This window comes from Ambystoma mexicanum, chromosome 8 (assembly GCF_040938575.1).
Source record: "Ambystoma mexicanum isolate Mex_15411 chromosome 8, UKY_AmexF1_1, whole genome shotgun sequence".
Lineage (NCBI taxonomy): Eukaryota > Metazoa > Chordata > Amphibia > Caudata > Ambystomatidae > Ambystoma > Ambystoma mexicanum.
In genome coordinates, this window is record NC_090929.1 from 86,660,130 (window position 1) to 86,804,308 (window position 144,179).

The following is a 144,179-nucleotide window of genomic DNA, read 5'->3' on the forward strand; positions in this document are numbered from 1 at the left end:
TATCGCAACTGGCCGGTGCAATGAATCAAGGGTATTTCTCCCTTCTCCCCAAGCGGGAGCCACCCCCGTTGAGGCTATGGAGGCAAGCCTGCTCCGCAAGACCCTCCCTAGGAGTCTGGGCAAGTGGGACCTCACTGGGAGAGACTCCCACTTAGGAGACAAGGACTCCCGTTCTTGTGAGAAACTCTCTAAACCATCCACCATAGCAGCATATATGGGACTATCTGTTGTGAAGAACACTGTAATCCCTGGATGTTTGGTTGAAAACAAAACTAAAACACACTACTATGCACAAGGAAAAGAACTAGTCTCTTTAAGGAGAGACACATCTTTAACTGAGACGAGTAGACTGGAGAAGGAGGATCGTAAGCAGGGGAAGCCCCTGACATCATCACACCTTTGAGAGACGGAGCGAAGGAGAGCCGCAGACCCCCCGACTTTCAGAGAAGTCCTGAACACCAGGGAAAAATGCTGGAAGCCTAGCGTTCATGAGGACGGAGAAACAGTGAGGAAGGGAATCATAACCCTGGTGGTGTTGTAACCACAACGACTTCGCGGTGGGCCATGCGCCTGTCGAACTACGCCGAAACCATCCAGGTGGGGAGTGGACGAGACTCCTTGGTGCCTGCAACCCTAACCGGTCCTACAAAGAAAAAAGACCAATGGCAGGAGGCCAGCAATATCGAAAAGCACAAGATCCAGAGTGGAGGAAGAGAACCTGAGCTGCCGCCAAGCCCACCAGCATTCCTCTGCAGACACAGAGAGACCGGAAGAACCGGGAGGCCCCCAGGGCATTTTTATTAAGGGGGGAACACTCATCCCAGTGAAATTGATGAGATATTGAATATATAACTGGAACTGTGATAAATCGATAAAGAGAATAACAAATAATGTCTGAAAGAGGAATTTTTAAGGACTGGGCACCAATGCCCTGGGAAGAGGGGAAGGTACCCCATGGCTTAAGAAGCGAAGAGTGGAACAAACCAGAGAGAGAATGGTAAGTAAAATGAAGTGGACCAGAAGAAGAGAGTAATCAAAGTGAAAAGCCCCAGGAGAGGGGGGGCAGTCATCAATAGTAAGACTCGGACACAGTGACATGTTAAGCGTTGATTATAAAATGTTATTTGTCACAAAATAATAAGGGGGTTGGGAGAAATTCTATCTATTCCTAATACTAAAAGGGTGTACCTGCCTCAACGTAACTGACAAACGTCTGTGGCAGGATGTTAAACAAAACGTCCTGTGTCCAAAACCCTAAACTGACCCTTACACACTAAAGTCAATATATGGTTAAAAAAGGGAGATTTATGTAAGCTAGGTACTTGTAGCTTTCTTTCAGAGTTCAAAACAAAGGTTCTATGGTGTCGTAAACAAAGGAATAATGTTCCACAAGGAAAGTGGTCTTCCCTTCCCCTAGATTGCTTCTGGTAGTTTGAATGTCACTTGATCACAACTCAAGGAGGAAGGCACTTCCCTTGAGTCTCCTTTAAGTAAACAGTTCTTTTAAATATTCAGTTTATCCCACTATGTATCTCAATTAACCTTAAAGGGGTATGGTTGTTCCCAGTTGCTTTGACTGTTCCTCTTTTTTACCGCTAGTGTACTCTCCTGCCAGTGTATTGCCACTTTATCACAGATCCTCAAAATGGTTATAGGTCTTCCCTTTTTTATTGATTCTCACTGTTCCACGGTTTTAGGTTTACTTCTCTTTTTACTCCTGGTTTCTGCCAGGCTATCACAGTTCTGCTTCTTGGGTGCGGGTCCGAGACTCACACAGTGCCTGGTTTACTCTCCTGCCAGGGCTTTACATCTTTTCGTGGGTATGAGTCCCAGACTCACTGTTTGCCTGTTTCACTATCCTGCCAGGGCTTTTCCTTTCTCTATTCACTCTTTTTCTCATCCAAGAAATAATGCTTTTCCATTATTGGGTCACCAACTCTTTCTCAGTCAAGTTCTTATTGGTATTAACTCCCGTTTTCAAATATTGGGTCACCAACCCTTCCTTAACACTGGTCGTATTCATATCAATGTCCTTTTCCAAGCATTGGGTCACCAACCCTTTCTTCACACTGTCCATATTCGTATTAGTTCTTCCAATTACTTTAATGGGCTTTCTCGCGCTGTTAATGATATGCAACACTCGCTCTCAAGTGATTTGGTAACCCACTCGCTCTCTCAAAGCTTAGCGGGAAGCTCTGGCTTTCCTCACATCTTTCTATCTTCTTCTCCTTTGGTTCGTCAACTGGGGCTGCATCCTGTTAGCTGTTTGGCTCCCACTTTATCTTCCTTTGCTTCTGGTGGTTCAAGCTGCCTATAGCAATAAAGCAGTGAACTTCTCTTGGTCCGGTCACTCTGCACGCCGTTCTCGTCAGCCTCTGTGCTGCCTTCCACAGTGTGCTCGCCTCCGTTGTTCCAACCAGCATCAGCACAAGCTGCGTTTGGCTGCAGTCTCTGCCTGTCATCCATATTATGTTTAGCTGTGGGTTTTTTAAACTTCCTGGCATTAGGTAACACTTTCCAAACACTGGAATGCATTATTTGCTCACCGCTCCTGGTCATCCTCATTGTTCCATCCCTCTTCCTCGTCTCAATACTTAAAGGGGGAGGAAGGTAAATAAGGTTGTTGGTTAGGAAAACTTGGGAATTATTTATCTGCGTCACAATAAGCCATGCAGGCATGTTGCAAGGGTACATGGGTGTTATTAAGAACAACATCTGAATGTTTATTTTGATTCAGTGTTTTCCTACCTCTCTGGAGTGTATCTTCTCCTATGTGGTTCTCCGCAGATAGCCACCCCCAGGGTCAGAGTCAGGTAGCTTCAACCTTTCACTGGCCACGTAAGAGAAGCTTCCTTCCAGAGAATCAGTGAGGATGTTGCTGGATTCGTCACAACACCCAAACTAAGAAGGTCTGTGATACAAGAGTCAGAAAGGCACATACGTCTGGAACAGGCTATAAGAAAGGGCATCAAGGAGGACTGCTGAAAGTCAGGCCCTAAAGAAGAAAAACAGCCAAATTGTATTGTGAAATAGTTGCAAAAACCTATCCAGAAGGTGACAAGAGACTATTTTATTTATTTATTTATTGCATTTATGTAGCTCCCAGATGCGGCAGTATCACTGCACTTGTACTAAGTAAGTGGCTAATGTCAAAGTAAATGGTTTCAGGAGTATCAGGAGATGCGAGCTAGTTGTATTTGTCAAATAGCCAAGTATTCAGGTACTTTCTGAAGGCGGTGTGTGATCGTTCGTTTTTGAGGTGGTTGTGGGGGAGTTCGACAGGTTTGGAGCAGTGACGCAAAAATTGGATCCTCCTGCTCGTTTGCGTTTGAATCTCATTGTTTGAAGGACAAGGGTAGCAGATGATCAGAGGTGTTATGCTGACGTTTTGGTCGTGATCTGGTTGTTCAGCTAACAGGGAGCTTTGTTGTGGATGCATCTGTGAGAAGCCCGCCAAAAGGACGAACAAAGGATCCCCAACCTGGGTTAGGATAATGGAGTAAGACTCGAGAAAGAAGTTTTATCAAAGTTCTGGCAAATAAAACCTACCATAGTGTCGGGGGGAAATTCTGCCGGGGTCGGCCGGGCCGTCCGCAGACCTCCGGGCAGGGAGGCCCCAACTCCTCCCGTATATTCCAGATGAGATAGAGTATGAGACACACGCAAGAAGCAAGATGACTCTGCTGTTTATTAGACAAAAACGGCAGGGATGGGTCAAGGAGCGTACGCGTCCGTCCTGACACACACACAATCGTGGGGCTCGCAGGCCCTTTTTACTGTATTATGACGCGCTACCTGCGTCACTTTAGAAAGTTGACAAAAAACCTATCACCACTCTTAATTGGTTGCTCGAGTGGTAGGGTTAGTATAGCACACGTATAGAGAACAATGTTAGTGGTCGAGGGGTAGTCAGGTGATATATCTGGGTTGTCCCTACAATTAGATACATGAGAATTGTTACATGAAGACTCCTAGGGATTGGTTAATATTACTGGCGTCAGTGATAAGAGCCCCATGTTCTGATTGGTGTGCCCGTGAGCTTCCCAGCCTGGGACCACCGCTGTTCCCAGCTCTCGGTGTACCTGCAATTTGCAACAATGTTTCACTATGGGTACGTGCAGACAATGTGAGGATTTATTCATAGCTGGAAGGCTGACCGCTCCCACTGTCGCAGATGTCCATTGAGCCTTTCAAGTGTATCTGCCTATGTCTAGTAGCGAGAGATCCAGACGCCTCTTGTCTCCTGAGCTTGGCATCTCGTCAGGCTTCGGCTTGGTCACGTGAGGTGGGACCGTGTTTGAGGCAGAATTCTGCACAATTAATATTGCTTTTCCACTGTGTGTCTGGGTTAATTTGCAGTTGTGACCTTAATGTTGGTGCGCGGAGTGCGAGGTTGCAACATCGTGCCCTTGATGATTTGCTCTTGGAATGTGGGTTTGCAACATTGGGACCTTGGCTGGTTGCTTCGCCGGGCTCATTCTGCAGGATCAGCAACCTGACTCTTGTTTTGTTAATGTCCACGGGAGCTCTTGTTTGAGGCCTGCTTAGGCCTGGTGTATAAGTGGGTCCGTCTGGTGCACAGGTGCTTTGGGTTACAGTACCATATAGTTTCATGACCAGTATCGTGTCTTCATTATATTTCTCATGGTGGTAACTGGTTTTAAGAGAAGCGTTAGCAAGCCTTGTAGATGAGTTCATGACGCGTCTTGCGTTTCTGCATTCTGAAAGCCTATGTAAAAATAATAAAGATGCACGTCCGTGAGTATGCCTGTCGCCTACGTCATAGCACTGAGTATATTCTTCGTGTAGATTGGTGCGGGAATGTCCAGTGTGTATATTTGCACAGGTGTGCTTACCGTTGTCTAGGTCGTCATGGCATCTCTAACGACGTGTAGATTTTAGTCTAGTTGGCCCGTGCCGCAGGTGTCGGCATGGCCAGTGCGGGCTGCTGGGCAGGCAGATGGACACATCCGTATGTTCCTGTACCAGGGTATCTGGTCGTCTGGTAAATGGACAAACTCTTCTCGTGGCGGGTGTCTGGGTCGTGACCCTTTAGGCCAAGCACGAGAGGTGAAGGACGGGAGCCTGGTCTTCCATTCTCCCACTTCAATAGTAAAGTTAATAATAAAATAAAACGGCGGTATGTTAGAGGCTGTCAGAAAAAGTGGTAGCCTCGAACAATCGGAAAATCCCATAGAGAAATATTTGCGGTCCAATATAAAAGGTAGTAACCACTGCCACCAGCCAGAAACTTTGTAGAGGGGGACTTTAAGGTACCCTCTCGAAAATGAACATAGGAGAAAACTATTAACCCCTTCCAGTACTTCCATATTAAGATGGGGTGTACTGGTTAAGTTCATAAAAATCGACTAGTAAAGTCAATGGGGACTTTACATGCCCTGGGAGTCCCAGGGTATGGAGTCTATGTTTGGGGGTCGCTACGACACCCCTGTGTCACTGCATGGAGGGTGCTGTGTAACACATGTGCATAAAGATGGTTCCTATGGGTGAGAGAAAAGATCCCATAGGCATTAAACACAAAAATAGCCTAGAACACACATAGCAAAAATGCCTAAGAGTGGGAAAAAGAGTCTCATTCTTAGCAGGTAAAAAGAAACAAACCCTTCAAATACAGCAAAGCTGCTGGGGGACTCTATAGGTAAGGGAAATTAGCCATGAAATGAGAATTCTCCCTAACAGTCTTACTGCATCTTGGAAATGCGTATATGATACCGCGGATTCAGTGTGTGGGATGCCATCGTTCAGTGACTGGCCTTTAGGATAGGACAAGGGATGAAGTAGCCTCATTTTTCCAGGTTCTTTTTTGGGGACCAGTCCTAGGGGGGATATTATGTAATCCTTGAGAGGCATGTAGTCCCAGGGTCCTGCAATCCTGCCTAGTAGTAATTATTTCTTGCTTTTGCTCTCCACCATTTGTGGGTTGTCCTTGGCTGACTTCAGTTTCTTTGGGATATTCTGTGACCCTGTACCCTTGAAGGGGATGGTAAAAACCCTTGGTGAAACCTTGCCGGATTGCCTCGCTGGTTTCTCTGTCTGCGTAATTCATAAGTGCTTCTCTAAAATTGTTTGGATTGATGGGGGTTCTGCCCGGTGCCCGGTGCTAACTGTGGGGTTGGCGGGGTGGGGTTGGTGCTAATCTTTTGCATTTTTGGCTGGGAGTCTAGTGCAGTTGCTTGCTGCGTGGTCACCGTTGCAGTTTGTGCAAGTGTGTTTGTACCAGCATTCCTTCCCCCAGGTGCACTGGTTTTTTCCCAAAATTCCTGCACGGGATGTTGGCTTTTGGAGAGTGGTTTTTGTTCTGCCTGTGGGCATTAGACTTAGCCACCCATGGGGAATTCTTCTGAAAGGGCTGTTCCCCCTTTTTGTATTTTTCATTGTCAGAAAATCTGGGGCCCTGTGGATTTTTGCTATTTTTGGGGTTTACTTGTGCAACCTCTTCCTCTGATGGAGGATCGGCGTTAAGCATGTATAAGTCATTCTGGACCTCGTCCCATTCTATGGCGGCCTCTCTGACATGCTTCTCCTAAATCTAATATAATATGCTAGCCAGGTCTTCCCTTTTGATCGATTTTTACCTTTCTGATTTTATCCATGAATGCCCATAGTTTTCTGCCATCATTGGGGAATTGTTCTTCATATATAGTTGCCAAAATGGCAATGGTCTGTAGCTAGTTGTCCATATTCTGTTCCACCTCGGCGTTTCTGGCTATGGCTTTCTCTTCTATCTTTTTGGGATCCCTAAAAGCATCTATCCCTTTACGTTGGGCTTCTATAAGTGAAAAGAATTTGATGAACTATTTCGCCCATATGGCTTCTTTTATTGTAATGTCAATGTTCCAGGCTAAGCACCTTTTTTATCTGTTTAGTATTTCTGTCTGAAAAGATTTGAGTTTTAGGTCTAATTGGGTACTGCTAATCATTACCATGTCTGGTGAGTTGTTGTTGCTCGCCCCTGTCTGCCCCGGTGTGTTTGTATTGGGGATCGTCCATGCTTTTAATGCACTTGTTGTGTCAGGAGCTGCCGCTGCTGGCGTAGGTAAAACTGTGGTGGCTGCTGCTGGTGTTGTTGGCACCTGTGTTATTGGTGTTGCTGGGGCTGGAGCTGCTGTAGTTGTTGCTGGTGGGGGGGTGGTCACCGTGATGTCAGGTTTTAAAGGTATGGTGGGGTTTGCGGGCCTATTCTCGGCTGTGGGAAGTATTTGTTTGCCCCTGATTTCAAGCAATAATTGCTGCATCTCACTCATGTTCTTGCATAATTTAGACCGTTTTTTGTTACTTTTCCCATGCTTTCTGTTGACTTCCTTCTCTTTGGTGGTGTTGTGTCGTCCTCCAAACCAGGTGGTATGGCACCCCTTCTTTTGGTAGGCCATAAATATTTTCGTGTGACCAGCAATTTTTGTTTAGCCCCTGTGCGTTTTATTTTTTGCCCCGTGTGGTGGTTGCGGGACTTGGACCCATATTATCCTAAGCTGGCTTACTCCCCGGCCTCCTTGTTGCCCATGCGTTGCCCCCCTTAGCTCAAATTTTATATTTATTGTGCTATGCTAACTTAGGTGTCTGACCGCTGCTTATTATTACCCAGGATCCTTACCCAAGTCACCTAACTCGTGTCCCAGCTCAATGGACTGTTATTGTTGTAGGCCGGCATACGGGCTTGCAATATATGTAGGCATGAATCATAACGGGCCGGCGCATATCATGAAGCAGAGACAGAAGCGGTGCGTCTGTAACCTTCTTTATTTTCCCCGAACTGCCGCGCCAAGCGCGGTAACCCCGCCTCCCACACCACGTGGGGCGCAGCCCACTTTGTCCGTCATTGACAGAGGACTGTTCCTCTGAGCATGCAGTGGAAATGAAGGTAGGACGTTACATCTTCCCCCTCCTTACACAAACACTTCGACGGTGTTCAGTTGGACTCTTCGATCCATCTAATGGGTCTGCGAACGACCCTCTTGGATGGGCTACGCACCGGTGGAGCTGACTTTACCAGTGTGCTGTCGCTTTCACTGCCACTGTCATCCGCGTCCCCTTCCTCTTCCTGATAGGTAGAGTCTGTGTCCGAGGAATCACTGCTTGATGTTGTTGATGTGTTGACCGTGGTGTCAGTGCCAGTGAAGGTCTTGAAGAAGGATGAATTTCTTGTGATTGTGCCAGAGGGGCTGGCAGCTGTTATCATTGACCCTTGGATGTGGGTCACTCTCATGGGGTGTGGCTTAAAAGCAGGCATGTCTTTCGTGACTTGCTTTTGTCGTACTAGTACTTGGTCGCCGATGCAGATGGTGTTAGGTCGGGCATGTCTTCGGGCGTCCGTGTACGCCTTCATCTTGTCCTTGCTTTCGTGGTCTTTGCTTCTGGCCCTGTTTGTGTGTGTGGACTCGTCCCTCTTGTGTACGTGGTGGGGAAGTCATGTTTTGATGACGCGTCCGAACATTAGCATTGATGGACATTCACCAGTTGAGCTGTGCGGAGTGTTCCGATACTCTCGTAGTAAGGTGCAGATGGCTTGCATGAACGATCCATTTGTGATGGAGCAGATTTGTAGCGTGCGTTTGAGGTTTCCCATGAAACGTTCTACCATGCCATTTGCTTGGGGCCATAATGGAGTTACTTTGTGGTGCTGAAAACCTAGATGTTCTGCGAACATGGCAAAGTCATGGCTCGTGAAAGGAGGTCCATTGTCCGATTTGACTCTGGATGGTATGCCATAATCGGCGAATGTTTTGTCCAGCGCGGGTATGATGGACTGTGCGCTGGTTGAATGAACCAGATGCACTTCTGGGAACCGTGACATTTCATCAATGATCACTAGCACGTATTTGCCATTCGCTAGTGGCCCAAACATATCCACAGCTACTTCATCCCACACTTGCAGTGGCATCTCCGAGGTTTTGAGTGGCTCTGGAAATGTGCGCGGTGCCACCGCCTGACATGCTAAACATTTCCGTAGTAGCTGTTCTACTCGCTCATCTATTGACGGGAACCATACCTTGGTCCTCAGTTGCCTCTTGGTCGACACTATTCCTCTGTGTCCGTCATGGGCAATGTCTAGTACCTGATCTTGCAGGGTTTTTGGGATAACTATTTTGTTTTCCTTTAGTAGTAGTCCTTCCGGTGATGTGGATAGTGTATGACGTACTAGTTTAAATGTACGGAAATGCTGTTCTTCGTCCGTGGACAGGGAGGATGCTCCTTTTGTTTTGACCTGCCATTGGTTTGATTTGAGGCAAGTTTGTACCATCTGGAGTAATCCATCCTTTTGTGTCTCTTCAAGCAGTTGTGTTGTGGTGATGTGTTTAGGTAGTGCACTGCTGATCAAGTATCTTAGGTATTGATTGGCTTTGTGTGATTGCCGTTCATCATGAGCTGGGAGCGGGTAGCGTGACAAGAAGTCGGCTGGGTTGTTGTCTTTGCCTGGTCGATGTATAATCTTGAATGAGTATTCTTGAAGCCTTAGGCCCCATCTGGCGATTCGTGGTGGCATTCTCGCAGTCGGTTTTCCATAGATGGTGGTGAGGGCCTGGTGATCTGTGATTATGGTGAATGGGCGGCCATAGAGGAAAAGGTGATAGTGTTCACATGCCCATACCACCGCTAAGCTCTCCTTTTCGGGTTGGGAGTACGCACATTCTGTCTTGGAGAGGCTACGGCTGGCATAGGCTACAATTCTTTTTGGGGAGTCAGGTGGTGCACCACGTCTGGATTGTGCTAGGATGGCTCCTAACCCAACTGGGCTCGCATCTACGGTGAGTTCCGTGTCATAGTCAGGGTCGTAATAGGCCATGCAGGAGGCCGTTGCGATTCTTTTCTTGATTTCTTGGAATGCTTCCTCGCACGCATTCGACCACTGGAATTCCTGATTTTTCCCGGTTAGGAGTCGAAGGGGCGTGCTTACTGAGGCGAAATCTTGTATATATCGGGTGCAGTAGCTCGCCATTCCCAGAAAGGAGCGTACTGCTGAAGCTGACGTGGGTGTGGGTGTCTCAACCAGGGCTTGTACCTTTTCCGGGTCTGGTTTTAGGCCATCTTTTGAGAAGATGTGTCCAAAGAATTTGAGCGTGGATTTGCTGATTTCGCATTTGTCCGGGTTAAGTGTGAGATGAGCGTTCTCCAGCGCCATGCAGACTCTCCTCAGGGTGTCATCATGGCTTTCTTGTGTGACGCCGAAAATCAGGATGTCGTCCGAGTAGTTTAGACAGTTGGGAATGTGTTTTATCACTTGGTGTATTTCATTTTGAAATATTTCGGCTGCAGAAGATACTCCAAAGCTGAGTCTTTTATATCTGAACAGGCCTACATGGGTTGAGAAGGTGGTAATATATCTCGAGGTAGGGTGTAGTTCTAACTGATGGTATCCCTTATTTAGGTCTAACTTAGAGAATACCTTGGATCCGTGCAGTAAATGCATCATATCAGTCATTCTTGGAGCCAGATGTCTTTCCCGCTCTATGGCTACATTCGGGGCCCTCATGTCCACGCATATGCGAATGCTGTCCTTGTTGTCTTTCTTCGGTACGGGTACGATGGGGGATACCCAGGGGGTTGGTCCCGATGCTGGCTCTATGATATCCTGCTGCAATAGTGACTGAATCTCGTCCTCCACGTGTCTTTGTATGTTTAGGGGTATGCCTCTGTAATGTTGTGCTGTCGGGGTTATTTGAGGATTGATGTGTAGTTTTACTTGTTTGTCCCTTAGTTTGCCTAACCCTCTGAACAGGGCGGGAAACATTTGTTTTATCATGTCTTTGGGGTTAGTAGTGTAAGCTGACATTAGTTGATACATGATTTGGATGAGTCCCATTTGAATTGCAGATTTGAAACTCAAAATGCTGCCGCCTGGTACATCTCCTTTTATGACGTATATTTTGATTTTCTGACTCTTGTCTTTGTACTGACAGTGTGCCATGAACATTCCTTGACAGTTAAGAGGCGTGTTTGAGCCATAAGAGTATATCAGTGTGTCTGATTCCTTCAGTGCCTTCTTGAGGTTGAGTCTTTTGTAGGTCTCATCATTTATGACATTAACCGTTGCCCCTGTGTCAATCAGAAATTCTCTGTTTTGTCCGTTCAATTGTAGTAGCAACGTGGGACTGTATTCTGTGGCTATGCTGTTCCCAATTGCATGCACATATCCCCTTTTCCTGTCCCCACTGGATGAGGATGACTGGGGGTCTCGTCTTCTGCGAGGCGAACTTTCTAGCTGTCTGATCTTCTGTCTGGAGTGTCTCCTGCTCCTGTATTCTCTTCTTTCTTCCTGCCTTCTCCCTTCCCGTGGTGTGTCACGGGATGAGCTTTGAGATTGGCGTCTGGATGTTGTAGGTGACTGTCTTCTGCGAGCTCTCGGGCTTTCTCTTGCTGGACGTCGGTCTGACCTCCTTGTGTCCCGGTGCACTTCAGTGGATGTGAAGAAATTTATGTTTCTGCATACAGATTGAAAATGGTTTTCACCTCCGCATTTGTCACAGTTGTGTCCTATGGCTGGACATGGGCCAACATGAGGATATTTGAAGCCGCACCTGTAGCATTTCTTTTGTTCCGTGGGACATGGTGCTTCTTTGGAGGTTCTGATGGGGCATATTGATGCCGTGGAGTTGGACTGGGTGATCTTGATGTTGTCCAGTGATTCTGTCTGTTGCATGAGAGCGGCGTCCGCTCGAGCGAGTTGTAGTATCTCTTCTAAGGTCCTGCTCTTTTGCAACAATTTCTTCCTAAACTCTTGAGATGCACATCCGGCAATGGTTTGGGATTTTATCGCTTCTTCCGTTGAGTATCTATCAAAATCACAATATTTTGCTCTTTTTCTGAGGCGCATTACAAAATTGTCCATGTTTTCGCTGCTATCTTGCGTGGAGGTGTGGAAAATATGGCGTTCGTAGTCGACATTTCGCAGAGGCGCGAAATAAGCATTCAAAGCATCAATAATACCTTGGAAGGTGTCTGTGGTGGATTCAGGCATTTCAAAGACAATGTCTCGTACTACTGGTCCTAGAGAGTGGAGTAAAATTCCTCTGAGTCGACGCTCCTCTCTTACCCCTGACGCATCAATGTAGACGTGTAATTCTTTGAGCCATCTGGCCCATCTGGGGGCAAGGCTGCTCGTGTCTGACATGTCAAAAGGCGGCACAGCCAGTAGTTGTAAGGATTCTGAGCCACGATCCTCTCTGTGGGTGGCTTGCCGGGGCGTGGAACTGGAGGAAGGGCTCAGGCTGCCACTGTCCGGGTTTTCTGCAGACATGTTTGCTTTTTATGGCAGTAGTGCCTTGTCTTTGATGTGCGCGTGCAGGTGAAAGATGTGAGACCTTGCTGTGTGATTCTCAGCACCCACGTGCTATGGGAAGTTTGCACACACGGTTGGCTCTTTCTGCTGATGAAATTGGCGTGACGACTTCGCACGTGCAGGGCCTGAACATGGGCCTAAGGCAGACTGGCAGAGAAGCGCGATGCGATTACGCGCGAGCTGGTCTTGACGATAGCGTTGGAATCGCTACTCAGCATGTGAGTGCCCTTTCCGTCGAGCACCGCGTGTAATACGCGGCGCGCGTGGCGTGACTTCACGCTGGTAGGGACGGCCGTAGACAAGTTGATTCTTACTTGGTGTCGAGGTAGGGCCGCGTGGTTCGTGAGCGGTTTCGGAGCAGTGAGCGAGGATCCCGGGGTCTCGAGCAGACGGCTGGCGGGATTATCCTACGTGCTCCGGTACTCGATTATAAAATCCTCGTCGCCATTGTTATTGTTGTAGGCCGGCATACGGGCTTGCAATATATGTAGGCATGAATCATAACGGGCCGGCGCATATCATGAAGCAGAGACAGAAGCGGTGCGTCTGTAACCTTCTTTATTTTCCCCGAACTGCCGCGCCAAGCGCGGTAACCCCGCCTCCCACACCACGTGGGGCGCAGCCCACTTTGTCCGTCATTGACAGAGGACTGTTCCTCTGAGCATGCAGTGGAAATGAAGGTAGGACGTTACATGGACCAGGGCGATGTAAAATTGTGATCCGTTATTTGGACTTTAACATTTCTGCCTTTATATAGTGCTACGAGGACTTAGGCATCTGAGCGCTGCTTATTCTTACCCAGGGCCCTTTTTCCTGTATAGTTACGGTCTCATGTGAGAGGTTTACAATGCTAAATTTCAAGCGGCAGGGATCAAGACTTGCTATTTTCACTTTGTAATTGACAAACAAAGCGTGCATTCCGCGGCTGCCGGGGGATAAAAACTTGCTACTTTTACTTTTGATATTGACAACAAAACATGCGTTCTGCGGCTGCTGGGGGATCTGCTTTTCGCTGGCTGCCCGCGGGATGTTTATATTAGCGTCCGCGTTGTAACAATAACATTCCCTTCCCTCGCAACCCGGCGTAGCGGCTCACCTGAAAACTGTTGAAATTGACACGGCCGCCTACGCAAAATTAATTGCTCAAACATATTCGATAATTACAGACATGCTTTGCCATGCTTGATGTATATCAGGGGATGCTGCTGGAATGTTTCTCGATTAATAAAGTTTGATATGTAGCTAAAAAAAACGAAATGGCAGTTAGACCAAAGACAAGGTGGGCACGGATTCAAAAGAGTTTAACAGGAGTAACTCTGAGTTACTGCTTCAGAGAAACGATTCGAGTGACAAATACATGACCGGTTAAACCTCTGTAAGTGTAAGTCAGAACGTTACTCCCAACGCATTCTTCCTCCTATCCAGCGGTGTAGTCCACATGTATGGAAACTGGATTGTTCGTTGACCAATTACGCAATGAATCCCTACGATACAAGAATGGTCATCGCCAGTGCCACACGCCACATTAGAAGACTTATGCATTTCCATGTCCAGAAGGTGGACAGGAGGTGTTTGCCCCCTCCCGCATCATCTTCAGGGCGACTGGTTGGTGCAATGTTTAGTGACTAGTGTGGCAGTGAAATCACAGGGCATAACACAATGAAAAGACCATATGAGTGGATGGGGTGTCCATGGAAAAAGTTGTGCTGATCCAAATGGTGGCATACTGTAATGGAATTGCACTTGAAAATAAAGAAAGGGACAGCAGGAGTCTTGGCGTCTTTAAGGATGTACAAAGCCAGCATGTGTGTGTGTGAGAGAGCTGGAGTACAGGACAGGACTGGAATGCGGGTAGCGGGGGGCAGTCGCAGAGGGTGGTAGCGGCAGAGACCCTCTGGTCAGACAGGAGTTGCTGGGGTGGAGACAGTAGGGAGCCCTCAGCCCAGTGAGAGAGGCAACCGTAGTGCTTTAAGTGGGCCGGGGCTAGCCAGGGCCAAGTCCTGGCAGTCTCCAAAAAGGTCTCCCGAACCGAGGCCCACCCCCGACTAGCCCCAGCCATGCCGACACCTCTGTCTGGCAACCTGTGTAGCCGAAGCGCTGCAATTACACAGGCTGCCTGCAGCTGTCAGCACTTCAGAAGTACTGACACCTTCAAGCAGCCTGTGTAACCGTGCAGCGCTTCGGCTACAAGGGCTGCTTGATGTCTCTGTACTCAGAGACTGGAGGATGGATGGACTTCCCGGCTCTCCTTTTATTTCCGAGTTCATAGCCATGCTGCTTGATGACTTAACTCGATGACTTAACTCGAAAACAAAAGGAGAGATGGGCAGTACAGCCCTCCTCCTGTTTCTGAGTACAGAGACATCAGCAGCAGGGCGAGCTTTCATTCAAGGAGCCAGTGGTTAAAGAGTTGCCAAGCCTTAGATTACTCACCCACTGATAAGGAACATGAGTTGGACTTAGACCGCTGTGAGACAAATGAGTTTTATCGTTCTATGAGGCTGTGGTAAGGACTTTTAGGAGTATGACCCTGCTGCCCCATATGCAAAGGGCAGGTAGAGGAGATACTGCCAGTGCAATCATAGCGTTATACCACCAATTAAATCGATGTGCTCCACAAGCACAACATATAGCCAAGGTACAGCTTTATTTAGATGCGGATAGACTGTGCATGCTCTTCATAAACATTCCGACCTTTGCTAACATGCCTGCCACATTTAATTGCAGCCTTACTCCCCACACAACACATCAGGAAGAGTAGGGTGTGGCCGTGCAGTGACGGAACATGCTATGAGGCCCTCAAAGCAGAGCATCATTCAAATGGCACCATCCGCCTGGCCATGGAGTAAGCCAACGGCATGCACGGCCCCTGCATGCCAAAGTCTGCTCAGAACAGTGCCATGGCACATTAGAGAAAAGCACCTCAACAAAGAGAGCGTGGAACACAAGCGCTGTGAGATTACTCCTTATATGTGTGATGGGCACTGACATTGCCAGGATACGAGGAGCTCATATTGTTTGTAGGAATGACACATGAATATTTACTGTTTTACAGCTTTTCCCAACTACGCCAAGATTCATATGTTTGCAATTAGCACAGAGCTTCCAACTTGTTAGTGAATCATAAGCATATGTGGATTGAAATGTTATTATAGAACTAACATATGGGATACAGATTTTGCCACGAAGATAACGTTTTACATTCTGCCATTCAATAATATCGCAACTGGCCGGTGCAATGAATCAAGGGTATTTCTCCCTTCTCCCCAAGCGGGAGCCACCCCCGTTGAGGCTATGGAGGCAAGCCTGCTCCGCAAGACCCTCCCTAGGAGTCTGGGCAAGTGGGACCTCACTGGGAGAGACTCCCACTTAGCAGACAAGGACTCCCGTTCTTGTGAGAAACTCTCTAAACCATCCACCATAGCAGCATATATGGGACTATCTGTTGTGAAGAACACTGTAATCCCTGGATGTTTGGTTGAAAACAAAACTAAAACACACTACTATGCACAAGGAAAAGAACTAGTCTCTTTAAGGAGAGACACATCTTTAACTGAGACGAGTAGACTGGAGAAGGAGGATCGTAAGCAGGGGAAGCCCCTGACATCATCACACCTTTGAGAGACGGAGCGAAGGAGAGCCGCAGACCCCCCGACTTTCAGAGAAGTCCTGAACACCAGGGAAAAATGCTGGAAGCCTAGCGTTCATGAGGACGGAGAAACAGTGAGGAAGGGAATCATAACCCTGGTGGTGTTGTAACCACAATGACTTCGCGGTGGGCCATGCGCCTGTCGAACTACGCCGAAACCATCCAGGTGGGGAGTGGACGAGACTCCTTGGTGCCTGCAACCCTAACCGGTCCTACAAAGAAAAAAGACCAATGGCAGGAGGCCAGCAATATCGAAAAGCACAAGATCCAGAGTGGAGGAAGAGAACCTGAGCTGCCGCCAAGCCCACCAGCATTCCTCTGCAGACACAGAGAGAACGGAAGAAACGGGAGGCCCCCAGGGCATTTTTATTAAGGGGGGAAAACTCATCCCAGTGAAATTGATGAGATATTGAATATATAACTGGAACTGTGATAAATCGATAAAGAGAATAACAAATAATGTCTGAAAGAGGAATTTTTAAGGACTGAGCACCAATGCCCTGGGAAGATGGGAAGGTACCCCATGGCTTAAGAAGCGAAGAGTGGAACAAACCAGAGAGAGAATGGTAAGTAAAATGAAGTGGACCAGAAGAAGAGAGTAATGAAAGTGAAAAGCCCCAGGAGAGGGGGGGCAGTCATCAATAGTAAGACTCGGACACAGTGACATGTTAAGCGTTGATTATAAAATGTTATTTGTCACAAAATAATAAGGGGGTTGGGAGAAATTCTATCTATTCCTAATACTAAAAGGGTGTACCTGCCTCAACGTAACTGACAAACGTCTGTGGCAGGATGTTAAACAAAACGTCCTGTGTCCAAAACCCTAAACTGACCCTTACACATTAAAGTCAATATATGGTTAAAAAAGGGAGATTTATGTAAGCTAGGTACTTGTAGCTTTCTTTCAGAGTTCAAAACAAAGGTTCTAAGGTGTCGTAAACAAAGGAATAATGTTCCACAAGGAAAGTGGTCTTCCCTTCCCCTAGATTGCTTCTGGTAGTTTGAATGTCACTTGATCACAACTCAAGGAGGAAGGCACTTCCCTTGAGTCTCCTTTAAGTACACAGTTCTTTTAAATATTCAGTTTATCCCACTATGTATCTCAATTAACCTTAAAGGGGTATGGTTGTTCCCTGTTGCTTTGACTGTTCCTCTTTTTTACCGCTGGTGTACTCTCCTGCCAGTGTATTGCCACTTTATCACAGATCCTCAAAATGGTTATAGGTCTTCCCTTTTTTATTGATTCTCACTGTTCCACGGTTTTAGGTTTACTTCTCTTTTTACTCCTGGTTTCTGCCAGGCTATCACAGTTCTGCTTCTTGGGTGCGGGTCCGAGACTCACACAGTGCCTGGTTTACTCTCCTGCCAGGGCTTTACATCTTTTCGTGGGTATGAGTCCCAGACTCACTGTTTGCCTGTTTCACTATCCTGCCAGGGCTTTTCCTTTCTCTATTCACTCTTTTTCTCATCCAAGAAATAATGCTTTTCCATTATTGGGTCACCAACTCTTTCTCAGTCAAGTTCTTATTGGTATTAACTCCCGTTTTCAAATATTGGGTCACCAACCCTTCCTTAACACTGGTCGTATTCATATCAATGTCCTTTTCCAAGCATTGGGTCACCAACCCTTTCTTCACACTGTCCATATTCGTATTAGTTCTTCCAATTACTTTAATGGGCTTTCTCGCGCTGTTAATGATATGCAACACTCGCTCTCAAGTGATTTGGTAACCCACTCGCTCTCTCAAAGCTTAGCGGGAAGCTCTGGCTTTCCTCACATCTTTCTATCTTCTTCTCCTTTGGTTCGTCAACTGGGGCTGCATCCTGTTAGCTGTTTGGCTCCCACTTTATCTTCCTTTGCTTCTGGTGGTTCAAGCTGCCTATAGCAATAAAGCAGTGAACTTCTCTTGGTCCGGTCACTCTGCACGCCGTTCTCGTCAGCCTCCGTGCTGCCTTCCACAGTGTGCTCGCCTCCGTTGTTCCAACCAGCATCAGCACAAGCTGCGTTTGGCTGCAGTCTCTGCCTGTCATCCATATTCTGTTTAGCTGTGGGTTTTTTAAACTTCCTGGCATTAGGTAACACTTTCCAAACACTGGAATGCATTATTTGCTCACCGCTCCTGGTCATCCTCATTGTTCCATCCCTCTTCCTCGTCTCAATACTTAAAGGGGGAGGAAGGTAAATAAGGTTGTTGGTTAGGAAAACTTGGGAATTATTTATCTGCCTCACAATAAGCCATGCAGGCATGTTGCAAGGGTACATGGGTGTTATTAAGAACAACATCTGAATGTTTATTTTGATTCAGTGTTTTCCTGCCTCTCTGGAGTGTATCTTCTCCTATGTGGTTCTCCGCAGATAGCCACCCCCAGGGTCAGAGTCAGGTAGCTTCAACCTTTCACTGGCCACGTAAGAGAAGCTTCCTTCCAGAGAATCAGTGAGGATGTTGCTGGATTCGTCACAACACCCAAACTAAGAAGGTCTGTGATACAAGAGTCAGAAAGGCACATACGTCTGGAACAGGCTATAAGAAAGGGCATCAAGGAGGACTGCTGAAAGTCAGGCCCTAAAGAAGAAAAACAGCCAAATTGTATTGTGAAATAGTTGCAAAAACCTATCCAGAAGGTGACAAGAGACTATTTTATTTATTTATTTATTGCATTTATGTAGCTCCCAGATGCGGCAGTATCACTGCACTTGTACTAAGTAAGTGGCTAATGTCAAAGTAAATGGTTTCAGGAGTATCAGGAGATGCGAGCTAGTTGTATTGGTCAAATAGCCAAGTATTCAGGTACTTTCTGAAGGCGGTGTGTGATCGTTCGTTTTTGAGGTGGTTGTGGGGGAGTTCGACAGGTTTGGAGCAGTGACGCAAAAATTGGATCCTCCTGCTCGTTTGCGTTTGAATCTCATTGTTTGAAGGACAAGGGTAGCAGATGATCAGAGGTGTTATGCTGACGTTTTGGTCGTGATCTGGTTGTTCAGCTAACAGGGAGCTTTGTTGTGGATGCATCTGTGAGAAGCCCGCCAAAAGGACGAACAAAGGATCCCCGACCTGGGTTAGGATAATGGAGTAAGACTCGAGAAAGAAGTTTTATCAAAGTTCTGGCAAATAAAACCTACCATAGTGTCGGGGGGAAATTCTGCCGGGGTCGGCCGGGCCGTCCGCAGACCTCCGGGCAGGGAGGCCCCAACTCCTCCCGTATATTCCAGATGAGATAGAGTATGAGACACACGCAAGAAGCAAGGTGACTCTGCTGTTTATTAGACAAAAACGGCAGGGATGGGTCAAGGAGCGTACGCGTCCGTCCTGACACACACACAATCGTGGGGCTCGCAGGCCCTTTTTACTGTATTATGACGCGCTACCTGCGTCACTTTAGAAAGTTGACAAAAAACCTATCGCCACTCTTAATTGGTTGCTCGAGTGGTAGGGTTAGTATAGCTCACGTATAGAGAACAATGTTAGTGGTCGAGGGGTAGTCAGGTGATATATCTGGGTTGTCCCTACAATTAGATACATGAGAATTGTTACATGAAGACTCCTAGGGATTGGTTAATATTACTGGCGTCAGTGATAAGAGCCCCATGTTCTGATTGGTGCGCCCGTGAGCTTCCCAGCCTGGGACCACCGCTGTTCCCAGCTCTCGGTGTACCTGCAATTTGCAACAATGTTTCACTATGGGTACGTGCAGACAATGTGAGGATTTATTCATAGCTGGAAGGCTGACCGCTCCCACTGTCGCAGATGTCCATTGAGCCTTTCAAGTGTATCTGCCTATGTCTAGTAGCGAGAGATCCAGACGCCTCTTGTCTCCTGAGCTTGGCATCTCGTCAGGCTTCGGCTTGGTCACGTGAGGTGGGACCGTGTTTGAGGCAGAATTCTGCACAATTAATATTGCTTTTCCACTGTGTGTCTGGTTTAATTTGCAGGTGTGACCTTAATGTTGGTGCGCGGAGTGCGAGGTTGCAACATCGTGCCCTTGATGATTTGCTCTTGGAATGTGGGTTTGCAACATTGCGACCTTGGCTGGTTGCTTCGCCGGGCTCATTCTGCAGGATCAGCAACCTGATTCTTGTTTTGTTAATGTCCACGGGAGCTCTTGTTTGAGGCCTACTTAGGCCTGGTGTATAAGTGGGTCCGACTGGTGCACAGGTGCTTTGGGTTACAGTACCATATAGTTTCATGACCAGTATCGTGTCTTCATTATATTTCTCATGGTGGTAACTGGTTTTAAGAGAAGCGTGAGCAAGCCTTGTAGATGAGTTCATGACGCGTCTTGCGTTTCTGCATTCTGAAAGCCTATGTAAAAATAATAAAGATGCACGTCCGTGAGTATGCCTGTCGCCTACGTCATAGCACTGAGTATATTCTTCGTGTAGATTGGTGCGGGAATGTCCAGTGTGTATATTTGCACAGGTGTGCTTACCGTTGTCTAGGTCATCATGGCATCTCTAACGACGTGTAGATTTTAGTCTAGTTGGCCCGTGCCGCAGGTGTCGGCATGGCCAGTGCGGGCTGCTGGGCAGGCAGATGGACACATCCGTATGTTCCTGTACCAGGGTATCTGGTCGTCTGGTAAATGGACAAACTCTTCTCGTGGCGGGTGTCTGGGTCGTGACCCTTTAGGCCAAGCGCGAGAGGTGAAGGACGGGAGCCTGGTCTTCCATTCTCCCACTTCAATAGTAAAGTTAATAATAAAATAAAACGGCGGTATGTTAGAGGCTGTCAGAAAAAGTGGTAGCCTCGAACAATCGGAAAATCTCATAGAGAAATATTTGCGGTCCAATATAAAAGGTAGTAACCACTGCCACCAGCCAGAAACTTTGTAGAGGGGCACTTTAAGGTACCCTCTCGAAAATGAACATAGGAGAAAACTATTAACCCCTTCCAGTACTTCCATATTAAGATGGGGTGTACTGGTTAAGTTCATAAAAATCGACTAGTAAAGTCAATGGGGACTTTACATGCCCTGGGAGTCCCAGGGTATGGAGTCTATGTTTGGGGGTCGCTACGACACCCCTGTGTCACTGCACGGAGGGTGCTGTGTAACACATGTGCATAAAGATGGTTCCTATGGGTGAGAGAAAAGATCCCATAGGCATTAAACACAAAAATAGCCTAGAACACACATAGCAAAAATGCCTAAGAGTGGGAAAAAGAGTCTCATTCTTAGCAGGTAAAAAGAAACAAACCCTTCAAATACAGCAAAGCTGCTGGGGGACTCTATAGGTAAGGGAAATTAGCCATGAAATGAGAATTCTCCATAACAGTCTTACTGCATCTTGGAAATGCGTATATGATACCGCGGATTCAGTGTGTGGGATGCCATCGTTCAGTGACTGGCCTTTAGGATAGGACAAGGGATGACGTAGCCTCATTTTTCCAGGTTCTTTTTTGGGGACCAGTCCTAGGGGGGATATTATGTAATCCTTGAGAGGCATGTAGTCCCAGGGTCCTGCAATCCTGCCTAGTAGTAATTATTTCTTGCTTTTGCTCTCCACCATTTGTGGGTTGTCCTTGGCTGACTTCAGTTTCTTTGGGATATTCTGTGACCCTGTACCCTTGAAGGGGATGGTAAAAACCCTTGGTGAAACCTTGCCGGATTGCCTCGCTGGTTTCTCTGTCTGCGTAATTCATAAGTGCTTCTCTAAAATTGTTTGGATTGATGGGGGTTCTGCCCGGTGCCCGGTGCTAACTGTGGGGTTGGCGGGGTGGGGTTGGTGCTAATCTTTTGCATTTTTGGCTGGGAGTCTAGTGCAGTTGCTTGCTGCGTGGTCACCGTTGCAGTTTGTGCAAGTGTGTTTGTACCAGCATTCCTTCCCCCAGGTGCACTGGTTTTTTCCCAAAATTCCTGCATGGGATGTTGGCTTTTGGAGAGTGGTTTTTGTTCTGCCTGTGGGCATTAGACTTAGCCACCCATGGGGAATTCTTCTGAAAGGGCTGTTCCCCCTTTTTGTATTTTTCATTGTCAGAAAATCTGGGGCCCTGTGGATTTTTGCTATTTTTGGGGTTTACTTGTGCAACCTCTTCCTCTGATGGAGCCTCGGCGTTAAGCATGTATAAGTCATTCTGGACCTCGTCCCATTCTATGGCGGCCTCTCTGACATGCTTCTCCTAAATCTAATATAATATGCTAGCCAGGTCTTCCCTTTTGATCGATTTTTACCTTTCTGATTTTATCCATGTATGCCCATAGTTTTCTGCCATCATTGGGGAATTGTTCTTCATATATAGTTGCCAAAATGGCAATGGTCTGTAGCTAGTTGTCCCAATTCTGTTCCACCTCAGCGTTTTTGGCTATGGCTTTCTCTTCTATCTTTTTGGGATCCCTAAAAGCATCTCTCCCTTTACGTTGGGCTTCTATAAGTGAAAAGATTTCGATGAACTATTTCGCCCATATGGCTTCTTTTATTGTAATGTCAATGTTCCAGGCTAAGCATCTTTTTTATCTGTTTAGTATTTCTGTCTGAAAAGATTTGAGTTTTAGGTCTAATTGGGTACTGCTAATCATTACCATGTCTGGTGAGTTGTTGTTGCTCGCCCCTGTCTGCCCCGGTGTGTTTGTATTGGGGATCGTCCATGCTTTTAATGCACTTGTTGTGTCAGGAGCTGCCGCTGCTGGCGTAAGTAAAACTGTGGTGGCTGCTGCTGGTGTTGTTGGCACCTGTGTTATTGGTGTTGCTGGGGCTGGAGCTGCTGTAGTTGTTGCTGGTGGGGGGGGGTCACCGTGATGTCAGGTTTTAAAGGTATGGTGGGGTTTGCGGGCCTATTCTCGGCTGTGGGAAGTATTTGTTTGCCCCTGATTTCAAGCAATAATTGCTGCATCTCACTCATGTTCTTGCATAATTTAGACCGTTTTTTGTTACCTTTTCCCATGCTTTCTGTTCACTTCCTTCACTTTGGTGGTGTTGTGTCGTCCTCCAAACCAGGTGGTATGGGCACCCCTTCTTTTGGTAGGCCATACATATTTTCGTGTGACCAGCAATTTTTGTTTAGCCCCTGTGCGTTTTATTTTTTGCCCCGTGTGGTGGTTGCGGGACTTGGACCCATGTTATCCTAAGCTGGCTTACTCCCCGGCCTCCTTGTTGCCCCTGCGTTGCCCCCCTAAGCTCAAATTTTATATTTATTGTGCTATGCTAACTTAGGTGTCTGAGCGCTGCTTATTATTACCCAGGATCCTTACCCAAGTCACCTAACTCGTGTCCCAGCTCAATGGACCAGGGCGATGTAAAATTGTGATCCGTTATTTGGACTTTAACATTTCTGCCTTTATATAGTGCTACGAGGACTTAGGCATCTGAGTGCTGCTTATTCTTACCCAGGGCCCTTTTTCCTGTATAGTTACGGTGTCATGTGAGAGGTTTACAATGCTAAATTTCAAGTGGCAGGGATCAAGACTTGCTACTTTCACTTTGTAATTGACAAACAAAGCGTGCATTCCGCGGCTGCCGGGGGATAAAAACTTGCTACTTTTACTTTTGCAATTGACAACAAAACATGCGTTCTGCGGCTGCTGGGGGATCTGCTTTTCGCTGGCTGCCCGCGGGATGTTTATATTAGCGTCTGCGTTGTAACAATAACATTCCCTTCCCTCGCAACCCGGCGTAGCGGCTCACCTGAAAACTGTTGAAATTGACACGGCGCCTATGCCGGGGTGCTTTGTTTTTTTATTCTTCACTTGCTCGGGCTGGTTTGGAGTCCTGCTTCCGCTCGTGTAAGTCCCTGGAGACTCTTTCTGTTTTGTCCAAGATTTTCGCTGCTCGCTTTGCAGGATGGAAAGTTCTGAACAGTGACAATGTTCAAATTGGTGGGGAAAAAAGACGCTGCGGATGCAGTGAACTTTTTAGAGATTGCTAAAGAAGCAAAGAGTGGAAGACGCTGAGTGAACAGCGAACCTCCTGTTTGTTTGGGTCCCCGTTCAAGGTCCACAACAGATTGTGTTTTCTTATAGCATGCTGCTCTTATTTATAAGACCCAGGGGAGCCCTGGGTCTTTGATGTGTGTAGTGGTGGGGGCTGTGCTCCAACCCCCAGGCCGGGTAGCTGACTGTCTGGCCCCCTGGGGGGGGGGAGCAGGTCTTTGAACCTGTGTCCTGCCTGACTGTTGGTTTTTCTTAGGTGCTTGGCACCTTGTTGCTTAGAGGAAGGGTGAGGTGATTGTTCACACCTCACCCTTCCCTGGCTTTGTATGGCAGAGACTGTGTGTCTCTGCAGCTGAGAGGGAGAGGAGCAGGCATGGGGTGGGGGCTGCCCCTCTCCTGGCCTGCTGGATGGTAACATCAGTTACCCTGCCTCGCCTTGGGCGGCCCTGCGGCATTGCCCAGGGGTATTAGTATGTTGGGTAGTATCTGCCATCTTTTTCTCGCCCTCGTGTGAGTAATTGGCACAAGAATTCAGTTTTAGAGCTAGTCCTATAAACTGGAAAAGCCAGGTTACTTTGCACGGGCTACAGTCCTGCATTGAGCTTCAACTGTGGCGAGATTGAGTCTGTGACCAATGGCAGCCTGCCCTCTGCACTCGAGGATTATAATGTGGGCCAGGGGGCAACTCCTTTGCAAAGAGAAGTTGCTAGAGCCCAAGCCCTGGGCTGTCTGATCTTGGACGGCCCCCATCTTCCTCTCCACCTTGTGCTAAATGAACAATGCAGTTTCCCCTTCCCAGGAGGCAATCGCACACTCGGGCCTTTAATGCCGTTAGCTGCCTGCTTGCTACCACAGCTTGTTCCTTGACGCTGTGTAAATGTCTCCAGTTTATGCACTTATTGTTTGCAAATGCATAATAACTATTATTATTTTCTACGTCTTTACATTTGTTAAGTCGAAGTGCTTTTAGGTAAATACATCCTCCTAAACAAGTGCTGGTTCTTTAGCATCCTGAATGCCTTTTCACCCAACCTTTTATTTTGGTGCACTTTTATTATTTTACCAGCTGTGGCCAATCCACCAGCATTTAAATACTTAAAAGCGTGTGGGGTGTAATTGGTGAAAGAGCACTCAGAACATGTACTCGTGGCAGGCGGGGCACGATATGTGAGCTAACGAAACTTGCAGCTGGAGGCGAGGGACAGGTTTTTATTTTAATGCTGTATTTAAAACGAGTTAATGGAAGTTCTACCGTGCGGTGCTGTTAAATACATAGTAAAAGAAGCAGGCAAGGGGTGTGATTACCCCAGCCCGGCCCCACAGCCCGAAATGAAGAGCTGCCTCGGACCTTCCAGGAAGCACGGAAGCAGGTCATTAGCAGGACAGCACGGCATTGCCCTGGTGGTTTCACCCAAGACCCACCTGAGCACACAAAAAGCATAAGAGTCTACTCACAACCGACCCCCACTTTTTAGATGTATCCAGTCCACACAAAAACGTGGACTTCTTATCTTTTGGTAAGGTCAGCCACCAATAGCCAAAATTAATTGCTCAAACATATTCGACAATTACAGACATGCTTTGCCATGCTTGATGTATATCAGGGGATGCTGCTGGAATGTTTCTCGATTAATAAAGTTTGATATGTAGCTAAAAAAAACGAAATGGCAGTTAGACCAAAGACAAGGTGGGCACGGATTCAAAAGAGTTTAACAGGAGTAACTCTGAGTTACTGCTTCAGAGAAACGATTCGAGTGACAAATACATGACCGGTTAAACCTCTGTAAGAGTAAGTGAGAACGTTACTCCCAACGCATTCGGCCTCCTATCCAGCGGTGTAGTCCACATGTATGGAAACTGGATTGTTCGTTGACCAATTACGCAATGAATCCTTACGATACAAGAATGGTCATCGCCAGTGGCACACGCCACATTAGAAGACTTATGCATTTCCATGTCCAGAAGGTGGGCAGGAGGTGTTTGCCCCCTCCCGCATCATCTTCAGGGCGACTGGTTGGTGCAATGTTTAGTGACTAGTGTGGCAGTGAAATCACAGGGCATAACACAATGAAAAGACCATATGAGTGGATGGGGTGTCCATGGGAAAAGGTTGTGCTGATCCAAATGGTGGCATACTGTAATGGAATTGCACTTGAAAATAAAGAAAGGGACAGCAGGAGTCTTGGCGTCTTTAAGGATGTACAAAGCCAGCATGTGTGTGTGTGTGAGAGAGCTGGAGTACAGGACAGGACTGGAATGCGGGTAGCGGGGGGCAGTCGCAGAGGGTGCTAGCGGCAGAGACCCTCTGGTCAGACAGGAGTTGCTGGGGTGGAGACAGTAGGGAGCCCTCAGCCCAGTGAGAGAGGCAACCGTAGTGCTTTAAGTGTGCCGGGGCTAGCCAGGGCCAAGTCCTGGCAGTCTCCAAAAAGGTCTCCCGAGCCGAGGCCCACCCCCGACTAGCCCCAGCCACGCCGACACCTCTGTCTGGCAGCCTGTGTAGCCGAAGCGCTGCAATTACACAGGCTGCCTGCCGCTGTCGGCACTTCAGAAGTACTGACACCTTCAAGCAGCCTGTGTAACCGTGCAGCGCTTCGGCTACAAGGGCTGCTTGATGTCTCTGTACTCAGAGACTGGAGGATGGATGGACTTCCCGGCTCTCCTTTTATTTCCGAGTACATAGCCATGCTGCTTGATGACTTAACTCGATGACTTAACTCGAAAACAAAAGGAGAGATGGGCAGTACAGCCCTCCTCCTGTTTCTGAGTACAGAGACATCAGCAGCAGGGCGACCTTTCATTCAAGGAGCCAGTGGTTAAAGGATAGTTCCGGGACTTTTTTTTTATTGTCCCTACGGTTCGGCCATGTGTTTTTAAGCATAACTCGGTAGATCGTAGAAAACTTTCCTATGGACCTTACCCGACTTTTCGTCCATTAACGCACTCGAAATCAGCCGCCATTTTCTGATAATCCTATCATTTCCCCCCATCGCCCTGGCTGCACTGCTTTTGCTGCACTAAATCAAATCCCCCGCCCCTGAAACAGACTTTATGAAAACATTCATATTCCCCGCCTCTATCCGTGACGTGACTGAGCTGCGTAGGCAAACGCGCCCAGGCGTCTTCTACGCGACTCCACACAGAACCCGGAAATCAACACAGATGAGCTCACACAACACAGCGCGCCACAATTGGGAATATGAAACTGTACTTTTAAATTAAACCGCAAGATTGTAAATTTGGTAAAGTACATTTATTTGACATCAAATGTTTTGAGAATATTCAGCGGTTTGCATTTTTATTTGCTCACGTTCCAAAAAGTTCGTTTTGAGGCACGCGATGTTCCTTTGCTGTACACAGGGTCTTAGATCATCTCACAATACAGCGCCACAATTCGGAATATGAAACTGTGGTTTAAAAGCAAACGGCAAGATTGTACATTTGGCAAAGTACTTTTATTGGACATCAAATGTTTAGAGAATATTCAGCGATTTGCATTTTTCTTTGCTCTCGATCCAAAATAGTTCGTCTTGAGGCAAGCGATGTTCGTGTGCAGTACACAGGGTGTTGGTTTACGATAAAATAAGCTCTTCGGTCGCACTGATAATCGCATGGCTGTTCCAACAACGAGGCACTACGCCACCACAAAGGTCTGTATGTTGCATCTAGCCGTTAGTACCGCGTAAGGGCATACTTGTACTTGGCGATCGTCCCATAAAATGGTCAGGGTGGTAACGTTGTTCACGCGGAGAAGCAACTGGTGGTTGAAAAACCCATCCGCCGGTGTCTGGTACTCGTGACACATGCAATAATGAAGGATGTACCTGTTTGAAAAACATAAAAAATGAAATTAGTCTCACCATCAGATCTTTATTAAAATTATTCATTTTATATATTCGGTCGGGAAATTATTTCATAGCTAGGACAGTGCAACTGGGTATTATACGTCAAGGGGGGGCTGTAGGATACTGAGACAGTCCCCCAGTGCAGGGGTTGACAGGGAGGCAGTGCAGGTGGAGAGTGGAAGGGCCCAGGACCGAGGTCGCAGACAGTGGACCAGTTGTAGCAGGGGAGAGGGAGAGAGAAAGCAGAAGCAAAGAGGAAGGTTTTGAGGTGCTTCCGTAAAAGGAGATGGTTCTCCTCAAGATAGTGCGCGGTACAAAACAATATGCCACATAGAACGAACAAGTTTAAATTGCGGTATAAACTCATCTAAAGAGTTACTTACATTATATTTGCATTTTCCATTGTTTCTGTGCGTAGGGCAGCCCCGAAATACCACTCCTTCTATGCCGACGTTATTTCTTCTAATGAACGAACATTAAATGGCTATCGTTTCTGAAATTTTATTCATTATCGTTTCTTACGTTATTGCACCACACCCCCAAAAAGAAGTCTTTCGGGATGGTCCCGGCCTGTCAAGGTCAAATAACAATAGAACCTTATACTGAGTCGTGGGCCATTCCGGCACCCGAGCAAAAAATCAAAGCAGCTGACCTTCACTTTGAACGAGCACACATTCCTAGTTAGCTACATTCAGTCTAAGGCCATCTCACAGGACTTGAAATTTACACTCCATCTTTGCATTTTGTCTGCGTGCTTTGCAGCCCCAGAGGACCATAAATACGGAGACATTCTATATTTTTTGAAAAATGATTTATATTACTGTTTGGTTTAATTTAATGCGCAAATGAACAAGGTTGGATAGACACATTGCATGTACACTGAGCAATCACTTTTATTTACACAATACATAGCTACACATATTCAATGGGCCTGCGACATGAGGAGACTCGAGAGCAAAGTCACAGGTGAAACCCGGGTGGTTCGCACTACTGCACGGTGAAGGGAAGGGCAAGGGTAGAGAGACACATTGCATGTACACTGAGCAATCACTTTTATTTACACAATACATAGCTACACATATTCAATGGGCCTGCGACATGAGGAGACTCGAGAGCAAAGTCACAGGTGAAACCCGGGTGGTTCGCACTACAGCACGGTGAAGGGAGGGGCAAGGGTAGAGAGACACATTGCATGTACACTGAGCAATCACTTTTATTTACACAATACATAGCTACACATATTCAATGGGCCTGCGACATGAGGAGACTCGAGAGCAAAGTCACAGGTGAAACCCGGGTGGTTCGCACTACTGCACGGTGAAGGGAGGGGCAAGGGTAGAGAGACACATTGCATGTACACTGAGCAATCACTTTTATTTACACAATACATAGCTACACATATTCAATGGGCCTGCGACATGAGGAGACTCGAGAGCAGAGTCACAGGTGAAACCCGGGTGGTTCGCACTACTGCACGGTGAAGGGAGGGGCAAGGGTAGAGAGACACATTGCATGTACACTGAGCAATCACTTTTATTTACACATTACATAGATACACATATTCAATGGGCCTGCGACATGAGGAGACTCGAGAGAACAGACAATCAAATTACAATCATTTAAACCGTGATGTGTATTTCTCAATGAGCTCTTCTTTAGGTGGACATGGAACAGAGGCAATGTTGGGTGGCAATGCAGTTGTCCCCTGCACAGGTTCATTCACAACTCCATGTATGTGCCTATCTAGGACATCAACAATTAGTCTCTCAATAAACTCATATTGCATATCCTCAAACACTGGTTTGATCACCCATTGTTTACTTCTTTTAGTGAAGGCCTTATTGTAGCGAAGCGTCCCTAAAGTTCCGGTCGTCCTACTTTGTTGACGGCCAACATTATGGTTATGTGCCAAGATCGCTAGAAGAGTCCGATTTATCATGCCCTCCATACCAAAATGCAATCGTTTTGGCCGGTACTTTAGGCACATATTGTGGAACACCTCCAAATCTCCTGTGTGGCAGAATTCCGTGAGTCCCCTCAAATCTCTTGTTATAGTTTTATCAAATACAATCTTTTCAATGGCTTTGTGAGTGGGTGATGAAGGAATCAACCACTTCTTCTTCCGTGCCTCCTCTGTGGACAAATGGCCATGTTCACAATTGTGGAAATGTTGGTTTGTGTTCCAACGGTGAACGTTGGTACAGTGTAGCATTACTGACCGCCATTTTTCCAGTAGAATTTCCAACGACCCTCCACATGTTTTTGAGCTCCACCAAAGATGGTTGCTGATTGACTTGGACCACTGTGAAATACCTTGCATATCTTTTTTTTTTACCTGCAGCCGACATTTTTTTATTGATTGTTTTTGCAAGATGCCAAACGTCAAATTGGTGATTTATATTTTTGTACTCTTCTCTCATTGTCTTGGCAATTGAAACGTGTCTGTCCGTGGCTATCAGGTCGATCACCATTCCCCGCGATTGTAGTTCTTGCAATGATGCTACAGAGCCAACTTTCTCCATGGCCACTGAGGATGTACTTTGTGACACCTGCACGACCACCGAACTCACAATTTTCTTACTTTCCATGTCCTGAAAGTGGTAGGTGCAGTACTTGGCTGAAAATCCTGGGCTGTCGCACTGTCCATCACCGGCTAGCCTGAACCGTTTGCCCGCAAATGTACTATCAATAGACATTTTTTCCATTCTCCAAGCTTCGCTAATGGCTGGAAATAGATAATCGGTTTGGTATTTGTAGAACTGAGTTTTCGCAATGAAATGGATTCCCACAAACTGAAAGAAAGACTCTAACTTTTTAAAACTTGAACCACTAAAAAGTGCAGCCGCTGCACAAAGTAGATTGCCTGCTGACAGTTGCCCCAGCATGGGTTGTGCAGACCATGAGAAAGGATGATATTTTGTACAGGTGGCATGTATTTTAAGGTTAGTGCCTCGAATTGCACGAGTCACATTAATCAATGGCTCCCCACATACTTCCCCACCAACCGAATGCCCACATTTCATCCGAATAATAATATAAATCAAACAACTATCGAATACAATGAATTTGGCCTCTTTCCTTATACTGTCACTCTGCATCCCAGCTGGTTCGGCCTGTAACGTTGAGGACATGTCACTCACATGAAAGGTAGAATCTCTGATATCGTCTTCCGCTATGTTCAGTGATATTGATGGTGTTTCATTGTCGTCCACTTCATTCTCTTCCATTGCAACATCTGTTCCTTCTCCGGCGATGGGTGAATAAAACAATTTCTTCAACTTTCTCGCGGTCTTAGTTTTTGCGGGTGTGGATTCTGTGAATTGATCTCCGACTGCATCCGAACTACCAGGAGGACATTCACTATCGATGGCTGGATGTGGTATAGCTCCGTTGTCAATCACTTCATATTCTTCCCATTGGCACGATGCATCCCCAGTCTCAAGTCCCTGCCAAAAGGTTTGACAAGCAACATCTCTCGTTCGCTTCACTGTCTGTGTAGATCTAGTTCGTACACCCACTCGCAACTAGAGGACAGATTGGAAAAGGGATGTTCAGTTTAAACACAACTTACAGTATTGAACTATTGACAGTGAAAGACAACATAATATAGTGAACAGGACACTAACCTTCTTTTGCTTTCTTTTCTTTGAAACTTTCTTGCCTCGAACTTCAACATCGGGACGCTGTTGCTCCGACTCGTGTGTGCATGTCTCCACTTCCTCTTGCGCTGCAACAACTATATTTTCATGATAAGCACATCCATCACGCACTGACGCTCCATCGACTCCCTGAAACATAGAACTTTCATTAGTATGTATAATAATATCGAAAACACAAAATGTACTTGGGGACCAATACCCACGTACATCTCAATAGCAAAACACGAATGAACGCTTTGTGTAGAACATTCAAACGACAATTATTCACGCATTGTTGATCTAGTTAGATGGAACTGTCAAGATCCATACCTCGGGCTCCTCATAGACTTCCATTGATGATATTATTGAAGATGATGCTTCAGTACCTCCCTGAAACACAGTAATTGCATTAGTATGGTTTTCTATTTTGTTAAAAAGAACATAAACTTTGTGCAGGTGTCAACGGCTCATCTAAATAGACCTGCACAAATGATCAGTTGTCTAAAATAAATAATGGATATGTAAATATGATTCGATTTGCTCGATCGTTGGAAGTGTCACCACCCAGAGATCTGCATCAACTACTAGGGGTGATGTTCTTGTAGAAGAAGCTCCGTCATCTCCCTGAAACATAGTACTTGCGTTAATAAAGAAGGAAGTATAGCGGATGTAATCACGTCATATGATTTCCTTGATCGAACTGTCAGTATCCATACCTCGAAATGCATAAGAACATCAAGGGACGATGTAACTGCCGTGCACACTTCTGCAAGCTGTTGCGCCGACCCGTAACTGCATGCTCCCGCTTCTTCTTGGACTAATGCTCCATCGACTCCCTGAAACATTGGACTTTCGTTAGTAATGAACACAATATTGAAAAAAGAAGAGACATAGGAGGGCGACGACAGAAGGACATATCAATGCCTAAAAACGAAAGAAACATTGTGTGTAACAATCACGCTACAAGAATGCAAGATCTGATGATCTCCATCGATGGAACTGTCCGGAAACGTACCTCGAGCATCTGAGTGACATCAACGGTAGTCGTCAATACGTTGGACTCCTCAGCATCTCCCTGAAAGACAGTACTTGCATTATTTTGGATAACAATAATTATAACTGAAAACAAAGACTAGAGGACGAGTACAGTCAGTGGCAGAATAGCCAAGTAAGATTACCCGATAGGCGCTTGAAGTGGCTGATGACTGCAATAACGACACGGATGGAGAATCTTCCGCCTTAATATTGAGTGGATACATAAATGGGGAAATTATTGTTAGCTAATGCTACACACTACCGCAAGGCCGAGAGATAAATACGTAAACTTGACTCACCAGTGGAGGGATGTGGACAAATAGAGTGGGAATAGCGGTTGAGAGCAATTTTCACCTCGCTCGCGGTGTGTTCTTCTTTATTAGCAATGATGTGGAGTACATGTAAGAGGTAAAGTGCCTGCTGCAGATGCGGTATCGATCACCCCTCTTGTCCGCAAAGACTTCTAGGACTCTACTTTGAAGCTCAGACGGTGGATATCCGCAATATCGGACCCATTCTCGTATCTGATCTATTGTCTTAGGGAAAACATGCATTATAGTACCTTCAGATTTATTATGGGTCTTCGAAGGGCAACCGCCAATGGAACAGGCAGGCATTGTGGAAAGTTCTGAAAAGTAAAGATCAACAATTCTCTATGAATACCAATGTGTTAAAAAATTAAATGACACATAAAAGGTTCAATGCAAGGTTCGTTTTGGTTCTTGTAACTAAACTCAGAACATGTGACTAGTTCCTTGCATGTACTGTCTTGAACGAAAAGAAATTGGACGCAAAATGATTATGGTACATGGCCTTACCTTGACGAACAAACAGTTAGATGCAAGGATCAGAGCAGTTTCTTGTCGTAGAACAGGGAGCAGTTCACAGGTTGCAAACTGACGAGTTTCCTCGAAGTGGTCACGGAAGTTCGCAGAGACGAAGAGCAGATAACCAGCACCTTCACGGGTTGACTAGCAAAGCGCAAAGAAGTTCTCATTAGAAATATGAAGTGGGTTATAAAGAATTCGAAACAGGGGTGTGTTTGTGAATGAATGACGTGTATATGTCGTGGCATTATGCGGTTTGCAGGGGGCCGTCCAGCGTGAGGGGGGATGCTTGGCAGGAGACACGGGGTCTGGAGGTAGACATGGGAACAACAACCCATGCTCTATAGACCACTTTGAAGTGAACATGGTCTTTGGCACCTCTTGGCCTTTATCGCTCCCTGACAGCTCCACTTGGCAGCGCAAGTACCCCGGTGCGAACTGCCTTTGATAGGGCGGGGGGTGGATTGGGGCGGTGGTCGTGCAGACAAGACACAGGAAGACTCGTGAATGGAGACACACTTATGTGGATTGCAGGGGGCCGTCCAGCGTGAGGGGGGATGCTTGGCAGGAGACACGGGGTCTGGAGGTAGACATGGGAACAACAACCCATGCTCTATAGACCACTTTGAAGTGTACATGGTCTTTGGCACCTCTTGGCCTTTATGGCTCCCTGACAGCTCCACTTGGCAGTGCAAGTACCCCGGTGCGAACTGCCTTTGATAGGGCGGGGGGTGGATTGGGGCGGTGGTCGTGCAGACAAGACACAGGAAGACTCGTGAATGGAGACACACTTATGTGGATTGCAGGGGGCCGTCCAGCGTGAGGGGGGATGCTTGGCAGGAGACACGGGGTCTGGAGGTAGACATGGGAACAACAACCCATGCTCTATAGACCACTTTGAAGTGAACATGGTCTTTGGCACCTCTTGGCCTTTATCGCTCCCTGACAGCTCCACTTGCCAGCGCAAGTACCCCGGTGCGAACTGCCTTTGATAGGGCGGGGGGGTGGATTGGGGCGGTGGTCGTGCAGACAAGACTCGTTTGCCGCAGGGCCACACCAAGGAGAGGCCATCTAACTGCATGTAAGAGGCAGGCTGCAGGATCTAGTACATGGAAGGCAGGGGGTGAGTTTATAAATACCTCACCCTCCCAGGAGAATATGTGGTGTGACAAGACAAGGCACAGGAAGACTATTCAATGGAGACACACTAGATTCATTTAAAAAATCAAAACAACCATTGTTAAAATATATGTTGGGTTTTATTTTAGATCTTTATTTCAATTGAACATAAATAATAAACATTACACATTGTAACTTTACACATTGTAAAGTTCCGGTTGCAGCACATCCAGGGAAAAACCGCGGTATTGTCCACTGTCGCTGGGGAAATGTTGTCTAATGGCAAGTACCGCACAGGCAGGTATTACTCTCCGAACGCGGTGTCCGAGCCTCCCGTGAAGCCACCAAGTGAAGCAACGATAGGCCACCAGCCTGTACCACCTGTGAAAATGAAAGATGCAAACTGTATTAAAATGACAAAACTTTCTTATCACTGTCGATTCAGGTAAAAAATGTCATTCTGCTTTGAAAAAAATTCTAGCTAGAAAATGCACAATATGGAACCAATTTACATGCGTTTGAATGATATGTAGATGTAATTTTATATGTGGGAGACGACCATGACATAGTAGTGGCATCACTGTCATCACAACCAGAGTATACTTACTCGTTACTCGGATTACGCGGACGAACAGTGCCGCGAAGTTCGTGCATAAGCACCATCATCATCCTCAACACGGTCCGTGAGAGGCAGGCTTCCCTGAACTCTGGCAGCTCGGTGATGCATTGCGGACTTGGCTCGCCTTCCGAAATGTAGGCCAAGCACCCGGAATTTTCACGGCAGCAGCAGTTCTCCTCCTCAGTTGGCATTAGCTCGCACCGATTGCACGTGCACCAGGTGGAGACGCCGTCCATGCGACATGGTCCAGGCTCTTCATCCGTTGACTGGTCCTCCCAACTGCCGTCAGAATCCCCATCGTTTTCGCGTGCTTGCCTTTCCAGTAGTTCCTCCTCGGTGTACTCGGGCTCGTACATATACGCCATTATTGTAGCCATTGTGTGGTAAAGAAAGTAAAATAATTTACAGAGATGGTACAGGTGTTCACAAGGCCTAGAAGCGGCGTAGGTAGCTGACCAGAGCACAGAAACGAGTCACAGAATACTCAAAGTAACACAGAGAGAGTAATGGAATCGAAAATCTGCTGCTGTGTGTTGTGAAACGGTGTGTTTATACTTATTGAGGAAAGAGGCGTCCTGCCATTTCCATGGCGACACTTCATTAGCTGAGGCGCAGCGATTGTTGACACGAAACGTGCGTTGGCGTTGGGAAATGGGCGGTACGCGTCTGCTGATGTCAGGCTCAGGGGCGGGGGATTTGATTTAGTGCCGCAAAAACAGTGCAGCCAGGGCGATGGGGGGAAATGATAGGATTATCAGAAAATGGCGGCTGATTTCGAGTGCGTTAATGGACGAAAAGTCGGGTAAGGTCCATAGGAAAGTTTTCTACGATCTACCGAGTTATGCTTAAAAACACATGGCCGAACCGTAGGGACAATAAAAAAAAAGTCCCGGAACTATCCTTTAAAGAGTTGCCTACCACCGGCTCCTTGGTTCAAAGGACTGCTTTCTGTGTGTGAACTGGGGCACACTGGTGTCACACCTTTTGGTGCGCCCAGCCCCTTTTATTTAAAAGGAGGGGCTGGGCGCATCAAATGTAATAATGTCAGTGCGTGCCAGCTCTGATTCTATTGCCAGCCTCCTCTAACCTTAGCCGAGGGTGGCTCTCCTGAGGGGGCGTGGCCTATATTAGGAGAGCCTCCCACCCCCTCGATTTCTAATACCACTTAATGCACTGGGCAACATGAATTGTGGCAGGAGATGCCAGGGTAGAGATCACAGGGAAAAGACCTCTGTGGCAGGCACTGCCGGTCCGGAAACAACAGTGCCAGTAAGCTTACCGGCACCGTTGTTTCCGGACCGGCACACTACGGGTTTGCCTGCTGGAGCCGCTGTGCCCGACAGGTCTGACCCTGCCGGGCACAGCAGTCACGGAAGCACCCATAATCCCCATTCCCATAGAGCCTACTCTATGGGAATGGGGACTTACAATTTACCGGTGCCTGCCGGGGTTGTAATCCCCCTGTTACCGGGAAGTCAGGTGCTGGTAAATATTTACAGGTCCCGCGGCAACCTCCCGGTAGCACTGGCACGGTTACCGCCAGACCTGTAATGAGGCATGTCACGAGTGAGACCTGTGTGTGTGTGTGTTGGGGGAGAGATGGGGGCCTACAGATCTTCCAGGCCAGATGCGAGATGCCCAACGGGTTCTGCCCCATGCTTCCCACCCAAGGCACTGTACTTCTGCACCTCATTGTGTGCATGCCACAAGAAGCGGGGAGATGCAGTGAATATGAAAAGTGTTAGCGGTGAGCGGTGGCCATGCCAGGATCTGCTGTTCCACACTTTCTAAGGGCAGTGGAAATAAGTGCAGACCTCAGAACGCTGCATGCTGTGGTGCAAACCCTGCCACGAGCAGCCACCGGGTGTCACGCATACATCTGCCAAGTGTTTCCACCTCCAGGCTCCGAGACTCAGTTTGGTTTCGGTCCAGTTGAGAAAGGACCGGACCGGACATCAGGGTCCTGTGAACATGTGGACCGCCTCCCCGACCAGGGAAAGGGGAACGGGTTGCTTCACCCCTTAAATGACAGCATGTGCACACTGCATGCATTATTAAGTGCTCTCCGCACTGCAGTGCTCCGACCTCGGCTCCTCTCAGTACACTACTAACGTGGGCACCGCAGACTGGTCACAGGCTAGATCTGGATCAGGGTGGCATGGTGCCTGCCGCGGGTTAGGTGGGTATTTGCCTCCGGTCTGTTGCTATTTTGTAACTTACCAGGCACTAACCCAAACCGGCCCAGCCCCAAAGAGTTCAGTCAAATGCAAAGTTAACACATCCCAAACAATAAACACAGGCACGTGGTGGCAGGCAGCCCAGTCAGGCAGCTGAGCCCGAGGAAAAAGTTGTGCATATAAAGAGTACACATGGATATGAAGGGTACACACGGATGACATATGGGGTGCATTGTTTCGGCCCCCAGTGCTCCTTGTCAAAAACAGCCCACATGACTGGCATCTCATCCCACCCTGGCTGAGTGTCTAAAGATATCATACTAACAACTTTTGAGTAAAGAAGAGAGATTTAAGAGACGAGCAGGAGAAGGGAGACATCTCCTGGGCTACTTAAAGATAGCTGAAATGGTGGTAGGGTCAGTTAAAACTCGTTTGGACCGATGACTGACAAGCACGTTAGTTTATTTCGGTAGTTAGGGATACCCATCTAGCAATAGGAAAAGATAGGCCTTACCCGTATTATTTTAATAAACATTAACATTAGCCAGCCAGCCCCATGTCTAGATAATTATTGGGAAGGTTAACGAGTGCCACACTGAAGACGGAACTATGTAGATCAGCAAGTACTACACTTAGACAGAACTGTGAATGTTGGCATGTTAAATGTCACATAACCCACTAACCAATATAAGCTCCAACTCTCTGCATGCTTATCTCACTCAAAAAACTCTCAACCATCTCTCGCACAACAAGCTGCACGCACTTCACCACACTGCAACAACACATAAACCACACCTACAGCACACGTGGACTGACACCGATCCAATACTTGCGCCAAAGCTCAGCACCAGGTGTCTACCGAGTTGAAGCTGCCAACAGTACATCACTCCTCTCACTATCCTACTCCCTCTCCACCCTACTAACCCATCCTACCTTCTCATTTACAGATCCGCCAGAGCGCCTGGGGACCAATTCCGTTGGTGACAGTGCGCTAGCTAAGTACCTTTAACATAACATAACATCAGTAGAAATGTCCCTCAAGTGTCCGACTCCTTCTTCTAACACGCCAAACTGGGTTTTGCCTCATTATTTTCTATTTTGCGACACATGTCAACTATTTATTTGAAAGCTGTGGGGGTCAAGCCACATTTTCTAATTTTACACTTTTCCTGACTTTATAAATACTTGCAGGCAAATGGCAGGTTCTAACCACATATTTACAATGTTACAAAGTCTGTCGGTTTGTTTTGGGGTCACCAACATGTAACACGTGGGTGTTCATAAGGAGAACTGATCCACACAAATATTAAATTCTTTAAAATAGGCTATAGGGGATCTTTGACTCTGCCTAAATCTCGTTAACATTTATTTTTTAACTGTTCAATTTCACAGTCCTACAAGGCAGCTTGTGCTCATGGCCATACAAGAAAAGGCTCCCAATTGCATAGGCACCCATTCCCTCATTCTTACAAGATACCGCACACCTCCCTCGTTACACACATAGCCACAATCACACCCTACTACCTATTGAGGTCCAATCAAAACACTAACTGGCACTTGTAATTTCTCTTTCGCCACCATTTTCCAATTTCGATTCTAGATGTTCCTACTCTCACACCCGGATTGCTTCATCGTCCACCAATCACAGGAATGATCATATCATGAAAAGGCCCCCTTCCCTTAAAAGTCACGTCGCGACAGCCTGTTGGGCGGTGCACAGCCTTGGCTGCTCTTTTTTCATTCTGATTATTTCTATATTTGTTCCTCGTTTCTCCTTCCCGGTTCACTCTAACCCATCGTTGCAACCCTCTCATAGGCAGTTTGCAGGTAGGTGAAGCGACACATGACTGCAGCCTTTCCCTACAGTACAAGGTCCCCCACAGCAAGCCAGCGAAGCCCAGTGGCTACGTTTGACTCTGTGGAAAAGAAGAGCGAAGAATTGGGTACGGAGAAAGTAGACGATTGTACAGGGGCACCTCGACCACCTAGTCCAGCGCCAGCAACCAAGATTTCAAAGCAATACGTTCCATGCTCTCATCGCACGACAGGTGAACATTCTGACATGCTATCTAATGGTGAGGTAAATCAGCGCAATAGAGGATGTGAAGAAAACATAGCAGGCTTCCGATTGTCTGGTTGCCAAATGCCCCACACTGACCCCCCAACTAGACCTGTGAAATAATTGACTATGTACCGTTCAGCAAAGCAACATCAACCCACCACTACTCATGTGAGAATTTCCCCTTCATTGAAGCCTTGTGATATTGATCCTGATTGTACCCAAGCGAGATTTGCGCCTTGGTTGCACCCATATGAATGTGCTCCCTGGACGTTGCTTATGAAATGTGCTCCTGATTGCACCCTTGTCATAATTATTCTTTTTTCCTTCTGATTATTTCTATATTTGATACTTCATTTTTCCTTGTTTCTCCTTCCCGGTTCACTCTAACCCATCGTCCCAACTCTCTCATAGGCAGTTTGCAGGTGAAGCGACACATAACTGCAGCCTTTCCCTACAACGCAAGGCCCCCCACAGCAGGCCTTCTGTTTGCCTCCATGAGCATCCAGTCAGCCTCCCCTCGTCGAAGTAGGAAAGAGCAGGAGCCGTGCCCCCAAGTCCACAGCTGCAGGAGCAGTTCGCCGGAGACACTCGCCGTCTACCACCCTCCTGACATCTACGCCGTGTGTAATCAGATATCCGTGCCCATCCGGATCCCTAAAGGTACCCCTTGTCCTTGGGCCGCACCGTAGCCTGCTCTTCCTGCACTTTCTGCATTTGATTTTTGAAATATCACTTTGAATCGCCATCGTCGGCTGACCATAAAATGGCTGGCGAGATGCGACATGCAGCGTGAGAACGAGGCTTATCCTCGTTGCTAAGTAATTGGGAAGCTACATTATCCAATCAGCCTCACTGATAGGCGGAAGCCGGCCCGCGGACGAAGGCCGTGGATAAAGGCTTCTGTATGCCTGTTCGCCGCGGAGAGTAGCAGCCTTCTCTCTTTGCCCTGCTTATGGATCCAGACATCTGCATCCGATCTACCATTTGTATGCGCACTGCAGATACACCAGGCAAGTAACCCAATGAATGCGTTCGCCTTAATCATCACCAGCGCGCTCCTGACCTTAAGGTAACTCTATGCACTACGGGCCTTCGCTGAGCCTAGTCTTCAACTACCTCTCCTAACACACTGTGGCCGAGGCCTGAAACAATCCCTAGTCCAGCATTCATGAGCGCTCACTTATACCGAACTTTACCTGAACTTGCCTATGCCACTACTTACGGAACTCATCCGAACTAGCATTTGCTATGCCTATGAACCAGCCTATGCTTACTGTACTCATATGATCTAACCTACGTAATTGCTCGCCGTTTTTCTTTTAATCTAGCCTATGCCACAGCCTCCGGTACTTATACGAACGAGCCTATGCCAGTTCTTACTGTATTCATTTGGATGAGCCGTTACCACTGTATACTGCATTCCTCTGAACTAGCTCATGTATACTGTACCTATTTGAATCAGCCTATGTAACCGTTCACCGCTTCTCCCTTTGAACGTGCCTACACCACAGCATACTGTAGTCATTTGAACTATCCTATGCTATGCCAAGAAACTAGTTTAAGTTTATTGCTCCTATTGAACTGTCTACCCCATTGGATATTGTTGTCATCTGAACTAGCCTATGCCCCTGCATATCGTTGTCATCTGAACTAGCCTATGCCCCTGCATATTGTTTTCATCTGAACTAGCCTACGCCACTGCATATTGTTTTCATCTGAACTAGCCTATGCCACTGCATATTGTTTTCATCTGAACTAGCCTACGCCACTGCATATTGTTTTCATCTGAACTAGCCTATGCCACTGCATATCGTTGTCACCTGAACTAGCCTACGCCACTGCTTACTGCTATCACTAGAACCAGCCTATGCCACTGCATATCGTTGTCATCTGAACTAGCCTACGCCACTGCATATTGTTTTCATCTGAACTAGCCTATGCCCCTGCATATTGTTTTCATCTGAACTAGCCTATGCCCCTGCATATTGTTTTCATCTGAACTAGCCTACGCCACTGCATATTGTTTTCATCTGAACTAGCCTACGCCACTGCATATTGTTTTCATCTGAACTAGCCTATGCCACTGCATATCGTTGTCATCTGAACTAGCCTATGCCCCTGCATATTGTTTTCATCTGAACTAGCCTACGCCACTGCATATTGTTTTCATCTGAACTAGCCTACGCCACTGCATATTGTTTTCATCTGAACTAGCCTACGCCACTGCATATTGTTTTCATCTGAACTAGCCTATGCCACTGCATATCGTTGTCATCTGAACTAGCCTATGCCCCTGCATATTGTTTTCATCTGAACTAGCCTATGCCCCTGCATATTGTTTTCATCTGAACTAGCCTACGCCACTGCATATTGTTTTCATCTGAACTAGCCTACGCCACTGCATATTGTTTTCATCTGAACTAGCCTATGCCACTGCATATCGTTGTCATCTGAACTAGCCTACGCCACTGCATATTGTTTTCATCTCAACTAGCCTACGCCACTGCATATTGTTTTCATCTGAACTAGCCTATGCCACTGCATATCGTTGTCACCTGAACTAGCCTACGCCACTGCTTACTGCTATCACTAGAACCAGCCTATGCCACTGCATATCGTTGTCATCTGAACTAGCCTACGCCACTGCATATTGTTTTCATCTGAACTAGCCTATGCCACTGCATATCATTGTCATCTGAACTAGCCTATGCCCCTGCATATTGTTTTCATCTGAACTAGCCTACGCCACTGCATATTGTTTTCATCTGAACTAGCCTACGCCACTGCATATTGTTTTCATCTGAACTAGCCTATGCCACTGCATATCGTTGTCACCTGAAGTAGCCTACGCCACTGCTTACTGCTATCACTAGAACCAGCCTATGCCATTGCATACTGAATTGATCTGAACTAACCTGGGCCATTGTACACCAAACTCACCTGAACTAGCCTATGCCACTGCGTACCTGATCTCATTGAGCTAGCCACTGCCATTCAGGTGCACCTGAATCTACTTGTACTAGCCTACGTTATCTAATGAACAGGAGCTTTTAGAAATTAACTTACTCCTGTAAACTAGCCGGACTGCTAATCATTTTATGCACTGCCCTGTCTGACTACAGTACCTTTCTTACACATCTGAGACATGACCAAGATGCCCACCTACTTTGTGCACACCCTCATCCTATCCGCCCTCCTCGCTTTAACCACTATGGCAGCCTTCTGTAACAGATCTCCGCTAGTAAGTGAAGTGAATACCACTGCAACACACGTTAAAGTCATCCTACCACATATAAGAAAACCTAATTAAACTCACATACTTCCTACCGCCTCTCGCCCCAGTCAAAAGCGAACTAGTACCAAGAGTAACGTTATGCAAGTTACGCAGGTTTCGCCTGTATCCCAACAGACTCTGCACTAACAAGCTCTACCCTAGCCAGAGATGCTCAACCAAATGGAGAAATTACAGATTAGGATCCCGATTGTCCAAGCCACCATCAACCCACACAAACAGCCATTTCCAACTGAGGCCCATACGGCCCTCACACAACCCATCCAAATCTGAACCCACTCCTAGACTGAATTCCTGCACCAGTTTCCCTGGAACATCTACTATTATCAGCAAAAACCCTACCAGGATCACAACAAATGAAACACATATCATTAAGGGAGGCCTCATCAACACTAGATTGCTTGTAGCCCATGCCTCAGAAATTGCTGATATCATCACTTACAACCAACTAGACTTCCTAGCTGTCACTGAGACATGGCTCCACAAAGCAGCAGGACCTGCTCTGATGCTAGCAGTCACAGCCAACTTCACTAGCATTAGAAGAGATAGAGAAAATTCCGAAGGGGGTGGCCTAGCACTCATCTGCAAATCTGACCTTAATATCAAAGAGATAGAACCTATGCTATTGCCATCAGCAGAGTTACTCTCAGTTAAAATGGGAATATCCCTCTCACGCACTATTACTGTGCATTTGATCTATAGAACTACTGGCCCTCTAGGAGCATTTGAAGAAGACATAGCATCAGTTCTGAACATGAACGCCAAACCTGGGACACAAATTATCCTACGTGGCGACTTTAAACTGGGCCTTAACGACCCTAAAGAGGCTAATGCCTCTATCCTAGCAAACACTATCAAGGAAGCTGGCCTTACTATCAGGAACAACGGACCCTCTCATTCCAAAGGCCACACCTTGGAATAAGTTGCAGATATTAACTGCACCTCCTGCATTACTGCCACTGAACCATGCATCTGGACTGATCACTACCTGATCTCGTTCACCATCCAGGACATCCCGCAAACCAATGCAACCAAACCAATGGCATCACCAGCCCTTACCAGCTGTAAAAAGAATATAACAGTCACGAACCTCCTACCACTGATCCACCCCATTACTAATCCCTCCTACCTGTCTACCGACCCTACAGAAATGGTTGATCTATACAATAATACTATCAACACAGCTATAGATACCGCCGCGCCTTTGAAATTGAGCAAAGCAAAACGCCTGGCTCATCTCAACACATGGTTTACCCCTAGCCTAAAAGCTCTACGCAAAGAAAAAAGGCCGGCAGAAACTAGTTGGAAAAAAAAAACATTGACTCTGACCAAAAATCTCCTCACCTCCCTCACTGACAGATACAAAAAGGAACTTATACAAACCAAAAAAGAAACCTTTAATGACAGAATTAAAAAAGAAAATTCAAGCACCAGGGAAATCTTCTCTATTCTCAGAGAATTAGAATCTCCTATTGCGCCTATAGACTTGTGTACCAATAACAAAAACTATTGAACTAACATCCAAAATGCCCTATGCAATAAAATCACATTGCTACAAGACAAAATATCTGCCAAAAAAACCTTCCTCGACAAGATTGCGCTTGCCACTCAAGAAGCCATCTTGCAATCTCTACTACTGAAGCTGAAAGTATCATTACCTCACTCAAACCCTCAGATGCCTTGGGGATACTTGCCCAGCATCCATCATTAAAGAAGCTGCAAAAGACCTAGCTCCTTTCGTTACCACCTTCATTAATTCTTCGTTCAAATCATGTTCTGTACCAACCAACCTCAAAGACGCCTGGGTACTACCCCTCCTAAAACAGCCTTACTTGGACTCTAGCGTCCCGACCAATTACAGGCCTATAACGACAGTTCAGTTTCTCCTTAAAATCTTAGATAGAGCTGCTTATGAAATTTGCTCCTGGATTGCTGCCTTGTGATCATTATTCCTGCTTTCACCCTCATGGGATTTTGCTCCTTGATTGCATCCCTATGAATGTGCATCCTGGACGCTTACGCATTTCCTCCCTTTCCACTCATTCGACGGACCCTCCAGTGGATTCGAAGATACCCATGCTGGGTGATTCTGGTGGCCCCGTACTGGCCCAGGCAGCCGTGGCTCTCGGATCTGCTTCATCTATCCGTAGCGGAGCCGGTGCGGTTGCAAGTGACGCCGGACCTTCTGTCTCAGGACAAGGGCGCTGTCTGGCACCACGATCCAGGTTCTCTCAGCCTGACGACTTGGCTCCTGATTTCTCTGAGTTTGGCCTGCTGAACATTTCTGGTGAGTGTCGACGCATTTTGGAGGCGGCTAGAACTCCGTCCACGAATGTCTCCTATGTGTGTAAATGGAAAAGGTTTTGTCTGTGGTGTAAGGGCCAGCCTGGGGTTGGCCCTCAGCGGAGCAAGTACTACCCTACTTATTGCATTTGACACTTGGCAGCAATTTCTAGATTCACTCGGAAGCGACACGCTACACCCCTATTTAGTGATCATCTCATCAAGCATTTTCTGAAGGGGTTGTTTCGAACATTTCCTCCAGTCAAGAAGTTCCCTCCGGGTGGAGCCTCAATGTGGTTCTGTCAGTTCTGATGAGGCCTCCGTTTGAACCTCTGTCTTCGACGCCCTTGCAGTTTTTGTCCTAGAAAGTGGCGTTTTTGGTGGCCATTACTTCGGTTAGAGACTATCTGAGTTGCAAGCTCTGGTTGTGGACCCTCCATATTTACGGTTCTTCAAGGACAAGGTGGTGTTGGCCACTAACCCGCACTTTATTCCAAAAGTCCCAACCACTTTTCTTAAACCTTCTTCGATTGTGTTACCATCGTTCTTTGCTTCCGCTTCCACGTCGGCAGAGAGAGAGTTGCATACGCTGGATGTGAAAAGAGCATTGAAATTTTATCTGAGTCGTACTCAGGAGTTCAGACTTTCTAAACAACTGTTTGTGGCTTATGGACCCTCTGTCAAGGTACGGGCAATCTCCAAACAGGGACTGTCTCTCTGGGTGTCATCGGCTATCTCATACTGCCAAACTAAGGCGGGAAAGCCTTTGGAGAGAAGTCCTAAGTTACACTCAACGAGGTCTACGGCTTTGTCAGCGGCATTATGGTCAGGGACTCCGCTGGTGGACATTTGCCAGGCGGCCCCCTGGTCGGTGCTGCATACCTTTACTCGACATTACTGTCTGGAACAGCAGTATGGTGCAGATGTACAAGTGGGATGTGCAATCCTACAACGCCTCTTTCAATAAGGTAAGCCTTGCAACTTCGGGGTGTCTATTTGAACGTTATCACTGCTGGTTTTTCTGGTCTCATGTATGTGATAATGTTTCTGTATTGGTTTGCCTTTACACTCCGCCATGCATGATTGGTACTGCTATGTAATCTAGTCACAGCATGTGAATCCCTGAAAGATCCAATGCTGGAGAAGGGCGTAGTTTCTTACCTGTAACTCCATTTCTCCAGCATTGGTATCTTTCATGGATTCACATGCGCCCGCCGGCCGCCGCTGCAGGCAAACCTGATGGGGGTTGCCTCCACTTTGGAGGTTCAAATCTGAGGGGAAGCCGCGGGGGCAGGGCTATTTATACCCTATGTCCTATTGGTGGTGGCTAAAGCACCCAAAAAAGACGTTGATAGGACACTAAAGTGTTGGAGTTTTCCAGGGGAAAACGCTATTTTAACAATGATCGTGGTTCCCAGCCTAACAACGGGGAATATTCACAGCATGTGAATCCAAGAAAGATACCAACGCTGGAGAAATGGAGTTACAGGTAAGAAACTACTCCCTTCCCGCTTTCACCCTGATGAGATTTGCTTCCTTGATTGCATCCCAATGAATGTGCACCCTGGACGTTGCTTATTAAATTTGCTCCTGATTGCTGCCTTGTGATAATTATTCCTGCGTTCACCCTCGTGAGATTTGCTCCTTGATTGCATCCCTATGAATTTGCACCCTGAACATTGCATATTAAATTTGCTCCTGATTTCTGCTTGTGATCATTACTCCTGCGTTCACCCTCATGAGATTTGCTCCTTGATTGCATCCCTATGAATGTGCATCCTGGACGTTGCTTATGAAATTTTCTCCTGATTGCTGCCTTGTGATAATTATTCCTGCTTTCACCCTCGTGAGATTTACTCCTTGATTGCATCCCTATGAATGTGCACCCTGGACGTTGCTTATGACATTTTCTCCTGATTGCTGCCTTGTGATAATTATTCCTGCTTTCACCCTCGTGAGATTTGCTCCTTGATTGCATCCCTATGAATGTGCACCCTGGACGTTGCTTATGAAATTTGCTCCTGATTGCTGCCTTCTGATAATTATTCCTGCTTTCACCCTCGTGAGATTTACTCCTTGATTGCATCCCTATGAATGTGCACCCTGGACGTTGCTTATGACATTTTCTCCTGATTGCTGCCTTGTGATAATTATTCCTGCTTTCACCCTCGTGAGATTTGCTCCTTGATTGCATCCCTATGTATGTGCACCCTGGACGTTGCTTATGAAATTTGCTCCTGATTGTTGCCTTGTGATAATTAGTTCTTCTTTCACCCTCTTGTTACATCCCTATGAATCTGCATCCTGGACGTTGCTTATGAAATTTGCTCCTGATTGCTGCCTTGTGATCATTATTCCTGCTTTCACCCTCGTGGGATTCACTCCTTTATTGCATTCCTACGAATGTGCATCCTGGACGTTGCTTATGAAATGTGCTCCTGATTGCTGCCTTGTGATCATTATTCCTAATTGCAGCCTCGTGAGATGTGCTCCTCGATTGCATCCCTATGAATGTGCAACCTGGACCTTGCTTATGAAATTTGCACTTGATTGCTGCGTTATGATAATTATTCCTGCTTTCGCCCTCATGCGATTTGCTGCTTGATTGCATCCCTATGTATGTGCACTCTGGACATTGCTTATAAAATGTGCTCCTGATTGCTGCTTTGTGATAATTATTCCTGCTTTCACACTTGTGAGATTTGCTCCTTGATTGCATCCTTATGAAAGTGCACCCTGGACGTTGCTTATGGCATTTGCTCCTTGATTGCATCCATATGAATGTGCACCCTGGACGTTGCTTATGACATTTTCTCCTGATTGCTGCCTTGTGATAATTATTCCTGCTTTCACCCTCGTGAGATTTGCTCCTTGATTGCATCCCTATGAATCGTGCGCCCTGAATGTTGCGTCTGAGTTTTCTCTTACCTCAACCAAATTCTTACCCTATTATGTAGGGATCGCACGCAATGTTTATTTTACTATTTATAAAACTTTATCACCAGCACAAGAAACCGACTATATAAAAGTGAATTGTGCATACCTCGCTATATACATGCTAAAGCTAATGTCAGCTGAACCATGCAAAGAGTACATACTACAGTTCCTTTCCCTAATACATATTGGGATATGAGTAATTCTTCAATTTTTGTTTAATTGTAACGCGCTGCCAGGAGTCCAGGTTGATTGCTACAATAAAGTACCTAGAGTGCACACCAACAGCTCTGCATGAATCCTGCATAACCATTGGCAGGTTAGTGCATATGTGTAAACTCGATTCACGCCATGAGTGTACCAAGCGAAAGGTAGCCCGTCCAGCAACATGGAATTCGGGACATAAGAATATACAAAGAAAGTGTTCCTGTTGGTGAATAAATCCTTAAACATTGAAAATAATAAAACCGAAAACCCCCAGAAATTCGCCAGTTATGGTAAGCTAAGCAACCAGCACTGCTAAGACTAACACCCAGGACATGAAAGATGAAATCACAAATGTCATTGATGACATCACATATCTGAGCCACTTGTTTTTGTTTACTGACATGATTAGGCTAGTTTTTTGTTTTTAATTTAAAAGGTTCTCTATATCTACACATTAACCTTGTTATATGTTCTGGAAGTACTTTCCCTAGAGTTTAATCTGAGCTCATAGTGCACATATATGGGGCAATAAGCACACCTCAAACACACAATTAATTTGGGTACATGATGATTAACCTGAGCGTATTTGGGGCAGAGTGGAAGCAGTCTGCAGTGAGAGACAGCGCTTCAGTCTGTTTTTTCTGTTTATCGAGTGAGGAGGAGCTTGAACATAAATGATCCCCCAGACGTGGAGCGAAGTTAGGGCAGAGTTGAAGCAGTCTGCAGTGAGAGACAGGACTACAGTCTGTTTTTTCTGTTCATGGAGTGAGGAGGAGCTTGGACATAAATTATCCAGTGGAGCAGAGTTAAAGCAGTCTGCACGGTAGCGGTTCGGCTTCAGCCGTGTTTCGCAGCCCATGTGGGTAAGACTTTGATTGGACTTGCCCGCGTTGACTTTGGCTATTTCACTGCCCTGTCCTACCCTTGTGAAGTTCTCACACTGTGTGGCGAGATCTCACTGGATCCGTTTTGGCTTTCGGGAAGCCTGGTAATTGTCCGCGGGAGAATAGCGTTTCTATTTTTAGAGCTCAGTAGTGCCTACTAATGCCATAGCCTGCGGTTCCGGCTTTATAAATTTAATATTGCCCGATGTTCCTTGTCATTACTGGACTAGTGCTCTTTTTTGCAGGGGTGTGACGCTGCAAAGTAACCCCATAGCCTGCCAACCTAGCTGGTCTGCTTGACCCTCTCCTGGTTTGTGCTGTAATTGGAACTAAACCTGTGGAGGTGGGAGTGTGACGTTGTGAAATTTTTTTAAAGCAACGCCATAGCCTGCTTACCTTGTGGATTTGTCCCTGCGGGAGTGTTGCGTGCTGAATCCATGTGTTAAGCAACGCTATAGCTCGCCCTCTTCCGAACATTCGTCATATTAGTCATTTTTATTCCACCAGTTCTCTTTGTGGACTTGATAATTATAAATAGGGTGGTTTGTGTACATTTAGTACATAGTTCCAAATAATTTTAAGTTCGTTGGTTTTTATTAATTGTGATTGTACATTCAGTATTTAGTATCAAATAATATGAAGTTTATGGGTTTTTATTAATTGTGATTTATATGTGATTGTGCTTATAAACTGTCTTTTATCTCTTACATTTCTGCGCCTATTTTAGCTGGTTTTATTCTGTGAAGTTGTCCATAAACCCTAGTATAACTTTGCACCTTCTTTGCACGGTTTTGCACATTTTGCAAAATCCCCACCACCCGCCTCAAAGCTTGAACATTTAGAACCATTTTGCACAATTTTGCATTTTTTACACTCCTGTTCAATTATTCCGTTTTGTAAACTTAGCATCATTTTGCACACCCTTGCATATTTTGCACATCACTCTTCTGGAGATTCCATAAGGATTTGCATAATAAAAACGTGGTTATTACCTAGATATGGTCATACTTAATAATTCCGAAAGGTTTGAGGAGCCAAATGGTGTCTCAAGATTCTTCTCCTCCATCAGATTGTCCGGAGTTGCTGTGCATTCCTGTTCCCACTAAAATAAGGAGATTTGAGAAAATTATAAATGCTGAGGCTCCTGGTAATGTGTTATTTGTACAGTGGTTACTGGTACTCTCCTAGATATTCCCCTAATGAAGGGGAACGGAACTGGGATTGTTATATCTAAAGGCCAATCGGGGGGCAACTCTGTGGCTCATGTATGTAGTAGCAACTGCAGTGATTTAATTGGCCTGAAAACACCAACACCACGTGCGGAAATTAGCCATGACTAATCAAACATTCATTCTGTCCCCGATTGCAGGGCAACACATTATTGATTCTTACTTGGGTAAAAACCGTAGGAACTAGTACCGAGATCAAAGTGATTGCTCTGACTAAAGCAATGTCATTTATTGACCACTCTATTATGAATAATGCTAATGCTAATGCTGATTTTAGGGAAATTCGGGACTTAAGCATTATTGAATATGCTGAACATGAGATGGCAGGGTTGAGGGGGTGCCGGATAACCCTATCAGTGTGATTGAACAGATCTGTGATGCATCTATGCCCAATTCACCCACTGCTTTGTCTAATAGTATTGAGAATAATAACCTTATGGGTATTCAATCACCCAGGGCAGATTGGTTAGATTCTGTGGGAGATGCAGGGTTGCAGCACACACTGAGAGAAGTAGATGAACGTATCTGCTTAACCCACCCTACTGTGTCAGCACTGAATATGGTGCTGAGTTCATTCTTTAATTTTGTGGGTGGCCATTTTAACTTAGCCCTATTTACAGAGTTTAGTGGAGATCAGTATGGGAAGCAACAGCAGGCAGTAGTTAAGAGGAGAGTCTCTTTTATCATTCTGGAACACTCAAAGAAGGATAAGATGGTGAACCCACGGCGGTGGTTATTAGCTAACATGTACAAAGATGTCCCTGATCATAATCAACCCCAATACCTTGTTCAGTGAATTTAAGCCCTCAACTAAAATAGGACGTAGATTACAATTCCAGGAAACTGAGCCTAAGTTTGTCCAACAGGGGGAAAATATTGATATGTCATCTCAAGGTTTGGTAAGTGGGGTGGATGAAGGATGGAGGTTGACTCAGGGGTCTCCTAATTCTAACCGGGAGATCTGGAGCCAACAAAAACAACAATGTGTACAAAATTTACCCCCAAACCTATATTCGAGGTTGAACTTGCGGTTCGGCAATTGTTAGATAAACTCTATAGATGTAATGCAAAGACCCAAGTGGAAGAATGTGCTGATGTTGGGGGGCCGTTGAAACTAAAACCTTGTAGTGTGTTAAGACATGCAAAGGATGGCGATGAACAGTGGAGAATGACAGGATCTAACAAGACACAGAATAGAATGGGTAGGGTCTTACCTCAAGCTCCAGAAAGTATGCAAATTAATGGTGAATTTAAATTAAGTTTGAGCTGTACTTGGTCCCAGAAGCCCAGGTCTGCATAAATAGGGGGAATGTACTCACCATTCTTGGCAAAATACCCACATTAAGTTTAGTCTCCTCAACCAATATCACCCGGGTAGCTTTTCCCAATCGTGCTGACACCAAACATTGTCACCTCTACTTTTGGTCAAATTTGGTGAAAGAACTTGTATTATCAGAGGCTAACAAATTGAAAGAGTTGGGATTTGACATTCATCCCAAAATAGATTTTGAACGGGAGGGAACAACGATGTTGGGTGGTGGGGGGCTTCAAGTCTCCTTTAGCCCTGCTATTTATGGCTTAAGATCTGCCAAATTGGTAGGAGCACAAGTTGTAGTGGACAACCACAATTGGGCTTTAGTTACATCTGCTTTGTGGAAAAGAGCAGTCCCATAGCGCATCGCAAGTGAGCTCCTGTGGCTCCAAGATGCTGGGTTTAAGATCGTATCTTGGAACTCTAGAGGAAGCCAAAATCTCTTCAGTAACATTGAGGCTATGCAAATTCTGAGATTTGGTAACATAATATTAATCCAGGAGACATGGTTGTTGCATCCAGCAGCCCAGGATGGTTATCAGGTGTTTTTGCAAATTTCCAGGGATAGTAATGGGGGGCGGGCCTAAGGGGGTCTGTGTATAGCTGTGGGCTCTACATTGGGAATGAGGGCCTCAATGATTTCAAATCTTCCCTTTGGGGGGATGGCATTGACTCTAAGTTCTCTTGAAGGTACAACAACTTGGTTGATTAAGAATATTTTCTGACACAAGGCAGTGACAGATTTGAAAGATTTCCTTTGTGTCATTTCTGATTGTATTAGCACATGGGCTAATACCTACCCAGATGACAAAATCTCTGTGGGAGGTGATTTTAACTCAAACTGTATCATCCCAGAGAAATTGGAGGAAAATTGGGACGGAATTGGGGAGACCTTTCCAAATAAGCCCAAAATTCAAAATGGTTGGATGTGGTGGTCAACCATAGAGGTGTTGGGTTTGAGTTTAATTAACTCCATGTCTACTGGGGAGGGAGAAAATATTTTAATTAGCCGCTATGTGAGCTTCTCAATTCACCACCATAACTGGAGTGATCATGCAGTTCTTATTGCTTAATTTAATTGCCAGAATAAATTATGGTCTCGTTCCACCATGGAGAATGTAGAATCTACTTATGCAGGGAATGCAATCAGGTGGTCAGATCGAAATATTGTGATCATGAATGAGGAGTTGGGTGTTGTCCTTAGGGGTACCCCCCTGCAATCTAAGCTGAGGGTATTTAACCCTCTATGTTTTGATGATTTCATGAGGGATTTGAATAGACGAGTTAAATTAAATCCCAAATTCTTGAGTAAGACTTGGGGGGAAAACTCATCATGTGTATAACTCGGATGTGGTAGAAGCTAAGAGGAAATTTCATTGTGATATTAGGGCTTTGAAACGCAGGAGTATGAGAAATGCACATTTTTATGCCAAGATATGAAGAAGTTAAAACAAAAATACAGAAACTTATGTAAATCAAAAAAAGCAACTTTCTTACAATTGGATGCAGAATGCATGCTGCGTATTCTAACTAAAAATGACTCTTGTGCATTTTGGGTATTAGTCAACAAGCTGGACCCTTCGTTTCAGGCTGTTGAATTGAATGTGGTTACTCAATCCCATTGGGTGGATTTCTTTAGGTACAGACCGTGGCCCTGTTTTACTTGTTTTGACCTTGCGTGTTATACCTTACATTGGTGTTAGTTAGTATTAGACAATTTTAATCAGCTTTTGAAACAATATCGCTTTTAATTAGTGCATTTGAGATATTTGTTGTAAATTTGATTGCTACAAATTACATTTTAGATCTGTTGAGAGATTTAGGTGTGCGTTTTGCAGATAATCTTGAGTTCTATGGTCTCATTGTTGCTTCCGAGCCGTATAATTCCGAACGTATTACATTCCCCTTAACTTTTGTAGTGCTTGCCGGTATTTAATTACACGTCAGGCGCGTAAGAGCCTGTTTGTTACGGTTCGTGACCGGTGAGTGCTCTGCTCTGCCCACACTGTTTCTTCTCCTACTGTTTACTTAATTTTATTATTCTGTGAGAGTTTTCCCATTAGGTATCTCTTATTGATATAATGTATATTAATAATGATCAGTGCAGTCTCCTCTCCTATTCAGAGGAACCCGAAGAGCTTGCCTCAGAATAGAGGCAGAGGAGCTAAGTGTTGACCAAACTGCCAGTGAAATTTCGCTGGTAAGATATGAGGAGGTAAATGATCTCGCCTTTTACATCCACTATGAGTACTACTCAAGTACAGACTACGGAGTCATTAGTGACCCAGCCCACCCTAAATTCTTTGGGAGATGTTCTGAAACCTGAAAATATAATAACTTCACTCTCTGATGATAATCGCACCTCCATTAAATGTGGACCTCTTAATACGTGTTCTCTAGTGCTAAATGCTACAGAAATTTCTGACTGTATCACTGAGATCAGTTTTGATATCCTCATTCTTACTGTACATGGCTTCAAGACGCAGCCTTACATACTGTATTACTTGCAACACCAGATGGATACATCTGTTTGCATACTGATCGAAAACAGGTCGAGGGGGCGGTGTGGCCATGATCTTTAGGCAAACCTTAGATTTTTATACTTCCACACCTCCACACCTTGATTTCTGTGATGCAATACAACTTAAACTCAATATAGATGCATCGCATTCACTTAGTATAATAATCTTATATAGGCCACCACGAAGCACTCCCCTTTTTGAAGAACAACTCCTTGCCTTTATAGGAGGCTCATTTAAAACCAACTCGTCGGTTACCATTTTAGGTGACTTCAACTTATGGGCCAATAATTCACAGGACTTGGAAGTACAGTCGCTGCTGCAAACTTTGGTATATCTTGGTTTCAAACAGACTGTTAATAAACTGACTCATAAAGCAGGGAACACACTTGACTGGATACTCTCCAAAAATCAAGCTCTGACTCTACAACACATAATTTGTCCCTGGTCTGATCACTTTTTACTTCATTTCACTCTTATCACTAGAGCTCGGTAATATGCCTAGAGAAACAACGTTGCCTAGTGCCATACGCAACTCAAAAAACATCACTTCCAAAGCTTTTGATTCCACCATAAATCCATTACTACCACCATTAGCCAGTGGATTACCACAAGAGGAGTTTACCGCTGCTATTAGGGATGCTACTAATAAAGCGTTCGATATTCTTGCCCCTCTCGGTCCAATTTAGTACAAGAAACAGAAGGGACACAAATTAAGTTTTTCTACAGAAATTCTTTTGGCTAGAAAGAAAAAGAGGAAATTCGAATGCAGATGGAGAAGTAATCTGTCTCTTCTTACACTGACAGAATACAAATTATCAGTCAAGGAATACAAGAACCTGATCTTTGAAACAAAATGCGTAACCCTCAACACTAGAATAGAAAGAGCTCCCTTTAAATCTAGGGAGCTCTTTACAGTCCTCAAAGAACTTAAAGGTCCTTTGATAGAACCTTGAGTAATCATAGATGATGGCTGGTGTCGGAAAGTACTGGATAGTTACTGTCAGAAAACCCAGCAACATCAAACACGCATCAAGGAAACAATTGATTTACAGACTTCTTGTAGAAGAGGTAGACACTGTAGAGATGGACCACATTATCCAGAGCACAAACCTCTTTTCGTTTTCCAAAATCTCTGAACTGGAAGTTATAGAAAATCTTAAACCAACATCCTGTAAAGGCGATACCTTACTGTCAACTCTTTTTAAGGACTTTGCAAACACAGTCCCTCCCCTTGGATCACACAGCTTGTTAATTTCTCTTTTACTGAGGCGCACATGTCGACTGCTATTAAAGAAGTATGGATTACACCACTGTTAAAAAAGGACAACTTGGATCCACTGATAGCAGAAAACTATCGCCCGATGACAAATGTGCCATTCATACTAAAAATCCTCAACAAAATAGCGTATTCACAACTCCAATCGTTTGTTGAGAAGAATAACATCCTGGCAAAAGAACAATCCAGTTTCCGAGCCAATCACAGGACCGAAACGGCCCTGTTCAATCTGAAAACAAATATTACTGAGATCATTAAAGAAGGGAGTTCTGCATTACTGCTTTTGCTGGACTTGTCTTTAGCGTTCGACTTGGTAGATCGTAACCTACTGGCAGATGGATTACAAAAAGTAGGTTTATGCTCTCTAGAAGCAGTCTCTTGGTTACAATCCTGCCTTGGCCCAAGAACAGCTTGTGTCGCCAAGGGGACTTAAAAATCACAGAAAGTACCCAGAAGATGTGGAGGCCCCAGGGATCATGTTTATCTTCCCTGTTATTTAATATTTATATTAAATGCTTGTGTAATCGCCTCAAATTTCTTGGTGTGAAATTTGCCAACTATGCTGACGATACACAGATAGTTTTTAAACAATCTGGGATCAATGAGGAGGATATATAAATAAGATATTTGGGGCAATCCAAAAATGGATGGCCCTATATTCTTTAGCCCTTAATGATAAAAAGACTGAGTTGCTTATTGCTAGTACCCCTCACAGATTGAAGAATTTGATGCAAGATACAGGGCTTTTGTCATAAATGGAAACTCCATTCCAGTATCTGAATCTGTAAAAACACTAGGAGCATTCTTTGATGCTCATCTTTCGTTTCAGAAACATGTATCATATCTTAAATCATCATGTTCATATTTTACACATCTTTTGTGGCAAATTCGCTCGAATCTGTCAGAACCTAACAGAGGTGTGATTGTGGCAACAATAGTCAATACTAAATTAGGCTACTGCAACAGTCTCCTCATAGGTACATCCAAAGATTATATTAGGAGACTTCGTGTTATACAGAACGGCGCAGTTCAAACTGTATACAGACTTAGACGACAAACACACATTACTGAATACTGGAGGAAATTACATTGGCTCTCTTTAGAGCAATGAATTAACTTCAAAGGCTCAGTCCTTGTATTCAAATGCTTCACAGGGGATGCTCCTGAATATATCGGTTCCATCTGTTAATATCCCCGCAAAAATATTGCCATACAAAAATATTGCCATATTTTTGCGGCAATATTAAGGCATGGAACCTGCGCGAGGCACCCCTGCAACCCCTGCATTATTTTCAAAGGAGCGGGGGACACCCCCAGAACCCCTGCTCCTAAAACCCCCAAAAATGATCCCCCCAAAAAATATCGCCTTTGGCCGTTCAAGACGACCATCTATACGGCGATATGTTTGGTGGGGATAATGTGTAGTGATACAGAATATCTCATGTCGAGAATTAAAATAAGAGGTCAAAGCGGACCCTTTGCTCAAATGACCAGATGCTACTAACTCAACCGCGCACAACCCTGAAGAAACTAGGAGGGTTCAGCTTTAATGCATGGGATCCACATGTCTGGAACTTAATCCCTTTGCAAATAAATCAAAGTGCTACACTCCAACAGTTTAGGAAATGGCTCAAAACATTTCCTTTTGATGCCTAACTAAACAATGAATACAACCTCTGACACTCCGGAATGACTTTGTGACTTAGTACACATAGTTTTTGTGTACTTGTTGTTGCTCTTTTTTGTTTTTGTCTGTCTTTGTCTTGTGAGCACCCTGAGACCTTCGGGTTAGTGTTGCTCTATATAACAATCTATTTAGTTAGTTAGTTAGTTTGTTAGTTAGGTTATTATGAAATATATTACTGAGTCGCCATAGGCCATTAAGATTGAGTCTAAGGACATCTGGAATCTAATTGTGAAGTATAAGAAATCCTGTGCTCCTGGGCCAAATGGTCTTACACACCAACCTTTAAATTGGTTCCAGTTAATTGGTTTAAAGTTCTGTTGATATTATTTGCGAGTGTAATGGACTTGGATTCTCCCGGTCTCGTGGATTATTGCTAATATTGTCTCAAGGTCTGACCCAAAACATTACCGACCTATTGCATTAATTGATGCAGATTGCAAAAAAATGTCTTCGCTTCTTTTAGGCCACGTAGAAGAAAGGGCACAGTCAAGTGGCAGAGTTAGCCCATTTCAGACGAGTTTTCGGAAAGAACACACCACTAATCTAAACGGTTTGGTAGGAAGGGCCCTTCAAGCTTCTGCATGGAATAGGGGGAGGGGTATATTTACTTGCCATCCATTGACCTTTGACAAGATTTCTAGAAACAGGCTATGGAGCAAACTGGCTAGTTGGGGTCTGCCGGGGGGGAATTGTTGAGGCTCTTGATGTGCCTCTGTGAGAATTCCGGCATCTGTGTCAGATTGAATAAGGACAGTGCCCTGTCTGAACGTATTAAAACCTTTACAAGCTTAAGGCAGGGATGTAATTTGGCATAGTGCCTGTTTAATCTTTAGGTTTCCGACGTAGTAAAGTACCTTGAGGGCGCTAGATTGATTGCACGTAGGTTGGGTTTGATGAAAGTTGAATGATTGGTATATGCTGATGACTTTTTATTATTTGACAATTCCTTGATTGGCTTGCAACGGCTTTTGACCAAATTCTCCCTTTTTGCTAAAGATAATGGCCTCGTGGTTAATCCAAGTAAGACCAGGAGTTTAGCCATTTCTCAGGGCAAAAAATGAAAGGGGAGGGTTTGGTTTAGTTTAGTTTAGTTTATTATTTATAACATGCACCTAACCCTGAGGTAACTGGGCGCTGGAGCTTGTGACAGAGTTATAGAGGCATACAAATAGAGTACATTGGACAGAAGTGATTGTCGACCATATGTTACAGAATGGTCGATTTGGAAATAAATACATGTAAGAGCATAAAGATATCACCGGCGGCTACAGTTTGGTCGACAGTGCAGGACATACAGTGATACAAATTGAAATGTGTGAGGATGCATACGTTTCGGCAGAAGATGCTCGTGGGTAGTCCTGGGGCCTATTAGTGTTTCTTATTGGAGAGCCAGTTCAAGGTTCAGCTCTGATAGTAGGAGGGAGAGGGTTCCAACTTTTGGCAGCCAGCACTGGGAAGCTGACCCCTCTAGCTGTTTTTAGTTTGTACCTTGGGATATTAAGGCAATGGGAGTAGAAAGATCTAGTAGGTCTGTCTGGTTGGTTTCTAGAGAATTTGTCCGACAAATATTTAGGGAGCGGATTTTGACAAACATTTGTGAGTGGTAACTAGAGTGCAGAGCGAGATTCTGTGGCGCACAGGGAGCCAGTGGGCATCCCGTCTAAAGCTTGAGATATGGTTAGACCTAGGGATGTTTAACGCTGATCTCAGGGAGTTATTCTGTAGGACCTGTAGTCTATTAAGGTTCCGTTCAGAGGAACCTAGGAAAAGAGTATTACAGTAGTCCAACTTCGATAAGACTAGTGCCCTAGCTAACGTGATGCAGCTGTTAGGGGACAGGTATGCTTTGCAAGCATTTATCAGTTTATTGGTAGAGGCAGTTTTTGAGGCATTGGCACTCACTTGTTTCTTAAGTGAGAGAGTAGAGTCTAGATAGACTGCTAAAGTTTTGACCTCCTTTGCAACTTTGATGGTATTCCCTTCAATGTTAAAGGCCAAGTAGCGTGTTTAAAGTTTGTTTAGACATTCTTGGGATCCAATGATCAAGAGCTCTGTCTTCTCATCATTGAGACACAAGCTGTGGGCCGCCATCCATGCCTGAATTTCAAGGTAGATTTTGTTTATCAGTTTGGAATCATTTTCATAGCAGCCAGTCAGCATAATGAGAACCTAGGTGTCATCTGTGTAATTTGTGTAGGTAACACCCATGTTATCAAGACAATCAAAGAGGAGATTTATGAAGATGTTATATATCCTCTGAGAGACGCACGAGCCCTGTGGTACACCACAGTAGATGGGGACTGGAGCAGCTGAAGCTGACGGTGCAAAGACCCTGGTTGTCCGGTTGGAGAGAAATGATAGGATCCAATTAGACATGTTAGATTAAAAGGCAGCGGCTGAAGTCAGATGTTCTGTAAGGATGTGGTGATCGACAAGATCAGACGCTGCAGAGAGGTCTAACAGCCGAAGGATGGCCAAATTGCCTTTATCTTTGGTTTCATCCATTTGGATTTTTAAATCCAAGAGGGCCGTTTGTGTACTGTGTCTCGGTCTGAAGCCAGATTTTCGGAGACCAAGTAGATTAGTAACCTCCAAATGTTTTGGGATTTGGAGATGGGCCACTCTATCCTGTATTTCTAAGAGGAAGGGGACAGTAGTAATGGGGAAAAAAATGAAAAGGATAGGCGGGCACCGCTGATTTACTTAAATTTCATATAATGACTCGCAGCTTTCCTTGTGCGGTTAGTGGCGAATCCCAAGTAACCCAGTATACACTCTACTGGAAATACTATAGACAAAAAGTGTGTCTGATGAAAAAACTTTCATCAGACCTTGGGTCGCCTGTAATGTAGTAAAAACTACTGAAGCAAATTACACTATTGCATATAATGTTGAAGAGAAAATATAATAGTTAGATTTCCATCTAAAAAGATAAACAATAGTCTTTTATAGTTTTGTTTGTAGTTATTTTTAATTCCCAAAGTTCATCTCTAGTTGAGGGAGCAGAATTCCAACATATTGCCAGTGCATTTCGGACCCAATAACGGGTCCTTCATCAAGGCAAATTCTGTAATTGGATGAACCTTTGCCACGTATGTGATGTGGCTGTGTGTTTCTTCAAATATTCACAACTTGAAGAATGCCTTCATTTTTATCCAGAAATCCAAATTTCAGTATTTGTATTCACAATAGCGTCCAAATGTAAGTATGACTGACGCTCCTTTTCTGAGGGACAGCAGGGTTTTGCAGAGCGTGCGCAGATGTTGGCTGGCGGCTGTTTGCCCTACAGGCATGGGCAGTTCCAGGCAAGGACAATCTTGTATAGCTCTGCTCCAGCAGCTTCCCTTCAGTTTTCAACCGTCTTTCTAGATGGTGGGATTCCTCTAGTTCTTGTAAAATATATTTCCACACAAAATATATATTTTTTCAATGTATACTACAATCGGAGTAATCGACGACTCATCTGCGGTCCCGTTTACGAACATGGAAGACCGTTGGACCGACAAAATCCTTATCAGGGACCTGTGAAAGTTGCGGCCTGAAGAACGTGTACGCAGGTGACAGGCATGCAGATTGTTTATACTGCCTCCACCCTAACCATTTAACAGAGGAATGTGAAATCTGTCAGGGTTTTTTGCAGAAAACCCTTAAAGACAGAAACCGTTGCCTAATTTGTTGGCTTAATGAAGACGCATACCCGGCATCAGAAGCGGGTTCGTCAAGGAGTGGGAGAAACAAAAAACAGGTCAGCCAAAATCGTTGATGAACCACGATAACACCACACACTCCCAGTCCCCTGTTAAAAAAAAAACAGGCAGTGAGGGGTCCCATTCTGTGTCTAAGCAATTGTCCAAAGTCCCGTTGATGAAAACACCATCGGCAAAACCGACAGATAAAGATTCACGCCTGTCGTCTAAAACCACGTCCCACTCATCGAGAGCGCCCTCTCTGACGATGGACAAACACAAATCCAAGTCGTCCACAGATCCGTATTCATCCTCAAAAAAGAAACACCATTTGTTCTCAGAGTCTCACACTTCTAAAGGAGGCCACAGATCCTCTTCTGGACAAGAGTCGTCCACAAAGCATCATCCGACAACCAAATCATCATTGATACTCACTCCGTCAATGAAATCGATGACGAAATCAGGACATCCTCTTGTTGATGACCAAAAAACACAAATCTTCCCAGTATGAGGCTGGACCGCCATCAACCCTGTCAACCATTACCACGACTGAAGCCACGGAATTACCTGCCCAACAACTACAACAGGACAGTATACCATCCGGCAGTAAAGGAATACTAAAAACCCTGACAAGGGATCCCGTAGAGCACGGACCTCTTCCTCTAGGATTATCTCCTATAACCTACTCCGACATCATGCCAGATGAAATCTTACAGCATGAAATAACATCAGATTTTGAACCTCGAACAGAGGAGTGCCCAGGTGTCACAGACTCCGATTCTGAGGAAGGCAGGATCCAACCTCATATTCAAGACAACCCTTCTGGTCGCCTCACTTCAAGAGGAGAAGAAATACCTCTAAGAATGCATAATATACCATCTGCTCTACCATCAACATCTTCGGGAACAGGAGGTATGACTCCACAATATCCCCTTTTAAATCCACAATCCTTACTCTCCATGCAGGTGCTTTCCACTCTACAAACACTGCTGGGACAACTTAATGCTTCCACCTCCTGAGCCACAGGGGGTTCATGTATGCAGGAAAGACCAGGGTATACCTGGTCAGCAGGAACAAAGGGACAAAGGGAATTCATCCAGGGACCACAACAAGCATTCAAGAGCCCAATCTCCTCCTAGACCTCCACCTCCATGAAGGGATAGTCCGCGAATATGTAAACTAGAAGAGGGGGAATTAGTAGATACAGACCAAGACACAGTTCCAAGGGACACAAGCTCTACCGCCTCTTCAGCTTCGCCTCGCAGAGACAATACGCAGGAAACAGACCCAGCTCAGGATACGCAAGGTAGTCCAGCTCAACCCTCTAGTCCAGATGACATTGAGGCTTTCTACTCCATGGTATCTAAGGCGTGCCATGAATTTGGTTTACCTCCTGCAGGAGAAAAGAAAGACTGCTTTCTTTTTGACCACGTGGGTAAGCGCAGAAAGGCTGTGTTTTCTACACCCGTCCTAGATCATGTTTGGTAAGAAGGTCTGCATTTTCTAAAACGTTCATTCGCTGAACCGGCACTTAAAGGGAGATTAGACAAAAAATTGAAGGCACCAGATATAACACCAAAATGTCTCACCTCACAACCCTCTCCAAAGTCGGTTGTGTCAGCGGCAGCAGGCCACAAGGCTCGTACGCAGCACAAATGTGCCACTCCCCAGACAATGAAGGCAGAAAAATTGATGCCTTTGGTGAAAAAGTGCTCACTATCGGAGCAACAACAGTCAAAGTGGCCAATGCCCTTGAAATAGTTGCTCGCTATGATCGAGAAATGTGGCATTGTTTGGCTCCTATATTAGATCACTTGACAGAACAACAGCGGAAAGAAGCCATGACACTGGTGCGTGAAGTTGAGGAGGCCTCAAACCACAGTATTAACATTGCAGTGTATCTCGCAGAAACGTGATTCGAACAAATTGGTAATGAGGTAGTCCTCAGAAGGCAAGGATGGCTATGTTGCACCGTCTTTCAACAAGAGGTACAACATAAGGTGGTTGACATGCCGTTTGAGGGAGGAAACCTTTTTGGTGATAAGATCGATGACGCCCTCAAAACAATGAAAGCAGACTCTGTTACTGCTAGATCACTAACAACCTTACAGGGCTTAAGGTTTTTTTGTTCCTTTCGAGGTGCCTATGGTCATTTTAGGTTCTCGTCCTCAAGGGACAACAAAAACAATGGCAGATCCGGATACTACTCTCAGGGATACAAGAGAAACTACCAGTCCTCACAGCGCAGCAGGGAGTTTCACCAGGGACATGCAAACGTCGATCAACCACCTCTCAAAGAGGTAGACAGAATAAGGCCCAACAATGACTGCCTCAGGGGCACATAGGTGGGAGGAAATGTGGTGTTTCATCTCCATAAGAGGCAAGCAATTACAAAAGACAAATGGGTCACGGCCACTTGTAATTTAAGCGTGCACAGAAACCGTTAATTCCCATAAAGGTATCACACCCGCACCTACCAATTCTACAACACGAGTTGCTTCAATTGTTAAAGAAACAAGTAATCGAAAGAGTTCCTCATTCTGCAAAGGGAAAAGGAGTCAATTCCAGATACTTTGACGTCAAGAAACCGGACGGGAAGTGGCGTCCAATCCTGGACTTGCGAAAGTTAAACAAAAATATCAAAAAGCAAAAGTTCAAGATGGTCACACTACAAGACGTAATAAAGGTCGTACAAACCCACCAATATCTCGCAGTGTTAGACCTCAAAGATGCATACTTCCACATCCCGATACATCCAAGACACCGAAAGTATCTCAGATTCAAGATCAGCGAAAGTCATTACTATTTCGAGTACTTCCATTCGGCCTCAAATCCACCCCCAGGACGTTCACAAAATGCCTAGCACCAGTGGCAGCTTTTCCCAGAAAACAGGGCCACTACATCTACCCATACCTAGATGACTGGTTGGTTTGCGGCCCAACATATCAACAAACCACGGGTTCTCTGAGACAAACAGAAGCTCTCCAATAATTGGGATTTGTAATCAATTATACCAAATCTTGCACAGTTCCATCAAAAAGTTTGGTGTTCCTGGGTGCTCAATTTCTCACAAACCAAAGCCTTGTCAAACCCTCATCCGACAGAGTGAAAACATTAATAACTGTGATAAATTCCTTGACTCCAAACAAATAAATCATGGTGCGCAAATACATGGCTCTACTCGGGACCATGTCATCCTGCATTCCACTAATACCCAATTGCAGGCTAAACATGCGACCAGAACAAAGATTTCTAGCTACCAAACACACAGGACAGACAAAATCACCATCACTCGGACTATCTCAAATTCGTTTGAGGGAGGAAACCTTTTTGGTGATAAGATCGATGATGCCCTCAAAACAATGAAAGCAGACTCTGTTACTGCTAGATCACTAACACCCTTACAGGGCTTAAGGTTTTTTTGTTCCTTTCAAGGTGCCTCGGGTCATTTTAGGTTCTCGTCCTCAAGGGACAACAAAAACGATGGCAGATCCGGATACTACTCTCAGGGATACAAGAGAAACTACCAGTCCTCACAGCGCAGCAGAGAGTTTCACCAGGGACATGCAAACGTCGATCAACCACCTCTCAAAGAGGTAGACAGAACAAGGCCCAACAATGACTGCCTCAGGGGCACATAGGTGGGAGGAAATGTGGTGTTTCATCTCCACAAGAGGCAAGCAATTACAAAAGACAAATGGGTCATGGCCACTTGTTGTAATTTAAGCGTGCACAGAAACCGTTAATTCCCATAAAGGTATCACACCTGCACCTACCAATTCTACAACAGGAGTTGCTTCAATTGTTAAAGAAACAAATAATCGAAAGAGTTCCTCATTCTGCAAAGGGAAAAGGAGTCAATTCCAGATACTTTGACGTCAAGAAACCGGACGGGAAGTGGCGTCCAATCCTGGACTTGCGAAAGTTAAACAAAAATATCAAAAAGCAAAAGTTCAAGATGGTCACACTACAAGACGTAATAAAGGTTGTACAAACCCACCAATATCTCGCAGTGTTAGACCTCAAAGATGCATACTTCCACATCCCGATACATCCAAGACACCGAAAGTATCTCAGATTCAAGGTCAGCGAAAGTCATTACTATTTCGAGTACTTCCATTCGGCCTCAAATCCACCCCCAGGATGTTCACAAAATGCCTAGCACCAGTGGCAGCTTTTCTCAGGAAACAGGGCCACTACGTCTACCCATACCTAGATGACTGGTTGGTTTGCGGCCCAACATATCAACAAACCACGGGTTCTCTGAGAAAAACAGAAGCTCTCCAATAATTGGGATTTGTAATCAATTATAACAAATCTTGCACAGTTCCATCAAAAAGTTTGGTGTTCCTGGGCGCTCAATTTCTCACAAACCAAAGCCTTGTCAAACCCTCATCCGACAGAGTGAAAACATTAATAACTGTGATAAATTCCTTGACTCCAAACAAATAAATCATGGTGCGCAAATACATGGCTCTACTCGGGACCATGTCATCCTGCATTCCACTAATACCCAATTGCAGGCTAAACATGCGACAAGTACAAAGATTTCTAGCTACCAAACACACAGGTCAGACAAAATCACCATCACTCGGACTATCTCAAATTCACTACAATGGTGGACAGTCCTCGACAACATCTCAAAAGGGTTGCCCCTTGTAGAACCCAATTACATTTTCACAATCTTAACTGACACTTCCCTGGTGCAATGGGGAGCTCACATAGACAAGCACCAAGTCAAAGGCCTGTGGACTCCCGAAGGATCCATCCTCCACATAAATGTTCTGGAGCTACGGGCAGTGCATTGGGCCTAAAGTCTTTCCTCCCTCTAATCAGGAATTCATTAGTGCAAATCTTCACTGACAATACCACCACACTGTTTTATTCATGCAAACAGGGCCGAACACGATCAAACACCCTGTCTCAAGAAGCGCAGACCATTTGGCACTGGGCAATTCACAACAACATTCTGTTGCAAGTCTTCCACCTACCGGGGATACACAACAAGCAATCAGACACCTTCAGCAGGGACTCGCCACAGTACCACAAATGGCAACTGCACACCAAGTATCCAGAATCTTCTTGGCATGGGGTCATCCTCCTCTAGACCTCTTCACCACAAAGGGCAACAAGCAGTGCAAGAAATGTGCGAGCAGGATTCCGCATCCCAGCTCTCAAGGGGACGCATTCTCGTTCCCATGCACTGGCATGTTCGCATATGCGTTTCTTCCATTCCCTCTCAACAGGAAAACAATCCAGATGATACGCAAATATCATTGCAAAATAATTCTGGTGGCACTGTACTGGTCCAGACAAACCTAGTTCTCAGACCTCCTTCAACTGGCGGCGGACAATCCAATCCATCTGGGATCTCACGCCGATCTTCTATCGCAGAACGACAGGGTGATGCTACATCACAACCCAGGCTCCCTCAAACAAACTGCGTGGCTCCTGCTCAAGCCGAATTCGGCCACCCTTAACACCCTGCAAGACTGCGAGCGCACACTAGCGGCAGCTAGGGCTCCGTCCACAAACATTTCCTACAACCACAAATGGAAAAGGTTCTGTACATGGTGCGTGCAGCAGACCAACCTTCAACCACTAGCCATAAAACCTCAAAGGGACTTTTTCATACTTTTCCTCCAAAGAAAAGAATTCCCCCGGTATGGGGCCTAAATCTGGTCCTGGCTGGCCTCATGAAAACCCCTTTCGAACCTCTATTTACGGCACACATCAAGTTTGTGACCTGGAAAGTGGCATTCTTAATTGCTGTTACATCCTCCAGACGAGTCTCAGAACTGCAAGCTTTAGTGGTGGATCCTCTGTAACTCCGATTCGCGAAGGACAAGGTAATCCTTTTCACCAATCCTCACTTCATCCGAAAAGTACCATCAGAATTTCACAAGAATGCGAACATCACCCTGCCTACATTCTTTCAAAACGCCACATCCCCAGCGCAGAGAGATCTACACTCTCTGGACGTAAAAAGGGCGTTGAAATATTATCTGGATCGCAAAAAGTCATTTAGAGCAACAAAACAGCTCTTTGTCGCCTTTGGCCCCTCAAACAAGGGGAAGGCCATCACAAAACAAGACATTGCAAGGTGGATATCCTCAGCGATTTTCTTCTGCCACGCAAAGGCCAACAGGCCACTGCAGACTGAAGCTAGGACACATTCTAGAAGGGCCACAGCCGCCCCAGCGGCTCTCTGGTTGGGAGTGCCTATCAAAGACATTTGCAAGGATGCAACATGGGCAGTGCCTCATACATTTACCCGGCACTAGTGCCTACAACAGCAGCATGTGGAAGACGTGTAGATGGGACGGGAAGTCCTTCAATGGCTGTTCCAGTAAGGTAAGCCCCGGAGCTTCTGGTGTGTTTTTCTTATACTTACATATGCATACTTCTCGCATGAGCACAGAAAAATGCGAACGTTTCTAATCTTTGTTTGCCTGGCTTATCTTTGTTTGCCTGGCTTCTCTCCTCCTAGCAGTTATACTGCTATTAAATCTATTCACAGCATGTGAATCCATGAAGGATCCAATGCTGGAGGAGGGAGTAGGTTCTTACCTGTAACTCCATTTCTCCGGCATTGGTATCTTTCATGGATTCACATGCGCCCTCCAGCCTTCCCCTACAGGCAAACATCCTCTACCGGGTGGTTATCCTCCAGCTAGAGTGGTTAAAATCTGAGGGGAAGCTGCTGGGACTGAGCTATACACTCGACGTCCTATTTGTGTGGACCAAAAGCACCCACAATGGTGTTGATGGGACACTCAAGGTGTCAAAGATTTTCCGTAGGAAAATTACTAAATCAAAGTAACCAGGGATTCCAAGCCTGACGACAGGGAATATTCACAGCATGTGAATCGATTAAAGATACCAGCGCTGGAGAAATGGATTTACATGTAAGAAACTACTCCCTTCTATGGTGCATGCTGCAACCATTGCCTATATGTATGTATGATTAGGTACTAACACCAACACTAGAATATATTGATTTGTTTGCAGAAGTACATTCTTTAATACATTGAGTAGTTCATGATTGATCTCCCAATCACCTCTAACATCTTGTTTCCAACATTTAAACTCAACCCCTTGTAGGGACTGTTTATTAAAATTAATTTAATATGTGATGTCATCAGTGATGTCATCAATGCCATTTGTTATGTCATCTCTCATATCCTGGGCGTTAGCCTTAGCATTGTATGGTGGAAGTGCAAGTTATGGTTGATTAGCGTACCATAACTTGCAAATTTCTGGGGGTTTCCGGTTTTACTTGTAACTATAATGTCCCTTTAACAACGTTTTTTCTGTGAATTTCATAGGTTTTTACTAGTGCACCTTGACCACAACGTCCCTTTAACAATGTTTTTTCAGTGAAGTTCATGGCTTTTTACCAGTGGACGCTAATTTCCTACAATTTACTAATATCATACTTACCCCAATATAGCAACGTTTTTGTCAATTTATAATGTTTCACCTTAAAACTTTACCATTCCCCACCTTCTAGCAACATTTTTAACACTTCTGGACAGTTTTTGCAACTTTTTCCACTGTTTTTGTGTTCATCGACATCTGCGAACATCTAACGTTATCGCAGACTTTGCAGACAGTGTCACGTGACTACGCGCGGGCACGTCATGATGAAGTGTTTGCGAGCAGGTCCGTGCTCACGAACAGTTCGGAACTGCATTTTCAGCTGATCTAGGAACTTTGAAGCTCAAGATTTACCCTTGCACAGCTCCTACACCTATTCTTTCTCATTATACATTAACAATCTAGCACACATCACATACTTGGAAGAATATTAGCTATACTGCTATTTATCTTTAAAATGGCATCATCTATTGCCATCCCTCCTCCCAACAGCCACCACCAGCTGAAGGACCTACACAACAAAAGACGCGCAGTACTTTAAAAAACAATGAAGAGGATCACCAAGATGAGGTCGAGGAAGTGCCCACCTCTAGCACCCAGAGAGAATCATGGGTGTGGCAGTTCTTTACCACTGTTGGGAAAGTACCAAAGGCTAAAGCCACCAAAGTGAAAATCACTGAGTGCAACCTTGTACTCAGTCGCGGACTAGATGGACAGTAATCCCACGGGACCACCTCCATGCGCTGCCACACCAAATGCAACCACTGTAATGCTCTCAGAAAGGCTGTTCCTTTCTTAGGAAGAAGTAGGTCTTTCTCTAGCTCATCTTCCTCAACCAATACTGTAACCACACAGCCTACTTCTGTGGGACACAAAATCCCACCAGCTACCCTACCTTGCAAGCGATAGAAGAGGCTGTGTTGACCCATATCTTTCGAAGACAACAGTACTTTGTATATACTGCAAAACACCACTCTGCAGGGGGGAGCAATTTCAAAGTGCTTTTGAAGATGGAATCAAGGAGCATGAGAAACACTGCCCCCTACCTTAGATGTAACACACACGCAACATCTTCCCCTGTCCACCTGCCCCTCCATATTTGTAGTTGGTGCATCTTCCTTCATTTCCCCCCCCACCTTACTTTCTGACCTCGGCTGCAAAATAAAAACAATTAAAACAATTAAAAAAACACCCACCAAAAGGTTCCGTTAGGAAGCACCTTTCACAGTTAAACAATAGAACAAAAAAAATGTATCTTATAGATACCATCTACTTTACATTTCTCCAACATTTCCATTAGCATTTTGTGGTATGCTAATGTGAATAATGGACAATTGTACACTAGAGAAAAATATAAAAGGACAGAAACGATTTTCTGTCCCAAATACATTTCTCTAGCATACAATAAGGACCATAATCGATGGGCTTTTACAACTATCCGCGTTCTCCACAGTTCACTTTCCAGGCCATGGATCATTAAAAGACAAGGATGGCATGTGCACACCCTTTTTAAATTGTATATTTGTAACACTCGCTCAATGCCTGCTTTCAAACAGTCACACATCCTGTAAACAAGATTGTCCTAATAATTGTGGGGTTAGAAGATTAAGGAACATTGCAAGAAACTACCACTCCTTGTCCTGACGAAGGCCTTGCTAAACCATCAGGAAAACCTTCCAGAGATGGGGTTTACCTTGGAATGATAGGCCAAAACGCAGTGCGTCAACACAATGTTTTTTTAAACATCGGTCTAAAATAAACACTGTTAGGGTAACGGACATTAAGTTCCCTTTAGAGACAAGTAAAGACAGTGAGCAGATAGGACCACAGGATAAGATAAGGGCTGGTTCCCTTAAAAAATGTGTGAACAAAAGTAATGTATTATATAACACGTTATCCATGTGCAAAAGACATTCGAAGAAAATAATAATGTGAATGATGCCCTCTCTGAGTCTTTTTTGATGCTCTGTTGCAAGATGTTCAGAAATCAAGTGGATCTCTATAACATTTGTACTTTGGAGAATTAGTGAATCCATTGCATCAAATAGATGCCTTGTTTTTTATACTAACCCGTGAAGAACGAAAGTAATTGTTCTCTGTGATCATGTAAATCAGGATGTGTTAAATGTGTTTTAACAATGATACACCTCAGAACAAGGAAGCATTTGTAAAATGAATACAATTATTGTTTCTTTTGTGATATAAAAACATTAAGGTATGAATCTGTTGCTTGTCTGTTGATATGAGTGTCAACAGTGTACAGTTAGGTTTGGTCTAAACATTGTGAAATACAGGAGAAGGAGGTAGTGTGTGATTATATTGCTGTATCTACCCTATTACACCACACACCCCTCGATAACAAAAGATTCAGGGTTCGCCATGTTGTGTATATTCTGTTTAATTGTGCCACAGGTTAATGCACCTTAGTGTGTGATGGCCTCTTGAAGAATGTCCAAGACTACCTAGGGGGAAGAAACATCTTTGGCCGGTTACCCTCTGTGTTATATCCAAAATCAAACAAGAATTACTTGACCAATGATATACATATATTGGTACCCAGGCCTGAAATGTGACGTATTCTTCTACTTTGTCCAGGCACCAGCATACCTTCCTCTGGGATCAAAGCATATGAGTTTTTCAACTTGGTTGCACCCCTATGCATATATAATCTTGGCCTGCCTCCGCCAATTGTCTGTCTGTCACCCCTCTTAGTTACTCCCTCTTCCTCTCTCGTCTTTCGTTTTTCAAGTTTCTCCTCCTCTTAACTATATTAATGTTCCCCCTTCTCCCTTTCCACTCTTTATTAAGATGTTGAATTACCTCTGTATTCACTCCTTTCTCTCTAAGTAGTTGTTTCTCTTCCATCTCTATGTAATTATGTTTTTCTTAAGTTCCTTTCCTTCCTCTCTCCTTAGATGTCTCTCCTTCACCTCTTTCCCTTTCTCCTCTGATGTTTCCTCTGTGTAGCTTCACCCACCTCTTGTCCATCCTTTCTCATTAGATGATTCTCCTCCACTTTCTCTTATCCCTCTCCAGATGTTTCACCTCCGCCTCTTCATTCTCTCTCACTATAAGTTGCTCCTCTTCCTTTTCTCTCTCTCGTTCTGCCCCTACCACTGCCTCCTCTGTCCACTGCCTCCTCTGTCCTCTGCCTCCTCTGTCCACTGCCTCCTCTGTCCTCCGCCTCCTCTGTCTACTACCTCCTCTGTCCTCTGCCTCCTCTGTCTGCTACATCCTCTGTCCTCTGCCTCCTCTGACTACTGCCTCCTGTGACCACTGCCTTCTCTGTCTTCTGCATCCTCTGTCCACTGCCTCCTTTGCACTCTGCCTCCTCTGTTCACTGCCTCCTCTGTCCACTGCCTCCGGTGTCCTCTGCTTTCCCCTCTGCTCGGTCTTCGTCTCCCAGCTCGCCCCATCCATGTTCCCCAACAGTTTGCTAACTTGCACACTCCCCTCTTAGCTAGCCCTCCTTTTGTACTCTACGCGGGATTGTAATTGGGCTCATGAGAGGGTGACGCACAGCAGCTGCGGATAATAAGAAGAATGCCTTTTGATAGGAAGGGTCTTGAGAAAGCTACATGTTAGCCATGTGTGTACACCTGTGCGGTGGACCGTGCCTTGCCTCCACACATGGAGGGGATGTACAGGCCATCCGTCATCTTGGAGTCAGATTGCTCTTCCTTCATGGCAACCCAAACCCTAAAATGGCACAACCAAGGTGAGTGACTGCAGAATTCCTCTGTTTGTGTGATCTCTTGCCTGATTGGAATAACCGTGACCTCCCCGTCTTGGTGCGGTGCTGACTCGCAGAGCATCCTGCAATGCATGTTTGTGCACCTGTCTTTCCCTGTCATCTGGCATGTGTTGACTTTGACATGCGGATAATAGAGTCCCATTACCACTTGCCGGCGTGTGGCATTGTACATTCTCCACAGGTTTCTCGTTTCTGCCTATGTGTCATATGTTATGAAACATGGAGGGAATCTCAGAACTCCATGGGGTACATGGTATGTGAGATCATGGATGGTATGAATCTCCTGCGGGATCGCCCGTCTTTTGCTCCCAGGGCCAGCTCTGAAAAACCGGCTGCAGTTCCTGGAGACCAGGTCTCACTATCCCCTTCACCTAGTCTCTCAGATGTGGCCCCATCATATTACCCATTGCACCAAAGAGGCCAGCAGTGTCCACTGGCAATTTGGTCTACACTTTATGGGGAACAGTTAGTGTAACAGGGGTCGGCAACTAGGGTCTTGTCATTGTTTTCACTTGGACTGTAATTGGGGACAGCCTCCCTTCACCTTGCTGCAAATACCTGGACACCAATTTCTTTGCCTTTGTCCCCTTTGGGCTATGCTTCTTGCAGTATGCCCCTAATGGGCAAAGCATACAACCCTATTCCCCATTGATGAGGGAGGAACAGCCATGCAGCCCCAGACAATACCCCTCTACTATTCCACAGGCCCTTATTGCTGCCATTTGCTTCTATAGCAGTTTTACTAGACTCCGCCCATTCCTCCCGGGCCAATGGCCAGGTTGGTCATAGCCACCATGCTCTGTTCTCATGTATTTTCTACCCCTTGCCCATGATCCTGAGGGCCCACTGGTTAGGACAGCATCAACAAGCAGCCTGATATTATGTTTTATTTCCTGGAACATACTGAACCCTAACATTGTGAGCTATAATCTGCAAGTGTGCAGTGTCACTTGGCCTTTATTGGTGAACATATGTGCAAGAGGTTTATGAGGAGTTCTGACCACTGTGGGTAGGCTTCCCAACAAGGTCTTAAAGTAGTATACACAGCGCACATTCCGCCTTCTCTATGATGGAACAGTTGTTCTCTGTATGAACCCCTTCATCGCACAGGACACAAACATGATAGCCCACTCAATACCTTTTTGATTTTCTATGTTCACACATACCTGCTCATCATTGCTGGTGTGGACTGTGATAAAGGTTTTGACACTTCACGAACATCTGGAGAGTCAGTTTACATTATATGAAAGCAGTGAGAACCATTGTGCTGGCCATATTGTGGATACCTTTGGCCTTGTCCAAAGAATGATGTGCACTGATGCTTATTGCCGGTACAGACCACATCAAGGCCTGGTGTGCACTTTTTTTATTCCATTCGTACATATGCTATGCCCAAGATCTAAGCCCCTCTCCCTCCTTTATGCAACATTTCTCTAACCTTCTGATGGCACCACAACTCATTACTTCAGATCCTGGAAGAAGCACCACAGGCCTGCCACCAAACAGTGTGCCATTATCCTCTGGAACACAGTGGCGGCTGATGCCATCCTAAAGGGCATGCAGCGGAACCTAACCTCTCCCGCGCTGTTGCGAAAGATGTACCAGGAAGAGATTGCTTGTGTAGGTCTATTTGAGGATATGCCAAGGGCAAATGAAGTGTAGTAAAGAAACATACCTCAGTGCACGCCTCTCCATACCATCAGCACAATTACCCCTGAAAAAACTTCAGTTGTGCCACTTCTTGTTCATCACTCTGGGAGGTTTCCAGCCGCCAATGTTTCCTCTCTCACAAAACAGTACTAGACTTGTATAGTAAGGTTATGGCTACATTTGGGGTGGCACTACCGCATTCAGTGGATGCAGAAAGTACACTTCATCATGGACGTGTGGTCAGAGGACTGGCCACATGGCTGCCAAAGTGCGCTGGATGCCCTCTCCTTCCTCCAACAGCCAAGAAGCCTCCTGGAGAAATTTAAGAGGGCAGCCGGGGTTTACAATTTACCAGTGGCCAGAGAGTGGCAGAATCCATGCAAGTATGGCTCGAGCTGTATGCAAGCACCATATTTTAGAGAGAAAGCATTGCCCCTGTTAGCCTATCATTTCTATAAGAAACAAAAGATTAACAAATCCTGCACAGGTAGCCTTTTTTGTTAGCTTTGGCTATTGGATGGCAAAATGGAGTCAACACTTGAGGGATCGGAACAGGAACGTGACAAACTGGCTGCCAATTTTGAGGAGGTTGTCAAATTTAAAAACTGTGCTATTGAGAGCATTCGGAAAATGGAAGCTAAGCCTGAAGTTCTTGAAATTGTCAGACGGAGTGGGCAGATCCCGATTGTGGGGGCTCCCTGCAATTTTCTGGGGGAGCTAAATAATGGCAGAGAACCCATGGATCTTTAAGAGATAATCAGTCCCTTTCCAAATGTATTAGTCAAAAACACCTACAGTTAAACGAGGGCAGTCTGCCTGGGCGGTGCTGAACTCTGAAATAAACCCTAGGGGTTTTCAGCGTTTGGGGACCACAGAGGTGAGATGGAGAGCGGTGGAGACTGGATGAGGAGGTTATGCTGGTGCAAGGAGACTGGAGAGAGAGCCAGAGTGCAGATGAGGAGGCTAGAGCTGATAAGGAGTAAGGGGGTGGGGAACAGAGAAGAGGACTGGGGGGAGGAGGAAGATTGAGGAAACAAGGAAGCGGCAGTGAAGATTGATAAGGAGGTGACAAAGACTGAAGTGGATATAGTAAGCATGGAGGAGGAAGCGAGTGACAAGGCGGAGATGAAAAACACCCAAACGAACAAGGTGATTGGAGGGAGAACAAATGGAAATTACACCAAGAGTCGGAAATAATAGGTAATACCATTAAAGTCAGTAAAGGCGCATTTTTGAATGCTGCTCCAAGAGCCTGGAATGGACTTCCCCCAGAACAGAGGGGCCTACAATCTACTCAACTCTTCAGGAAGAAATTAAAAACTTTGCTTTTCAACCAAACTCGCTCCCCTCCAGTTTCTCTGCTCTGCTCTTATCTGTTTACTCGTTGGAGGTTCATGTTGTCCTGGTGCCCTTAAGCCTACGGGTCCATGGTTTACGCAGTACAAATTATTAAAGTAAAGTAAAGAGTTTACCAGAAGCAAAGAGAACACGGAATAAAGCAAATGCTAAAAATCAGCAGTCTGCATACAGCAGACCGGCTTGGGGCCTTCTTGCTTTAAGGGCTAGGAGGATAACTCAGGGGCAACACGCTCGCCTTGGAAGTAAGAGACGTGGAGCAACACAGGTTCGAACCGCAGGTCAGCGCTTAGAAACCTCTGGGTATTAAGCACGTTATAAATACCCAATTACAAAAGGAGCATCCCTTTATTTTGCTGGGAAGGGGCAGTGGAGATTCAGGGTGGCGCGTGACACACCAGTTAGTGTTTCTCTTTTGAATCAAGTGGATGAGACACATGCTCTCAGGTGACCCCAGGGAGAAGGACTTAGGTAATCCCTGAGTGCAGCTTGTGGGAGAGGCAAGCTTACCTGGTTGTGCTCGGAGGAAGCAGCAAGGATTCAGGGGACGGCGTGGGTGACATACCAGTGAGTGTCTCTTGAAGCAAGTTGATGAGGCACGTGCCATCTGGTAGCACATGGGAAGAGAACTAGGAAGAGCCAAGCAACCCTGGGGCAAGCTTGTGGCAGAGGCATGCTCACCATATGTTGTAGCTCAGCGAGCTTGTCACATTACACGGTATCCAGAACATCTCCGGCGCCACCACCGCCAACACCATCATGCGCACATGAACCCAGCCTGTATGGTAGGCTGCTACAAAGGTTAAAAGGGTAGCAATGTTTCACAGAGAATAGACAGCAACCATATCTGGCCAGTTGTACACTCTGCCGGAAAACGCTGTGCTGAAGGAAAGCAGGGACGAACGTGGGTAGCACATCTGGTTACACATGCAGCAACACCATGCCCAGACAATGTAAATAAGACAAACGATCGGAAGTGCATGCCTTTCCATACAATCAGCACAATTACCCCTGAAAATACTTCAGTTGTACCACTTCTTGTTAATCACTCTGGGAAGTTTCCAGCCATTGTTTCCTCTCGCAAAACAGTACTAGACATGTATAGTAAGGTTATGGCTACATTTGGGGTGGCACTACTGCATTCAGTGGGTGCAGAAAGTCCACTTCATCATGGACGTGTGGTCAGAGGACTGGCCACATGGCTGCCAAACTGCGCTGGATGCCCTCTCCTTCCTCCAACAGCCAAGAAGCCTCCTGGAGAAATTTAAGGAGGCAGCCGGGGCTTACAATTCACCGCCAGGCAACTCTGTGCATGCAAGGGTTTTGCAGTTAGCAGTCACACAAAAGGTGACATCCGGGAGAAGTTGGAGGTGGTGGAAGTGCAGTGGAAAAGACCTTATAGTTTGTATTTTTTTCTTTGTTGCAGCAGACAATGGATCATATGTCCTTGCCGGTTTATATTGACATTTTAGAATGTCACATTTTCGAAATGCCATTTTTTCGACACCCAAATGGCAGAAAAAAAAAATTAGAATGTTTTTTTTTTTTAATTTTATTTTTTAAATGGGGGGGTTCCCTGACTCCCGTTTTTTTATTGACACTTTTTTTTTACTAACGAAACAAAAATAAAACATAATATAAAAACAAAACCATCCCGAATTTTTTTTTCAGCAATTTTGTTTCGACAAAATGGCATTTCGAAAATGTGTTTTCGAAAATGTAACTGGATACCGTCCTTGCCACATTACACATTGGCAGACTATTCATGTCCCCTTCTTTGCACACATCCTTCACCTTATGGTCACATGCTTTACCAGCAATTGTTAGCTTGTGAAAGAAGGGGTCACTGTGCCACTGAATATCACCTCCCAGTGCCAAAATCCCATTGCATCATCTGCAAGTGCTCCACACGTTGCCTCTACACAACCTGAAGAACTCAGTGGCCACCAATTGGAACTCTACTTTGCACACTTTGAACAGATTTGGGCATTTTTAACCCTGTGTAAGTGGCAACTGCAGCCTAATGGTTGCTCTGTGGTATGACCGTTAGAAGAGGCCACCAAGCTGGTTAGCCATCACAACACATCCCTGCCTGAGTGAGGTTCTCCCTCTCGTGTACATATTTGAGCTCAAACTCACCATCGTGATGAGGGCCTGTGCTTTGTATTTGTATTTTATTGAATTTATATAGCGTTTAAATCCAAAACGCTTTACAAAAGGAACCAACAATATACAGCAAGCATTACATAACAATTTAATTAAACCAGAAAGCAGTACAAAAACAATTTACATTATGGAAGGGGAAGAAGAGAAGGGAGGGGTCAAGAAGAGAGAAGAGATAGTGGGTACGAGGAAAGGTGAGAGCAGAAGTAAGAGAGAAGGCAGAGGGAGTAGGGAGAAGGAAGAAAGAGAAGAGGATTAGAGACGTACAGGACATAAGGAAGGAGAGAGTGGAGAGAAAGGAGAGAGAGGGGGAAGGGAAGTAGGAAAAGGAACAAGAGGTGTGGAAGAGAGTACTAATAGAAGTAAGAGAGGAAGCAAGGGTTTTAAGGAGGTGAATGAGATAGGATTTTAGGGAGGTACGAAAGTAAGTGAAGGAAGAAGTTGAGCGAATGAAGAGAGGAAGGCGGTTCCAGTGGTAAGGGGCAAGGAGTTGGAAAGAGCGGAAGCGAGAAGGGGCATACGGTGGAGGTGGAGAGGAGAGTAGGTAGAGATTGGAAGAGCAGAGAGAACGAGAAGGAGTGTAGATAGTGAGGAGGGAGGAAAGATAGAGGGGGCAAGACCATGGAGGGATTTGAATACAAGACAGAGGAAATTGAATTTGAGCTGGGAATGAAATGGGAGCCAACCTAGAGAGGTGAGAGAAGAGGAGATGGATTCATGGGGAGAGAGAAGGCAGAGGGAAGGGATGGCAGAGTGGTAGATAGATTTATGTGGGGGGAGGTGAGAGGAGGGGAGTCCAAAGAAAAGAGTAGAGCAGTAGAAGAGTCTAGAGAAGATGAGGGAGGAGATTAAAAGTTTGGTAGTATGAAAGGTTAGGAAGGATTGAACTTTATGGATGTTGTAAAGGTGAAAGCGGCAAAATCAGAGAAATATGGTGAGAAAGGGAGAGGTGGGGGTTAAGATAAAGACCAAGGCTACGCGCATGGGGAGAGAAGGAGAGATTGGAGGGGGGAAAGAGAATGAAAGGGGAAGGAGAGGGAGGTGGGAGAGTGCATGCAGGGAAGAAAAGGGCTTCAGTTTTATCGGTATTGAGAGTAAGGAAGTGAGAGGACATGCAAGATTTGATAGCAGAGAGGCAAGAAAAATGTTTCTGGTGGATGTCAGGAGAGAAGGAGAGAAAAAGATGGGTATCATCCACGTAGAAATTATGTGAGACACCGAAGGAGGAAATGATGGGAGCTAAGAAGGACGTGTAGAGCGAAAAGAGAAAGGGTCCAAGGACAGAACCTTGGGGAACGCCATGGTTGAGAGGAAGGGTGGGAGAGGTCGAGCCACCCCAGGAGACGGCAAAGGTACGGTTAGAGAGATAAGAGGAGAACCATAGAAGGACAGAGTCTTTGAGGCCAAATGAGGAGAGAGAATTAAGCAGAAGAGTATGGTCAACACTGTCAAAAGCAGCAGAGAGGTAGAGAAGAATAAGAATAGAGGAATGTTTAGTCTAGCGTGAGGAAAGGAGAGAGTTGAGAACAGAGGTAAGGGCAGTTTCAGTGGAGTGTAGAGGGTCGGAAACCAGATTGAGTAGCGGGCAGCAGAGAGTGGTTGGAGATGAAAGAGGAAAGTTGAGAGTAGACAGTGCATTCAAGAAGTTTAGAGAGAATGGGTAGGAGAGAGATGGGACGGTAGTTGGACGCTAAGTGGGGGTTAGCAGAAGGTTTTTTGAGTATAGGAATAATAGTCACATGCTTGAAAGGAGTAGGAAAAGTGGAAGACATTAGGCAGGTGTTGAAGAAAGAGGTGAGATAGGGTATGAGGAGGGGGTAGATTTTAGGAATGAGGGTGGTAGGAGTGGGGTCAGTGGGAGAAGCCGTAGGATGAGTTTTGGAGAGTAGTAGGGTAACTTAAGATTGAGTGACTGGAAGAAATGAAGACATGGAGGAGGGAGGAAGGAGGAGGGGGAGGAGGTGGAGGAGTAGAGTAAGAAGGAGAGGAAAGGATAGTTTGTCGAAGATGAGGACTTTGTTGGAGAAGAAGGAGACAAGATCAGAAGCAGTAAGAGGAGAGGCAGGAGAAAGGAGTATCAGGAGAAAGAAGATGGGATAAGGTTTGAAAGATACAGTGAGGGTGAGAAGATTGAGATTGGAGAAGGTCAGAGAAATAGGAGCATCTGGCGGAGTTGAGGCACGAGTCATAGCGAGTATGATAGGAGTAGTATGCAGATTGTTTGGACGGGGTGGGGTGTTTGAGCCATAGTCGTTCAAGGAGCCTGAGTAGGTGGCGCATGGAGGAGAGGAGAAAGCCAAGGTTGTGCAGGTCGGCGAGAAGAGCGGAACGGGGAGAGAGGGTAGAGAAGATTGAGAGTAGAAGTGAGGGAGGAGGAGAGGGTTGAAGAGGCTTCGGAGGCTGAGAGTGAAGAGAATTGGGAGAGGGGGGAGGGAAGAAGAGCAGGATGTGAGGAATAAAGAAGGGTTGAAGTTGCGAAGATCACGCCGGAAAAAGAGGGTGGAGGATGGAGGGGGGGGAGAAAAGTGGGAGGGGGAGAGAGTGAAAATGAGAGCAGAGCGTGGTCAGATAGCTAGTTGGGTAGAGTAGATATAGGAGAAGCAGTGAAGGAGGAGTTAAAGATTAAGTCAATAGTTGAGCCAGATTGATGAGTGGGAGGGGATGGGAGTGGGGAGAAGGTAGGAGTCAAGGATGGATAAGAGAGGAGGGGTGTGAGAGATAGAAGAGAGATGGAGATTGAAGTCGCCAAGTACAAGTAAAGGAGTAGAGCTCGGGGTAATGAGGCTAAGAAGATGATCAAGATCCTCAAAGAAGGAGCCGACTGTTCCAGGAGGGCGATAAATGATAAGGAAAGAAATAGAATGAGGAGAATTAAACATTTTCTACATAAATTCAAAGGAGGGAAAAGTAGGTAGAGAAGCAGGTGAGAGAGAGGAGGTAAAGTGAGGACGAAAAAGAAGGCCTAAGCCACCTCCGCGGCCAGAGGGACGAGGAACATGTTCAAACGAAGAGATAAGAGAAGCAGAAACAGAGGTGTTGTGGGGAGGGAATCAAGGTTTCAGTGATACAGAGAAATTGGAGGTTTGGCGTAGAAAAAGATCAAGAACTGCTGTGGTTTTGTTGCAGATCGATCTGGTGTTCCAGAGGGCAACATCAAAGGCATTGGAAGTGTTAGTGATTTGAGGGTAGATGAGGTTGGGACGTTGGGTCGAGGTGTTTGGAAGAGGGGCAGAGCGGGAATGGTGGTAGGTGGGAGGGTGGTGAGAAGAGATGGCCATGATTAGGAAGCAGTGAATTCTGAGCGGGGGCAGAGGGAGGAGGAGATGGAAAGGGGTAGGAGCGGAGCTGTAAGGAAAAACAGAACATAACAAGGAGTAGCAGGCAACAGGGAGGTGGTCAGAGAGTAGGAGGCAGCGTGTGAGAGTGTGCCAGAAGGTAAAGTATTAAGGTATTGGAGGGAAGGACAAGGTGGAGGTAGGGGACGCAGAGAGCAAGTGGAAAAGGCTAATAGAGCGGGTACAATGAGGCAGGACGTCCAAGATGAGAGAGCAGTGGGGGCAGCAATGTCCTGGGTGCTGGAGGGAGGATGTAGGGATCAGAAGGAGCATGTTGGGCAGGCAGGAGGTTAAAGGGATCTGAAAGGGGGTAGGAGGGACAGAGGAGAGTTGGAGAGGGACCGCAGACAGTGGCTGCCACAAGGAATGGTGGAAATAGACAACCAGTGTGGGAGGAGCTGGTAGAACAGCAAGAGCACATCAAGTAATGGCAGGAGGCAGGTGATGGAGTAGTAGAACGAAGCAGCAGCCATAGTGATGCAGTGCGGGTGGACCAAGCCTCAGTAGTGGAGAACTGGCTGGGGAAGGAAACCTGAGGTCAGTTTGAAGGGTGGGTTAGTGGAGCAAACAAAATAGTCAAGAGTGAATTGGATGGAGGTTATATCACTGGCAGGAGCTGTGGAGAAGGCAGTGGTCACAGCATAGAGTCCGCAGGAGTCAGAGGAGGAAAGTGGTGGCAGAACCACTGGAGGACATCCAAAGGGAAGATGCGGACAGGAGAGCACAGTTAGAACCAATTGTAGCCACAAAGGGCTGTCAGGAGGAGAAGCATCCACGGGAGGAACAGTGTTAATAGTAGAAGCAGTAGGAGGGGCAGTGAAAGCTGAGATGCAGGAAGATGGGCTCCCTCAGATGCGCAGGGCAGACGCGGAGATGGAGAGCTGCTCCTGGTAGGAGTAGCTGGCAAAAGAAGAAGGGCTACGCCATACAGGAGGAAGGGGCAGCATGGGTGAAGGGTGCACAAGCGATGGAGGACCACCCCCAGCAGGAGCAGCAGGCTGGGTGGGCGAAGGCTGCGCAGGCAATGGAGGGCCGCCCCCAGCAGGAGCAGCGGCCCGAAGAGGAAGGGCACCTTAAGAGGAGCCAAGCAGCTGCCACGCGGAAGGGCCACCCCCAAAAGGAGCAGAAGGGCAGCTGACCTCAAAAGACTCCAAAAGGCTGAGCTGGCGATGGAGGGGCACCCCCAGTAGAAGCAGTGGACTGCGAGGGCGAAGGCTTCACAGGCCATGGAGGGCGCTCCCAGCAGGAGCAGTAGGCATCGTGGGAAAAGGCTGAGCAGGCAATGGAGGGCTGCCCCTAGCAGGAGCAGCGGGCTGAGGAGCAAGTGCCTCCCCAGAAGAGAAGCTGCAGTAGGGCCGGCAAGAGCAACAGGGAGCAGCCGCAATGCGGAAGGGCAATCCGGAGAAGGTAGACAACGAGAGCAGGGGTGGCCGGCCAAAGAGCAGTCCAGAGGAGGGAGTGCCAGCAGCAGGCAACAACTTAGGAGAGAGGCTACCTTGCAGACCAGCAATGAATCAGGCGGCCTCCCAGAAGAAGTCAGCAAGAGCGGGGCCAGCCCCAGGAGCGGACCAAGGGAGGGCCCAGCCGTCAGCAAGTTGTCAAGCATGTGAGCCACAGTGTGGAACTGCAAAGAGGTAGGCAGATCGGCGGAGAGGCAGGCTGGCCGCCTGGGGAAGACAGGTGGAGCGAGTGGGGCCAGCCTCCAAGAGCGGTCCAGAGGAGGGAGGGCCGAGCCGCAGGAAGCAGGACTGGAGAATGGGTGGCCGTGCAGAAGAGCAGCGAAGTGGGTGGGCTGCCCGGAGAAGGCTGAACAGCAAGAGCAGGATCGACCACTCGAAGAACGGGCCAGAGGAAGACGAATCCAGCGTACGCTCGGTGGATGGAAGGAGGATCCGCAGGCAGACTTGGAGGGCACCAGCGTACGCTCAGATGTGTGAAAGGCAGGCAGTCGTGGAGGGCACTGTAATCAGTGCGAAAGGAGCAGAGAAGCAGAGGCAGTAGCAGACACCAAGGGGAACGGCCTCCAGGAGCACAGGTAAGAGGGATCAGGCTGGACAGGTCGAGGTCGCCATTTTGCAGCCTGCGGCAAGATGAGAGTTATATGAAGATTCCTGAAGAAAAGGGAGTTCCGTCAGGAATTAGGCCATCTGTGGAAGCACAAGGCTATTAGAATGCAAGATATGCAGAATAGCTGTAGAAATTGTAGATAATACAGCCTTCAGAAAGGTTTAATTCAGCCTGATAAAGGGAGACGTCGGATCAGGCATCCGATGCTTGGCGCCCCCTGGTGGTTATAAGAAAGACTATGAAGCAAGGGAAAATATGGTGAGGCCCAGTGGGGAATATCAATTGCTGATAGCTATCAGGAAACCATTTAGGGCGGTAGCGTCAGCCACATTGTCTAGATGGGTAAAATGGTGCATGGCAGAAGCAGGCATCGATGTAGGACAGTTTGGAGCTCTCTCGACGAAAGGGGCTATGGAGTCATCAGCATTTATGTCAGGAGCCCGCCTGGAAGATATTTTGAGGGCGGCAGACTGGTCTAATGAAGAAACATTTAAGAATTTCTATTTTCGACCAGTAGATCAAATAACGTCGTTGGTGGTAAGTAAGCCTTAAACAAACATCATCTGAGCCTCCGAGTCTTGACATAGAATACAGATTTTCCATACGTTTGTTACAGAAAGTCATGATTCTATTAAAGACTCGGAGGCGAAGGTTTATTCCACCCAATTCAATCGCTACAATGAAGGAGTGTGGTGTAAATATGGTATTTAAAGAGTAATGTATGTTGTAAATGGTACTGTAATGTTGTTGTTATGCGATTGCCCACCCGTTCATGAAGAGATATGTCATGGTATATACATTTTTTTAACAGGAGCCGAGCAGAAGACAACAATGCCATGAAAGAGGATCAAAGTGAAGATTAAGAAGTTGTCTACCTGTTGGGGCGCAAGTTTTAAGGTGTTCGATCAGCAGCAGAAAGAGAAAGGACTGTGGTTCAGGCAGTGGTTATAGGTGGAGATGAGAGATGATTGGACTGAGGGAATCACATGGATTTGTGAGCTTATGAAAAACGGACTACGAATTCACTGAAGGTTTGGGAATTTTAGTTTTTTGTGTTCATGGTTTTTCATAATTGTTTATTGTTACTTTGCTGTTCGAGTAGTAAAGGAAAGTTCAGAGCAGGTGGCCGGTGGTGCGAATGCAGAACGGCTGGTGAGGGACCTGCTTTCAATGTTATAGGTGAAGTTAAATATATAATTGCGTACCTGCTGGCTTCCTTTGTGATCCACATTTCAACATTAAAGTGGCTGCTTTTTATTTGCATGTCTCGGGGGGGAACAGGACTCACACTTAGCATCACAAGAAGGAGACACTGTGCAGATGTGCCAGGAGGCATTGCTGCCACACTTGCACCATTTATTGCAGAAAGGACACAGGCAGCAGGAAGACCATGAGCCACCTCAACCTTTACCTGCTACACCAGGAAAGTCAAGCTCATAGATGATTCTGGCATCCACTTGCAGTCCAGAACAAACACCTGTTGAAAACGTTGTAAGCAATGCAGGCATTGCTTACATGGAGGTGCGTCTTCAGGACATTCTCATCAGTGACTCGGGCATCTCGAATATAGGTGGGTAAGCAGCACAAATAGACAGTGGCCATCAGCCACATAGATCACACCAGCCTGTGGGTGCTTTCACTGGGTGCAACCGCCCAATAGGATGCTTGGGCTCTTTCGCAGGGTGCAGCTGCCCACTAGGTTCCGAAGCTCTCTCACAGACCCTCCTGTCCCACTCCTGAGGCCTTCCCAATGCCTCAGCCTCCTGCGGGGATGCTGTGTGGCATGCAAACCGGCGCCCGCAAAGAGCACATGGATCCCTCCATTCTCATCCATCGCAGGGTCATTTTCCTTCTTATGTGAAGAGAAATGCATGTCCAACTCCCCTCACAAGCCTTCTTTCCCTTCCCAATGGCACAGGCAAACCATGACTGACAACTGCCACAGCAGTATACCACAAACACAAATGGGCCGGAACGTGCACAAAGTTGCTTTTGTGTGTATTGTGGGGGGGAGGGGGTTATGAGTTACGAGTTATGTGTTATGAATATGAGTATGAGTGCCTTAAAAAAGGGGAAAGGTGAAAGAGACAAGGGGAAACAACCATAGCACACAGTGAACAAACACTAAGATAAAGGGGCATACACACACACATTGGCTACAAAAGCACACTAGACACGAAGAAACGACACAAATGACCATCAACAGACAGGTAACACTCATCGGAACATGCACAACACTGTTTCATTGCTCCAGGATCCCTCCAAATACCCTCCAGGTGTGAGCCTTCCCAGTGCAACACCCCCCCTCACAGCCGAGAAAAATCTTCAACGGATTAGGAAGTCAGCTGGGCCTTATATAGGAGGACAAACCTCATTTAGAGAAAAGTCATTATTCCTCACAAGAACCACCAAGCCTGGTTGGACAACAAATCATCATAAGAGGTCATCTGTGGTTTGTCAGCACCAAAAACCAGTCGCGTTCTCGTAGGAGGAGCACATCTTCACCAAAAGATCTGCCCTCTACCACGTGTCCATCGTTGGGGAGTTCGTCCAGGTCTTCTCCCTGCTGATGGCAATTAAGAATTGATTTAAGGAATTCCGCTTTGCAGAAGTTATCTCTGGAGATGGGGCACTTCATGCCATTCTTAACAGGACAGGGATGAGTACGCTTGGAGCAATGAGGATTACAGGTTAGTAATCCAGGCATTCTCTTTGCACAACCACACACTGCAATGCCAAATCCCCATGCTGACATGATAGTGCACAATGAACACACAATGAACACACAATGAACACAAAATAAGACCTACATTCCACAATGCTCCATTACATGCAGTCTGGAGAAAGAATCTTCTTTCCCTCACCCGCCAGCCACCTCTTACTCTAAGTTAATGAACATATTACATTTACATCAGCACAATCAAGAACTTACCACATCTTTGCAATTATCAGATCATTTGCAATCTCAAGAATTTTACATATTCAGATATGACACGAGAAGCAGGGTTTGATACCTTTTATTGGACTAAGTGGAAGTACTGTGCTGAGATGGAATAATGCATTAGCTTTCCAAGTCCCATAGTCATCTTCAGAAGAGGGTGCATCATTTACTGTGATATGCCAGAGAGCTAATGCGGTGGGAGAGACAGAAAGCAGTGAGGCGTGGCGAATGACAGACAGATCGAGTGAGATGGAAGTGTGTGGAGTTATCTTGTATAACTTGTATAGAGAGACTGAAGCTTTCACAAGCAGTGTTACGCACCTAGCCAAATGAGGAAAAGGATTCCCAGTTGGAGGATACACAATATGGAACGTTCAGCCATCCCCCACATCCCAAAGCATGGCCAGGGACAGCATCCAATCAGAGCTATATCCCAATTATAACAAACACCGGTGCTGCCCCTTATTACGAGCCCAGCCCAGACAGAACTATGTAAAGGTCAGTGACCCAAGTCAGTCTGTCTGAGTCATTGGAGGAGGAGGCTGCAGCTTGGATGCAGTTGGAACAGAAAGAAGATTGAAGAGCCCAGAAGCTGATGAGAGGTAGGAGTTTGGTGAGAGAGAGGCTGATAGGTAATTTGGTGAATTAAAGTCTAGAAACTTCTCGAGAAACTTTAAAAACATTGAGAGATCTGACTTACAACTCTGCGAAAATGACTCCTGTGATACCATCATCGAAAAATATGATCAGCAGATGCTCATATTAATAAATCAGAAACCTGGAAAAAACGGTCATACTTAACCCCAACCACCAAAAATGGTTCACCTCTGAACTGGCAATACTAAAAAATGAAGAAAATGCAGTGAAGCATGTTGGCTAAAAAACCCGACCGACTGCAATAAGACTAGCTGGAAAAAACATAGATAAATCCTACAAGAATCACATCAATGAGGCTAAAAAGATCTACTTTAATAGTCAAATTGAAGTCTCCTCAAATTCAGCTAGTGAACTCTTCGAAATTCTCAAATCCATAGACAAGCCCCAGGCATTGGTCCTCGCCTTCACCCCATCCAAATCAGAATGTGAGAATACACAGGCATCCTTTGTTAATAAAATAATCAAAGCTAGAGAATGCATAGCAACCGCTCAATCCAAGAAACCTAAACACAGCCAATTGGAAGCAATGACGATCACCGAAGGCAAGGAAAAATTCCAGTTCCAGCAAATTTCTACTGAAGTGATGCTGAAAACTCTGGCGTCAATGAAACCATCCTCTTGCGCGGAAAACAAACTTCCTCCCAAGATCATTCTTGAACACTCGGACATATTATTATTTTTTTTCATTTCTTTATTGGTTTTTTGAACAACAACAAACACATAACATACAAACAACTTTAACGTAGATGGCATATTGGCACTTCATGCGGAACTTGTCTTTCCATTGTGGTTTCATAGTTTCCCCAGCGACCATGTCAGTTCGGTCTGGACCTCCCGTGGAGTCGAGCACCAGGTCTGGTCTGCACAATGTTCTATTCTTGGGCTTGGTGCTGGCCTTATGTAACGCTCACCTGATTCTCGCAGAGGCGCCAGTCTTGACTGGGCGACTACCGTATCTTCAAAGGTGATGTGCAGCACCCGGTTGGCTCTTTGGGCTGGACCTCTGTGCCCTGTATGCCTGACGTGCAGAGTAAGATGTCTGCAGATAGAAAATACAGGGTTAATGAACTGGGGTTATTGGGGTGTCCCTATCTCTTTCCTCTTCTCCTCTCCTGTAGACCCCCACAGGTTAACGCTCTCACCTTAGGTAAGTGAATGCCGAGCTCTCCATCTGCCTCGGGGCAGGGTGCTGTAACCAGTTTCTTCACTGGATAGGTAGCGCAGGCCTCTTGACTTCAGAGGACTGCTGTCCGTCGTTTACTGCACGAACGGTAAGTTTCGAGTAACTCAAATGTCTTTAAAGTCTTTAATAATGATGTCTCTTGTTTTGCAGGGTTCCGGCGATGGCGGATGACGGGCTGAAGTGAGTTGAAGATGGAGCCCGTGTGATGAATAGAAGCGCCTGGAAGCACGTAAGTAAGCGCTTGTTGCCAGCTTCACGATGCGCTCTAACTGTCTTTTTATTTTGCAGGTACAAGTTCGGAGCGGCTGCAGGGTGCCGGGATACCCACTGGGTTAGATGTGGAAAGGAGTAATGGCACGTGAGTATTAAAGTTCCCCAATGTCTTTAAACGCACCTTGTTTTGTCTTTCAGATGCGGGATGCAGCGCCGACGGCCTCCGGAGCGTGCAAAGAGTTGGTAAGCTTTTGTCTTTCAGATGCCAGAATGCAGTGTGAAGACATCCGGAGCGCACGAAGAGTAGGTAAGCCTTTGCCTTTCAGATGCCGGAATGCTAACCTGTTCTTTCTTGTCTTTATAGGTGTTGCTGAAGACTGGATTCAGGATGGTAAGCCTTTTTCCTTAGGCCCAGGACCGGATGCAGAAGACACGATGAGCGTTCTGCTGCAGAGGGTGCAGAATAACGCAAATCAAGATTCATCCACCGGGTGTGGTTTAAATAGCCTCCTGTAGTGCTTAGGTGTCTCCTTCCACAGCCACGCCTAAGTAAGAAAAGAGTTCCTGGTAAGAAAAGAGTTCCTGCCTTCCAGAAGAGCTCCAGTGTTCTGAATCTAGGGAGTGGCTCCAGCCCCACCCAACATGAAAAGTAGTTCCAAACAGAAGAGGATCAGAGGCTCAACTGGCAGGCAAGTAAGCAGCATGGTCTGCTGCAGGTAAGTCCACCCAAGCATTATGAGCCCGGCGCTTCCAGCGCTGGGACTGGGCATATTTATGAGCCTGGTGCCACTGGCGCCAGGACTGGGTCCAAAAGGTCCCAATTGGGACTGGTTGGCACTTGGAACCTGGGTTATGGATCTGCTTCCAAGGGAGTTGGGAAAAACCCTGACCTTTTGGAAGCAGAGATCATGACAGTACCCCCCCTCAAGGCCCCTCCCAAACCGGGCTTCTCTGGGCATTTTGGCTTGTCAGGAAATGTTCGGTGAAATCTTTTGATTAGGCGAGGAGCGTGGACATATTCAGCAGGTTCCCAGGATCTCTCTTGGGGGCCGTAGCCTTTCCAGTCAATTAGGTAGAATAGTTTAGATTTGGAGATCTTGGAGTCCAGAATGCTTTTGACTTCAAACTCGAGTTCTCCATCAACTAGGATAGGTTTTGGAGATTTGGTTAGTCGGGTTTGAGGTTGCACGGGTTTTAACAGAGAGACGTGGAAGACCGGATGTATCTTCATGTGCGGGGGCAAGTCCAACTTGACCGCTACTGGGTTTACTATGGTAGTGATGGAATAGGGACCAAGGTATCTTGGGTTGAATGTGCGTGGCCCTTTTAGAGATAGATATTTGGTGGATAACCAGACTTGATCCCCTACTTGATAGTGAGGGGCTTCCTTCCGATGTTGATCTGCTCCTTTCTTGTATTGTTCTTTAGCCCTTTGAAGGTGAGAAACAGCTTCCTTAAAGGCTTGGGTGATTTTAGAATGCAGGTAGTCTACTGCTGGTGTTTCAAGATCTTGGAGGGGATCCAACTCCGAGGTTCGAGGGTGACTGCCGTACAAAAGAAAAAACGGGGTTTTCCCAGTTCCCGAATGGACAGAGTTATTGTAGGCATACTCGGCTATCCAAAGGATATCTTTCCAAGTTTTTTCAGTTTGTTGCAGCATGCAGCGTAAATACTGTTCCAGAGTTTGATTGGTCCTCTCGGTTTGTCCGTCGGTCTGAGGGTGGTGACTGGTCGATATTCTCACATCAATTTGAGCCGACCGACAGCAACTTCGCCAAAAATGAGAAATAAATTGACTACCTCGATCCGAAATTAGAACCGAAGGAAAACCGTGCAGTCGGACAATGTTTTCGAGAAATTCTCGGGCCAGAGTTGCTGCTGTTGGCAAGCCTTTGAGCGGAATGAAAAGCGCCATCTTGGAGAATAAGTCCACGATTACTAGAATCGTATTGTATCCGGAGCATGGAGGTAGATCGGTGATGAAGTCCAAAGAAAGCGTATGCCAAGGGCGAGGTGGGATGTCAATAGGGCGTAAGAGGCCTGCTGGTCTTTCCTTTTGACTCTTGTTTTGGGCGCATACTCCACAGGACATTATAAAGTCTCTGATATCTTTTTTCCAAGACGGCCACCAGAAGTAGCGCTTGATCTTTTCTGAGGTCTTGGCTATACCGGGATGACCTTCCATTAAAGAGTCGTGATAACAAGAGATTACTTTTTTCTGTAATTCTGTGCTGGGTAGGTATAATCGTTCTTGGAAATACAATAAGTTGTCCTTTACTGCAAAGTCCTTTCCCTGCAGATGCCAATTCTGTATGTCTGCTGGAGTTACAAGTTGCCTGGCTTTATCCTTAACTTCCTCTATGGATTCTGTGGCGATTACACCCAGAATTCTTTGTTCGGGAATGATTGGCACAGGTTTAGGGTTGATCAAGTGTTCTTCCACTCCCATCCGAGAAAGGGCATCGGCTTTACCGTTCTTTGTACCAGGTCGATAGGTAATTATGAAGTCAAACTCGGCAAAGAATAATGCCCAACGGAGTTGTCTAGAGGATTGGGCTTTTGCGGTTTTCAAATATTGCAGGTTTCGGTGATCCGTAATCACAGTAACGGTGTGTCGGGCCCCCAGCAGATAATGCCGCCAAGCCTTAAAGGCAGACTTGATAGCCAGAAGTTCCTTGTCAGTAATCATGTAATTGACTTCAGGAGGCGAGAATTTGCGGGACCAAAATGCCACGGGATGCAACTGATTGGTTACCGGGTCCTTTTGTGATAGAACTGCCCCCATGGCAAGGCTTGAAGCATCAGTTTCCACGATGTAGGGGAGTTCGGGGCGAGGGTGTTTTAAGATTGGTGCAGAGATAAATTTAGTCTTCAAATCCTGGAAAGCTTGTTCCGCCTCGGTAGACCATTCAAAACGTTTGTTTTTCTTTAACAAGGCAGTGATGGGCTGAACTATTCGAGAGAACTCTGGGATAAACCTGCGGTAAAAGTTAGCGAAGCCTAACATGCTTTGCACACCTTTTACGGAGGATGGTGATGGCCATTTGAGAACTGCATCGACCTTCTTTGAATCCATACGCACTCCGCCAGGTGATAATATGAATCCCAAGAATTCAACTTCAGTCACGTTGAAAACACATTTTTCCAACTTAGCGAAAAGTTTGTGTTGACGCAATCTTTCGAGGACCATTTTCACGTGTTTCCGATGTTCAGATTCAGATGAAGAATAAACGAGAATGTCGTCGATGTAAACAACAACACACACATCTATGAGCTCTCTGAGGACATCGTTCATAAAATATTGAAAGGCGGCCGGGGCATTGCAAAGTCCGAAGGGCATGACCTGATATTCAAATAGCCCATACTTGGTGCGGAAGGCCGTCTTCCATTCATCGCCCTCTTTTACTCGTACCAAGTGGTAAGCTCCTCTAAGATCCAGCTTTGTATATATGCATGCTTTTCTGACTTGATCCAGGAGTTCAGGGATCAAAGGTAACGGATATCTATTCTTAAAGGTGATCTGGTTCAGGGAGCGATAATCGATACAAGTTCTAAGGTCTCCTTCCTTTTTTGGAACGAAGAACAAAGCTGAAGAGGCAGGGGACTTGGAAGGACGAATAAACCCATTTGCCAGGTATTGATCCAGGTATTGTCGAAGGTGAAGGTTCTCAGGCTCGGTGAGGGCATAAATTCTACTACAAGGAGGAGTAGATCCAGGTATCAGGTCTATCTGGCAGTCATAAGACCTATGAGGAGGTAGAGAGTTAGCCTGCTCCTTCTGGAAAACATCTTGGTATTCTAGGTATTCGGGAGGTAACTGGGGAGTCTCTGAAGAAATTGCTGCCAGTGCAACACCAGGTGGAGGGTGACAAGTAGAGACACATTCTGGAAACTGGACCGTTCTTGCTCGCCAATCGATCAGAGGATTGTGTTTCTCTAACCAAGGTATTCCTAGAATAATCTGGAACTGAGGGGCCTTGATCACATCGAACACGATCTTCTCATGGTGTCCATCTTGACTTACTAGCGTCACCTCTTGAGTGGTATGCGTTACTGGCCCGGAGGCTATCTCCGTACCATCCACCGTAGTAATGATGTCCTTTACAGCCTTGGGACAAAGAGTTAGATTCATCCTCAAAACCATTTCATGATCCACATAATTGCCGATGGCACCGCTGTCGACGTAAGCTTCAATTGCATGTAATCGATCCAGATTATCAGGGCTAATGAGGACCATAGGTATCACGAAATGCGAGGTCACGGAACTGGTTTTCACGCTCGGCAAGAGGACCTCTATTCTTGTCGGGCGAGGTCGTTTCCCTGCTCAGAGTTTGTAACTGTGGTAACTGCAGCTCCTACTGCCTTCTTGGCAGGTTTCACCGGACAGTCTCGAAGAAAGTGCCCTGAGTTTCCGCAATATAGGCATAATTGCAACTGTTTTCTCCTTTCCCGCTCCCTTTGTGTTAGAGGACCTTTCAGACCCCCTATTTGCATGGGTTCCCCGGAGTCTACTCCCTTGGAAGGAGTTGGCGGTTTGGAAAATACTCGAGCATCAAACTTGGAACGATCGGCCTTCCTGTTCTGCAGTCTGTGATCTATTTGAACGACCAAGTCTATATAATCCGAACAGTCTTGTGGGGGATTCACTACTTGGGCTAAAACGTCTTTGAGCTCTCCACGTAGACCTCTATAAAACAGTGTAATCCTTTTGTCCTCAGGCCATTGAGTTTCCACTATTAGTCTATTGAAAGATGCAATATAAGCCAAAAGGTCTTGATTACCCTGTCGCAACGAAAGAAGCTCATTGTCCAAGGCCTGCCCCTGTGCATGTCTTGCGAACAGTTTTTCCATACTAAGCTGAAAGGCTTGAAAATCATGGAGAACCGGATCATCTTGATTAACTAGAGGGATCGACCAGTCTGCCGCATTGCCACTAAGGTACGAAAGTACAAAAGCTACTTTAGCTTGATCAGTTGGAAAAGCTGCTGGCCGGCATAAGAAGTGCAACCGGCACTGATTGATAAATACCGCAAACCTCTTTGGGTCACCAGAAAATCGTTCGGGCGGAGCCAGAGGTACATTCCCAGGTAGGTTGATCTGCACTGGATTCATAGAGGATGTTGAAGGAAGATTTGCCCCTGATGCGGGTAGCGGGGTCTGTCCGGCTTGTGACTGTAAAAATTGTCTAGCAAGATCATCTGTCCTCTCCTTGGAAATAATTAGTTCCCTTCTTAGAGCGTTCGTTTCCTGACGAGCTGCATGCACTTCTGCCCTTAGTTCCCCAAGTAACCGGGCTAGATGGTCAGTATCCGAGGTTTCCATAGCGCCTGGGCGAGAGTTTTGCGGTAGGCTTTGCGTTCTGTAACGCTCACCTGATTCTCGCAGAGGCGCCGGTCTTGACTGGGCGACTACCGTATCTTCAAAGGTGATGTGCAGCACCCGGTTGGCTCTTTGGGCTGGACCTCTGTGCCCTGTATGCCTGACGTGCAGAGTAAGATGTCTGCAGATAGAAAATACGGGGTTAATGAACTGGGGTTATTGGGGTGTCCCTATCTCTTTCCTCTTCTCCTCTCCTGTAGACCCCCACAGGTTAACGCTCTCACCTTAGGTAAGTGAATGCCGAGCTCTCCATCTGCCTCGGGGCAGGGTGCTGTAACCAGTTTCTTCACTGGATAGGTAGCGCAGGCCTCTTGACTTCAGAGGACTGCTGTCCGTCGTTTACTGCACGAACGGTAAGTTTCGAGTAACTCAAATGTCTTTAAAGTCTTTAATAATGATGTCTCTTGTTTTGCAGGGTTCCGGCGATGGCGGATGACGGGCTGAAGTGAGTTGAAGATGGAGCCCGTGTGATGAATAGAAGCGCCTGGAAGCACGTAAGTAAGCGCTTGTTGCCAGCTTCACGATGCGCTCTAACTGTCTTTTTATTTTGCAGGTACAAGTTCGGAGCGGCTGCAGGGTGCCGGGATACCCACTGGGTTAGATGTGGAAAGGAGTAATGGCACGTGAGTATTAAAGTTCCCCAATGTCTTTAAACGCACCTTGTTTTGTCTTTCAGATGCGGGATGCAGCGCCGACGGCCTCCGGAGCGTGCAAAGAGTTGGTAAGCTTTTGTCTTTCAGATGCCAGAATGCAGTGTGAAGACATCCGGAGCGCACGAAGAGTAGGTAAGCCTTTGCCTTTCAGATGCCGGAATGCTAACCTGTTCTTTCTTGTCTTTATAGGTGTTGCTGAAGACTGGATTCAGGATGGTAAGCCTTTTTCCTTAGGCCCAGGACCGGATGCAGAAGACACGATGAGCGTTCTGCTGCAGAGGGTGCAGAATAACGCAAAGCAAGATTCATCCACCGGGTGTGGTTTAAATAGCCTCCTGTAGTGCTTAGGTGTCTCCTTCCACAGCCACGCCTAAGTAAGAAAAGAGTTCCTGGTAAGAAAAGAGTTCCTGCCTTCCAGAAGAGTTCCAGTGTTCTGAATCTAGGGAGTGGCTCCAGCCCCACCCAACAGGAAAAGTAGTTCCAAACAGAAGAGGATCAGAGGCTCAACTGGCAGGCAAGTAAGCAGCATGGTCTGCTGCAGGTAAGTCCACCCAAGCATTATGAGCCCGGCGCTTCCAGCGCTGGGACTGGGCATATTTATGAGCCTGGTGCCACTGGCGCCAGGACTGGGTCCAAAAGGTCCCAATTGGGACTGGTTGGCACTTGGAACCTGGGTTATGGATCTGCTTCCAAGGGAGTTGGGAAAAACCCTGACCTTTTGGAAGCAGAGATCATGACACCTTACTATTTCACCTATGGGTCCTCTGTTTCCAAGGGGTCTTCCGAGCTTCCCTCCTCCGAGTGGCCAAAAAGGTCTTGCATTAGTGTGTTCCATGCAGACAGCTTGTGCGCAGTTTCCCCTTCCCCTCTTATCACTGCTCTTGCCCTCACCACTGTCTCTGCCTGCGCCCACTTCTGAAGGTCTGACCATCATGCCTCCACACGCGGCCCCTCCTTTGACTTCCATGTCATCGCTATCCGTCCCTTGGCCAGTATGCTTATCAAATCTTTCATCTTTGCCAAATGTGAATCATGCTTACCCCCTCTCGAGAAAAGGCCCAGCAGGTACTTTTCAGGGTGTTCCGCCTGGATTCGAAGTCCACTTCCTGCTATCTTGAGCCTGATCCCGTCCCAGAACTCCTGTATCACTGGGCAGGAACAGAACATGTGTACCATGTCCGCTTCTTCCGCTGAGCAGCGGAGGCACCCGCTCTGAGCCCCTGTATGGACTTTATTCATCCTCTTGGGTGTGAGGTACGCTCTATGCGTGACGTATGGCTGCGCCTGCCTAAACCTCGCATATCTGGATACCTTTTTTGGGTATCGTAAGGCCCTAGTCCATTCTTGATCGCTGAGGGGCCTCCCCAGCTCCTCCTCCCAACGCTGCCTCGTGTGTTGTTCCTGTGGGTCCTTGGCCTTCAATAGTTGTTCGTACAACCGAGAGGTTGTATGTGTTCCCTCTGCAATGCCATACCATACATCTAATGGTGTTTCCTCGTCCTGGTCTTCCCAATCTGGCCATCTTCCCGTGATGTTTCTCAGCATGCCGGTATATAGGATGAATTGACCCGTATGTACTTCATATTCATCTACTATTTCGTGGAAGTCCGCCCACCTTCCCTCCCTTCTCAGGTCTCCAATTTGTGCTACCTCTTTAGCTTCCCAGTGTGCTCGGTATGTTGCTAATGTATTCGTGTTCCCCCCCAGGAGACCTGCTAGTGGGATTTGCGTTGACTGTGGATCCTTTACCCCTTGAAGTTTCCACACTCTTTTCCATAAATCCGCTGCGATGTTAAGCATATTCTGCAGGGTTCTGAGCCGGGCTCTATCGAGCCATAGTATTTCCCTTAGGTAATACTGTTTCAATGCAGGTTGGAAAATGCGAGTGTCTATTGTTTCGTCTTCCCCCAGCCATTGCACTGCAAATTGCAGCTGCCCCGCTAAATAGTACCTCTCAAAGTCCGGTAGTCTGATACCCCCTTCTCCATAGTCCTTCTGCAGGGTCCTTATTGCAATTCTATTTCTCCCCCCGCCCCATAGGAATGAACGCGCTATTGTATTTAGTTTGGTGAAAAAGGCCCTGGCCCTGGGTATGTTGTATGGAATGTTCGTGAGGAAGTATAGTAGGCGGGGCAGCACCACCATTTTCAGGAGGGCTGCTCTTCCCATCATTCCCAGTGGTAGTGAAGTGGGAGAATGGAACAAAAGACTCCCACCAATCCCCTCTCACCACTGGCCTACAGGATCACGGCCCAGGCACCCGCCACGAGAGGAGTTTGCCCATTTTCCAGACGACCAAATACCCTGGTACAGGAACATACGGATGTGCCCACCAACCTGCCCACCAGCCTGCCCTGCCCATGCCGACACCTGCGGCATGGACGAACTCGACTGAACCATTCAACAGTAAATGAACACATCGTTAGAGATGCCATGACGACCTAGCCAACGGTCAGCACACCCGTGCAAACATGCACACTGGACACTCCCACACCAATCCACACGAAGAACATATTCAGTGCTATGACGTAGGTGACGGACACACCCATTGACGCGCATCTTTATTATTTTCACATAGGTTTTTCAAAATGCAGAAACGCAAGACGCACAATGAACGCATCTAAAATGCTTGCTCACGCTCCTCCTAAACCCATGCGCCATAATGAGGAATATAACGAAGACATGATACTGGGGATAAAAGCAATATGATACCATAACCTAAAGCACCGTGCACCAAATGCCTCCACCTATGCACCAGGCCCAAGTAGGCCGCAAGCAAGAGTTCCCATGAACATTTAATAAGCAAGAGTTCAGTTGCTGACCCTGCAGAATGAGCCCGACGAAAAGCAGACAGTCAAGGGCACAATGTTGCAAACTCGCATGCCGCAAGCCGACGCCAAGGTCACACCTGCTAATTAAGCCAGGCACACAGTGGAAAAAGCAATATTAATTGTGAAGAATTCTGCCTCAACCACAGTCCCACCTCACGTGACCAAGCCGAACCTGACAGAGTGCCAGGCCCAGGAGGAGGGAGGCACCTGGATCCCCCGTTTCAAGACACAGGCAGATACAATTAAGCGACCCAATGAACATCTGCAGCGGTGGGAGTAGTCGGCCTTCCAGCATATGAATAAATCCTCAAACTATCTGCACATTCCCACAGTGAAACATTGTTGCAAATGACAGATGCACCGCGAGCTGGGAACAGCGATGGTCCCACACTGGGGGGCTCGCAAATGGACCAATCAGAACATGGGGCTCTTATCACTGACGCCATTAACATTGACCAATCCTCAGGGGTCCCCAAGAAACAATTTTCATGTATCAAATTGAAGGGACAACCCAAGTATACCACCTGACTAACCCTCGACCACTAACAATGCTCTCTATACGTATGCTATACTAACCCTACCACTCGAGGAACCAATCCAGAGTGGCGATAGGTTTTTTTGCTAATTTTCCCAGGTGACGCAAGTAGCGCGTCATACTAAGGTAAAAAGGGCCTGCGAGCCCCACGATTGTGAGTGTGTCAGGACGGACGCGTACGATCCTTGACCCATCCCTGCCATTTTGTTTAATAAACAGCAGAATCACCTTGCTTCTTGCGTGTGTCTCATACTCATTCTTTTTGGGCTATACGGGAGGAGTTGGGGCCTCCCTGCCCGGAGGTCCGCGGACGGCCCAGCCGACCCCGGGAGAACTTCCCCTCGACAAGTTGGAGACACTGCTGAGATCTGTTTAAGATCTGCTTTTATTTTATTTTTCCGAGTGCCCTCGTTGCGAGGAGACCCGGCGGCGCGGCCCCTTCTGCCGCTGCCCCCTTTTGAGGACTACAGGACCATCGCGGAACTGCGAGAAAACCGGACAGCGCAATCCGGATATTGGCCTTCGGGAGCCGGTTGAGAAGTATCCCGCCCACGGTTGGCAAGTGTCCAGACGTGGTCCAGACGAGGGGAGGTGGCGAGCCGCTTCGAGGGGTGCACGCAGTCGAGCGGCCCCACATCAAGAGCACTTGGTGAGTATGCCACGCACAACAAGCAATGTGAAATTGTGAGGGAGGGGGGAGAAATTGAATACGGGAGGCGGGAGGTGTTGCACAGGTGCGCGGCAGAGGGTTGATAATTTAGTGTTGGCAATGAAATGAATGGTAGCTGGACAAGTGCGAGAGCAGTCAGCTACGTTACAGGAGAGAAGGGGGCAGAGCACGAAAACATCACGTAGACACTGATTGGCCTAGGTTGCGACCACGTGTAAGGGTGTGTGTGTGCATGGTTTCCTACAATTTGGTAATTATTGATCAATGAGTAGATGAGGATCCCTATTGATCGAGCAGAAACTCGATAGATAGATGACGGTTCCCTGTAGGCGGTAGCTAGCTGGTTGCCCAATACGGAAGATAATTGGCTGGTTAAGCCCTCCTGTCGAGGGGCGTATCACACGCGAGGCGACGCAGCGTGCGCAGTCCGATTATATTGTTGATTACCTTGTTCCAGGCTTGACAAGAAGACAGCTGTGGGGTAACGGGGGTACATTACAAGCGTATTTTGAACTTTTAAAACCACGTGAAGAACTTACCAGTAGTTTTGAAGAGATCGGTGACGTCACCAGTAGGGCTTTCATAGGATATCTCGAACACAAGGCATCTTTCTTTATGAGAGTGGTGGTGAAGAGAGTTGTGGCAAGGGAGTGGAAACGGAGGTAGATTGTAATTAATTGATAGGGGGAAAGGTGAAAAGGGGGACGTGGCTGCGCACGGAGAACGCCGGCCACGGCAAGTGTAGAAAGGAGAGGAGGAGCAAGTGAAAGTAGGACGGCTGTATAAGAACGTCACAAGGGGCACGCAGCCGCAGGGGGCTACGTGCGCCTCAGCCGCAGGGGGCTACGTGCGCCTCGGCCGCAGGGGGCCGTAAGGGTGTTCTGTAAAGGAAGAAAAGAAAGAAAACAACATACAAATGTAACTACTATATTTTACTATTTTCCCTTAGCGGACTATCGCAAGTCCCCAAACTTACGGGGCCAGGTAAAGATCTAAGGCTGTATAGTGTAAAGTGTTAGTAAGATAACTGCTACCAAATAGGGGAAGGATAGCAAGTGAAGCGCTACTATGTCATACGGGGCAGGATCGGGAGGGTGGGGGAACACCCTCACTACCCCGCTACAGCACATAAGTAAAACACTGTCACCCCATAGGGAGAAATTGATCAAGTATAGCATAGAATGGACACAGGGGACGGACAACAAAATGACGACACCATGGCCGCCTAATGGCAGTTTCGATCCATGTACCCAACATTCACTATGAAACCATCTGCATAACACATACAAGGGGAAGAAGTTGATGAACCACGTGGAGGTGTTTAACTCATGGAGGTTGTTCCAAGGGTCTCGACCAGGACCAAACGGAATGTTTATTATGGGGGAAACAACGGAAGAGGGGAAGATTAAGAAGGAAGGAGAGAATGGGGAAAAAGAGAGTGAAGGCACACAGAACACGGGGAACGGAGAAGAGGGAGGAGAGAAAAGTAATAACATAAACGAAAAGGAAATAAAAAAGGAACAGAGCAATGATATACCCCTAGCGAAGGTAGTGAAAAAGGAGGAAGGGGGGTTATATCCTTTAACAGAACTACGAGACATGGTTCAATTAAGGGCAGCTGAGGGGTACTCGAACCCGGCATACAGCCCGCCACCATATACAACCACAGGTAGCCACACAGGAAGGGAGCAAAGTAGCACGACGGGACCAGCCCGCACAAAAATGCCCGCAGGGGAAGGGGGAATTGGCGAAGATCAGATCGCAGGAATAGGACAGGATGAGTGGATAGCTGCACAGGTATTATTAAAATTACGAGGTTCATTAACAGAAGAAGAAGAGGAGGTAGTAAAGAAAATGGACGAGGACAACACCAGGAAGAGTGAAAGGAAAGGAGAAGAGGGGAAAAGAAAGGGGGAGGAGTTGTTACGACAGAAGGAAGTGATTTTGGAAGAACGATTAGCAGAATTAAGGGATGAGCAGAATACACTGACCAAGCAGATCGAGAGAGAGGAAAGAGAGAGAGCACGGGAAAGGAAAGAAAGCAAGAGTGAATTGGACAAAATGAGGGAACGAACTGAGGAGAAAAAGAGAGAAGCAGAAAGGGTGAAGGCAGTAGCAGAAAGGGTATCAAGAGCAGCGCTGCGTGACAAGAAAAGGGAGGAAGAAGAGAAAGAAAAGGAAATGGAACTATGGAGAAGGAGATTACTATCAGAAACGACAAGAAAATACGAAGAAGGGAGGGTGATAAGGGTATATTAGAGCGGGAAAGAGCGAAATGGGAAAGGAAGAAAGAAGAAGAAAGGATAATGGAAAAGATGAGTATTGAAGTAATGGAGGAATTGAAAAAGAAAAGGGAAGAAATTGGTAGAGAAATAGCAGAGAAAGATGAAGGGGAAAGAGAAGAAAGGAGAGGGGGGAGTGAAGTATGGAGGTATGTATACAGAGACACGGAAGTAGCAACAACATCAGCACAAAGGGGAGCAATTGGCAAAGAAGACAAGGGAGGAACGGATCTAATAGACTTAAAATCAGTGACGATTAGGGGGAAAAAGACAGACTGGGGGTTGAAATCAATGGAGGACTTTTGCAGTGAGGAAGGAGGAGGAACAGAGAAGGAAGGGAGAGACAGTGAAAGGGAAAGCTTAGATAAATTTTACATCACCCGGATAAATGGAGAATCACCATGGACCTGGAGGAGAAAGGAAGAACTGGAGGGAAGTGAGGAGGAAGAGCAAGGAATAGCGGAAAGACAGATACGTGAAGCCACACTGCCACCATCGCGTCCCACATGCTCCACTACCTCACGCTCATTACGTGCAACATGCCCATCTAAACTAGCGCCCTTCACACACAAACTGACACCCTACGCAGGCAGGCTTAGAGACCTCCCTGGACGCAGGCAGGGGGAACGAATACACACGCCCACATTAAATGAAGAAAATGATAAAACAAAGGGAAGAGATGGAGGAGAAACAGTTACGAGCAGGGGAAATATGGACCGCATTGATGATGTAGAAGACAGGGAAGATGAGGAGGGGTGTACGGATTCGATTGTGTGGGACCCAAAGGGCAAACCAGGCACAACCTAATGCCACTTCTGGAGAGGGGAGGGGTTAGACCACAATACGTCCCCTGGAAGCATGCAGACAAGGAAAATATAAAGTGCAGGCTCCCATCATTAAGTGGAGGTGCTGGAAAATGGATAAATGAAATGGAAAAATACACCGCAGGACAGAAATTGGCAGTGGGGGACGTAAAGGGCCTTCTAATATCAATATTTGGGGATGCAGCAGATGACATCTGGAAGAGAGCAGGCTTCCCCGGGGTCACAATAACAAACACATCACACGATGGGGCACCATTCGCAAACTGCAGACATGCATTATGGCAGGCACTGAGGCCAGACACATCAGACATAGGAGCAATTACCTCACGCAAGATGCGTGAGAACGAAGATCCTGTTGATTATATCCAGGAAATTCAAGAGAAGTGGCGCATGGAAACTAGAGAACAATGGGACAAGACACCAGCAATATTCTATCACATACTAGTACAAGGGCTCCCAGAAGCAGTCCAGAAACAACTGAAAAAAGTAGTGGGGATGGAAGCAAAAGCTTGGCCGGAAACACAACTGACAATAGTGCATCATTGTAGGACATGGCAAGAAAAAATGAAAAAAAAGGAAGAGGATAGACAAATGGAAGAAGCTAAATTAGTACAGAAAAAACTTACTAAATATACGATGGAAGGTGCACTAATAACTACACCTGTAACAATGACCCAAAGCCCCACACAAGTAGTGGCTGCACAAGATCCCTCCCAAATACAATCATCACAGAACGTAACACAACAGCTACCGCCACCCCAACCATACACAACCAACATGGGAGGAGGATACTCAACGCCAGGAGCTGGGTATTATAATTACAATAGGGGAAGGGGAGGAATGATGAGGGGGAGAGGATACGGATATAACACACAACAGCAGGGGGGGGACCTAGAAATTTCTACCCCACTGGGCAACCAGTATACCAGAACAACCCAGGAAGCTTTCCATGGCAGAACAGGGAACCACCGGTGTGTTGGATTTGTGGATTGGTAGGGCACATGTCAGGCACGTGTAGAGTGAGACCAGGCACACCATTGTGGAATGAACAGGGACAACTAGGGCCCACACAGGAACTGCAGGGCACCCAGCAACAGCAGACATCGCAGCAGGGAAATGGACAGCAACAACTAGTAACACAACAACAGCCACAGACATACTCACTGCCACAACAACAGGTAGCGATAACACAACAACCCCAAGCACAGCAAGTACAGCAACCTGCACAAGTCCAAGACCATAACATAACCTCCACCAATACACTCCTACAGCAAACACAACTGGGTAGGGTGACGGTCCTGGGGCACAACCCTTACACAGGAAGTGGTCAATCTTTATACCCTCAATAGGACAGCCCACAGACGGCCTTGGTGTGTCCCATCCTGTTGGTAACATCTAATAGTGCGGAGGAACCACGCATAGAGGTAACGATAGGTGACAAAAAATTATCATTCCTTGTTGACACCGGGGCGACCCGGTCTTGCATAAGGGAAGGTAAATTTAAAATGTCAGGTGAAGCCATGAACACCCAAGGATTTTCTGGGGCTAGGGGGTTGGTTCCCTTTACTGACAGCATTCCCTTATCAATAGGGGATTATGACATGTCAGTGCCACTTTTGTACTCTAGGGCCTCACCAGTAAATATACTGGGGAGAGACATAATGAGCAGGTTGAATATGACGATCTCCTTTACGGAGGACGGCATAGTTTGCTCCACTCCAGGAATTAACATGCTCACTGCACGACAAATTATGCAAGCATACTGTGGACAGACAGTGATTAGGGCTGAGCCAGTAGATGGTGAACTGTTCCAGTACGGGACAGACATGGCATTTGCATGGATGCCAGGAATAGAAGGAAAGATCTGGAGGAGGCCAGCAGCCTATCTGTTTAGACCAGAAACACCAGCCAATGAACCAGAAGGAAAGGTGATTTCAGTGAACATAGAGAGCATTATAGTAACTGCTGATTACATTGCAGTACATGCCCAAGACGAAGAAGGAAGAGCATGGAGGGCAGTGATAGCACTAGCAGAGGGATGTAGACTCACCCAGGTGTCAGATGAGGAGCTCTTCTCAGAAGAAAAAGAAGAAGGTGAAATGGTGTTTATGATGAGTGTAGAAATATGGCTAAGAGTGACGTGCAAACAAGTGGCACAGAAAATTGCAATGGCACTTGAAGCACCCACATCCACCCCAGTTCCCTTCTTTGAGGAGGATATGGCAAAAGTACCAACATCATTATGGACTACTAGTCCCTATGACGTGGGGTGCATAAAAAGTATAGGGGGAGTAAGAATTAAATTGAAAAAAGGTGCAATACTCCCCAGAGTGAAACAGTACCCACTATCGAAAGAGGCAGACGAGGGCATATATGAAACAATAACAGCCCTCATAAATAATGGCATATTGGTACCATCAGAATCACCATGTAACACAGCTCTATACCCAGTGCGCAAAGCTAAGGGAGGGTCTTGGCGCTTCATACAGGACCTCAGGCCCTTGAACAATATAGTGGAAGCAGAATACCCCATAGCAGCAAACCCGGCCACAATATTGTGCGGCATTCCAGCGGAGGCATCACGATTTACAGTGATAGACCTCAAAAATGCCTTCTTCTCAATACCCCTGCACCCAGACTCACAAGATCTGACAAGCTTCACGTACAGGACCACAAAGTGGAAACACACCAGATTGCCACAAGGGTACTGCGAGTCACCCTCAATCTTCAACAGAGTTATACAGATGGACTTGGGTAACATGGAAGTGGAAAACACAGTGTTGCAGTATGTTGATGACATAATAATTTGCAGCACAAACGAAAGAAGATGCAGAGATGACTCATTGAAGATGCTGACAATATTGGCTGAAAAGGGTTACAAGGTAGACAAGGAAAAGTTACAGTACTGTCAGGAACAGGTACTTTACATTGGTCAGCTCATATCCCAATACGGAAGAAAGATTGCACCACAAAGAGCACAGGCCATTTCAAAAACGCCGCTGCCCCAAACAGTGAGGGAACTGCAGCAGTTCCTGGGACTGTGCAACTACTGTAGAGCCTGGGTATTTGATTACAGCTCATACATAGGACCCCTACTTGAGGGGTTAAAAGAAGCTAACAAAGGGGAGAAAAAGTTGGGGTGGACAATGGAAATGAGAGAGGCCTTTGATGAACTGAAAGATGCAATATCAACTGCTCCGGTACTGGCCACCCCAGATTATGAACGACAATTCTTTATATTTTCCCATTGCGACTCAGCAGTAATGAAAGCAGTGTTGGCTCAAAAAACAAGCATGGGCTACAAACCAGTAGCGTTTTACAGTGGTCACTTGGATCCTGTGATGTTGGGACATTTCCCTTGCGAACAAGGTCTCGCCGCAGCTGCCTTTGTGGTAGAGAAAGCATCAGCAATAACAATGGGGTGCCCAACCACACTATTTGTGGAACATGCACTGTTTGCAATATTGAACAAACCTAAGTCCACACTAACCACGCAGAGGGCGTCAGGTTATGAGATCATCTTATCTAGACCAGAACTATCAATAGTTAGATGCAGCACGGTTAACCCTGCAAGGTTTTTAGCAGAAGTAATTGAGGAAGGAGACTATGCACACGATTGTACGCAAACTACCGAAATGTATTCATGTACTAGAAAAGTTGAAGAAAACGCACTAGATGGAGGTGAGCTATTATTCATTGATGGGTCTTCAACGATAGACCAAAGTGATGGGATAAGGAGAACTGGGGCAGCAGTGGTAAAAATGACAGAGAAACCGGTGTGTGTAGCGATGAGATGCGTACAATTACCACAGCATTACTCTGCCCAAGCTGCTGAATTGGTTGCACTGATCTTGGCATTGAAGGAAAGCTTTGACAAACGAGTAACTATATATTCTGACAGCGCATATGTCACGTCTACTGTCCACTCAGGGTTGTCCAAATGGAGGAGAAGAGGGTTTAGGAGAGCTGACGGCACACCAGTACAACATGCTCTCTTGTTAGCTGAACTAATTGAAGTAATAAATGACCCCCAAGAATTAGCTTTGGTCAAATGTACCGCACACACTAACGGAGAAGATCACATCTCAAAAGGGAATGCAGCAGCAGACGCACATGCGAAGTATGCTGCATATTTTGGTGAGATATGGAACCCCCCAGAGTCAGAGAGAGAGAGAGGGAGAGGGAGGGGAATAGCTAAGGAGATGTTGATAAGGGAAGGGTACACCCATCTCCCAGCCGCACAGATAATGGAGCTACAAGCGGCTGCACCAATGGCAGAAAAAGAAATATGGGTAAAAAGAGGATGTACAATGTCACCAACTGACGCACTATGGCGCCAGGGTAACAATGGAAAGATGGTAATGCCACTGGCACTATTGAACACCGCCCTGAGCCAACTACACCACCCAGCCCACACAGGGAAGGAAGTCATTGCAGCACGAATTAGGGAAGATTGGTTCTTCCCCGAGTTAAATTCCCATTTGACAAATTTTATCAGCAATTGTCTCACATGTCAACAGTTCACGGCCGGTCACACGCTGAAGGTGATAAAAGGTACTATACCCCGGCCAGAGGGACCCTTCCTGCACATCCATATTGACTATGTTGATATGATCAACGTATGTCAAGGAAATAGATATCTGATTGTAGTAGTATGCCCATTCTCAAGGTGGATTGAGGCAGGGCCCTGCTCACACCCAGATGCATTTAGAGCAGCTAAATTCCTAGTGAGGGAGGTCTTCCCCAGGTGGGGAGTGTGCGAGGTACTGCGGTCAGATAATGGTCCGCATTTCGCCAATGAAATGTTCCAGCACATCACATCCTTATTGAACATCAAGCATAAATTTGCATGTGCATATCACCCGCAGGCCAACGGTGTATGCGAACGCCTGAATGGCCTACTAAAGGAGGCAATTGCAAAAATACAGCAAACTACAAAGAAGAGTTGGTTGTATTGCCTTCCGCTAGCCCTATTTGAGCTAAGGAATAGACCAGGCTCCGACCACCACCTCACCCCTCACGAGGTGGTGACCGGACGTCAAATGCGCCTTCCACTGACGCCAACATCAAGAGCATTCACTGATTATGACAGCACTGCAGTTGTCCTTGGTGATGAAATGTACCAATATGTGTCGTCTTTGATTACTAGTGTAGTGTTTGTGTCTCAACAGCTCAAACGCAGGCGGGGCGGGTCTAAGAGTGATCAACAAGAAGACGCGGATAAAGAATTGGAAAAAGAAAAACTGTGCAAAATTGCTAAAGGTGACCACGTACTACTCCGCAATTTCAACAGAAAGTGGAACAGCCCACGCTTCACTGGCCCCCACCTGGTAGAGGGCGAATCAACAAGAGCAGTAAAGCTACAGGACAAACGTGCCTGGAATCATCTACACGACGTAAAGATCTGCAAACTCCTGACCCGCCCTAGCGCCACCGACAGGGCCATCGGAAGAACAACAACAGCGTCACCAACGGAGGAAGAGACTTCTACCACAGCTAACGGTCTAAGTGTCCCCCTACCCTACCACCCCCCAGATTCCCCAGAGACAACTACTGAAATAGAGAAGGGTAATTCCCATACCGCCCACCCCATGGTCACACGATCAAAGAGTAAAGAGACTCCCGCCAGTTGAGCCCTAAACCCTCTGCCTATCGACGTCCCTACCACTGCAGTAATAACCCAACAGAAGGACATTATCTTGCACACATACACACGTAAACACTTGAATGTTCCCTTTTTCCTCTTCTCTCGCACATGCAGGTACCGTGTATTATTATACTGCTAAGAAAAACAGATAACTAACAAAGTTCACTGCCCAGGAGTAGATGCTACCCTCAGACTATAACTACCCTGAAGAATTATCACACCAATTTGTCTATCACATAAAAAGGCCAGAGTACCTGAAAAAGAGGAGGGTACTTGTCTACTACATAGCATTTCTCTTGGCCATAGAACAATCAATGCCCCACCTCCGCCCATACTTGCCTGCCCTAAGAGATAGATTGCTTAGATTGGCGTGGGAACAGCTCTTCGCCTGGGCACTGAACGACTACTTGATAGGGAGAGCTTGAAAACAACAACTAACACTAATAACAAGCATATTGAGAATTTTCAGGCGGCCAACTTTAACGTCGCAAGAATTAGCTGCCGGACTGCAGCAAGGTAAGAACAAAAATGCCGGTGAGATTAGTCTCTGTAATAAAATGGATAGGGATTTTGATGATCACCGGGTTCTTGGCTGCCTCTGTATGGCAGTACTGTTATGCTATCAATATTTCGGCTGTACCCAAACCTAATATACCCCCACGCACTGCTGCAACAGGTGTTACGTCAGGTGGTACTAGCAAAATTGCACATAAAGGAAACAGAGTTAAACGCAGCACATACTCAGATAATAAAGGTATTGACAACTACATACAAGATTCAGCACACGTCTCGAACAACATGTGGTACCAACACATGATTAAAATAGGTAAAAAGACAACAGAAGACAGCTGCTATGTTTGCTCATTGATCCCATACGCCATGAGCGCTTCTCGAACTTTTGTTGCCACGGAAATAGATGAAAAGACAGCACGATGTATAGTATACTTGGCACTGTTCCAAACGAAAGGGAGATTTCAAGGGATGGTGGTGCACCTGGTATGGAAAACGCGAGACACATATCCAAACGAAAACAACTTCCTCAAGACTTATTTGAGTTACCACAAGACCAGTTTGCATGCTGAAGCATTCAGATACATGACAAGTGGCCCCGAAAAAGGAGAAACAAAGAAAGTAACACTACAATACCTACCATGTGATTGGTACGCCACTGAAGTTCCTGGTAAACAAGGATGTTGGGAAAGACCACTGGTAACAATAACAGGGAAGGTGTACCTGGACAACAAATGGGACATAGGAGTGGTTGGCAGCAATATGGTAACGAGAGAACATATAACAACTATTGCTGAACACAATGACAGGTGTTGGACGACTTGGGTCAAGTACGTACCCATGCTAACGTGGATAGAAAAGGATGAAGACCCTATAACAATACTGCCGCTGACTGCGCCTAAGGTATGCTACCAACATAGAGGAGAAGTGGACGTGGGATACAACACCAACTGTGCAAGCGTGACGGAGTTACCTGAGGGGGGAGCAGGAACAGCAGTAGTAATGGACCATTACTGGGCCTGCGGAGAAAAGGCATACCACACACTGCCCCCTCTGTGGAATGGTGTTTGCACAATGGTACACGTCAATGTACCATCATTAGTGGTGCCCCAGAAACATGTGAACGTGGCGAACTTCCCTAAAATGGATGAAGGAAACAAGAGGAAGAAGAGATCTGTAAGAACATATTCAGTGCTATGACGTAGGTGACGGACACACCCATTGACGCGCATCTTTATTATTTTCACATAGGTTTTTCAAAATGCAGAAACGCAAGACGCACAATGAACGCATCTAAAATGCTTGCTCACGCTCCTCCTAAACCCATGCGCCATAATGAGGAATATAACGAAGACATGATACTGGGGATAAAAGCAATATGATACCATAACCTAAAGCGCCGTGCACCAAATGCCTCCACCTATGCACCAGGCCCAAGTAGGCCGCAAGCAAGAGTTCCCATGAACATTTAATAAGCAAGAGTTCAGTTGCTGACCCTGCAGAATGAGCCCGACGAAAAGCAGACAGTCAAGGGCACAATGTTGCAAACTCGCATGCCGCAAGCCGACGCCAAGGTCACACCTGCTAATTAAGCCAGGCACACAGTGGAAAAAGCAATATTAATTGTGAAGAATTCTGCCTCAACCACGGTCTCACCTCACATGACCAAGCCGAACTTGACAGAGTGCCAGGCCCAGGAGGAGGGAGGCACCTGGATCCCCCGTTTCAAGACACAGGCAGATACAATTAAGCGACCCAATGAACATCTGCAGCGGTGGGAGTAGTCGGCCTTCCAACATATGAATAAATCCTCAAACTATCTGCACATTCCAACAGTGAAACATTGTTGCAAATGACAGGTGCACCGCGAGCTGGGAACATCGATGGTCCCACACTGGGGGGCTCGCGAATGGACCAATCAGAACATGGGGCTCTTATCACTGACGCCATTAACATTGACCAATCCTCAGGGGTCCCCATGTAACAATTTTCATGTATCAAATTGAAGGGACAACCCAAGTATACCACCTGACTAACCCTCGACCACTAACAATGCTCTCTATACGTATGCTATACTAACCCTACCACTCGAGGAACCAATCCAGAGTGGCGATAGGTTTTTTGCTAATTTTCCCAGGTGACGCAAGTAGCGCGTCATACTAAGGTAAAAAGGGCCTGCGAGCCCCACGATTGTGAGTGTGTCAGGACGGACGCGTACGATCCTTGACCCATCCCTGCCGTTTTGTTTAATAAACAGCAGAATCACCTTGCTTCTTGCGTGTGTCTCATAATCATTCTTTTTGGGATATATGGGAGGAGTTGGGGCCTCCCTGCCCGGAGGTCTGCGGACGGCCCAGCCGACCCCGGGAGAACTTCCCCCCGACAGTAGTGTCCCCCAGAAGGTCATTGACCACTGCGTTCTATCTAGAGCGGCGAGCGTGTTGAATGCATGGGTATCAACGGTATTATGATGTATCCCTATACCCAAATATTTAAAGGGGCGGGGCGCCCATTTCAGACCCAGGTCTGGCAAACAATGGGGGGGACGTGTTTCAGTCCTGCCAAAGGGAAGAGGAGAGACTTCTCCTTATTGATCGCTATGTCCGAGAGCCTAGTGTACGCCCCGATCGCCTCTAGGAGACAGGGTAGGTTAGTGGTTGGTTCGCGTACGAATAGGAGCATATCGTCCGGGTATAGCGAGATTTGGTGGAGTACCCCATCTATGTCCAGTCCGGTATCTCTATATTCTGCTCTAAGGAATACCGCAAATGGCTCTAGAGCCAGGATATATAACATTGGCGATAGCGGACACCCCTGCTTGGTTCCCCTGTGTATCTCCCACTCCTCGGAGATGAATCGCCCCATTTTTACCCTTGCTCTGTGTTCCCTGTATAGTAACTTGATCCACCGGAGATACCCCTCCCCGATACCAAAGTGGGCGACTACACCAAACAGCCATTCCCAGCGCACAGAATCGAAAGCTTTGACAGCGTCCAAGGACACTATTACACTGTCGTCTGGCAGTCGATTCGTCTCATCTATCACATGGTGAAGTCTGCGGAGGTTCCAGGACGTGTTCCTTCCCGGAACGTAGCCCGTTTGGTCCGGGTGGATTAGCGTGGATATTACCTGTTTTAAGCGGTTGGCTAGGACCGCCGTTAATTTTTTGGCATCCTGATTAATAAGGGATATTGGCCTATAAGAGGCGCATTTCCTGGGGGGCTTCCCTGGTTTGAGAATTGGGACAATTATCGATTCCGACAGGCTCGTCGGGAGACGCATGGTCTCATATGCGGCTTGGAATGTCTCTAGCAATTTCGGGGCAATGGCGCTCTTGTACGTCTTGTAGAATTCCCCCGGAAGCCCATCCGGGCCCGGGGTTTTACCGGTGGGAAGCTCTGCGATCACTATCTCTATTTCTTCCACCGTGAGGGGTGCGTCCAGCCGCTGGGCCTGTTCCTCCTCCAGCTTCGGCAACCCTATTTCTACCAGTGCATCTGTTATGTCCTCCGGGTCTATTTCCGGATTCGGGGCATACAGTTGCTCATAAAAACGTGCAAATATTGCGTTAATGTGCCCTTGGTCCCTGACCTCTGCCCCAGTGTGATCTTCTAACACCGTTAAGGGATCTTTTTTATTCTCTTGTCTGGTAAACCAGGCCAGGAGCCTGCTAGGTTTGTCCCCTTCCGCGTGTAACCGCTGTAGGTACCTCCCATAGTTTAGCCTCCCTAGTTTTTCCCAGACTAACATACATTTGGTCCGCAGCTCTATCAGCTCTCCAGGTTCCTCCCCCTCTAGTCCCGCTCGGTGTTCTCTCAATTCAATCACCCTCTCGAGTTCATTCAATTCCCTCATGGCCGCCCCCGTCAATCCTCCTGTCTTGCCTATTGCCGCTCCCCTAATTACCACCTTGAATGCATCCCATAATACGGCACCACTCTCAACACTGCCCTCGTTTTGCTCAAAATAATCATTGATCACCTCGCAGAGGTGTTCCTCAAACTCGCCCTCCCTCAGGGCCTCTGCTCGAAGTCGCCACGTTGGGATAGGGGCTTTCCTATTGGTGTGCGCCCATGTCGCCACTATTGGGGCATGATCAGAGAGTGTGCGTGCTTTAATGGTGATTCCTGTGATATCTTGTAGTGATTCCCTGCCCGCGGATATGTAGTCTATACGTGTAAATGTTCCATGTGGTGCGCTGTAGTGTGTATAACCCCTCCCTTCCCCGTGTACCTGCCTCCATACGTCTTCTAGCTGTAGCTGGTCCAGGATCCCACACAGTTCTTTGGCTGGAGGTGCCGGCTTCTTATGTTTATTATCAGATCTGTCGAGGAGGGGGATTCAAGGTGCAGTTGAAGTCGCCGGCCCAGATGAACGTCGCCTCCCTATATTGCACTAACTTGGGCGCTAGTTTCCTGAAGAAGTCCCTTGCATCAGTATTCGGTGCGTAGGTGTTGACCAGGCACACCTCCTTATTTTCTAGTATGCCATGCACCAATACCAGCCATCCCTCTGTGTCGGTCTCTTGCTTGAGTAGCTGAAATGGGACCCCCGGTGCGATCCATATTAGTACACCTCGTGCGTAGCTTGAATATGTGGCGCTGTAAATCTGTCCTCCCCATTTCTTGTCCACCTTGGCCTGCCTGTCCCTTGTGAGGTATGTCTCCTGCAACATCGCTATCTTGATTTTCATCCGGTTTAGCCAGGCATAAACCCTAAGTCCCTTGACATACGCATTGAGTCCTCTCACATTCCAGGTAGCTATCGTCAGTTCATCCGGTTCCATGATCTCCTTTGTTTGCTTGGCTTCCGTGTCCCACTGCCATGTCCTTGCACCCTACGCTTTATTCCTCTCATGCCCATCTCCCTCGGTGTCCTGGTCGCGGATCTATGCCTCTCGATGCGGCTACTGCTGCTGCCACATGGGTCCTGTCCCATGTTGCTCCGGTCGCTAATTGTCTGTATTATTTCAGTGTTTTCCACAATGGTTTTTTCGTAGTTTGTGCCTTGTACTGCCCATTCACTCCATCCAACGTCCATAACTTTAACAAAAACTGAAAAACTAACGCCCAGCCACCCTCCCCCTGCTCGGGCTCCACCGCTTCTCTCGCCATGCTCCTGTAATGGGCGCAGACTCGCCGCAGCGTGATGCCTTAAAACTGACATCCAAACTGATAGTTCATTCTTCTCTGGGGCGCCGCCTTTCTCAGCCAATGCAGCTAAAGTGGGGCCGGTTGCTCCTCTATGCTCACTGCTAGCTCCATTTAACTTATATAATGCTTATTGTCTTGTTCCAGATTGCCTTTGTTGCTTCTCATCGGGGTCTATTTCCAGGATTATTAGCATTTCTCTGCCTCAACTGGGGGAAGCCTTGTGAGTCCATCCAGCTGTGGGCTTCTTCAGTGGAGTTGAAAAAACATGTTTTGCCTTGGTGTAGCACCTTGAGTTTAGCGGGGAACAGGAGCATGTATCTCACCCCCGCGGTCCTGAGGCGTTCCTTCGTCAGGCCAAACTGTGCTTGTTGCCTCTGTACCATGGCTGTATGTCGGCGGCGACAGTTTATGTCCGGACGCTGTCATAAAAGTCTCCATGCTTACTTGCTTGGTTTTCCCCTCTGCTTTCTTGTTCGGCATTGCGGGGGAGCCGCCCTCTGCCTGCGTCGCCGGTACCGGTCTTGGCTACACTCCACGTGCCGTAGCCCCTGCTTGTCGGCCGCCCTGCTCCCGGTGTTTTACGGATCTTCCGGCGGGTGTATTCGTTAGGCTCTTGCGGGTGTCGCTTCGGGTTCGGGCCTTCTCGTGCCTGCTGCGTATGTCGCCTCACCGTGTCAGGGGCCTTCCCGCCTTCACGTTTCACTTCCACTGGCTGCGCCGATCTCCGTCGCGGGGTCGATTCAGGCTCGGGTCCACCCCGCACTTTTTGGTATGCGCGTGATGTGTCCCTCTCCTGTGGATTCACCAGTTCATTCTGTATTACGCGGCCGGGGTCCTCCCACAGCTCGCGCGCCCACCATTTTGATTTCGCTGGGCGATTCCCCTCCGGCAGTCTAACTCCTTTTCCACCACCCGGTTTCCTCCTGGGGCTTCGCAGAGTGGGCAGGAAGTGTTCCTGTCTCTGCGGGGAGACTTTGGCGGTCTTCTGGAATCAATTTATGCTAGATTTTCTCTGATTTTGTCAGGATCACTCCGGAGCTCCTCGGCAGCATGTCTCACTACATCGGCCGCTAAGCCACGCCCCCCACACTCGGACATATTTGCTCCAATACTCACTAAAATAGTTAACACTTCCTTTCGTGATCAAACAGTACTGAAAAATATAAAGAAGGTCACCATTACACCCCTGGTAAAAAAAATCAACCAAGACCAACGTGATCCCAATAACCTAAGACCTATCACAAACTGTAACTTCACTCTTAAAGTCATGGATAAGATTGCAACCGCACAGCTTCAGGAACATGTTGAAAATCACGAGATCCTACACCCACACCAATCAGGTTTTTGTGCCGCCCACAGCACTGAGACAGCAATGCTGGACTTACAAACCAAAATGTTAGAAATTATGGACAAAGGAAAGGCAGACCTGCTAGTCTTACTGGATCTCAGTGCCGTGTTCGATCTGTTAGATCACCAGCTACTTCATCAAGCACTCGATAAAGTTGCTAACAGTTGCAAGGAAGCAATAAATTGACTGTCTTCTTTCCTGGAGAACAGAATCTCTCGAGTACATTGGGGAGATAAATTCTCGTCTGACTCGCAACATCTTCTGTGGCTTACCGAAGGGAGCCAGCCTCTCGCCACTGCTTTTCAATCTGTACATTCGATACTTGTGCGAGTTACTAGATCATCTCTAGGTGTTTTTTACCAACTACGTTGACGACCCTCAGCTAGTCATAGAACTGAGTGGGGACTACGCCAAGGATAGTACAGCATTAAATAACCTCTACAAAAATATAGAAGATTGGATGGATAACAACTGGATGTGCTTAAACAGCAATAAGACTGAGTTAATGGTCTTTGGATCCACCCAGGCACGAGCCAAACTCTCATCAGACTACCAGGCTTTTAAAATCAATGAATCCCATATTGAGGTCTCAGGCAAGGTTAAAACGCTTGGCATAACTTTAGAAGCCTCCCTGAACGCGGACGCTCAAGCCATGTACATTAGTAAAAATTGTTCCTACTACATCAGATTACTCAAAGCAATTAGACCCCTGCTCAGTGAAAAATAACTGCACTACAATAGCTAGAGCCATCATTTTATTGCGGCTAGACTATGGAAACGCGCTCCTTGCAGGCGCCAGTAAACAAAGTATGCACAAATTCCAACTGATCCAAAATAATACGATTAGAACAATCAAAGAAAAAGCAAGAACTGAACATATTAGTGAAGCTAGACGCGACCTCCACTGGCTGAGAATGGAAGACCGCATACAATTTAAATCCTTTGCCTTACACACAAGTGTCTGTACAGCATAGCACCAGTCTACCTGAAATCAAAAATTGCCTTCCATAACCCTCCCAGAGCACTAAGATCAGAAGCCAAGGGACTAATAACTGCCATGAGGCACAAAAAAGAACATGGTATGGGTAGAGCATTTCCTAACCGTGCAGCAGTCAGCTGGAACAAACTTCCGACCAGCCTTAGGCTGGAGCCTAATCACTCCTGCTTTCGGAAAAAACTCAAAACTTTCCTCTTCAAGTAAACCATAGTGAGAGAACTCCTTCCAGGCCTTTAAACTTCTGAATAACTGTTGTATATGTATTTGTCTTGTGGTCACTGTCCGTTTCTTGTCTGTCCTTGTCTTTCTGTTCTGCGCCCCGATGCCTGCGAGCTGTCGGCGCAATACAAATAATCAAGTAAATAAGAGGGTGAAAAGGGTATTACGGAGGAGGTGACTATGCCAAGAATTGGTAGGAGGGGCTCTGAAAGGAGGTGCTATACCAAGAGGTGGTAGTACTGATCTTGTGAAGTAGGTGGTAGAGGTTATGTTGAGGAAGAAGTAGGAATTTTCGGAAGGAGGCTGATGTGCTGGTGAGCAGGAGGTGACTAGGGACATAGAGGAAGTAGATAATTATATGCAAGAAGCACGGGTAGGACAGAATCTGAACCCTAGTGACGTAAGGTGAAGAAGAAAGGAAAGGGAAATTGTGGGCAGAGTCACTGTTCATTGAGGTACTTCTAAGAGAGGTGACCGATAGGCAAAAGAACAGGATGGAGGAAAGGATTAAAGTCATCCCATGCTCCAACTTGTCTGTCGACAAGCGCTGCAGCATCTCCGTCAACAGGGGCCATCTATGACCATGAAGACGATCCCTTCATCTCGTCAGGCACCGTCGATCGACAAGACTCCATCGATGAAACATAAGATTTCATCTTCCAAGTCCTCGTTGACGACTTTGTCTTTGGTCAGACCGTTGTTGACTTCGTCCATGAAGACCCTGTCGACAACATCGTCCACCAAACAGCAGTACCAGTTTTCGTCCCATCAATGGCAACGGTTACTGTCTCAACAGTGACTACGACCACTTTTAGGGTAGCCATGCCTCCAAGACATCTGTCAGCTGCAGCTGGGGCTGCGCCACCAACTCTTAGATCACCAGGAGCCCCAGAGATTGCCTCCTTCCCTACGGGATCCAGTATGGAGAAAGAGTTGCCTCCAGCACTCCCTTTTCTCCCTAGGCCTACCAGGCCTGTGCAGCATCTCGCTGTTTCTCCTATAGGGCCTCCCAGGGTGTCACCTCCTGCTCTGTTGGTTTCCACTCTGTTGGATGACGACTTCCCGGCGGGTGTCTTTTCAGACCCAGAAGGTGGTCAGGGTGACCCTGATCCGCAACCAACTCCGCAGGATAAGCAACCATCTCGCCCTATGAGCGCTTGGCCTCATTTCCCCATTCTGGCGCCTACAGCCAGGGATGTGTCAGTAGATATTTTGACCACTCTCCATACTTTAGTCTCAGAGATTCATCAATGTCTTCCATCAGTGGTTCCCAGCTCTCCAGTGGTTCCCAGCCCAGTGCCGGCTAAAAGTCTTCCAAGATCTTCTCAGCCTTGCCAGACACCACCCCATCCAGCTCCTGCTGTTTCACAGCAGCCACCTGTTCCACGCCCGCCTATCCTGGGGGAGCCTGATTTTACAGGCACCGATACAGCTACTGACACCAACCTGGACATGGATGGTACTCATGGAGCAGATGAATATGATGACTATATCCCCATTGATGCCGAACTTCCAGACTAATGCTTGCCAGCCAGAGACTCTCCTCGGATGAGATCTGATCTTTTCAAGTCATGATCTCCCAGGCTGCAAAGCTGTTTGTCCCAGAGGAGAAAAAGAAGGAAGGTTTTCTTTGTCAACACTGTGAGTCCTCCAGGAAGACGTCAGTCTCTGTTCCTCTGCTGGATGACGTCTAGTAAGACACCTTTGGTGATGACAAACCCTTTCTCTACTCATCCCAAAAAGGAGTCTTTTGAAAGGAAGTACAGTGCTCCAGACATGGCACCCAAATTCCACAGGACCCATCCCGCACCAGACTAAGTGTTCTCTGCGGCAGACAGAAAAAGGTTGGCAAACCCTTCTTCGTCTTGTACTGTCATGCCGGACCAGTAGGGGAAGAAGATAGATGCTGCTGGCAAATGCATTACTTCAACTGTGGCCTCCACTATCAAGGCCGCCAACGCCTTAGCCAATATTTCTCGTTGTGATGGAGAGCTTTGGTACAAGCTGTGACCCTTGCTTCAATTCCTCCCAGATGACAAGAAGGCAGAGGCTCTAGCCATCTTGGTGGCTTCCGACCATGTTATCGCCATCACCCTAGACATTGCAGACTCTGGATTCTGGCAAATGAGGAATGGAGTAGCTTTACGCTGCCAAGGCTGGCTCAAGGCCACAAGCTCCTGCCCAAATGTGCAAGCTAGAGTGGCGGACATGCTGTTTGATGGGGAGACCCTTTTTGGCAACGGAGTAAACTAGTCTCTCCTGGCTACCAAAATGGACACTGAGATGGCATGATCATTGGGCATGCTTCGGATGACGAAGCAATCATTTTGTTCCACAAAGGGAAAGGTCTCCAGAACCTCTAAGGTTCTCAGTCCAGCCTACCATGAGCCCTCTCAATCCAACACACAGGAAGCGTATAGAGGACGTTCGCAAGCCTACAGGGGCGTTGCACAAGAGCAGCCAGTCGCAAACAGCCAAAGAAGCCTGACCTGACCCGGGGCCCACGCCCCCACCTTCGCACCCCAGTGGGAGGCCGGCTGTCTCGATTGGTCCGCCAGTGGTGCAAAATCTCCATGGACAAATGGGTGCTCAATATCATAAAACATGGCCACAGCTTGGAGTTTCAAAGCAAATGCCCTTGAGTCCCTCCAATCTCAAGGCAGGAGCAGCATGGGGCCCAACTCTTCAAGGAAGTCCAAGCCATGTTGCTGAAAGGGTCAATAGAGTCTGCCCCTGTATGACCCCGGGGCTCCGGAGTATACTGCAGATACTTTCTGGTTCAGAAAAAAGTCTGGATGGTGGAGCCCCATCCTGGACTTAGGACGTTTTAACAAGTTCCTGAAATCCCAGATGTTCAGGATGGTCACGTTGCAGTATGTGCTCGAGCAGCTGGAAAGAGGGGATTTCCTGGCTTCACTGGATTTGGAGGATATGTATTTTCACATCCCCATTCATCCAAAATACAGACAGTTCCTCTGATCCATCGTCCAAGGAAGACACTACCAATTGAAGGCATTGCCTTTCGGCCTGAAATCGTCACCAAGTGCTTGCCTCTGTTGGCTGCTTTTCTTTGCCGCCAGGGTGTCTACGTCTATCCATACCTGGGCGATTGCCTAATCTGGTTTGACCTCTCACGCGGACCTTACCCTCTCTCGGATTCTCTATAAATTATCCCAAATCCTGCTTCGTTCTGTCCCAGGATGCACTATTTCTGAGTTCACGCCTCAACACTGTCACGTGTCTGGCAACACCGTCAGAAGACAGGATAAAGGCCATCCTGGGGAAGATTCAGCAGCTTTCGGCAGCCAAGATGGCAACAGTCCGGTCCATCAAATCCCTCTTGGGCATGATGTCCTCTAGTATTCATCTTGTTCCTCAGTGCAGGCTGCGGATGAGACCACTTAAAGAATTCCTGGACGCCAGATGGAAACAGGTCACAGGCTCGTGGACCGACACGATCGCCCTCAATCAAGCATTCCATCAGGCCCTGCACTGGTGGTTCATTCGCTCTCATCTCTCAAAGGGTGCTCGATTTCAGATCTTTGCGTTTCAGGTGACAGTCACGACTGACGCCTCTGGAATATTGGGGTGTCCAAACGGGCAAATTCAACGGCAGAGGCCCCTGGCTCCCGGAGGAAAAGGAGTTGATTATCAACATCCTCGTACTACGGGAAGTCTTCTGGGCTCACAAGTCTTTTCAGCCTCAGCTCCAGGGGAAGGTGGTACGAATCTTCACGGAAAACACCACCACCATGTTTTACATCAGGAAACAGGACTGGTTTCTCTCGAGGCACAGAATCTGTGGCACTGGGCCATAGCTCAACCAGTGTTTCTCGTCCCATTTCACCTGGCAGGCGTTCAAAACACCATTGTGGACTCTCTCAGCAGTGAGCTGTGGTCCTGCCACGAGTGGGAACTACCGCAAGCACAAGTGTTTTGTCTCTTCAAAGACACCAAGTGCCAAAAGTTTGCCAACAGGTATGCCCAGGCCAGCAGTCTGGGGGACGCCTTCTCATTCCTTTGGGAGGGTATTTTCCTGTACGCAATCCTGCAGATTCATCTGTTGCTAAGAGTCATCAACACACTCAGACAAGGCTACTGCAAGATGACCCTGAACGCGCCGTCGTGGCCCAGGCAGATCTGGTACTCAGACCTCCTCCATCTGTCGGTGGTTCCAGCCATCAACTGACTCCTCTTCAGACCTGCTCTCTAGGGACGCAGTATCAATCCTGATCGGATCTACGGCCCAGCGCTTGTGAGCCTGGCAGCCCGTCTCCTGCAGCCTTAGAATTTGACTACTACTCTGCCTTCAGAATACAAGAACATTCTAGCCAGGGCCAGGGCTCCATCTACACTTGCCTGCTACAAACACAAGTGGAAGCGTTTTGCAGTGTGGTGCCAGTCACAGAGGATTTTTCCACTGCGCATAACAGCACTGCAGCTTCTTCCTTACTTTCTCTCGCTGGCTAAGTCTGGCCTTGCCCATGCATCTATCAAGGTAAACCTGGCTGCCATATCCCAGTACACTTGTGCTCTGGGCAAGCTCTCCCTGTGGTCGCACAGGCTCGTTAAGGAGTTCTCAAGGCTTCTTCAGAATTTTCCCTCGAGTGAATGCTCCTGCCCGTGCATGGGAGCTGAATGTGGTGCTGTTGAAACTGATGAGGGTCCCATTTGAACTTATGCATCTGGCCTCCTTGAATATTCTATCTTGGAAAACTGCCTTCCTGGTGGCTATCACCTCTGCCAGGTGGGTTGGAGAAATGCAGGCTCTCTCATGCAAGCCTTCATATTTGTTGTCCAACTCGGCTAAAGTGGTTCTACAAACTCATTCTTCCTTTTTGCTAAAGGTCTTGTCAGACTTTCATTTAAACAAACCTTTGGTTCGGCCAGTTTTCTTTGCAAATCCATCTTTACCTGCTGAAATATCTTTGCATTCACTGGAGGTTGCGCATGCCTTGAAGTTCTATGTGGCACGCACAAAGGACTTTCGAAAGACTTCTCAGCTTCTTGTCAATTTTCCACCTGCGGGCATGGCAAGGCCCTGTTCAAGACTTTTATCTCCAGGTGGCTCTCTGGTTATATCATTCATTGCCATCAGCTGGCCAACAGACTGTTGCCAAAGGGCCAAGAGCCCACTCTACCAGATCCATTGCATCAACATCAGCGTTCCTCTCTGGTGTTCCACTGCGGGATATCTGCAGAGTGGCTACGTGAAGGTCTACCCACACCTTCACGAGATTCTACTGTGTCAACAGGGATTCCAGTGAGGAGTCCCATGTCGGACAAGCAGTGCTTTGCAACCTGTTTGCATGAGGTGAGTCTGTTCCAGGGGTAAGTGTATTACTTCTGTTGAGCCTTGCCACCTCCCGTGTTTGTGTAGGTGTACTGGTGTGTAATCGTATTCATGAACATGTGTATCCATGTAAGACCCCATGCTGGAGAAGGAACTACTTACTTACCTGTAACTCTTGTTCTCCAGCATGGGCTCACATGCAAACCCTTCCTCCTTCCCCTCATGGCTCTTCTTGGCTCTTCTTGGTTCCTACTTACACCTTACATGTGCAACCAAATCTGAAGGGGGCCACCAGGGGTGGAGCTAAGGAGGACGGATGTCCTTGGCTGGGGCAGTATGACCCAAAGTGACAGCAATAGGGGCAGTATGACCCAAAGTGACAGCAATAGGCTATAAGAGAAATTCTGTTTTTAGCTTAAAGCTTAACTGCTTTATATTACTGACGACAGAATATTCATGAGCATGTGAATCCATGTAAGACCAATGCTGGAGAACAAGAGTTACAGGTAAGTAAGTTGTTCCGTAGTAGGCGTGAAAGGTAGTACCAGGAGAGGAGGTGGTAGACATATCAGGAAAGGAGGAGAAAGTGATATCAGGGAGGGGTGAGAAAATGTTAATGTCCATTCCATAGTCAGCCAGCGCAGGAAGGTTCTGGTGGGCAAGATTGGTTAGGAAGGACCAATATGGAGAAGGAATGAGAACAGGGGAAGGAGCTTATACTATGATCAAAGAGGTGATAAATGGAACTCTTCCAGGAGCCAGGAGAGGATAGGACAGAAAGGACTTTGCTACATCCCGCCCTGCATCTTGCTAAAGAAGCTGGCAGCGTGGAACTGCCTGCTGTTGAACTGATAACCGTACCTAGTCCTGGGTTATGAGATCCCCTGAAGAGTTTGCCTGCAATTCCCAATGAGCTGTTTAGGGGGTGAGGGAACCCTTGGTAGGCTTTTGCATACTGGGAGAGCCTGTGTTTGACCTTTGTGTGGTGCAGAACAGCTGAAAAACATGGAACAGCCCCCATCCTGGTTTATTATTATTTGATGAAGAAATGACCCCCTTTACTTTGAGTTGGCCAGCCCTGTTCAAACCACTAATAAAGCATGTAGAACAAACACAATGTTGCCCTTTTGTCACTATGTGACAAATTGGAAAGATTGCCGAGACTACTGTGGCAAAACTCTAACCTTGGGTAGCAGTCGAGTGTCCAGGGACTATGTACCAGGTGAGGACCCATTACTAAGAGACAGTGAATGACACGACAGGTGTAGGAGACCAATGTCGATGCCCATAACAGGTGAGACAGATGGAGATTAAGAGTTGGGACCCTGGGAGGAGGAGGTATCTGGAGACTGAGCAGTTTGGTTTAAGGTAAGGGAGTAATGTTACAGTGTGAGCTCAATGCTTACCTGGAATGCTCACCTTAGTATTCCATTTGTAGATCATGCTGTCTCTGTTTACTTGTGGAGGTGGTTCCACATTCCATGCAAGAGAAGTTGGTTTTTGTTGTAGAAGAGTCCTGCTGGGCTCAGGGCTGCAGCACTTATTAAGCTGACAACTCATTGGCCGTCGCTTGCCTCTCCCCAGAGGCGTGTACCGGAGAGCCGGCGGCGAGCGAACCTCGAGCCCAAAAGGAACTAGAGGCATCCTGAGCAGCGTCGAGATATATGCCTGAGCTCTTCTGAGAAGCAGGGTGTCGAGCGCGGCACCGGCAACTGCATCGTTACAGCAGAGCTGCGCAGTAAAGAGCAGAGCTGTCCAGAATCGTGCCGTGCTGCCTGCACTCCACTGGGCAGGAGGGGGTTGAGCACGGCAATGGCAAAAAGAACCGTCATGCTGGCCTGCGCTCTCTTGTAGTATTCAAGGTCCAGCACGGCCGGCACAGCAAGAGGAGAACGTCAATCCCACAAGCAGGTTCACGCAGCACCATTGAGGAGGTAAGGAGCTTCCCAATCAAATGGGACCAATAAGTGGGCGAAGCTACACGTGCCCGTGCGATCCCATTCGCCCAGAGCCGGAACTCGGTTTCCACCGACAACACAAGCAGAAAATCATCACGTCAAGGGGCGGGACCAGAACCTGCCTGCACACGCCGCGAAGGAGGCGGGGCAAGGGACTGCAGGGCGTAGACTGCCCAGGAACAATCTGCAAAATGGCTGCAGGGCGTATACAAGGCGTAGACTGGGCGTTTATTGTGACATCCAACCCTAGAAACTATAGAAACTGGTACATTCTACTCAAGAAGCAAGCTGCAAGTTTACCTTAGATGCAAGCAGTGCACTTTTTAAGCATGAGAATAAGACTCTCCGAACCCAGCAAATCCCAACTCACCACCGGTGGCTGTATGTTGTACATTCAAGTGATTGTGAACCTCCAATTAGACAGAAGGGCATATTGCAAACAGCAACGCCTGTCCACCTCCAGCCTTTCTCCCTAGTCCAGGGGAGCCTCCCATAGCTTGGGATCTGTGGGTAGACACCTTCAAGGTGTACAAGAGGGGAGCAGGAGCATCCAGATTGAGTGACGACGACAAAGAAGCTGCCCTTTTGAATTGCCTATTAACTGAAGGGCTAAGAGTTTTTAGGCATCTCCCTGGGCAAGACGTGCGTGCCCCCCGTGCCGATGGTGGAGATGGAGGTGATGAGGGTGAAGGAATAGTATTGGCTTATGAGACAGCTTTCGGAAAGTTGGAAGCACGTTTTGGAAAGAGGACAAATGTGGTGTTGGAAATATACCACTTCTTCTCAAGAGCCCAGGGCGCTGGTGAGAGTATTGACACGTACATGATGGCACTACGTTCTCTCATTGCATCCTGCAAGTTCACCAGATTGCCGGACGAGTACATCCGTGATCAAATAATGATGCCCACAATTGACTCCACAGTGAGGGGGAGACTCTGGATAGAGAGTGCTCCACCATTGGAAAAAGTAATAGAAATAGCGAGAGCTATAGAAGAGTCCAAGAGGAGGGTCCAAGAAGTGACGTATAAAAGCGAAAATGTACACACCACAATGACTAAAAGAGGGTCTGATGATCACAAGGGAAAGATCAAGGACAGCAGAGGAACGTTTACACCAAGAGAAGGGTGTAGGAGATGCAGATGGCGGGGACATGCAATTGGCTCGAAGGAGTGTTCTGCCCCCACTGTTGAATACAGAAAATGTAAAGGGAGAGGGCACTAGGCCCGGATGTGTAAGAGCATTGTCCAAAACAGACAATCTGTCAGGATTGTTGATCCTGATCCAGATAAAGAGAACGTAACAGCAGTAGGTTATGTGGGTGACACCAACCCTGACCCTTGGGAAGAGACTGTGCATGAGGGGGTGTTACTGAGCGTGGGTGCTGGGCACGGGAGGAAGGGAGCGTAGGCCATGTTGGCCATGAATGATGTGCCAATGAAGATGATGGTCGATACTGGATCACCCTACACTATAATAATAAATAATAGTAATAATTAATAAAAATAATAAATAATAATAATATTAATAATAATGATATGACTATGATATCTCCCGAGTTATATGTAGCAAGCTACCACAAGCAGGTGGCTGAGTTGCTACCTTCTGATATCAACCCATGTGCATGTGGATGAGTGTCAATTAAAGTATTGGAATATGAATGGGCCACCATTGAATTTGGAGGGCGTGTTACCCGTGGAAAGTTGTTTGTGGCCCACAAAGGAGACTCTGTAGTAGGGTCGGTTGAGCAGGCGGCCCTTGAGATAGAAATTCGGCCAGGTAAGGCCGTTCCTGTTCTAAGTGTGAGTGCAGATAGAAACATGGGGGAGCAAGAGGTGTTGTCTGCAGAGTATCTTAAAGAGGCCTTTCCCAGCGTGTTTACCTCAACCCTGGGAAAGTTGAAGGGGGTTTCCCATAAGATAATGCTCAAGAGGGCTGCTGTGCCATGTGTACACAAAGTGAAGAGGGTTCCCATGTTATCTCGAGAGGGGCTTAAGGATGAATTGGTCAAGCTCCAGGAAGCTGGAATAATTAAGGAAGTGGAGAGCTCTGAGTGGTTGGCACCCGTCGTATTAGCGCGGAAAGCAGATGGCAAGATGAGAATGTGTGTGGACCTAAGGGACCTAAACGCCAGCATATGGGTGGACAGGCATCCCCTGCCCAACATAAATGAGTTGCTCACACTGGTGGGAAGGGCTTCGTGCTTTTCCACTTTCGACCTATCATCGGCATATCACCAGATTGATCTCCATGTAGAGTCTCGTCCTTTGAGATCATTTGTGACCCCTTTTGGAGCTTTTCGGTTTTGTCGGATGCCATTTGGTTTAGGATCCGCATTGGCATTTTTCCAAAGAATTATGCAGAAGTTGTTTGGAGGTATATCAGGGGTTGAGTATTTTCAGGATGACATTCTGGTGTGGGGGAGGAGTCGGAGTGAACATGATGGGAGAGTACTTGAGGTAATGGAAGTACTGAAGAAAAGTGGCCTCACAGTAAATTTGAGCAAGTGCCATGTGAGGGTACCTAGTGTGACCTACCTGGGGCACACCCTGGATGTGAGTGGAATTCATCCCATGGACGGTCTTGTAAGATTATTGAAGGATGCTACGGCCCCTGTCAATAAAGTGCAACTGAGATCATTCATGCGTCGTTTTGTTGCATCGTATGCTGATAAGACACTTACCATGAGAGCATTGTTAAAAAAGGGGGTCTGTTTTGAATGGTCCGAGAATTGTCAGGTTGAATTCGAGGGATTGAAGGAGGAGGTTGACCGGGCTCCTTCTCTGGGTTCATTCTCACCCAAGAAGAAGACGGTGTTGACAGTCGACGCCACCGAGGTGGGTATTGGAGCAGTGCTTGAGCAGTGGGATGAAGGGGAGTACCGTCCTATAGCGTTTGCCTCGAGGGTATTGAGGGACGCGCAACAGGGGTGTGCTGTCATCGAAAGAGAGGCTTTAGCTGCTGCCTGTGCTTCTAAGCATTTTATAACCTTTTTGTGGGGTGTGCAGTACACCTTGCGGACCGATCACAAGCCCCTGGTGCACGTTCTAACCACCAATGGTTTGTCTCGCGCTTCATCCAGAATCTCGAGGTGGATGGCAGATTTGCACAAATTCAATTTTAAGGCGGAGTACATCCTGGGTATGAAAAATGCTGTGGCCGACTGTTTGTCTCGCCTTCCCAGCGTTAGAGATGTGGTTGAGGATGGCAAGGCTGATGTGGATGAATGCACCATGGTGGCCAGTGTAGTTCCGGCTATTGATGAGGAGGTGTGGAAGAGGGAATGCGCTGGTGATCTGACCTTGACAAGTATCAGGGTGGCACTTAAAAATGGCATCTTAGATAAGGAGTTGGTTAACTGTTATGGTCATGTGTGGCATGAGCTTTCAGAAGGTCCGTGGGGTGTCACCAGAGGTCAGAAGGTAGTGCCTCCGGTGTCTCTTAGGGGTAAGCTTGTTGCCTTGGCTCACGAAGGGCATCTGGGTAGATCGATGACAAAGAGAAGATTGAGGGAATCTTATTGATGGCCCAGAATGCATAGTGATGTGGAGAAAGTAGTGGAAGAATGTGTGGCATGTGCCACCAGTGACAAAAGCAAGGCTCCCAGCCCCCAACCAGTGTACCCGGTGGAGGTTCCGGACGAGGTTTGGGCAAAGGTCGCCATTGACATTTTGGGCCCCATGGATGTTTTAGGAGGCGATTCATGATTTATTGTTGTACTTGTGGACTATACCTCCAGGTGGGTAGAGACAACTGTCCTGGAAACTGTGACCGCAGAGAAGGTAGTGGACTTCCTAAATAAGGTGTTCGACAGGGAAGGTGTGCCAGCGGGCATTGTCACTGATAATGGAGTGCAGTTTGTGTCGAGCCATATGCAACAATTCTTAAAGAGCATGGGAATACGGCATCATAAGGCCTCCTTGTACAAACCTGTGCCTAACGGTCTCGTTGAAAGGATGAACAGATTTGTTAAGAGAGCGGTTCAACGAGCGGTAGCTAATGGTCTGACTTGGAGGAGTGTTGTGTCAGAGGTGCTTATGGCATATAGGTACACCCCTTCTATGCTGACTCGTTGTTCTCCGTTTGAGCTTATGCGCGGGAGGAAACCGGGTACCAAGTTGAGGGTGCCTGCGTTGGGGTGCGGTACCCATTCTGGAGTGGCCATGCAGGAAGTGTTGGAGCGGGTCCGCAGGAAGCAAGAGATGCTCAAGGAGCAGAAAGCCTTTGGATGTATTGGGAGGAGACCGTGTGCAGATAAAGAATCCTCAGCATGTTGTTAAAGGCACCAGTGTGTACATGCAACCATGTATGGTTGTCAAGGCGGGCGAGGATATGTTAAATTGGATGATGGGTCTAGATGGAGTAAAAGGCATGTTGTGGTAGTGGAGAAGGAGCGTGTTGACAGCAAATGCGACGTGGTTAGTGCTGACGTGCTTTCAGACGAACCCGGGAGAGGTGAGGTTGGTACGGGTCCCATGAGTGATGTGGTTGGTGCGGGTGCAATGGTGCAAAGGGAAGGCACAAGTGTTGAGGGTTTTGTGTTGCCCGCTCCCGTCAGCGAAGTTGAAGGGATGCAGGAGAGTAGTCACCCATTGCGGGAAAGTACTCACCCCGTGCATGCCAAGTTTAAGGACTGTGTTGCGGGAGCTGTTGTAAATTAGGTCAGACTATGTTGTGGGAGCTGTGTCTCTTCTCTCAGTATGTATCTGTGTGTGTGTGGGTTGTGAGGGTGTGGATGTTTGGATGAATGCTGTGCTTGTGCGTTGTGACTGAATGCTGTGTGGGGGCTTAGTGTGTGAGTGTGGGGCTTGTGAGGGTGTGGATGAATGTGTGCAACTTTAGTCTGTTGTGTGAAATAATAGGGGGGAGAGAAGTGTTACATTGTGATCTCAATGCTTACCTGGAATGCTCACCTTAGTATTCCATTCGTAGCTCATGCTGTCTCTGTTCACTTGTGGAGTAGATTCCACATGCCATGGAAGAGCAGTTGGTTTGTGTTGTTGGAGAGTCCTGCTGGGTTCAGGGTTTGCTGCAATAAACTTCCTTCCCTACCAACCCAGCGTCTTCGTTATTACAAGGAACTGAATCTCTCCCACGACTAAGAGGTTTCCTTTGTGAAGGCTCCTGTGCATCCTTCCTTCCATATTGGGTTGGAGGCCTCCAAAACAGGCCCCAAAAACAACGACAGACTTGGGCTACATTATACAGCTCACAGCCTCTGAAGTATGCCACTCAAGAGGGTGCCCCGTAGAGCCTCTGGCTAGTATTTGGTGCCAGAGAGCTGGGTTTAAGGACATTGGCAGACTGGCAGATGGACTCTATGGAATTGTTTAGGAGCAGTGGTAAAGATGAGGGTCCATCGGCCACAGTACCTCCTGCAGATGTTTGCCTGACCTCTGTGGCTATCACATCACCTGACATCTTTATATGGATCTATGTAATCACAGCGCCCCCATAATGTCGACTTTCAAAAAGCCGACTTCCAGGATAGTGCGGGAGCAGTGATCACATACATCACTGTGCCCCGCACCCCCACCCACTTACCTTTTGCGGCGGCAGACACAGAAGTGTGCCGCGTCTCAACTGTATCCCTGCAGCGTCAGTTCTGTCCCCATTAACGTGGGTCTGAACTGTGTCTGCAGGGACCTTTTTCTTTCTTTCTTTTATTTTACTTTTCTCTTTATTGTCCCCCACTGCCATCTAATGGAAGCAGGGGACACCCCTGCAGCCCCTAACCCCCATTAATCCGATTAACGGTAGCGGGAGACACCCCCGCAACCCCTGCTCCCATTAGTCGGAGTAATGGGGGTCAGGATTTTAGTACGGTGCAAAGGCGCAGTATTTGTACAAACACCTTTATACGACAGGGCTTATCCAAATAGGATAACAAGACTGTGCGCAGCAGCTACAATATTACTCGAATTTCACTACTTAACATGTTTGGTCTTGTGCTTCCAGGTCTATCCGGACAGCAGAGAGAGGCCACTTAAGTTCATTCTTGCACAGGGGCCTCAATGACAGTTTCACAATGATACCCCAGGCAGGAAACATTGTTGGCTCACCTCGTCCCCAAAATATATCCCTAGATACAGGCACTCGATATCACATTTGCCAGCCACTACCTTTCTCTAGCCTTGTGCCACAACCACATCAGTTGTTTCAAGGCATTTTGCATCACCCTCAAGTCCATGTGTGGCAATGGCTGTAAATTCCACCTGTTCAAATGGTTGTGATGTCAAGCGCAGGTTCCATTGAACATCCACATGTCGCATGTCATGTCGGTACCACATTTTCTGAGCGTGCACACGGTGTGTGGGGACCTCCTTCCCCATAAAGAACTGCTCTTTTGCAGTCCAGACTTGTGAACATTGCGTTGTGTGGGCTGTAACTTCATTGGCGATGTTAGGGAGGTTTGAGGGTCGGAGAGCCAGCAGTGCCCCTGCTTACAGCGCGTAGGTTGTGTTTCATGGGCAGACCTTGTGTGCCTCGACCTTCCTGCCCCATATTCTCTTGACCTATGGCTTTTACACTTTGTTGTCCACGCAGCATCTTTTCCCGTTTTTGTTTTGCCTTCCGTGTTGGTGTAAAATGCAGCGCATCAGACATCATGTTCCCTTATAAGTGTTAAAGGGAATGTTATTTCGCAACGGTGTTGAGGGGTACTAATACCCAGCGAGGTACCCGCCCCATGTGGCGAGCAAAGCAGTAAGAGCAAACTGAGAGAGCGCAGTGGCAGAGGAGCTAAGTGTTGTGCCTTCAATGCTGCCAACCGCAGTGTGACATGAAAGCTTACGTTTAAGCTGTGACTAGTTTGTTTTTTATAAAGGCAGTGCACATTATGATAATTTTTTGAATGTTTTATAGTTTGTACACAAACATTTGACATATCAATTGGTCTTTGCTGTTAGCCGAGTCACTTTGCATTTGAGGTAAAAGAAAGATAAAATCCCGATAAGTCTGCGTTTTACGATATCTGTGGAATGTCAGTGACTAATTTCATTATTTTTTCACAGTACTGCATTGTCCTGAAAATGAGGGGGAAGGAATTTCCACTTATGATCTGTTCCCATTTCTCTGTGGGGTCGTGATTGATTAGTTCGAGGGGGAACATCTGACGGAAGGTTTTTCTTATTTCGGACAGTGATGGGCAGTTCATGAAGAGATGATGAAGCGATTCGATTCAGGTGGCATGTTTGTAGAATCGGCAGGATGTTTCTTCTCGTGAAATTTGTCCAGTTTGTGCCAGGTATTCGCTGGTTGGTAAAATGTTGGAGCGGAACCAGAGGAGAATATCTCTTGTATATTTGCATGGGAATTTGGTTAGGTATTTGGGGGGTTCGTTGAGGGCTCTTGCCTCGTACCACGTGTAAAGCAAGAGTTTGTACTTGTTTTTCTCTTCGCTCGAGTGGATTAGGTCTAATTCACAGAGCAGTGTCTTTGCTTTCATTGGTCTGTTTGTCAACATATCAGTACTTATTTCGTGAGATTTGAGGATTTGTTGGCAGAATTCTTTCCATTTAGTTAGGGGCAGTGTCATCCATTCAACAGGAGAATTTCTGAGAATTCTGACTGCCGGGATGTCATCATCTATTATGGTCTTTCTGTAGAGAGAGATGTGCTTCCAGGTATTTAATGAGTCTAGTGACTAGATGGCGAGTTCAGCGCGGATTCTGATTATTGGATATGACTTGGGGAGGGGCAGTACTTTTCTCCGGAAGGTTCCCTCAATGGTTGCCCATATTTGTCGAGGGATGTTCAATAGGCTCTCGCTTCCATATGTGAGTATGGGTGTCACTTTTTGTTTATAGAAAGTAAGGATCGGGTTTAGAGAGAAGTGTCCGTATTTCTTGTGAATAACTAGGCTTTGCCGTGCAAGTGAATGACTTTTGTTTTTCAGGTGTTCCATCCAGTGGACTTCGGTTTGGAACTGATTTAAGTGGATTCCAAGATATTCTGTTGTTTGGACTGATTCGAGGCGTTTCTCATCTATAGTTTGATGGTAGGTTTTTCCCTTGTTGTTTTTCTTTGAGTTGAGTGACATTATTTGTGTTTATGAGGTGTTGATTAGCATGTCATTGTCTTCTATATATTTTACGACCACATCTAGTCTTCTTTGCAGGCCGATCAGAGTCTTATCGAGTAAAACCAGGTCATCGGCATAGAGTATGTATGGTGTTGGGGTTGCGTTGATTTTAGGGGGTAGGCTACAACGAACGCCTGGCTGCCCATAATGTCAAAGAGGTAAACGTTAAATAGAGTGGCTGCTAAGGGACATCCCTGTTTGAGTCCCCCGGCTGTTGGAATGGTGGCCGAAACGATACCAGATGATGTTAATCGCACTTTGACCAAGGTGTTGCTGTAGAGGTCCTTGATTGGATTTAGAATTTCGGGTTGACATTCCCGGGAGAGTAGTTTGTTCCAGAGTTTGTTTTGGTTAGCACTATCAAAGGCCATCTGCAGGTCGATGAAAGCAGCAGGGATACGGGTCCCAGTTCTATTGGCTTCATATTTGAGGATGTTCAGGATTGTCAGGTTCATGTTTGTTCCAGCGTTCTTGACGAAGCCAGTCTGTCGAGGGTCATAAATGTTCTTTTTTATTGCCCATTCATTCAGCCTTTTTAGTAGAATGGAAGCAAATATCTTGCCTAGGGGATCAAGCATTGCCAGTGGTCTGTAGTTGGTGGGAAGATTTCTTTCTCCTTGTTTAAACACTGTAATTAATGTGGCAGTTTCCCAGGTTAGGGGCTTGTATTTCTCTTTTGAGATCAGTTTATATAAATTGAGGCATAGGTCAGGCCAATCCTCTGGTTGTTGTTTGATATTGTGATTACTCAGTCCGTCTGGGCCGGGAGCTCTCGAAAAGTTTAGGTGTTTGATATGGTATAGGATTTCATCACAGTCCCATGAGTTCCACCACTCGTGTGTTGTGTTCTTAATGTCTTGAGTCTTTGTTTGATCACTATAGAGTTTAGTGAAGTGTTGTATCCAGGCTCTTTCCGATACCTCAGATGACAGTCGGGCTTGGGTTGAGTTGTTCTTATTGAGAAGTTTCCACAGCTCTCTGGTATTTTTATTTCCAATAATTTTGAGGATGTTTTCAGCTTCGTTCTGAAGGAGGATGGATTTCATGGACTTCATCCAGTTACGATGCCTTTGTTTGAGGGCGTGGATAGTTTGATACATTGTATTCAAATCAGTTTTCCAATATCCCATATTTGTTTGTGCAGAGTTTTTTTCTTGATGGCAATCAGTTCGCAATATTTGTGAGTGTTTTCTTGAATGATGTTTTTGGGAGCTCTCTGGTCGGTTTGATAGGGAATCAGGAGCCACTCGTAGTTGATTTTGGATTTTGCTGGCTTGGAGTAAAACTGGAGTGTTTCTTTCATCACATGTACTTGGGAATTTGGTATTCTCAGGTGATTTGTTGCTGAGTTTATTTCGATGTTATTGAACTTCTCTTTGTGTAAAGGTTGGTAGTTACAGGACCAAGTGAGGGTAACTTTGGGGTGGTCACTGTGATTCGTTGGGATGACAGATAGACTCTTTGATGCCTCGAAGATCTGGCAGGAGGCACATATGTAGTCGAGATGTGCCATTGACTCTCCTCTGGACCATGTGTGTTGTGATGGTTGGTCTCCCTTGATTCTTCCGTTCAGTAGGATTAAGGTTCGAAGGTTCATCTCTTTTGACCAGGTTTTGGTTTTTTGCTTCATTTTCGAGGTTGGTGTATTTTTTCCCGAGACGTCAAATAGATGTATCTTCATGTCTTCACAGAAAATCAAGTTTATTTGGGGGTATTTAATTCTGAGGGCATCTATGTTGGTTGTGAGATTGTCTAGAAATATGCAGTCAACTACTGGTTTTGAGTTCCAATATATGTTCACCAGTGCAAATTGTTCAACATTCGTCTGGGAAGAGTTTTTTGGCTTGTTGTTGTCGCCATGTTCTAGAATAGTGATTTGTATCCAGTTATTCGTGTTGCGCGTTTCTATTAAATGAAGATTTGCTTCTATTTTCCATAGTGTCATCAAACAGGCGTAGTGTCTCCCTTTTACCCCTATAAGTGCCGGGTTTATGCAGTTCAGGTAGCCGTTGCAAGTTGGTTTGTGTAATAGCCAGGTTTCTTGTAGACATATAATTTCGTATTTCATTAGGTCCTGGTTTCCTGTTTTGTAGAGGTGGGAGAATCCTCTCATATTCCAAGAACACAAGTTGATCTCATATTTGTTTTCCTCAGGTGTTGGTTATAGCCGCATCTGTGTTTTAGACGAGCGATCTATTTTCTTTGTTGGCTCATGGATGGGTGAGCATGAGCGAAAGATAGCTCTGTCATGTTCGATAGGGCTTCTAGGGCTTCTGTAATAGGATGTGTTCCTTTGAAGTTGTTTTTGTGGTGCATTTCCTGATTTATTGTCTCGTTCTTGCTAGATTGGCATTTTTTCAGGCTTTTGTCGCGGATTGCTAATTATTTTGTTTGCAGTTATGCAGGCAAATCTTAGTTGTTTGAAGTGATTTTTGCAGTATAGTATCCTGTCAAGAGTGGACTGGTTGTATACAGCTATCTCAACAGAGTCCATTTGTTTTTTTGTTGGGGAATTTTACTAGTTGTATGTCTTTCTAATGAAGGGTTTCTAGAGTCAGAATGACATGAAACAGGTGTAATATGTTTGCCCTGTTCATTATGAGGCCGTCATCAGATTCATTTGTTCTTTGCAGCGTGACTATCAGGTCTTTTCGTTCGCATCTAGGGTCCAAGATTATCGTGAATTTTAGTAATTTGGAGCGCTGGTGATTTACAGATTCGGGATCTTTGGCACAACTATTATTGGTTGTTTGGTGGGTATGGTTGTTTGCTGTACGGTCGTAGTTTTCCCATTTTTTATCGGTTTCCGATATTTCTTCACAAGATAGAATCTCACTTACACTTGATATGGTCTGACCTTCTGTATATTCATCGATTATGTAGAGAGATGATCTTTCTTTCGGTGGAGGGGATTTCCTTTCAGAGGCAATGTGGAATGATTCATCATCATGGATTGAGAGGTTCATTAGGACATCCATGATGGACTTGTCTTCTGCTGTCTGCACTTCGGATATTTTGGGTTTCGTTGTCCTTTTTGTTTGGCTTCACTTTGGATCCTGCTTTTCTTGTGTTTTTTCGTTTTCTTTCTGGTTCTGGTTGTGACTCGTCTTGGGTGGAAAAATCAGGTTTCTCAAGAAAGCTCGCAATCCTTTATTGTTTCTGTTGACATTCTTTTTCTTGGTTGGTACCTGTGGTTTCTTTTTTTGATTATCCATTTTGTTTTTGGTGGAGTCGAAGATGGAAAAGGATTCGACTTCATTAACTGGGAGTGAGGTCAGTGGTGATTGGATTTGGGCATTTTGTCCAGATTTTATTTCTGGGGGTTTGGTTGTTTTGTTATTTTCATTGCATGTTGTCCCGTCTAAGGTCAGGATTCTTGTTTCCAATTGATTGGGGCAATCATCGGTTTTTGTTTTATCTTCACATTGTTCATGGAGTTGGACTCCCAGTTGTGTGTTGGATGGGATACATTCTGGGTGTGACTGAGGGATTGCGTCACATGGCTGTTTGAGCGTTGAGTGATTTTTCATTTTTTCTTGTTGTTTGGATGAGAGCAACTTGAGTAAAGTTGTAGTAAGTTGCTCTTTTTCTGTGTGCTCAGTTCTTGCTAGATCGAATAATCTTGCTTGCCACTGGGCAGAAGTTTCGGCCTCTTGGTCGAGGTGTGATTGTAGTCTTGTAGTGAATGTCTCTGTGTATTTGCTTAGTATGGTTTAGGGCAATTAAGGTTGCCTGGTCTCGCATGGTGTCTTAGGGATTCGTAGAGTTTGATGAAGGGGATCAGTGCTTGGCTGGAAGCTGTAATCAGTGAGCTCTGGAGTTCAGCCATTTCTGTTGGTATCGGTGTGTCAACGTGTTCTGCTGTGGGTTTGCATTGACATCTCGTGTCTTCCTGTTGGTTGGGAGAAGTTGGTTTTGTTAGGTTCAGGTTCAGAGCAGTATCGTTGTTGTGTCTTCGATGCAGGTAGTTGTCGGGCTGCTTAGTTGCTATTGCAGCATAATTTTGGAGGATTAGTTGTTTTTCGCGGCTCGGAGTGGAGGATCCCTCTGGTTCATGTAACTCCAGCCTGGCGGGTAGGAGTTTTCCGAAGATCGTGTCACGTTTTTCTTGGCTTGTCATAATTGATTCAATTTCATTGATGTCGAGGGATAGTCTCGCTAGTCTTCGCTTCCCAGGCGAGATGTTGGTGTTTTTGTAGTTGTGAGATTCAGAGTGGGATAAGGCGTAAATTTGTTGCCAAATTTTGTGTGCATGTATAGCTTTTATCTTCTGTTGTGTTGGGATGAGGTCCTCTTTTTTTTTGTGAAGTTGCGAGGGAGGTGTTTTGGTGAAAGTATCTGAGCAGTGTTCTTTTATTCTTTCGGTTTTGGTTTTCTTGTAGAAAGATTTAAGGTTTGACATTTGTGATGTCATCGTTGATGTCCTGGGTGTTAGTTAGTCTTCACAGTGCACGCTGGTGGCGCAAGCTATGGTTGCTTAGCTTACCATAACTGGCGAATTTCAAGGGTTTTTCGGTTTTACTTGGAACCATAACGTCTCTTTAACAAAGTTTTTTCATTGAATTTAATAGGTTTTTATTAGTGCAACTTAACCATAATGTCCCTTTAACAAAGTTTTTTCAGTGAATTTCATTGGTTTTTATTAGTGCAACTTAACCATAACGTCCCCTTAACAAAGTTTTTTCATTGAATTTCATAGGTTTTTATGAGTCCAACTTAACCATAATGTCCCTTTAACAAAGTTTTGTCAGTGAATTTCATTGGATTTTATTAGTCCAACTTAACCATAATGTCCCTTTAACAAAGTTTTTTCAGTGAATTTCATTGGTTTTTATTAGTGCAACTTAACAATAACGTCCCCTTAACAAAGTGTTTTCATTGAATTTCATAGGTTTTTATTAGTGCAATTTAACCATAATGTCTACGAACATCTGACTTCATTGCAGACCTTCTGGAGAGTGCTACATGACCATATGCTGGCGCGCGGCATGATGACGTGTCCGAGAACCCATACGCACTTCACGATAAGATCTGTGCTTCGCGGACAGTTCGGAACTGCATTTTCTACTGATCTAGGAACTTTCAACTTAAAAATTTCCCTTGCACAGCTCCAACACCTATTCCTACTCATCCATTAACAATCTAGTACACAGTACATACCTTTAGCAAAACTGCTATTTATCATAAAATAGAATCAGCTAATGCCATCCCTCCTCCCCAAGAGACACCACCACTGCTGTAATCAAGGAGCATGAGAAACACTGCCCCTACCTTAGAAATAACACATATGCAACATTTTCCCCTGTCCACCTGCCCCTCCATATTAGTGTTTGGTGCCTCTTCCCTCATTTCCCTCCCCACATTTCGTTCTAAGTTCTCATTTCGCCTGCCAAAAAAAATGCATCCAAAAACTAAATAAATGTACCTTTAGGAACCACCTTTCACAGTTAAAAAATAGAACTAAAAAAAACTTATAGACTCCATCTACTATATTTCTCAGTAAAGTACATAGACTCAATAAGATTTTCCAACATTTCCATTTGCATTTTGTGTTATGCTAATGGGAATATTGTGGCGTTCATCCTCCGTTCCAGGGACTGTCGATACCAGCCCAGAAGCCCAAGTTATCAGCCTAAGCAAAGCGAGGGTGGATAACGAGGTCTTTGGACCATTATCCCCCCATTCCAGCCCCTGAAATGGGGGATGAAGGCCATTAGCAACCTAGGTTCCCAAAGCGGGAACCCGGGGTGCTAAAAAAGAGGATTTTTCTTCTAGGAAGGAAAATCGTTTTCTAAGATGGCCACCATTGAAAGGGAAGGCGAGGGTCCTCTTCACTTTCCATGGCAGCTTGCAGACGGCAAAAAGAGAACCCTATGACCATATTACCACGAGCACATTTTTCTTCCCTTTCAGATCTATCCTAATTTCGAATAACTTTACCACACAGCCAGTCCCAGGTGGACATGGCCACTTTAATCCTATGTTTTGTCCCTTGTGGTCATGGCCAGTAGCCAGATTGTCCGGATCATGACCTTATTCCGTGACCCAGACAATCTGGCCACTGCCCATGGCCACAGGCTACCCCTCAGTCACTAAAGGTATAACGCTATTTTTTGTAGCTACATTATGACACTTGTCAAATAATAAAACACTGGCACATTTGCAAACCCATGCTTGCAGGTCCTTGCCAATGCTCCTTAAGCAAGTTTGCTGGAAATCCACTCATGTTTTATTTTTTCAAAAGTGTCAAATGTATGCACATACAATCGTCATATAACCTAGCCCCCACTTGACAAAATCCATTCAGACTTTACAAACACATCTATATCTAGATCTATAATCTTTTTGCAAACCTTTGTGCACGTTTGTCAAATGGCACCACATTTATAAGCCTTTACACTATTTTGGGACCCCCCCTCTAATTTTGTGCCCCCTCTGGACAAAATCCCACCAAACTTGGCAAAAACATTTATATCTAGATCTATTATCAGTTTGCCAAATTAAGTGTAGATTCGTCAAATGGCACCTCATTTATAAGCCATTACATTATTTTGGGACCCCCCCTCTAATTTTCCCCCCTCATGACAGAATCCCACCAAACTTTGTAAACTCATTCGAAATCAAGTCAGAAATATCCCATCCCATCCTCATCACCCCTCACCCCCCCAGAGATTATTTGATAGGTTTTACAAGTGCAATGCTCAGAAAATATTATTGTCACGAGGGTTCGGGCATGTATGTTTATACATACGTTGATCGATCGCACAAACATTTCCAATGCACCTTACCTTAGTTTTCCTCTTTTGTAAACATGCGAAATCTGGCAGCATTGCGCGGCCATCTTGTGCTAATCTTATCCGTTGCTGCATTGGCCTAAGGTGAACTGCCCTGACGGCACTAAATCATATGTCCCGCCCCTGAGCCTCACATCACCAAACCTAGTGATATTCTCCACCTTTCTCAGTGACGTTCATCGGCAGCGTAGCCAAACGCGCCCATAATCACCTACGTGACGTGACACAGAACCCGAAAATCAACACACATCGTCTCCCAACACAGCACGTCACAATTTGGAATTTTAAACCGTACTTTATTTCACAATAAACGCTCCAAGAACATCCGACTATTGCCATATTCAATCAAACTGGAAATTTGTTTCTTCGCTCGCGATACAATATGTTTATCTTGAGTCACGCGTTCTTTTTGCGTACACAAGGTGTTTGTTTTCAGTAAAAGAAGTGCTTGGGTTGCACAGTGAATTCCAGAGCTTGTGCATCAACTTGGGGCTAGACCACCGTAAAGGATATTATGTTGCTCCTAATCGCTAGTACAGAGTAAGGGCATATGGGCGCTTGGCGATCGTCCCAAAAAAGAGTCAAATATGTCCAGTTATTCACAAGTATCTGCAGCTGCTGGTTAAAGAACCCGTCAGTTGGGATCTGGAACTTATGACAATCGCAGAATGGCAGGATGTACCTGTTTCGAAAAATATAATAGAAATGTGTCTCACCAGCCGATCTTTATTACAATTTATCTATTGACTTATTAATTCGGCATAGAGTTTAAACTAACGATTAGCACAGACATGAAACAATCTCAACAGAGAGAAAACAACGCGGAAAGTGGTAAACAATTTGCTTCCAAGGACATTGCTATGTAGTATGATCAACTCTAAACGGGATACGGAAGCTGACGCTACAATTCGAGGTGCTCATAGATGCCATTTTAATGAAATATTAGCGTTGAACCTGGGGGAACCGAGTGGTGGTCTACATGGACCTCGATGCTGGACTGCCTATGTGCACGTTAGAAAGACCACTACACCCAAAGGTTGTACTTGCGTTTCATTGCAATATGCCACACAGAACAAACGAGTAGAATGTAACCCAGAAATAATAATGATAAATTGATGCTCGTTCAGGTATAAAATCGTCGAAAATCAAACTTACATTGTGTTCACCATTTCCATTCTCTTGGCGTAACTCAGACCGTAACGCAGACTCAGTTCGCACCAACGATTTTTCATAAACTGAATTTACATGTTTCTTAGTCCAGTTTTGGAATGCATAACCTTATCATATCTAAAATTATTACAACCCTCCTTTCATTCAATTCCTTTCGAATGGTCGCTTTCTCTCAAGGTCAAAAATCAATTGAACCTTATACTGTGTACCCGATGCGTGGGCTTCCTTAGCTCGCAGGCAAAAATTCAAAGCTGGTGACCTTCACCCAGAATCAACATACATTCTTAGTTTGCAACAACTTGCCTCACCGCATCCATGAGAACTGTAATTCTGATGCACGTGCACGGCCGGTCTTTGCATCAGGCAGTGCAGGTGGCTGCCCGAGGTGGCAGGCTCTAGGGGGCGCTAGTCTGACCCCATTATTATTTTAATTACATTTGAACAGAGACATGAATAGCCCTTTCTTTGCCGCGCTCTGGGTGTAGCACAGGCACATCAATTTATAAACATCAAGCATTTTAATTAAGAGTGTAAAATAACCTGAAATTGCTTCTATTTAATATTAATAAATATTGGGCAACCAATATAAACAATATAGAGGAACGGGCATTCGGAATGTAGTATTACTCTGTAATACCACAAGGTAAGGTTGGGGTTGCAGACTGCAGAAGCAACAATCTATGTTTACAAGTCCACCATTTACGTTTCTGCCTCACCATCTGTGTTGTCACTGAAATAATGCAATCAACTTGAAAATTAGTGAAGGTTGCAGGCTAAAACCACTGTGCAGAGAAGTGATACATCACCCACATGCGGTTAAATATTTTGTGGGTCGTCCTCGCTTCCCTAGCACTCTGCAATCTGTCTTAGATGTGCCGCAAGCCAGGCTTCCCCATGCTGCTTGGTTTTGCTAAGAGACTGCACAGGACACACACAGACACAAAGCTGCACCCATCATTGTGTTGCACCCAGTCACATGCCGAGGCAAACACAGGCACTGAAGAAGCACCAGATCAGACACAAATGAGAGGGTGTGGATAAATAGTGGGCACAGCCACCGGTTAGAATGAAAGCCCACCTACCCATGTGCACCCAACCCCTCACCTTGAGTGAATCAAGCAGAGCCCAGGCAAATACCCATGATCAGCTTCAGTGATACTGTTCCGTTCATCATGTTTGGTAAGACGAACAGAGCCGTAGAAGGACAAGGCACAGAAAATAAATGGTGGTGGCAGCAACACATTTAACAAATGATCGGCAATTGGCAATGTAAAACATTTTATTGTTAGAACCTGCAATCGTATGCATACATTTTTAGGCAATTGGAATCAGATGGGTGTTCATTCTTGCATGTCAGGGGAGTGATTGTAAGTGTAGGGGCAGGAGGCCGTTCATTTTCACAGCAGAGCTTAAGTGTGTGGTTTCTGAGTGGTTTTATAAGTGAAAGAGAGATATAACTGATTGTAACATTGAAGCTACACAAGAATAGTCTTATTAGAATGTGTAAAGAAGTTAGATGCCCTCACACAGGTAAGTTTGCCCCTCCCCATCGTCTCTGAAGTTAGCACCTCAGCCAACATTTTGGGGGGGTGCCAATGATGCTTCCTGCCTGGGGTGCAATCTGTTCTAAGACCGGCCCTGTCCATGTGCACAGTAGGAAAAATGTGGGGGCTGCCCTTGCTCGATGATCGTGGCGCTGCTAAGGGGTAGGGAAACTTACCACTTCTTCCGTTCCTGCACAGGACTGTTAACAAACATCCTAACTGTTTGGACTTTCTTGACAAAAAAAAACACCTGTTTTTTGCTTCTTGCAGCCATATCCCATCCCATCCTCATCACCCCTCACCTCCCTAAAGATTATTTGATAAGTTTAAGATAAGTTTAAGTGCAATGTTGTGCTTTTTAATATGTTTTATCAGCGATGTCCGTGGACACCAAACACGGATCCAAGATGGTGGTCGTATCGAAACAATCTGACGCACCTCACGCTTCATCCCAGCCAATCAGTGGACACGTCGCATGTCCGCGGACATGACGCAATCCGATTAGCCAAGCGGTGTCATGTCTGTGGAGCGAACAGCGAAGTGTGTCCGCGGAATGGACATAGATATCACTAATTTTTAGTGACCTACTTTTTGGTCGTTTAAAAAAAAAACTACTAGACGGATTTTCACCAAATTTACAAAAGCACTCTTTCGGGACCAAGTCACTGCTCCTGCTGCAATTTTGGTGAAAATCCATCCAGCGGTTTGGACTCTAGGCGTGAGCAAATTTTTTCCCCCATTCAGTCTATGGGAAATAAAGAAATGTTGGGACTCCTCCTTTAACTCTTCCCCCCCTGGACCAAACCTCACCAAACTTTGCAAAAAAATTCAGAGTGGGCCATTTACTTCAAAGTTTGTTGTGGATTCACCCAGGGGGAGCGAAGATATAAGCCGCCCAAAAAGTGCTCTTCCTATGGGTTTAGCAACTTAACCATAACTACACAGCCACTATCATGGCTGTGTAATACACATATTACACAGCCACTATCGTGTCCGTGTAGTTATGGTTAAGTTGCTGTTTCCATAGGAAGAGCACTTTTTAGGTGGCTTATAACTCCGCTCCCCCTGGCCGAATCCTCACCAAACTTTGCAAAGAAAGTATATGGGCCACTCTGAATGAAAGTTTGGTAAACTTATAGGGGGGGGTCCCAAAACGTCTTTTTATCCCATAGACTGAATGGGGGAAAAACTTTGTGCACGCCTACAGGCCAAACCACTGGACTGATTTTCACCAAATTTGCAGCAGGGGTAGGGGCTTGGTCCTGAAAGCCTGCTTTTGTAAATTTGGTGACAATCCTTCCAGTAGTTACCTTTAAAACGACCAAAAAGTATGTCTAAAGAAATTAGTGATATCTATGTCAGCTCCGTGGTCACACTTCCCTGTTAGCACCGCGGACAAGAAATCGATTAGCTAATCCGTAGTGTCATGTCTGCGGACATGTGACGCTTTCACTGATTGGTTGTGGAACAGCGTGAAGTGCGTCAGATTCTTTTGCTGCGCACGCCATCTTTTGTTCGTGTTTTGGTTGTACGCAGACACCTCCGGTAATACGTATAAAACAAGACACAATTGCACTTGTTACACTTATGAAATACTGTTTCGGAAGGTGAGCGTTAATGAGGCTGGGATGGGATGTGGGAGCAGAAAGGCTACAAGTGGTGTTTTATTGTCACCAAAGTCATACGGTAAACTGAAAGTTGATGCTCAATATATGGCGAACAATTACTGCTTCTGTGTTACAATGTATGTAGAATAATAATGCAGTCAGACTGGCGTCCTAGAGTTTGCAATCTGAGCCAGCCACCTGCACTGTTTGTTGGAAACAGCGGTTCTACAAGAGTATGGGAGTAGCGGTTTCTTATATGTTGTTGCAAAGTGAGAATGTATTTGCATTCTGAGTGAAGGTCACTTGGTTTACTTTTATGGTTGCGAGCTCAGTAGGCCCACGCATCCGTCTAAAACCATAAGGGGCAATTGTTTTTTGACCTTGAGCGAAAGGGAAACTTAAACAACAATGCAGGGAGTTAAAGTTTCCAAAAAATACCATTTGATAAGGTTATGTTTCAAAAACTTTTGTAAGGCACATGAAATATCAGTTCACGCAGATTCTTTGCTGCAAACACATTGCTGTCTGACTTTATCGAAAACCAATAGAGGCGGTAAATATCATGTAAGTTTAATTTTGACGACTCTACACCGGACCGAGTTTAAATTTGTTATTACCAGAACAATAATTTTAACAATATAACTGAAGTATTACTTTTCTGTGCAGTTGTCATTTTTTCCACTTACGAAGAGTGTGGACTCTCCGCCTTTGCAGGCTATGATTAGACTTACCCTTGTCAACGCTAATATTTCTTCTTTAAAATGCCACATTTGACCCCATCGTTTTGTGTGTCAGTTTGCACGTTCTTTTGGTCTTTTTTGAAATCACGAGATGTAATTTTGTTTTACTTGACCATTAATTTTGGCTTTGTAACTGAAGAACCATCTTTGTGTGTAGTTGTCATTTTTTTGTAACTTATGGAGAGTGCAGATTCTCAGCGTTTGTAGCTTATCAATAGATGTACCCATGTTCAACACTAATATTTAATTAAAATGTATTAGTGTCCACGTTCTTTTTGTCTTTTTTGACATTGCTTGCTGAAGGCTGGGTATTGATACGTACTTTCTCTTACGTTTTCCGACCAGCTACATCCTGCCTCACTGTGCGTGCCATGGATTCCAGATGCTAAGTTATGGCTTCTTTGGATGTCAGATGCAACTGATCGTGACCGACTGCCTGTCAATCAGAATTTTGTGGGATAATGCGCTGGCCCCCTTTGTCCATACGCTGAAGTGGCCATTAGGAGTAACATAACCTCTTTTATGGTGGTGTTGGCCGAAGGTCATGGTGATGTCTTGGAAATCACTGTGTGAACAAAACGGTTGCTTTATCGAAAATGCATGCTTTGTGTATACGAAAAGAACAATGTGTGGCTCACCATTAACATTTTCGATGACGCACATAGACACAATGTTACTTTTTTCATTGAAAATGGGAATAGTCTGATGGTCTCGAACAGTTTCTTGTGAAATAAAACTACTTTACAAATTCTAAAATGTAAATGTTTTCTTTTAAAAAACAATGTATTATTTCAAAATGAAATGTGATACGTTGTATGTCGCTGTATGTTCATTTTCAGGTTCTGCATCACGGCACGTATTTTTACTTTTTGTAGGCTGCCATGGAAAGCTAAGAGGGGACATGTATGGAACAACCGCCTTCACTTTCTTTGTAAATCTAGATTGTTAATTGCAAATCTTATTACGTCTATGTCCTTTACTGCGAAATATAAAGTCGATGGAATGTATGTGATTTTCTTTTTTTAATATCTTTACACTGTGAAAGGTGGTTCTTAAAGGAACATTTACTTTGTTTACGGATGGCGTTTTTTTTGTTGGTAGAACAGCTAATAAGGAAATTTGCGAACGGAAATGAGGAAAGAGGCCCCAAACACTAAAATGGGGGGTAGGTGTACGGCGGAAAATGTTGTGCGTTTGTTATTTGTAAGGTAGGGGCAGCGTTTCTCATTTTCCTTCATTACAGCAGTGCTGCTGTTTCTTGGGGAGGAGGAATGGCCTTAGCTGATGTTGTTTTCAGATAACTAGAACTTTTGCTAAAAGTATGTAATGTGCACTACATTGAGAATGGCTGACTACCAGTACGTGTTGGAGATGTGCAAGGGAAATGTTGAAGGTCGCCATTCCTACATCAATATGAAATGTATTTCCACACTGTCCACTAGGCATACATCTTATTGTTAAGTGTGTACGGATTGTCGGACACGTCACCGTGATGTACACCAGCATATGGTCATGTGGCATTCTGCACAAGGTGTATAATTAAGTCAGAAGTTACTTTACATTCTGATTACTTGCCACTAGTAAAAACCGATGACCTTTATCAAAATAACGTTCTTAAAGGGACGATATAGTTAAGTTGCCCTACTAAAAACCTGTCAAATTCAGTTAAAAAAAAACTTTGTTAAAGGGACGTTATGGTTAAGTTGCACTAATAAAAACCTATGCAATTCAGTAACAAAAGTTGTTAAAAGGATGTTATGGTTACAATTAAAATCTAAAACCCCCTGAAATCCGCCAGTTATGGTAAGCTAATCAACCATAACTCGCACCACCACCGTGCCCTGCTAAGACCACCCAGGACATCAATGATGACATCACAAATATCAGCAGGGCGGGACACACTCTCCCATCCTCTCCCTGGAGGCGCAAGAAGTTTGGAACTGGGCCGTAGCTCAGCAGATGTTTGGCTTCCCATTTCATCTTGCAGGCATTCACAACAACATTGCAGACTCGCTTAGCAGGTAGCGGAAGTCCTGCCACAAGTGGGAACCCCATCAGATTCAAGTGTGTCTTCTCTTCAGCAGGTGGGGTCACCCTCACATCGATCTCTTTGCTACAGTGCCCAACGCCAAATTCCACAAGTTAGCCAGCAGGTATCCTCAGGCATGGAGTCTGAGGGATGCCTTCTCATTGTCTTGGGAGGGCATGTTGCTTTACGCTTTCCCCTTGACCCCCTGCTACTACGTGTACACTCAGACAATACCATTGCGAGATGATCCTAATTTCTCTGGTATGGCCTAGGCAGATCTGGTACTAAGATCTTCTCCATCTGTCAGTTGCTCTAGCCATCAAACTGCCTGCTCTTCCAGACCTGCTCTCCAGGGAAGGAGAGTTGATCCTGCACCACGAACCAGCGTCTCTGAATCTAACAGCCTGGCTGCTGCAACCCTAGATTTTGGACACTACACGCTGCCTTCAGAATGCAAGGCTAGAGCACCATCTACGCTTTTCTGCTACAAACACAAGTGGAAACACTTTACAGTTTTGTATCATTCCCAGGGAATCTCTCTGCTACACATCACAGCTCCACAGCTTCTGCCCTACCTGCTATTGCTCGCAAAGTCGGGAACTGCCCATGCATCAATCAAGATGCACCTGGCCACCATTTCCTGGTATACTTGGGCTCCCGGCAAGCTCTCCTATGGTCTTGCAGACTCGTGAAGCGATTCCTCAAGGGCCTGTTCAGAACGTTTCCTCCTATCAAAGCACCAGCTCTTACTTGGGAGTTCAATGTGGTTCTGTCAAGACTGA